We start from the raw sequence: 123,690 nt of genomic DNA, 5'->3' as shown, positions 1-123,690 counted from the left end.
GAGTTTTAGACCAGCCTGGCCAACATGGTAAAACCCCATCTTTACTGAAAATACAGAAAATTAGCCAGGCATGGTGGCAGGCGCTTGTACTTTCAGCTACTCGGGAGGCTGAGGCAGGAGAACCACTTGGACCCAGGAGGCAGAGGTTGCAGTGAGCCGAGATCACGCCACTGCACTCCAGCCTGGGTGACAGAGCGAGACTCCATCAAAAAAAAAAAAAAAAAAAAAAAAAAAAAAAAAAAAAAAAAAAGAAGGCTGCCTCAGGTCACATGAGACTGGGAGTCCCTGCCTGAGGGCTGCCTTTCTGGCTGCAGAAGCAGGCCCAGGCCTTGTACCTCATGGCAGACCAGAGGTGATGCCCGAGGAGCAGCCCTCAACCTGAGAGGGATGGAAGTTGGGGATCAATACCCCAGGCTCCCCACCCCTTGGTAGGGATAACTCTGCGTTCTATACCATCTCGCAGATTTCCCCCGCAAGACTGAGCTCGTTGCCCATAATGGTGTTGGGCTCAGTGATGCTCCCTCTGTGGGGAGTGTAATTCATGCCGGGGTTACCTCCCAAATGTATCCCCTTGCGTTCAAGTCTTCCTCTCGGGGTTTGCCTCTGGGGAACCCAAAACAAGGCACTGAAAGTATAATGAGATGGGAGGAGATGGTTTTTATATATATATATATATATATGTATATAAATAAATGTGTGTATACACAGTCATACATATATACACATATACATACATATAGACACATATACATACATATACACACATATACATACATATAGACACATATACATACATATAGACACATATACATACATATACACACATATACATACATATAGACACATATACATACATATAGACACATATACATACATATACACACATATACATACATATAGACACTATACATACATATACACACATATACATACATATAGACACATATACATACATATACACACATATACATACATATAGACACATATACATACATATACACACATATACATACATATAGACACATATACATACATATACACACATATACATACATATAGACACATATACATACATATACACACATATACATACATATAGACACATATACATACATATACACACATATACATACATATAGACACATATACATACATATACAGACACATACATACATATACACACATATACATACATATAGACACATATACATACATATAGACACATATACACATATAGACACATATACATACATATACACACATACATACATATAGACACATATACATACATATACACACATATACATACATATAGACACATATACATACAGATACACACATATACATACATATAGACACATAGACATTACATATACACACATATACATACATATAGAACACATATACATACATATACACACATATACATACATATAGACACATATAGCATACATATACACACATATACATACATATAGACACTAATACAGACATATACACCCATATACATACATATAGACACTATACATACAATATACACACATATACATACATATAGACACAATTACAAAGACATATACATATATATGTAGAGACAGGGTCTCACTGATCTTCTAAGGTAATCCTCTCACCTTGGCCTTTCAAAGTGCTGGCGATGAGAGGCATAGGTCACCGCACTCAGCCAGATGGTTAATATAGAACACCTGGTCACAGCAAACCTCCATGGCCTTTACCTGGCTGCTTCTACCACCACCACCGCCCCATCCCTAGCTCCTCCCACAATACCTGGCACCTGATGGGCACTTAGTAACTATTTTGCTGGATGGGCAGGTGGATGGATGAAAAACAGTGACCCACCTCCCATTAGAGAAGTTGAGAAAGGCCGGGTGCAGTGGCTCATGTCTGTAATCCCACCACTTTGGGAGGCCAAGCCGGGTGGATCACTGAAGGTCAGGAGTTCGAGACCAGCCTGACCAATATGGTGAAACTCCATCTCTACTAAAAATGCAAAAATTAGCCAGGTGTGGTGGCATGCACCTGCAGTCCCAGCTACTCAGGAGGCTGGGACAGGAGAATCACTTGAACCCGGGAGGCGGAGGTTGCTGAGATTGCACCACGGCACTCCAGCCTGTGTGACAGTGTGAGACTCCATCTAAAAAAAAAAAAAAAAAAAAGAAGTTGAGAAGGACAGGTCTTTCCTCTCCCTGCCCCTATGTTCTGACAAGGCTGCTGGCCAGATGAGGGTAGTGGAGCTTCTGGCTTTCTGGCCACCCCCACCTCAAGTTCCCTTGTTTCCTTCCCAACTTCCAAACCTGAACCTCTGCCCTTCTCCTCTTCATTATGTGGGGTGCTGATCCCTCCACTAAATTCTCTTTCTTGCTTTGCTTAATAGAGCCAGAGTCAGCTCTGTTGCTTGTAACCAAGCGACTTCTAACTGATACTGCCAGGTGAAGCTCAGCAGGTACTGAGTGTTAAATAGAGCATTGAGTGTCCTGACAGCTAAGACACAAATCCAATGTGGAGAAACTCTATCTATCCAGGGCTTCTTCGGAGCCAGGTAATACTCACACGGCCTTCATCACCATCTGTAAGGTGTGTGTAACCCTTTTAGAAATAAGAGAGGTCAACGCTCCAGTACATGGCCCGAAGTTCCAAAGCATGGAGGAAGATCAACTGGGGTACAGTTCATTATGAGAGAAGAAGAAAGAAACACTTTTTATGTTTTTGGGTTTTTTTTAAGTTCCACCCAGCCAGATGCGGTGGCTCGCGCCTGTAATCCCAGCACTTTGGGAGGCTGAGGCGGGCGGATCACCTGAAGTCAGGAGTTCGAGACCAGCCTGGCCATCATGGCGAAACCCTGTCTCTAGTAAAAATACAAAAAGTAGTTGGGCATGGTGGTGCACGCCTGTAGTCCCAGCTACTCAGGAGGCTGAGGCAGGAAAATTGATTGAACCCAGGAGGGAGAGGTTGCAGTCAGCCAAGATCATGTCCCTGCACTCCAGCCTGGGTGACAGAGCAAGACTCCATCTCAAAAAAAAAAAAAAAAAAAAAGTCATTATGCATAATGCTGGCCAGGTCCTGAGAAATAAATGGAATTGTATTTTTAAATGAAAACACATCTATGAAACACTTAAAACATTAACAAAATATAGAAACTAATGCAGTAACTTCGGGAGGGTAGAATTTTTGCAGGGGAAGGGGTTGTTTTGGGCATCCCAGTTCAGCATTTGGGTTCAAGGTCTTGAGCAGCCTTAGGCTGGGAGTTTTCGCCTGACCTCGTGTATTCTGGGCCCATTCGGTTCTTAGCAGCCCTGACTGGGGGGCAGTATTCTCCTTCATTCCAACTTACGAGAAATGAGCCCGAGCGCGGTGGATCATTCCTGTAATCCCAGCACTTTGGAAGGCTGAGGCGGGTGGATCACCTGAGGTCAGGAGTTGGAGACCTGCCTGACCAACATGGTGAAACTCCGTCTCTACTAAAAATACAAAAAGTAGCTGGGCATGGTGGTGGGCACCTGTAATCCCAGCTACTCAGGTGGCTGAGGCAGGAGAATTCCCTTGAGCCCAAGAGGTGGAGGATGCAGTGAGCCAAGATTGCACCACTGCACTCCAGCCTAGGCGACAAGAGTGAAACTCTGTCTCTTTCTTTTTTTTTTTTTTTTGAGACAGAGTCTCGCTTTATCGCCCAGGCTGGAGTGCAGGGGCCAGATCTCAGCTCACTGCAAGCTCCGCCTTCCGCGTTTACGCCATTCTCCTGCCTCAGCCTCCCGAGTAGCTGGGACTACAGGCGGCCGCCACCTCGCCCAGCTAGTTTTTTTTTTTTTAGTAGAGATGGGGTTTCACCGTGTTAGCCAGGATGGTCTCGATCTCCTGACCTCGTGATCCGCCCGTCTCGGCCTCCCAAAGTGCTGGGATTACAGGCTTGAGCCACCGCGCCCGGCGAAACTCTGTCTCAAAAGAGAAAAAAGAAAAGAAATGAGGCTCAGGGAGTGGGGCAATTTGTCAAGAACTCCCAGAAGTCACAGGTAAAGTAAGCATTGACCCAGAGTGAATTTAGTTTTCTAAATGTCCATGCCCACCCTCTCTTGAAAGGGTTCCCACCCTGTGTTCTCCCCGGCCTGACTTGGCCCCAAGGACGCATGGAGTGGCTTGAAGCTCCTGGGCTCTGGTGAACAACTGTCGGTGGCGGGACTCCCGCTGGGACTCCCCCAGGCAGGTCCCAGCAGTGCACCCATGGGCACTCACAACCCCCTTCAGTGTCTTTGTGGGGTTTGGAGAAGGGGGCCCCATCTTCTGCCATCAGCATATGCAAATCACAACTGTGTCAGTGGCACTCCCTAGTGATCCACCAACCTGCCTAAGCACACCTGGGCCCCACCAGATCTATCCAGCACTTCCTTGGAGCCAGGCAATACTTGTGTAGCCTTCACGACTGCCTGTAAGGTACGTGTAACTGACCCTTTTTAGAGATGAAAGAGGCCAAGGCTCTGAGGGTAAGATATACGGCTCAAGGTCCCAAAGCATGGAAGGGATCAAACTAGGGCCCTGGAGCTCAGCCCCCTATGAAAGCTTTCCCATGGGAGGGTGTGACTCGCGGCCCTCGTCTAAGGACAGGCAGAGGGCCATCTCCAAGGGCGTTGCCTGCAGAGCTGGGCCAGGAGCACGCCTGCTGCAATTCCCAGCCCTCATTTCAGCATCAGTCAGGAACCCCGAATGTTGTGTAACCACAGCTGCTCTCCTAGACCGCACGTCTCCACCCCCTTCTCCTGCCAGGACTCTGTTCAATCTTTACAGCCAGCTCTGAATCACCTCTTTGGAAGCCTTCCTTGAGCCTCACCTACAGGTTCTCTTCGTGTCCCCACTGCGCCTGCACATGGTGTCATCATAACATGCGCCATGTGGTTTTGCTCCTCCTCTGGACTGAGAGCTCTTAGAGGGCAGAGACCCTAAGTCATCTCTCTGCTTGACGTCTAGCGTGGCCCAGACAAATGTCTAGTGTGGCCCAGGTGCTCAGTCCATGACTTTTGAGTCAGTGAGTGATCAGAGGGATGAGGTTGAGTCTCCTTCCTAAGTAGGTTGAGAGCTTCCAGGGAGGGACCTGAGAGGCATACTCACCCTCATCTGTCCTGATCCCCAGCCTTCTTCCATGCCTAGCAGTAGGGGCTGGTCAAAATAAGTTTGTGATTGGGTGGGTGGATGGGTGGGTGGGTAGGTAGATGGATGAATGGATGGGTGGGTGGGTGGATGGATGAATGGGTGGGTGGATGGATGGATGGATAGATGGATGAATGGATGGGTGGGTTGGTAGATGGATGAATGGATGGGTGGGAGGGTGGATGGATGGGTAGATGGGTGGGTGGGTAGGTGGATGGATGGATGGGTGGGTGCATAGGTGGGTGGGTGGGTGGTCTAGCTGGAGAAAGTGCAGCGTGATAGGAGTGCAGGTTCTGGCATCTGACTCCTGGGCATCTGACTCCAGGAACACAGAACCTGGCTTTTCCTCTTCTCTTAGCTGTGTGACTGTGATCAACCGACTCAACCACCACTTGTCTCAGATCCTATCTCAGGTCAGGTTCCATAGAAGCAGGTCCTGAGACAGAGACTCAGATGCTGGTGATTTCCACCCCCACCATCCCTACCCCCAAAAGAGTTTTGCTCTGTCCCCAGGCTGGAGTACAGTCACAGCTCACTGTAGCCTGGAATTCCCAGGCTCAGGAATCCTCCTGCCTTAGCCCCCTGAGGAGCTGGGACCACAGGAGCATACCACCATGCCTGGCTTATTTTTAAATTATCTGTAGAGATGGGATCTCCCTAGGCTGGTCTCGAACTCCTGGGCTCAAGCGATTCTCCCGCTTCAGCTTCCCAAAGTGCTGGGATTACAGGTGTGAGCCACCGTCCCAGGCCCCATGCCAGTGATTTTTGAAGGAAGTGCCCCAACAGAAACTGGCAAGGGAGTGCAGGAACACAGTGCGGATAGGCGCAGTTTTAGGCCAAGTCCCAGGCCTGGCCTCACCCCATTGGGAGCTATGAAGGGCGAGTTATGCCTTGGTCTTGTCCCACCAAAGGCTAGAACCTCCTGCCTTGCACTTGCTAGTTGCCTGGGGGTGAGAACATTTCCAGGTACTTCTGGTTCTGGTCTTGCACGTCCAGGCAAAGCAGCCCAGGAGCCCAGACCTGGTCTTCAAAAATCTGTAGGTGCTGGGGGTTATTGAGGAAGCCCCAACACTGAGGGAGGGGGCACCACACGGGGAAAAAGGGTCTGAGAGGACCTGGGTGGGTACCACATTGTTGGCCACAATTTCCCCTTCTGTAAAATGGGGTTGCTGAGCGCAAGTAAATTGTTGCAAGGATTAAGTGAGGGCAAAATCTGAGCACAGGGCCTGGGGGCAGGTCAGTGGTATCGCTTGCTCGCACTGGGCTGTTCTTACCCTCCCACAAGCTCCTCTGGCTCTCATTAAATATTTGTTGAATGAATTAATCAGCTTCCCTACTGGTTTAACTGGGTTCATGGGGCCCACCCCTGTACTGCCCAAACTTGATCAAAAGTCCCTTTGTGTCCAGGCTGGCTGGTAAAAATGACAGCCAGACCCTAATGCAAAGAGCCAGCTATGGCATCCAGTCCCATCGCCCTGGGGGCTCCCCAGGCTTCCTGGGGTGGGCACCTGAATGAAGTCATTGTCCCTGGGTTTTGGCTCCCTTCAGGTTCACTGGGGCCAAGGCACTCTGCCGCCTCGGGCCAGGGCTCTCTTGTTCATTCAACACAACAAACATTCCATTCAAGCACCTACTATGGACCAGACACGCTTCCAGGTGCTGGGAATAAAGCAGGAAAGATAACAGACCTCAGGCAGCCGGCAGTCCAGGCGGGGACGGGCAAAAAAGAAACAGACCAAGTCAGTGGTAGAAGCACTTTGGGGGAAAATAAAGCTGAGTAAGGAATGGAGAGGGACAGAGGTGTGTTTACCTTTGTATTTTCAAATAATTACAGATTCCCAGGATGTTACAGACTGTACAGGGAGGTAGAGGGTACCTTTCACTCATCTTACATAACCACAGTGCCAAATCTAAGCCAGGAAACGGGCACAGCTACAATGTGAGCCCAGCAGTCCCTTGGTATCCACGGCCATTGGTTCCAGGACCCTGTCTCCCAGGACAGCAAAATCCCAGGGTGCTCAAGTCCCCCAGGACAGCAAAATCCCAGGGTGCTCAAGTCTCCCAGTCAGCCCTCCTGGTATCTGCAGGCTCCTCAGAAACCTCAGATGCAGGGAGGGCCAGTGTGTGTGGTTTCTGAGTCATGTTATCCCTGTATAGATTCATGCGACCGCCAGCACAGCTAGGGAAGAGAACGATTCCATCACGCCTGGGTCTGCCTTGCACAATCTTTGCAGTCAAATCCACACCACCCCTAACCCCAGCATCCACTCATCTGTTCTCCTCGTCTATAATCTTGTCATTTCAAGCATGGTATATAAGTAGAATCACATGGTATGTGACCTTTTGAGATGTGAATATATTCTTCACCGGCTTCTCCAGGTCTGTGCGTTCTCTCTCTCCTCCTCCCTTTCCTCTCCCCTTCCCTCTCCTTTACCCTGAAAATCTTCAGGGTGCATTTTCAAAAAAAACAGGGACATTCTCTTACATAACTAGAGTCCAATGATCAAAATCAGGAAGTTCACACCAGACAATACAATTCTCTACAGACCTTATCCAAAGCCACCAAATGTCCCACTGATGTCCTTTACAGCCAAAGAGAAAAACCTTTTTCCCCCCAATCCAGGATCTGACCCAAAATTGCAAGTTCCATTTGATTGTCATCAGGGAGCTCTTTAGTCTCCTTTCTGATTTATGTTTATCTTTATTTATTTATTTATTTTTTGAGATGGAGTGTTGTTCTTGCCCAGGCTGGAGTGCAACGGCACGATCTCGGCTCACCACAACCTCCGCCTCCCAAGTTCAAGAGATCCTCCTGCCTCAGCCTCCTGAGTAGCTGGGATTACAGGCATGCGCCACCACACCCAGCTAATTTTGTATTTTTAGTACAGATGGGGTTTCTCCATGTTGGTTAGGCTGGTCTCGAACTCCTGACCTCAGGTGATCCACCCGCCTCAAAGGGTTCCCGAAGTGCTGGGATTACAGGCATGAGCCACCACACCTGGCCTTATTTTATTTTTTGAGACGGAGTCTCACTCTGTCACCCAGGCTGGAGTGCAGTGGCATGATCTTGGCTCGCTACAACTTCTGCCTCCCGGGTTTAAGCGATTCTCCTGCCTCAGCCTCCCAAGTAGCTGGGATTACAGGCACCTGCCACCATACCTGGCTAAATTTTTGTATTTTTAGTAGAGTCGGGGTTTCGTCATGTTGTCCAGGCTGGTCTTGAACTCCTGACCTCAAGTGATTCACCCGCCTCGGCCTCCCAAAGTGCTGGGATTACAGGCGTGAGCCACTTCACCTGGCCTTTAGTCTCCTTTAATCTGGAACATTCCACAGCCTTCCCTTGACTTTCCTAACATGGTTATTTTTGAAGAATCCAAGCCAGTCAAACTCCATTATGTCCTGCACTTGGGTGTGATGCACGCCTTGATGAGATTCAGCTTCAGCCTCTGCAGGAATGGCCCAGGCGCGGCACCGCCTCCTCCTCTGCGAATCACAGTTGGCACATGATGTGGCTCATCCCATTCCTGGTGATGGTCACGTTGATCCCCTGGCACGGGTGGTGTCTGCCAGGTTTCTCCACTGTAAAGTGACTGTTTTCCCTTTGCAATGAATAAGTCTCTGGTAGGGACATACTTTGAGAGCTTCAAATATCCTGTTTCTCATTAAACTTTGACCTGGTTTGTTTTCAGAGCTTTTAATTGAAGCGAAACTTACCTGGAGAAAAGTACACACACTGCAAGTTCCGCTCAATGGGTTATTACAAAGGGACCACAGCGGCAGAGCAGTAGGAGGGTGCACTTCATGCGGGGTGCTCAGGGAAGGCTTCCCTGAAAGGAGGAGAGCAGGGCAGAGCGTGCTTGGCAGAGGGCCGTGGGAGCACCAAGGCCTGGAGGCGGCACTGAGCTCAGCTTGTTTGACAAACAGCCAGGAGACCGGGGTTGGGGCAGGAGGAGGAGAGTTGACAGATGGGGCCTCTTGGGGCCAGAATAAGAAATCTAATTGTATTACAAGGGTGATGGCAAGGTCTTCGCTCGGGTTCTCTGCGTTCCCAGGGTTCCCCAAGGTAATCCCACGAAACAGTTGTGGAGGAGTGGAGAATTGAGGCATCTCACTTCACAGTGGGGGTGGAAGCTGGGGCGGATACCCATCCCCTGGGGTCAGCCATGGGGGAATGCCAGGAAGTGGAACAGGGAGTTAACATTGCCTTATCTCTGGCCCAGGTGCCAACATAAAATCCCTTAAGCAGAGGGCCTCAGGTGTTTGCAGTAAGCAGACTTTGTTGAGGGTGAGTGGAGGCGGGCAGCAGCTTCTGGTACAGCAAGCTATCGGGGGCTTGAAATGGGGAGAGATGCACTCTGATGTACATTTTTACCACCTCTCTGTGTTACTGAGAATCAACTGTGGGAGGGGAGGCTATGACCACCCTGTACCCTTGCTTGGAGGTGATCCCAAGCCCCTCTGAATTCCTCAACAGGCAATTGAGTCTGGGGAACAGGCTACACCAGACAAGGAGAAAGGAAGATCCAGCCCCAGACCCTTTACCCCACCTCTCCTGCATTTCTAAGAGCTACTTTCCTGAGAACTGACCTCACCCCTTCAGGCACAACCTAACTTGGGAAACCCAGGGTTCTAGGAACTTGCAAAGAGAGAAACTGGGAACTTTGAACTCTGTTGTGTCCAAAAGTCAACAAAAATCATAGATTTAACTTCTGATCAGGCTTCCCAGTTAAAAATATCCATTCATTTTCCATTCAACAAGTATGTCTTCAAAACCTATTTTAAAATATATTTGTATCGAGACACAATCCAAAAAAATTCATTTAAAAGCGTGATTCAGTGGGTTTTAGTATATTCACAAGGGCATGCAAACCCTCCCGTTAATTCCAGAATATTGCCATCACCCAAAGAAGAAACGCCAGTAGCTCCCAATGCCCCTCCCCGCAGCCACTGACGACCACTCATCAGCTTCCTGTCTGCGTGGAGTTGCCTGTTTTGGACAGATCACCTGAGTGGTTCCTTGACTTGGATCATGTTTTCCAAGCCCATCCATCCTGTCGTGTGGATGGGTGTCTCATTCCTTTCTATGGCTGAACAATGTCCCATCCTCTGGGCATCCCACGTGCTGTTCACCTGCTCTCTGTTGGTGGATGTTAGCGCTCTTTGCATTCAGCGCCCTCTTTTAAACTCGTAACTGTGATTAAGTTGCCATCACTTTGGGGAAACCATGGGTGCAGTTGGGCTCCCCTCTGCAGGAGATCTCATTTGGTCCAGGGATAAGGAGGGGCCTCTCTGGAGAAGCGACAACTCAGTTACAACCTCAAGGATGCGCAGGAGTAGGCAGGGTGAGATTTAGGACCGCTGGGGCCTCTGGCACGTGTTCCAGACAGAGGGAAGAGGACAGGCCGAGGCTGGCGGAGAGAGAGCACGTACCCGGGGCCTAGACAAGGAAGGAGGTTTAGAATGGCGGAAGTGGAGAGATGGGGAGAGAGTCAGGTGTCAGGGCTGCAGGGCCCTGGTGTGGCCTATGAAGGGGTCTGGATTTTAAACCAAGGGGATGACCTCATCTCTTGTGAGTTTCAAGATGCCGGGACATCCAGTAAAACTGGGACCATCCTGGCCAAATCAGGGTGGTTACCTCCGTGAGTGACGGCGGTAGGCACCAGGACATCCACAGTAAAACTGGGACCATCCTGGCCAAATCAGGGTGGTTACCTCCATGAGTGACGGTGGTAGGCACCAGGATATCCAGTAAAACTGGGACCATCCTGGCCAAATCAGGGTGGTTACCTCCGTGAATGACCGCGGTAGGCACAAATTGGAGAGTTTAAACAGGGAAGGCCCTGGGCCTCTTTGCTTTGGATTGCAATTCTCTTGACTCTGAGTGACAGGCCTGGATGCTTTTCAATTTTTAAAGGGAGAGTAAGTTTGAAAGGGAGTCACATTTCCAACTGTGTGACATTCTGGAAAAGGCAAAACTTACAGAGACAGTAAAAAGATCAGCGGTTGTCAGGGGTCCAGGGCAGTGGGGGATGAATTAATGGCACTCAGAGGGTTTTTAGGACGGTGAAACTAATCTCCATGACACCGCCATGGTGGACCCGTGTCATTATGTCATTTATACATTTGTCATAACCCACAGAATGTACGACTCCAGGAGTGAGCTCTATTGTAAACAATGGACCGGCTATGTGCAGTGACTCATGCCTGTAATCCCAGCACTTTGGGAGGCCGAGGTGGGTGGATCACGTGAGGCCAGGAGTTCAAGACCAATCTGGCCAACATGGCAAAACCCTGTCTCTATTAAAAATACAAAAAAAACTAGCCAGGTGTGGTGATGCACATCTATAATCCCAGCTACTCAGGAGGCTGAGGCAGGAGGATCACTTGAACCCAGGAGGCAAGGTTACAGTGAGCCAAGATTGTGCCACTGCACTGCAGCCTGGGCGACAGAGCAAGACTCTGTCTCAAAAAAAAAAAAAAAGGACTTAGTTAATAATAAATCAATGTTTGCCCATCAGTGGTATCAATGTACCGCACCAATGCACAATGCTATTCATAAGAGACACGGGGTGGGGGTGGGGCTGGGAGAAGGGACACATGGAAACTCTTTATTTTCTATGCAATATTTCTGCTCTCACAACTAAAGGTTTTCTAAAAAGGAGTCAGTTTTACACTTAATAATTGCCATGGTGTTTGGTAGACAAAATCCTACTGGGCAACCATCTGTTGGCCTGGGAAAGAATTGTGAAAAGAGGTCTTGGAGAAGTTAAAAGAGCTGGGCGGGGGGTGCTCTCAGGGGGCTGAGGCTGGGGCTCCCTTGAGCCCGGGAGTTGGAATTCAGCCTGGGCAACATAGTCAGAAGTTGTCTCTTAAAAACCTGTTTTTCTCTTTTAAAGCAGGCAGGCTTAAAAAGAGAGAGAGAAAAGGTCTTGGGAATTCTGAGGTCAGCCTTTCTCTGTCTGGGTCTTCTTTCTGTCTCCCCACCTGACTTTTCTCTCCACATGGACAGATCCCCTCCTTCAGCCATCCCACTATCTTCTGGAAGGTTCCATAACTCCTCCCTGTTCCCATCATTCCTTATTCTGAAAATCCTTTGGTAAATGGGTTTATTAATTTGCCAGGTGCAAATAATTGTCAGTGGCTACTTGAAGTTTGATAAGGAGGATTCCGAGGCGTGTCCCAGCCAAGGCGGAAGTGCCGCCTGGTGATCAAATACTGATGCCTGCTACAGGTCAGAAGAGGCAGGAGGAGCAGAGGCATCTGTGCTGTGTGTTTACCTCCCGGAATTTAGCAAGTCCCAAGCCGTGTTCATTTGGCACCTGGTGTCATGTTCCAAGGGGCAGTGCCATGTTGCTTCTGCTGGAATTAAGCCCTTTAGAAGCCCAGCAGTACCCATAGCTACAGGAAGTGCTCAGCCAACGTTTGCCTGTCATTCAGCAAATAATGGTTATGAAACAGTGAAAGACATGAATAGCGCCTGGAAACAGGCTGTGTGTGGGGAGCATGTCAACGTGACCCTCATTTTGGTGCAAATGCATAGTCCGGTTCACATAAGGGGGTCTCACTATTGTGGTGGCAGCAGAGCTGTTTCCACCTCCAGGCCTTAGCTCCTGCCCTTCTGTTTGCTTGGAATACTCCCTCCACCACCCCTCCCTGCTGCCCCGTACCCACAGAGATCCCGTCTTACCTCTCCTGACTCCTCTAGCTACAAGAGGCCCCACTCTCCAGGCCCCATCCTGCTTACTTTTTTCTTTTTTCTTTTTCTTTTCTTTTTTTTTTTTTTTTTTTTTTTTTTGAGGCTGAGTCTTGCCTGGTCACCCAGGCTGGAGTGCAGTGGCACAACCCTGGCTCAGTGCAACCTCCTCCCGGATTCAAGCAATTTTCCTGTCTCAGCCTCCAGAGTAGCTGGGATTACAGGCCACCATACCCACCACCACGCCCGGCTAATATTTTGTATTTTTAGTAGAGATGAGGTTTCACCATGTTGGCTAGGCTGGTCTCGAACTCCTGACCTCAAGTGATTCACTCGCCTCGGCCTCCCAAAGTGTTGGGATTACAGGCGTGAACCACCGCGCCCGGCCTCACTTTTCTTCTTGGTGTCACCCACTGTCCTAGTCTCCTTGGGCTGCTGCAATAAAGCTCCACAAACTGGGTGGCTACGGTGGAAATTTATTCTCTCTCCATTCTGGAGGCAGAATTCTGAAATCAAGGTGTGAGGGAGCCTGTGCTCCCTCTGGAGGCTCCATGATGGGTGTGGGGAGATTCCTCCTGCCTCTTCCAGCTTCTCATGGACCCAGGTGTTTTGCAGCTTGTGGTCACACCTTGATCTTCAGGTGACCTTCTGTCTCTTATCAGGCCACAGTCACTAGACGTAGGGCCCACTCAGTTAATCCAGGATGATTCCATCCTGAGATCCTTAATTATATCTATAAAGATCTTTTTCCAAATAAGGTCACATTCACAGATTCCAGGAGTTAGGACATGGACATATCTTTTGCAGGGGACATTATTCAATCCACGACATGCACTGCCTGACTTTGCATTACACATGGATTTGTCCACAGCCTGTCTCCCCCATTAGGAGATGAGATAGGAAAGCAGGGAAAGAGCCTGTTGTGTTCCCAGCTCGATCTCCAGTGCCACATGGCAGGTGCTGAGAAATATTTGTTAAGTGAATGAAATGGTTTTACCTTTCCAAGTCCCAATGTTCCCATCTATAAAATGATTATTGCCTGTGTGCACAGCTATTGAAAAACAGAATCAAGGGTTTATGAAAGGTACCATAACTTCCACCTAATTCTTAAAATTAGAAACAAATTGCACAAAATATACCTTTGTACAGTGTACCTTTTCCAAAAAGGATGTCTTCAATGCCACTCTTAGAGAATTTGTGAGTGAAGTTTGTTACCAAACAAAATACAGGTGCGTTGAGGTTGCATCACGGCTCCCAGCAGTGCTGGGGCATTGCTGGGGATAATTTGCAGGCAGTGAAAAGACGCCACTTTGACATAGAGAGTGAATGGGAGTTGCAGAGCATGACCTCATTGTTCAAGGTGCCCAGAGCAGACATTTCGAGAAAGGCTGGATGCCTTTGGTTGGGTCCCACCCTTGGCATTCATCGTTGGCCAATGTTGCAGAATCACTGAGGTGCTGAGCTGCAAACCCCAGAAAGTTCTCCAGCCAACTGTCTTGTTAGATTCTTTGCAAGTGGGCTCTAGCATTTTACAGACTGAAGGCAGAAAAAATAAATGAAAAACTTGAAAAAACGGAATCTTGAAGTCTGTGGGAATGACCACGGAATCCAAAGTGACAGAGCTCAGAAAGGTCGTTTAAGACAAACATAAATAGCAGGTGTAACTGACAGGGAAATGGACAACACACACCACCAACAAAAACCAACTCAGAAGGTAAGAGCTTGCGACAGGCGCGGTGGATCAAACCTGTAATCCCAGCACTTTGGGAGGCTGAGGCAGGCAGATAGATCACTTGAGGTCCGAAGTTCAAGACCAGCCTGGTCAACATGGTAAAACCCTGTCTTGTCTCTGATATATATATACACACAGAAATTAGCTGGGCATGGTGGCGCACCCCTGTAGTCCCAGATATTCTGGAGGCTGAGGCATGAGAATAGCTTGAACTCGGGAGGTGGAGGTTGCAACCAGCCGAGATGGCGCCACTGTACTCCAGCCTGGGCAACAGAGCAAGACTGTCTCCAAAAAAGAGAAGAGTTTGGGTAATTAAATTACTTAGAGTATAAGAGGATGCAGAGGTTAGAAAAACAAAAATTGAAGTTGGAAAATTTCTTTAAATCTGGAAAAGGAAACCAAAAGAGACTGTAAATACTCGTCTGTGTTTCTGAAGTGTTTTCGGGTAGCTCTCAGTAGAACTTTCAATGAGATGTTTATTCCAAAACCAAAGTAAAAGTTGACAGCAAATTGAGTGCTTGCCTCAAAGCGCACAGAAATAAAACATGAAAGAGGATGACAGACATCAATCTAACAGTGACAACTGTAACAATGTAGACACAATACATTTCCCTATTATAAAGCAAATCATTCTTGATAGTTCTGTTAAATATACATTTTAATGATCTATTGTTTAAGAGAGACATATTCAATAAATATTTTGGAGTATTTGCCATGTTTCAGGCACATCATTTACCATAACCAACACTGGTGCAGCCTAATTTACCTAATTTTACACACCGTAAACCTAATTTACTGGCCTGGGCAACATAGCAAGACCCCATCTCTACATAAAAATAAAAATTAAAAAATTAGCTGGGTGTGGTTCTGTGCACCTGTACTTGCAGTTACTCAGGAGGGAGGATTGATTGAACCCAGGAGTTCAAGCCTGCAGTGAGCTGTGATCCCGCCACCACCCTCCAGCCTGGACTACAGAGTGAGACCTTGTCTCTAAAATATACATGTATATATCCACCACCTAGAGTTTCCTTCCGGAATGCCCTGAGCGTTTTCAAACCTAGCCCAGGAATTCCAGCCTTGACATCTTTGGGCTGGAGCGGAAGCCATGGTGATAGGATCCGGAAGGCTGAGCTTTCAAATCCCCTGCTCCAGGGATGCTGGTCCGCCTGGAGAGATGACTGGTTAACGGCTTGGAAAAGCATGAAGATGCCAACAAGGCATTCTTCTTCCCTGGATCCAACATCATCTTAAAATCACAGAATGCCGGTTGGGAAGGACCTAAGAAATAACTGAGCCAAGTTCCCATATGTTCTTTTATATTAATAATATGATAGAAGTGCCTGAGAGCCTGCAATGTTGGGTACTCTACCTGTGCAAGCATTCACTCAGCCTTTACCATAGGATGCTAAGGTTGGCTGCAGGATGTCTCCTACTTGTTCCTCTACAACACTTTCTTTTTTTTCTTTGACATGAAGTCTTGCTCTATCACCCAGGCTGGAGTGCAGCGGCACAATCTCGGCTCACTGCAACCTCCACCTCCCGGGTTCAAGCGATTCTCCTGCCTCAGCCTCCCAAGTAGCTGGGACTACAGGCACACACCAGCATACCTGGCTAATTTTTGTATTTTTAGTAGAGACAGGGTTTCCCCATGTTGGCCAGGCAGGTCCCAAACTCCTGAACTCAGGTGATCTGCCCAACTTTGCCTCTCAAAGTGTTGGGATTACAGGTGTGAGCCACCAGCCCAGCCTCCTCTACACCACTCTCCACCTTTCTTTGGATTCTCCGCCCAGGAGGCTGCGTCCTTGGCTCTGTTGCCCTCTGCTGAAGTGATCAGCCGCCCAGAGCTCCCTTCTCCAGGTAACTCCTCTCTCGTCTGCTCCTTCAGGCCTTGGGTGGGAACACAGCCACTTCTCACTCTTTGCTAGTCTTCGTTAATGGCATAAGCGCTTCTGGTTTCTCTACATCATCCCCATACCTTTGTAAAAAGTCTGTTTCTGAAACTCTCCTCAAAACTCTCCAGGTTTCCTACTGGGACCCTGACTCATACAAGTAGGTAGTGATGTCCCCATTTTATGGATGAGTAAACTGAGGTGGAGAGAGGTGAAGAAAGTTGCCCAAGGTCTGAAAGGAACACTCCTGGGATTCAAATCTGGACTGACTCACATCAGAGGTTTGCTGTTACCATTATTTCTGTACCTTTGTTGAAACTGGGGGGTGGGGGCGCAGGCTGATACCGTAGCCTTTGTTTCCTTAAAAGAGGAAGATGCAGGAGATACAAGAAGGGCCACTGGAACTGCCCCACAGGTTTTTGTGGGCTGGAGTCAACCCTCAGGAGCAAATAGGTGGCAAATATTTGCTCAAAAGAGGCGGCTGAATTTCATGGATAAATGCAGAGGCCGCCTTCTGTAGTCCGTAAGCAACTTCCCTGTAGAGATGAGGAAGCCAGTGGAAAGGTGGGTGGCACGGCCTTCCCCAGAGCCCCCGCCTCTGCTAAATGGTGGGTCTAGTTACGGATCTAGACCCACCTGAAGCCAAAGAAAGCCCTGGCACTTGAAAGCACCCACTTGGCAGCTGGCAACTGTCCACACTGTGTGTGGACTCACATACTTTGGGAGCCATTTGAGCCCAGCACCTTCTGATGATGATGATGATCATGAGGATGGTGTCACGGGGACACCAGCACATTCTCTAAGCCAAGCCCTGCTCCAGAGCTTCCTGTACAGCACTGTCCGCTGGGGCCTCTCAGTGTCACTGTGAAGAAGGTCTATGGTGGTGGCCATTCTGCAGAGCAGTAAACCAAGGCGCACAAAATGTAAGAAACCTGCTCAGGTCCCGCCATGAGCAAGAGCGGCGCTCATCCTGCAGACGAGGACAGGAGGCCTGACCATCCCAGACCACGCAGGAGCCAAAGGCAGCAGGGCTGTCAGCCGCTCCTGTTCCCGGACTCACTCCCAGGGCCCTGGAGGTGGGGGTCTTAGCCTTCTGCTCCCTGCTTAATGACAGACTAGGTCGCCGAGGCTCAGAGAAGCCAGGTGACCCATCCAGCGTGCCCAGCCGCAGGTGTGAGTCTGAGTCAGCTCCAGCCACCTCGCTCCCGGCGCCTTAGAGCGGCCTACACTGGCTTCCTCAAGAGGATCACCTGGGGCTCCTTAAAAAACCCAGCTCCCGGCGGCTCGAAACCCAATAACTGGGCAGGGAGGGGTCTGGGAATCCGGATTTTAAACCAGCGTTTGCTCCTCCACCTCCCCCCCTCCAGGTGATTCTGGGGATCTGCAAGTGTGGGAAACAGCCCGAGCCCCGAGGCGACGCAGCCGCCCCCTGGGCCTTCGCTGGCCAGCCCGCGCTGTCCCCGGGGTCCTGGGGTCTCAGGCGCGCTCGCGGGGCGGGGCCAGGTGAGCCTGCACCTCCCTGTGCGCAGCCCCGCCCCGGGGGCGGGGCCTCACCTGCCGCGGGCAGGTAGACAGCTCCCTGGTGACCGGGTCTGGCCTAGTTGGCTTGGGCGCGCGCAGCCATCCCGGGCCTCGCCGGGGACCGCAGGAGGCAGGGAGCGCCTGCGCCCGCTCACCATGGTCGAGGGACGCGTCTCCAAGTTCCTGCAGAAACTCGGCTTCTCGGGTGGGGGCCGCCAGTACCAGGCGCTGGAAAAGGACGAGGAAGAAGCCTTGGTGAGTCCGGGCGACCCCGCGCCGGGCGTGCGACCCGACCCCCCCATCCCCTCTGTCGTAACCGTCCCCGACCCGAGACGCCGCGTTCGCGCTGCGGTTCGCGAACTCGTCCTCCTCCCCTGGTTCCGGAAAGAAGCCGTCCTCACAGCAGCCACGCTCTCATGTGTGCTCTGGCCCGGGGAGCTCAGCGTTGAACCCTCACGTGAACCCATTTTGCAGATGAGAAACTGAGGCCGAGAGTGGTTAAGTATATTGCCTAACGGGCACGGAGCTAGGAAGTGACCTGGCTGGGAACTTAACCTAGGTTTCTGTGACTCCGGGGAACTAAAATTCCTGGGTCTCCAGCTCTTGGGCTGCTTTATGGATTTTTAAAACTTAAATTGGAAAATAAAATTAGAGAGATGCAAAAAACAAAAGATTGCTGAACTGTTGTGGCAATAATAGAAAGCAAAGTTGGAGCTGAGGGACCTCCCAGCCTCACTTCCTACAGGCAGGCACTTTTAGAAAGCCATCCAGAGCTGTCAGCCTGCTTTGCAACCTCCAGGGGACCCGCTGGGGTAAAGCAGCAGGGTGCCAGGGCAGGACGGTTCATGAGGGAACAAAGTGGCAAAGCTGTCAAATAAAGCCCCTCCTGTTCCTCGGATTCTTGGAAGCCAGTGGTGAAGCCAGGCTTGAGGGTGACCCAACACCCTTCTTTTCAGCTTCGCAAACAGAACTCCTTGCATGCTTTAAGGGCAAGGGGGCACTGAATTTCTGCAGAGCGTTTCTTTGCACGCCAGAGGGTCGTTGCACTTTTTTTTTTTCATTTAAGCTTAAGCAGTCATTCAAAAATACCATATCTGAACAAGACCCCTGGGTTGCTAATGAGAAATATGACTTGGCAATAGCCTTTTGACCAGTGAGAGGAAACTTCAAAGGTACAATTATCTTTTAATAATAATAATAAAAAGCTGAAAAAATATTTGACTTAAAATTTTATTTTTTTCTCCCAAAGAATACTAATGGTCAAAACATTTTGTTTGTGAGATTAAGTATTTGTGCTTTTTAAAGATAGTGTTTCGGACTTTTTAAAAATAGTGTTTTATACATCCCTGTTGATGTAAGAATTCTGGTGTTAGGGTGGTAGACCACAGGACCACGTAACTAGCAGTTTTTGAACAATCGCGATTTTTCTGAAGGGGGGTGTTAATATTGATAGGATATAGAGTTCAATTAATTTCAATCAATCTATTTTTCTACTTGTGTGATACGTTCTGCTAAAGGAGTTTGAAGTTTATTTGCCAACACAGGTTGCCTTTCCTACGTTGCCATTCCTGTTTTTTCCTTTCCATCTTTGGATGGTTGCATCAGGCCAGGTATTTTTCAAACCCTCCTGATGTGTAGTTGGTTACCATCAGGTTTCATAGGATGGCCAGGAATGCAGGTGCATGGATGATATAACCTCAAGGGAGATGCTGGGGAGAGTTTGATCTCTGTGCCAGGTGGACTTCATCCCTCCAAATCTTTGCAGAAGAGTTCTCAAAGGTCCAACAGGTGTTGAGCCGGTCTGTTGGCATGCTCTCCCACCTGGCTGTGGACTGGGGTGCTCTCAGTAGCATCCTGAGGCCTTGGGTGCGTGACAATGGGCAGTGTGCTGCACCAGGGTGTCTCCAGAGGCAGCGTTGTGCAAACCCAAGAAGTAACAATGAAAATCGATGGGAAGTGTGAGGAGGGAGGGAGGTGGGGAAGCCGGGAGGCTGGGCCAGGCACTCACTTCCTGCCAGGTCAGCTCAGACCTGAACACCTCGTTTCCTCTCCTACTCGTGTCCTCTGGTTGAAACACCTTCCTCCCAGGGTTTGGAAAGGAGGCAATGTGTGTTGAGGTGATCACTTCTACAATAGTTGGAACCGTCTTTTATGAGCACTAATTATATGCCACATCCAGGATGCCTGTAGGAGGCCTCTAAGCCCTCCCCTCCCCCAGCCACTTTGACCAGTTACACCAGTTCTAATAGTGAGTGTTACTGAGAACCTGCTGTGTCTTCTCTTGGGCCTCTTACCTCCAAGATAAGTTTTACTGTCATCATGTGATCAATGAGGATGTGAAGCTCCTGGTGGGGCCACTTTCATTTGCTCAGTGAGCACTTCCTGACAACCAGTTTTGCCAGGTGCCGAGGATACAGGTATGTACAAAACAAAGTTCATAGAGGAGGCCAACAGTCAACTGAGAAACCAGGAGATGCTTTATTTGAGACCCAGTGGTCTTAGGTGCACTGGAGAATCAAAGAGTAGAGGACCAGATAGAAGACTGGTGGTTAAGAGGGGAACTGGAGACTGGATTTCAGCATTTCCAGGAATGGAAAGGAAGGTGTTTGAGCCGGGCGCAGTGGCTCATGCCTGTAATCCCCACACTTTGGAAGACTGAGGTAGGAGGGTCGCTTGAACCCCAGAGTTCAAGACCAGCCTGGGCAACATAGCCAGATGCCATCTCTGCAAAAAATTTTAAAAATTAGGCATAGTGGTGTGCACCTGTGGTTCTAGCTGCTCACGAAGCTGAAGCAGGATTGCTTGCACCTGGAGGTCAAGGCTGCAGTTAACTGATCATGCCACTGTGCTCCAACCTGGGCAACACAGTGAGACCCTGTCTCAAAACAAAACAACAACAAAAAGAAAGGTCTTTGAGAGGCCTCTTTAATTTAGTTACTAGAAAAAGTTTCTCACTGCTGACCTGAACATTAAGGTAAGGAAGAGATTGGACCAGAAATTCCTGCTTCCCAGGTGACTCAGCGCTGACTCCGGAGGAAGCTCTCTCTGCCCCTCAGGGCTCCCATCTCTTAACTGAGGCAGGTATAGCCCCAACCCACTGCCTTCCTGGCTGGTGAGCAGATACATCCTTCTGGGCTCTGCAGGGTGAGGCTTGGATCCCAACTGACACATGTAGTGACCACTCATCTAGTCAACCTAGATTCATGGAGAGGGGCTCCCTCTGTGTGTCAAGTGGGTGCTACAGGCAGGGGGTATTAAGGATGCACAGCTCCCTGCCCTCAGGTATCCCATCCGGGAGGCAGAGACAGGCACCCAGCAACAGGTCACAGTTCACTGTTTAATGCCGATGTGTCAGAGCTGGGAGAAAGACGTGATGTTTAAGATGAATAGGAGTGGCAAAGAGTGAGATGGATGAAGGGCAGGGGTTGACAGCGAGTTCTAGACAAAAGAGGGAGAGGCATTGGGGTTGGTTGGATGAGACTGCAGAGGAGGGTCGTACGGAGCCTTGTCAGAGTGTGGCCTTTATCCCTGGAGCAATGGGGGATCGTTGAAGGGTTTTAAGTCAAGACATGACAGTCACTCATTTATTCACAGATGGGCCAAACATTAGAACTGATAAAACAGGCACAGTGAGATTTGTGTTTTTAAGAGATTACACTTGGTTACCGGAAAAGAGTATATGCATGGGAATTCTGAGGCTCATGCACACACAACCTTCACCCAAGGCTTGCCCAAACTCACAAATCATTAGTGTTTCTCAGAATTTAGCAACGTGTGGGCATCTTCTTAAACGTACTGAAACCCCACAGTGTTTTGTTTGTTTGTTTTGAGACAGAGTCTCGCCCTGTCACCTAGGCTGGAGTGCAGTGGTGTGATCTTGGCTCACTGCAGCCTCCGCCTCCCAGATTCTCCTGCCTCAGCTTCCCAAGTAGCTGGGATTACAGGTACTCGCCACCACACCCAGCTAATTTTTGTGTTTTTAGTAGAGATGGGGTTTTACCATGTTGGCCAGGCTGGTCTCAAACTCCTGACCTCATGATTCGCCCGCCTCAGCCTCCCAAAGTGCTGGGATTACAGGCATGAGACACCGCACCTGGCCAGTGTTGTCTTAAATGATTTGTATGAAAGTGTGACTTCCAGTAACTATAAACATAAAACCTGTAATAAACATAACTGTTTGCTTATAACTCAATTATAAAATCAATTTAGGCCGGTCGCAGTGACTCACCCCTGTTTTCCCAGCACTTTGGGAGGCTGAGGTGGGTGGATCACTTGAGTCCAGGAGTTCAAGAGCGACCTGGCCAATATGGTGAAACCTCTCTCTACTAAAAATAGAAAAATTAGCCGAGCATGGTGGCAGGTGCCTGTAATCCCAGCTACTGGGGAGGCTGAGGCAGATAAATCCCTAGAACCCAGGAGGCGGAGGTTGCAGTGAGCCGATATCACAACACTGCGCTCCAGCCTGGAAGACAGAGGGAGACTCCCTCTCAAAAAGAAAAAAAAAAGGCCGGGCGCGGTGGCTCAAGCTTGTAATCCCAGCACTTTGGGAGGCCGAGACGGGCAGATCACGAGGTCAGGAGATCGAGATCATCCTGGCTAACACGGTGAAACCCCGTCTCTACTAAAAAATACAACAACAACAACCACAACAAAAACTAGCCAGGCGAGATGGCGAGCGCCTGTAGTCCCAGCTACTCCGGAGGCTGAGGCAGGAGAATGGCGTAAACCCAGGAGGCGGAGCTTGCAGTGAGCTGAGATCCGGCCACTGCACTCCAGCCTGGGCGACAGAGCCAGACTCCGTCTCAAAAAAAAAAGTTATAATAAAATTATAAAGTACAAATAGAACAGCCTTATTTTGATATATTGGTGATGTTCCATTAAAACTCAATCAGGCTAGGCACGGTGGCTCACACCTATAATCCCGGCATTTTGGGCAGCCGAGGCAGGTGGACCACCTGAGGTCAGGAGTTTGAAACCAGTCTAGCCAACATGGCGACACCCCATCTCTACTAAAAATACAAAAATTAGCTGAGTGTGGTGGTGGGTGCCTGTAACCCCAGCTACTCAGAGGGGTGAGGCAGGAGAATCACTTGAATGCAGGAGGTGGAGGTTGCAGTGAGCCAAGATTGCGCCACTATACTCCAGCCTGGGTGACAGAGCAAGACTCCATGTCAAAAAACAGAAAAAAAAAGATACTGGAAACCAAAGCCTTTTTTGAATCTCGTCTCAGAAATGAGATCTCATAACTTCTGCCATATTCTATTCATTTGATGTAAGTCTAGGTCTAGTCTACACTCAAAGGGAAGGGGTTACACAGGCCATGGGTACTGGGAGGGAGTGATGACTGGAGACCGCCTTAAAGGCTGCCCATTGGGATAGTAGAAAGAAGTATTTCCTTAAATGATGTCATTCACATTAAAAAAAAAAAAAAAAAACCCTAGAACCACATCTGACATGTCATTTGCTCACTAGTTATCTGTTTGGGTTAGTGTTTTCATTCATCTTGAGTTCTGTTCTTTAAACACTTTTGGACTTTTGATTTTGGAAATGCTGACGCTGAGAATGTCTGCTAACGCGTGTGTGTACAAAATGACATTTACATTTGTCAGGAATTTGTTTGCTAGTTGAGGATAATCAGACTCAAACTCAAGTCCAACTGCCAGCAAGCAGCCTGCGAATGCCAATTTTGAAGGCTGTCATCTGATTACCATAGAACTGGCTCGTTCACTTGAAGATAATGTTAGTGTTGGGCGTTGTTGAGAGTATGTCTTCATTTGGTGTCTATTTGTGTTTACTACTACACTTAGTGCTCATTGACTGTGGCAGCTGCTATGTACAAAGACTGGATTCATGTAACGCACCTGCTTGCAATGTGACTACACTTCTCAATATTTAGGTGTCTTAGAGTTTTCTCATCGATTCCACAATTGTGCACTGTGTGATGACTCAATTCTCCTGCTAACCTTTCTCTCTGAGCCATTGAAGCTTTCAGTGGGTATCAGCCTTCACTCGGACGCTACAGTGTGTGCTGTGGTCGTTGTCATGGACGCAAATGTGCATGCTGGTGTTATGTCACAGTCCTTAGTTGTAAGTTGCCCCCCACCCCGGAAGGTCTGTGGTAATCAGACAGTCATTGAAACACTTTAAACATTAGTAAGTTCTCAGAAAACTTGAAGGCTCTGAAGATGGCATCCCGGAAACCCTGCCCCCAATCACAAGCTTTTTAAATTAAGGGTAAAGAATCCTAGAGTCCCAAACTCCTAGGGAGGGAAAGTTCCTAGAAGGAACTTCCAGTGTGTTAAATGGTTGCTGCTTGGTGGCCATCATATTATGGGTGGGGACTGGGAGCTGATGGGTGGTCCTGTGTTTTTTATTTGTGTGCACACAAGTTGTTTGTAGATTCGGTATTTCTCCTAAATCAGAGACCATCTGGATGAGAACACAGGCAACTGCTATATCTTCAAGGGTAGATATTCAGCTGCTGTTTCTCTTTCATGGACAAAGAAATACAAGTTATGAAAGATGCAAGAGTTTGGGTTTTATTCCCACCCCACCTAATAATCTATCGAAAAGGAGAAAAAGGGAAGTAGCAGAAAGCTTGTTCAGGGACCTCAAAAATCATGTAGAGTGTTTAGATGAACCTGTCCAAGTCAGATGTTGAGATGGATGGTATTTGGATGGTTGTTTGAAGGTTAATATAGACACCTGGTAAAAAGGACTTGTCTCGTATCAGATATGATGAAAACAAAAACTTGAAAACAAGAAATGAGATATTCAAAATATTTAAAAATGCCCATGAGTAGAGGTTTGTTTACACGTATTCTGGGATATCTAGGTAACAGAATTCTCACAGGCACTGGAACTGATGCTGTGGAAGAATATGTAATGACACAGTGGACGGCTAAGAGTCTATCTAAGATTTTAACATGAAAAACGTCAAACACAGCTCGGCACAGTGGCTCACGCTTGTAATCCCAGCACTTTGGGAGGCCCAGGTGGGTGGATCACTTGAGGTCAGGAGTTGGAGACCAGCCTGACCAACATGGTGAAACCTCGTCTCTACTAAAAATACAAAATTGGTCGGGTGTGGTGGCATGCGCCTATAATCCCAGCTACTTGGGAGGCTGAGGCAGAAGAATAGCTTGAATCAGGGAGGCAAAGGTTGCAGTGAGCCAAGATCATACCCTGCACTCCAGCCTGGGTGACAGAGCAAGACTCTGTCAAAAAAAAAAGAAAGACAGAAAGAAAAAGAAAAATGTCAAACATACAGAAAAACAGAAGGACTAGACATCTGTCTGCTCACCCACGTGGATTCCATGATTGTTTTGCCATCTTTGCCCTGCATGATGCATCATTCAGTGGAAACAGGTGGTCGTAATTTCTTTTGGAAAAAACAAACTTTTACAATGTGCAGATAATCTGGAAAAAGATCATTTTGAGCGGTTTTTTTAATCTTGGGATGACAGATTTTCTTCTTTGTAATTTTGTGCATTTTCCAAATTTCCAGCCACAAATATGGTTTAATTTTGTAGCCAGAAAAAAAAAGGACATGTGAAAAATAAAGAGGAAGTTTGAACAAAAGAAGGGGAGAGAAAGCATTGTGGGCTTTTAGGTCTGTGTTGCCTTTCAGGGCTGGGTGGGCGTAGCTGGGTGGGAGTGGTTCTATAAACCGCATTATTAGACAAGAATCCAGATCCCCGGGGGGGGGGGGTGCCGTGTAGAGCGGTGCCAGCCCAGCACTTGGGGTGCCAGTGGGAGAAAGAGGATGGGATGGGAGGGGGGTCTGTATGTGGCCATCTGGGGGCTCCTGCAACCCCTTGGGGCTTCCCAACACAGAGGTAAGTAATTTGGGTCAGTGCATTGGAGACTTCCACAGGGGAGTTGGGAATGACCAAGGGCAAAGAGGAAAGGTCTCTGGTTCAAGGAAGGCAGGTAAGGCGATGAGGCTGACTTGAGGGCAGGACTGGCTACAGAATTCATGGAGCAGACTGCCAATAGCAGGAAGACACTTGCTTCTATCTTCTATGATCTCTCCCTTGACTATCCTGGTGACTTCCACTTGCTATAGATTCTATAGATTATTGCTCTCCACCACACAAGGGATTACTACCGGGTGAGTGTAGACCAAGCGTGTTCAACCCGCAGCCCAAGGTAGCTTTGAATGCAACCCGACACAAATTCGTCAACTTTCTTAACACATTATGAGATTTTGTTGCAATTTATTTATTTATTTATTTAGCTCATCAGCTATCATGAATATTAGTGTATTTTATGTGTGGCCCAAGACAATTCTTCTTCCATTGTGGCCCAGGGAAGCCAAAAGATTGGACACCCCTTGTGTAGACCCTCCCAGTTGTCCCTCATCGGGGAAGGCGGTCGTGGCCACTGGGTGGAGTCGGGGAGATGCCAAACCCCGGGTATACATCATCCCATGGGACTAAATTTCCACATCCACATTCAGATCCAATGATTACGCATTTCAAGATGGCAGCTTGGAGCATGAAGCCTCAAGCCCAATGCTTGTCCTGCACAGGCATCTCTGTGCAGCTGTACTGGCCTCATGCCCATGAGGCTGGCCCTCCTGAAGGGTCCTTGTCGGAGAGGAAACATCCAATCCATACCTTCCCTGTGGACTGTCAGCGATTCTTCTCAATTGTCCTGGGGTTAACCTGGATCTGTGGATACTTCAGGGGCTAATAATCCCAGCACCTCTGGTCTCTAAGGCGTCTCACATGATGGTGATAAGAACACGGGAGACTTAGGAGTAGAAGTCGTGTGCTAAGACTGAGTGAGTAGTGGAAGCCCTGTGCTAAGTTTCAGCGAGTAGTGGAGGCTGTGTGCTAAGTCTCAGCGAGTAGTGGAAGCCCTGTGCTAAGTCTCAGCGAGTAGTGGAGGCTGTGTGCTAAGTCTCAGCGAGTAGTGGAGGCTGTGTGCTAAGTCTCAGCGAGTAGTGGAAGCCCTGTGCTAAGTCTCAGCGAGTAGTGGAGGCTGTGTGCTAAGTCTCAGCGAGTAGTGGAAGCCCTGTGCTAAGTCTCACCGAGTAGTGGAAGCCGTGTGCTAAGTCTCAGCGAGTAGTGGAAGCCCTGTGCTAAGTCTCAGCGAGTAGTGGAAGCCCTGTGCTAAGTCTCAGCGAGTAGTGGAAGCCGTGTGCTAAGTCTCAGCGAGTAGTGGAAGCCCTGTGCTAAGTCTCAGCGAGTAGTGGAAGCCCTGTGCTAAGTCTCAGCGAGTAGTGGAAGCCCTGTGCTAAGTCTCAGCGAGTAGTGGAGGCCGTGTGCTAAGTCTCAGCGAGTAGTGGAGGCCCTGTGCTAAGTCTCAGCGAGTAGTGGAGGCCGTGTGCTAAGTCTCAGCGAGTAGTGGAGGCCGTGTGCTAAGTCTCAGCGAGTAGTGGAAGCCCTGTGCTAAGTCTCAGCGAGTAGTGGAAGCCGTGTGCTAAGTCTCAGCGAGTAGTGGAAGCCCTGTGCTAAGTCTCAGCGAGTAGTGGAAGCCCTGTGCTAAGTCTCAGCGAGTAGTGGAAGCCCTGTGCTAAGTCTCAGCGAGTAGTGGAAGCCCTGTGCTAAGTCTCAGAGAGTAGTGGAAGCCGTGTGCTAAGTCTCAGCGAGTGGTGGAAGCCCTGTGTTAAGTCTCAGCGAGTAGTGGAGGCCGTGTGCTAAGTCTCAGCGAGTAGTGGAAGCCCTGTGCTAAGTCTCAGCGAGTAGTGGAAGCCCTGTGCTAAGTCTCAGAGAGTAGTGGAAGCCGTGTGCTAAGTCTCAGTGAGTAGTGGAAGCCCTGTGCTAAGTCTCAGTGAGTAGTGGAAGCCGTGTGCTAAGTCTCAGTGAGTAGTGGAAGCCCTGTGCTAAGTCTCAGCGAGTAGTGGAAGCCGTGTGGTAAGTCTCAGCGAGCTGGTAGGAGCTTTTAATCCAGATTACCTGTCTTCCCTCTCCCTGCCTGGAAGATGGAGTGGGCTGGAGAGGCATCTTTGTTGCCAATGAATGTGAATCCCAAAGTTGTCCAGCCAGCTGCCCTTGCTGGAGACTTCACTTCCTCACAGCTCATTCATTGTCTCAGTTCTGGAAGCCAGAAGTCTGAGAGTAAGGTGCCAGCAGGGCTGGTTCCTCCGAAGGCCTCTCTGCTTGGTTTGCAGGTGGCTGCCATCCCCGTGTCCTCATACGGTTGTCCTTTGCGCGTGTCTGCATCCTAATCCGCTCCTTTTATGTGGACACCAGTCGTATTGGATTAAGGCCGCACCAATGACATCATTTAGCTGTAGTGACCTCTTTAAAGGCCCTATCTCCAAGTACAGTCACTTTCTGAGGACATGGGGTGTGGGGTTTAGGGCTTCGGCCTGGGAATGGTGGGGGGGTTGGACAACTCAGTCCAACACCGTGTTCTGTGTGGAAATTGACTTGAAAGGTATTTTTTTCTTTGAGGAGCTGTGAGCCACAAGGAGAAAATGCATGATTGTCTCTTGAGGCTGCAGCCCCTCTGGAAATGTTTATCACCTCTGCTGTCTGCCCCAAGTCCTCAGGTAGGAGATGTGGGGACGGTGCCCCTCTAGCCGGACCATATTCCTATGACCTTCCCTAAGACTCCCTGTGGCCTGTTGGAGAGAAGAGAGCCCAGCAGAGGACGCGTTGTTTGGCCCACCTTGAAACTCAAGTGCAAACAGAAACGGAAGAGAAGGGCCCAAGATCTGTGATTGCAGAGATCCAGGGGGAAGAGATGACAGGCAGGCACTGCACCCCGCTTTCCTATGCCAAACCACGGATGCCAACTACCAGGCTAACTAGAACTGCTTATTTCACCCCCATGTACCTCTCAGGACCTTCCCTGTCTTTGCCTCTCCAGCTGGACCGAATCTGGGGGCTCTGGGTGTAGGGGAAGGAGTGTTGGCCTGAGTGGCCACTCTTAACCGGGAGCCACTGGTGTAGGGCAGATGGGGCCCACCCCTCACCAGCCACATGGATTTAGGCAGGTGTCATCTTTCCACATTCCTGTGTCCTGGTGTGAAAGTGGAGGTGTTGGGTGCAAGAATGGAGGGCAGCGTTGGGTTCCCCTTCTGACAGCTAGGTTCCTCCTCCCCTCCCCCCTCCCCCTCCCCCTCCCCACCTCCCTCCCCCTCCCCCTGCCTCCCTCCCCCCACCTCCCCCAACTTCCCCTCCCCCTCCTCCCTCCCCCTCCCCCCACCTTCCCCTCCCCCTCCTTCCTCCTCCCTCCCCCCTCCTTTCCTTTTCTTTCCTTTCCTTTCCTGATAGGGTCTTACTCTGCTATGCAGGCGGAGTGCAGTGGTGCAATCATGGCTCTCTGCAGCCTCAACCTTCCTGGGCTCAAGTGATCCTCCCACCTCCTGAATAGCTGGGAATACAAGCGCACACAACCATGCCTGGCTAATTTTTGTACAGATGGGCTTTTGCTAAGCTGCCCAGGCTGGTCTTGAACTCCTGGGCTCAAGAGATCTGTCCACCGCAGTCTCCCAAAGTGTTGGATTACAGGTGTGAGCCGCTTGGTGCCTGACTGCTTCTTTCTTTTGATGACATGTCCTCCAAGTGTGGGCTGGAGACCAACAGCATGAGCATCACCTGGGAGCTCGCCAGAAATGCAGAATCTCAGGTTCTACCCTGGAACTACAGAATCAGAAACTCTGGGGTGGGTCCCAGCAATCTGAGACTCAGCAAGCCCCCCGCGGGGTTCTGAGGCTCCCTGGAGTGTGAGCACTGCTGCTCTGGATGATTAGCTTATCTGTGTGTCTCAGACCCATCCTCCTGTTTGCCAGCCCCTCTTGCAGATACTAGAGACAAAAGAGTGAGCAAAGCGCTAATCCTACTGAGTGGGGCTCATGTGCTGGTGGGGAAGGAAGATGTCTATCAAATAATTACTCCAGTGAGTACATAATTACACACTGAGATAAGCCCCAGGAAGGAAAGCAGAGCATGTAAGAAAGAAGGTAGGCGTGACCTGGGTGTGGGGGTTGGGTGGGAATGCTACTGTTAAAGTCCAGTGCCATCTGTGAAGACTTCCTGGAGGAGATGGCAGAAACTCAGAGAGCTAAGCTTTGCATTTGGGCTACACGTGCTCCTGCATTTATTATTTTTCTTTTTTATATCAGCCACATTTTGTGGACCCTGGAGCCTACAGCCTGACCTGTAGTAGATTTCAGGAAAGATAAGCTAACCTCCCTCCCCTGTGATCTGGGAGGTGCCTCTGCCCCAGGGAAAGTCTATAAACAGTCAGTCTCCTTCAGCAACACCTATCTCACCAGGCTTTCTCCTCCCTCTACCCCCTCCCCCAGATATCAGCATACTGAAATTTGAGTGACAGTTTTGCCTTCACTTATTATTGAATTCTGCTAATAGTAGTTGCTATTTATCTACTATCTTGTGTGAACCAGGAATTGTATGGTTTTTTTCCTTCTTTTCCTGTCTATACTTGTCTTAATTTTTTTTTCATAAACCATAAATAAAGATTGGCACAATTTAAAATTCCTCCTTCACGCTCCCACTTTATGGATCCTATTTTCCCCCTTGACTTGGGGTTGGTGGAGGAGCAGGGAGGAAGGTCCTGTTTGTTTCTGATCAATTTGTGGTAATCAGGTTACTGTTTGGGTGTTCTTGGCCCCTTTTCTGTGCAAGTCTAGAGAGGCTGCAGGATTGTGGTTTAGAGCACGGAAGTCTACAGCCCAGGCTGCCTGGATGCAAATTCTAGTTCTGCCATTCGCCAGCTGTGAGACCTCAGGCAAACTTAATTTTTCCCTGCCTCTGTTTGTTCTTCTGTACAGTGGAGTAGTAACTAACTGTACATACATCAGGGGGTCTGTTGTGGAATGGAGTCATTTAATATACATCAAGCATGTAAGGTAGCACCTGATCATGGTGATTTTTATTAGTAATAATTATTTAATTATTAGTAATTATTATTATACAACTATAGGCTGGGCGTGGTGGCTCACGCCTGTAATCCCAGCACTTTGAGAAGCTGAGGCAGGTGGATCATGAGGTCAGGAGTTTGAGATCAGCCCAGCCAACATAGTGAAACCTCATCTCTACTAAAAATACACAAAAATTAGCCATGTGTGGTGGCACGCGCCTTAATCCCAGCTACTCAGGAGGCTGAGGCAGGAGAAGTGCTTGAACCTGGGAAGTGGAGGTTACAGTGAGCCAAGATCACGCCACTGCACTCCAGCCTGGATGACAGAGCAAGACTCTGTCTTGAAAAAAAGAAAAAATGTTTTTAAAAAGTATTATACAACTACATAAGCGTCTTTCCCCTCACTGATTCTTGCTGGGCCCACTCTTCTGCCTGCTCCACCCTCCCATATTCCCGCAGTGCCTGTGAGTGAACACATCTTCCATGGTGGTATAGGCATTTGTATTTAACCCATTTCCTGCCGACAGTTAGTTGGTTTCCTTTTTTGGTTTTTAGAACAATGTTATAATGAACATCTATGGAGAAACCACATAGTTTTGAATCCTTACAAAAATCCCTGTAGAAATCTGAGGCTTAGAAAATGAAGTAATTTGCCCAGGGTCACACAGCTCTTCATGGAATTGGGCCCAGTGCTGCCTGAATTCTAAGCTCGAGTCCCCTGGACTCCTTGTTGGTATTAGGAATACATCTGCTTCAAATGCATTCTTTTTTTTTTTTTTTTTTTTTAAGTTCTGGGATACATGTGTAGAACGTATAGGTTTGTTACATAGGTATACACGTGCCATGGTGGTTCGCTGCACCCATCAACCTGTCATCTACATTAATTATTTCTCCTAATGCTCTCCCTCCCCTAGCCCTCCACCTGCTGACAGGCCCCAGTGTGTGATGTTCCCCTCCCCGTGTCCATGTGTTCTCATTGCTCAATTCCCACTTATAAGTGAGAACATGCGGTGTTTGGTTTTCTGTTCCTGTGTTAGTTTGCTGAGAATGATGGTTTCCAGCTTCATCCATGTCCCTGCAAAGGACATGAACTCATCCTTTTTTATGGCTGCATAGTATTCCATAGTGTATATGTGCCACATTTTCTTTATCCAGTCTATCACTGATGGGCTTCAAATGCATTCTTCACAGAAACCTCCCCACCCCCTTTTAAGAACAGTTGGATTGACTTGACTCACGCCTCCCAATCTGCTCCCTTTTGCCGTCTGTCAGGGTCACTCCTAGGGTGCCCCAGGTGCCTCCTGGCATGGGGGCTGATCTGTTCAGCTCAACACCATTGCAGCCAGGGTTCAAAGGCTGACCATAGAAATGACCAAGCCACGGCCAGATGTGGTGGCTTACGCCTGTAATCCCAGCACTTTGGGAGGCTGAGGCAGGAGGATCACTTGAGGTCAAAAGTTTGAGACCAGCCTGGCCAATACAGTGAAACCCTATCTCTACTAAAAATATAAAACATTTAGCCAGGCATGGTGGCAGGCGCCTGTAGTCCCAGCTACTCTGGAGGCTGAGGCACCAGAATCGCTTGAACCCAGGAGACGGAGGTTGCAGTGAGCTGAGATCTTTTCACTGCATTCCAACCTGGGCGACAGAGCAAGACTCCATCTGAAAGAAAGAAAGGAAGGAAGGAAAGGAAGGAAGAAATGGCCAAGCCAGAAGGAAGAGCTTCCCCTCTTCCTGGACAAGACAGGCAAGAGTCTACAGCTAGAGCCAGAGGCGCCTCCTCTCCTAGGGACATGCTGGGACCCAGTGCTGGGCCTGCCCTGGAGCAAAGCTAGGGGGTTCCTGGGAGCCACTGTTCTTATCATCCTGGGCACAACTCAGTGGCCCTACTGCTTTCTGCTGCTCAGACCACAAGCAGGTCCACTAGGAACCAGCCTCACTGTCCCAAAACTGAGTGTGAATCAGTGCCAGGGAGGCCCAGCTGTGTGTCTAGAGGCAGAGAGGTGGGCTGGCAGGAAAGCCTGCATCGAACCCTCACTCCACACTCGCCTGCCGTGACCTTGGGCAAAGCTCTCAAATCCAGGGCCTTGGTTTGCCCATCCAACAAAATGGGCACAGCACCTGCCAACTTGAACTTTTGGTCAGATAGAGGAGTAAAGGTATGCGTGATGATAAGCAGCTGTGTCTGGTCCATAGTACATGCTCAGCCAATGCAGATTGAACCTGAATATAGGAATGAACCTGTTTCTTCCCAGCCATACCATCATTCCAGAATCATTTCTTCACTTATTGTCTGGAAATAATTTCAAATGGACAGAAAAGTTGTAAGAAGATGATAGCACAAACACTTTTGCACATCCTTCCTCCCGGGTCTCTCAGCATCATTAGCACATTTCTACACTGGCTGCATTGTCCTCAGCCTCACCACCCCCATTTAGGCATAAATTACAGACATGATGCTCTGTTATTTCTGAATACATCTGTGTGTGTGTATGTATGTGGGTGTGGGTGGTTTGGTTTTTTTTTTTTTTTTTTTTTTTTTTTTTTTTTTTTTTTTTTTTTTGAGACAGCATCTTACTCTGTCACCCGGCTGAGTGCAGTGGCACAATCTCAGCTCACTGCAGCCTCCAACTCAGGTTCAAGTGATCCTTCCACCTCAGCCTCCCCAGTAGCTGTGACTATAGGCATGTGCCACCATGCCCAGCTAACTTTTATATTTTTGTGGAGACTGGGTTTCACCATGTTGCCCAGGCTGGTCTCAAACTCCTGAGCTCAAGCAATCCTCCCACCTCAGCCTCCCAAAGTGCTGGGATTATAGGTGTCAGTCACTGTGCCCAGCCTATTTTCTTTAAATGACAATCTTCATTAATCACAACAGAGTCCAAAAATCAGGAAATGAACAGCCACGCAACATGACCATCCAGTCCACAAGTTCCAATCAGCGTTGTTCCAGTAACAGGGAAAGGATGTGGCTCTTAGTTGCCACGTCCCCCGGTCTCCTTCTGTATGGAATACTCCTGTGGGTTTTCCTTGTCTTTTGTATTCTCGACCTTTTTAGAGATTCTAGGCTCAGAAAGTCATAGGATATGCCTTGATTTGAGTTTGTCTAATGTTTCCTCAGGATTTGGCTCAGGTTACACACTTCTGGAGAAAGCCTTGTGGCCTGATACTGTGTCCTCCTTAGTACATGATATTGGGAAGTTCACCCAGCTGTTTGTCTCATTACTGGTGGTGATAAGTTTGGCCCCTTGGCTAAGACAACATCTGCCAGATTTGCCTTAATTAAAGCTATTATTTTCTCCTTTGTAATGATTAAGTATTTTACAGAGAGGTATGTTGAGACAGTGTCAGTACCTGATTCTCATTTTATTTTCACTCATTAAGTTCAGCATGCACGGACAATGCTTGGCTGAATGGATTACTATCACACTGTTTGCTGAATGGTGATTTTCTAATTCCATCTACATTAGTCCTTTCTCACACTGCTATAAAGAAATACCTGAAGCCAGGCATGGTGGCTCATGCCTGTAATCCCAGCACTTTGGGAGGCCAAGGCAGGTGGATCGCTTGAGGTCAGAAGTTTGAGAGCAGCCTGGCCAACATGGTGAAACTCGGTCTCTACTAAAAATAAAAAATTAGGCTTGGTGATACATGCCTGTAATCCCAGCTACCTGGGAGGCTGAGGCAGGAGAATAGTTTGAACCCAGGAGGCGGATGTTGCAGTGAGCTAAGATTGCACCACTGCACTCCAGCCTAGGTAACAGAGTGAGACTCTGTCTCAAAAAGCACACATATGAGAAGAAATACCTGAGACTGTGTGATTTATAGGGAAAAGAGGTTTAATTGGCTCACAGTTCTGCAGGCTGTATAGGAAGCACAGTGGCTTCTGCTTCTGGGAAGACCTCAGGAAGTTTGCAATCATGGTGGAAGGCAAAGGAGGAGTGAAGTATCTTACATGGTGGGAACAGGAGCAAGAGAGAGAGCAGGGGGAGGTGTCACATGCTTTTAAATGACCAGATCTCATGAGAACTCACTCACAATCATGAGCACAGTACTAAGAGGATAGTGATAAACCATTCATGAGATATCTGCCCCCATGATGCAGTCACCTCCCACCAGGCCCACCTCCAACATTAGAGATTACAACTGGACATGAGATTTGGTGGGGAACACAGATCCAAATCATATCACCATCATCATCATTCTCCCTTATTTATGGTCTTCTATAAGGAAGAGCTTTCTCTTCTCCTTGTTGACTTGGTCATTTATTTATTGATATCGGTAGGAATGCAAGGACTCTGTATTAGTCCATTCTCATGCTGCTGTGAAGAAATATCTGAGGCTGAGTAATTTATAAAGAAAAGAGGTTTCACTGACTCACAGTTCCACAGGTCTTGGGAGGCCTCAGGAAACTTAGTCATGGCGGAAGGCACCTCTTCACAGAGCGACAGGAGAGAGAATGAATGCTGAGCAAAGGGGGAAGCCCCATATGAAACCATCAGATCTTGTGAGAACTCACTCTATCATGAGCATGGGGGAACTGCTCCCACCATCTAATCACCTCCCATGAGGTCCCTTCCCCAACATGTGGGGATTCAGATTACAGTTCAAATGAGATTTGGGTGGGGACACAGAGCCAGGCTATATCAGACTCCTAGTTGATTAAATATGTTACGATTTGTTACTACCAATATTTATTTTGATGCTTGATTGTTTTTGGCCAATGGGAACCCCTTCAAGGTGGCTTCCATGTCCTCTTGACATTTTTTCCATTATCCTTCGAGCACTTCCCTTTCTGGCATAACAAGAAACCTCAGCTTCATTTTGTACTTTCTGTACATTGGCCCTGGAAAAAGCCATTTCTCCCAGGATCCTTGGCTCTTTTTACCGGAAGAATTATATTTAGAAAGCAAGATCTGGTACTATGTGTTCATTGTTACTGGGTGCCATGGCTCCTGGGCCTTCTCAGAGGAGATGGCGTAAGTGTGCATATGCTGTGAGATCTATATTTAGTTTTATATCTGTCTCTCTCTATATCTCCATAGATTCCAGTCCAATAAATACCACAGGGTTTGTGCCAGCTCTTTGTATATTTTTAACTCTTTTCATCAACAGTAAGAACACCAACTACCATTACCATTAGTATATTTCCTTATCGCACAATTTCCCTGTATGTAACCCATCTCCTCACCTCGCCAACAATTGCATTGGCCACTACTCTGCCTAGCCGTCTCCTCTTGGCCCGAATGCACTGGCCATCCCTGAGCAAGGTTCGTACTCCGTGTATCTCACTTTGTGCTGTTGCTAGCTCCTTGCTCACTGCGACACACTACCACTGCACCTGCACACACAGACGCACACAGACACTACCTAGAAAGGACTTCAGGGGCTGGAAAACACTTCTGAAGCCACTCTTGACCTGAGGCTGAAATTTCAGAAGCCCTTCCTCATATTAGTGCTAGGGGCGAGGTATCATCATTCCCATTTTAAAGAGGAGGAAACTACGACTCAGAAAAGTCAAGGGACTTGCTGAGGGTCATACAGCATAGGTGCGGGGAGCCAGACTAGGCCGAGTCTGGGCCTGGTGATGCCTCCTCAAACCAGTGTCAACTTTTGAGCCCATCAGTCAGTCCTCGACAGAACTTGATAGAACACAGACTGCCCGCCCACCCCCAGGGCTTCTGAGGTAGTAGGCCCAGGGTAGGGCCCGAGTTTCTGCATTTCCAACAATTTTCAGGTGATGCTTGCCTGAGGCCCACACTCTGAGAATCCTGGACTAAGATAAAACTAGAGGATACCCAGATCTGTGCCTTGGGGGAGAAGGATAGAGGAGCCTTGGAAAGAAGGAAGCATCTGCCTGGAGAGTGACTTATTCGGGTGCGTGTCTCCAGTGCCATCTCTGTCAGGAAGCCCACTCGATTGTTTTATTCTTGTGTCATTGTGACTCTTGCATTGATTCTCTCCAATGCCATGGATCCCAGTAATTACATGGCCTATATTGTGAAATTCTTTTGTTTTTGTTTTGTTTTGTTTTGGAGATGGAGTCTCGCTCTGTCGCCAAGCGAGAGTGCAGTGGTGCGACCTTGGCTCACTGCTACCTCCACCTCCTGGGTTCAAGTGATTCTCTTGCCTCAGCCTCCTGAGCAGCTGGGGCTACAGGTGTGCACCACCACGCCCGGCTAATTTTTGTATTTTTAGTAGAGATGGGGTTTCAGCATGTTGGCCAGGATGGTCTTGATCTCTTGACCTCGTGATCCACCCAAAGTGCTGGGATTACAGGCATAAGTCACCATGCCCGGCCTATATTGTGAACTTCTTGAAGGATTGGGACTGGAGGATTCACTATGCCTGGGGCTCTCTCTGCCTCTTCTCTTTCTCTGAAACCCCGAGGGGCCAAGTGCTTTCTACAACCTAAGGCATTTGGGATTCCCACATGAGCCGTTTCCTTGTTCTTAGCACCTTCACGCCTGTTCTTCCCTCAGTCCAGAAGGCCCCCTCATTCCAGTACCTCTCTCAACCGCTTTCTCACAATTCCTGGGTGCCTTTCTAGATCCCTCGCGATCTGCACTGGGGCCCGCCCATCTCCTTTGTGGTTAGCTGCACCCCAGCAGGGCACCACCACACGAGTTTTGAGCATCTCTCGGCTTGTTCATGCCTGGTGTCGTCAGATTTACCCAGGACACACAGTCGTGGTTGAATTTCAAACAATAATTGTAGTGCATGCATGTCCCACATGGCACTTGGTGTGTGTGTATACTGGAAAAATCATCTGGTGTTTATGCAGAGTGCAAAGGTAACTGGCATCTGTGTTTTCATTTCTTAAACGTGGCAGCCCTCTTCGGGCCTCTTGGTGTCCTCTGAGGACAAGGACTCCTGCTGTCCCCACCGCTGGTCACTGCTGTCACTCTAAGGCTCATGTGCCCTCAGTGCTCCCTGGTGCTGGGAATTTCATACTCACTGTTTCCCTATTTTTTTTTTTTTTCTTTTTTTTTTCGAGATGGAGTTTAGCTCTGTCGCCCAGGCTGGAGTACAGTGGCTCTATCTCAGCTCACTTCAACCTCTGCCTCCGGGGTTCAAGCAATTTTCCTGCCTCAGCCTCCCAAGTAGCTGGGACTACAGGCATGTGCTATCACATCTGGCTAACTTTTTTGTATTTTTAGTAGAGACAGGGTTTCACCTGTTGGCCAGGCCGGTCTTGAACTCCTGACATCAAATGCTCCACCAACCTCGGTCTCCCAAAGTGCTGGGATTACAGGCCTGGGCCACCGTGCCCAGTCTCACTTTCCTTTATCCCACAGCAGCCCTGTGGATCCCGGCTGTTATACCCTTAGCCCCCCCACATTCCAGGGGAGGAAACTGAGGCACGGGCTAGGCTTTGGTCAAATATGTTGAAGAAATGCATGTCTGCATAAGCCCTCTAACAGGGAAGATGAACGGAATCCCAGGGCTGGACGGGAGGGCGCCACAGCAGGGCTGGGCTGAGAGAGGCTGTTCGCCCAGAGGTGCTGCTGGCTCCCTTGCTCTGGAGTGAGCTCACAGGTCACTTTTCCTGCCAACTCACCTTTCAGCAGGGGCCATATGTGCACTTTGTGGTCCCCTCCGGAGCCTCTGGTAGGTGAAACATCAGTTCTGAGCTGCGCTTGTCTGGTGCAGCTTCTCTCAGAAGCGTTTCTCTTCTAGGTCGTTTCCTTGGGGCTAGGAGGGCTCCGCTCACCATCACCCGTGTGGGTCTATCTGCAGCAGGCACATAACATCTTGGGGGTTCCAAAGGAGGCACAGACACAGAAGATGGATGTGAAGTAGGCAGGACCATGACGTCCATAGAGACAGGAAGCAGATGAGTCGTCCCAGGGGCTGGAAAGGGTGTGGGGAGCGCCTGCTTCCTGGGCACAGGATTTCCTCTCAGGTGCGGGGTGCGGGGGGCTGAAAGTGTTTGGGGATGAGTTTCACGTGGTGCTTGCACAACATTGCGAAGGTACTAGATGCACTGAACTGTATGCTCTAAAACAGTTAACTTTTTGTTATGTGGATTTAATCTTATAAAAAGCTTTAAAAAAGAGAAACACAAAAGAGAAGGGGCTGGGCATGGTGGCTCACGCCTGTAATCCCAGCACTTTCAGAGGCTGAGGTGGGCGGATTACCTGAGGTCAGGAGTTTGAGACCAGCCTGGCCAACATGTTCAAACCCCGTCTCTACCAAAAATACAAAAATTAGCCAGGCATGGTGGCGGGCACCTGTAATCCCAGCTACTTGGGTGGCTGAGGCAGGAGAATGGCTTAAGCCCTGGGGGGCAGAGGTTGCAGTGAGCCAAGATCGCACTGCTGCGCTCCAGCCTGGGTGACAGAGTGAGACTCAGTCTCAGACAAAAAAAAAAAAAAAAGGTTTGGTTCTGCCCAAATCAGGTGTGATGGAGAGGGAGAATTAGGGACACTCTCTGACCTTTACCAGGATGCGCCACTCTCATTACAAAAGGAACACTTGCGATTCACAGTGGACTGATGTCTACAAAGTTACAAGAAGCTACAGCCTCGGATCCTTCAGCCCCACAGTCCTGGGGCAGCTACCGCCATCTCTCCCATCTGTGAATGCACATACGTGCTGTTATGGTCAAGGCGCGTCCTCCCAAACACATGAAGCCCTAACCCCCGGTACCTGTGAATGCAGCCTTATTTGGAAATAGGGTCTTTGTCCATGCAGTCAAATTAAAATGAGGTCACACTAGAGTTGTGTGGGTCCTAACCTAATGACTGGGGTCTTTATAAGAAGAGCAGACAGAGACGCTTGGGAATACAGCCATGTGCTGGCAGAGGCAGAGACTGCTGTGACACATGCACATGCCAAGAAAACGGAAGACTGTCAGCCACTGCCAGAAACTGGGAGAGGAAGGAAAAATCTTGCCTGCAGGGTTCAGAGGGAACATGGCCCTGCCAGCATCTTGATTTCAGAGTTTTAGCTTCCGGAACTGAGAGAATAAATTTCGGTTGTTTTAAGCCACCCAGTTTGTGTTGGTTCTTTGTTACAGCCCTGGAAACCAAGCAGCCATGGGAAACTCACACAAAGTTGAATTGAAACTGTTTCCAGTTTCTCCCTTTCCCTCCCCTCCCCTCCCCTACCTTTCCCTCCCCTCCCCTACCTTTCCCTCCCCTCCCCTTCCTTTCATCTTTCCTTCCTTCCTCTTTTTTTTTTGTAAACAAAACTAGGATTATATTATGACCATTGTTCTGCAAAAGGTATTTTTTTTTTTTTGATGACATCAGTGACATCTCCTTAGGTCAAATCATAGAACACCTCTTTTCTCCTTAATGTTATACTATTTAGTTTTGTATTTTGTGTTGGAGAATTCCAATCATATGCAGAAATAGACGGAATAATGGAATGAGCCCACATGACTCTCTTACCCAGTGCCAATGAGGGGAGCCAATCTTGACTCCTTTCTACCCCAGATTGTTTTGACACAAATCTCAGGCTTCGTAACATTTCATCTATAAATATTTCTGCATATATATGGCTAAAGATAAGAACTCTTTAAAATATCACAATTACCATTATCATATCATAAAATATTAACAATTAGAGAAAATCAAATATTGGCCAATATTGAGGTTCCCTTGGTGGGCTCCTAAACACGGCTTCACGCTGGTTTATTCAAATCGAGACTCAAGTGAGGTCCCAGCCTGTGCTTGGCTGGGGTCTCTGATGTTTCTCTGCGTCTGCAGGTTTCATCCTTGTGTTTTTCGTTTTGTTTTGTTTTGTTTTGAGAAGGAATTTTGCTCTTGTTGCCCAGGCTGGAGTGCAGAGGCGTGATCTCAGCTCACTGCAACCTCCACCTCCTGAGTTCAAGCGATTCTCCCACCTCAGCCTCCTGAGTAGCTGGGATTACAGGTGCCCGCCACCACACCCAGCTAATTCTTGTATTTTTAGTAGAGACAGGCTTTCGCCATGTTGGCCAGGCTGGTCTCAAACTGCTGACCTCAGGTGATCTGCCCACCTTGGCCTCCCAAAGTGCTGGGATTGCGGTCATGAGCCTGTGCGCCCTTGTGTTTTTGTTGTAGGTTATATGCTGGGGAGGCTGGGCTGTGTGTCCTGCAGTTCCCACGGTCCAGTGATCGTGTTCCCGTGGTGTCATTACATGTGTCTATTATCTCCAGTATTTCCTGTAATCTGGTGGGTGGGCCTTGACTAGAGGCTTGGTACAACTCGGAGGATGTTTTTGGCTGCCTGACAGCGTAGGTGCATTACAGTTGATCAACCTTCCCCACAATTTACCCTGAGTTTTTGAGCGCATCAGCTTCAAGGTGGGCCATTCTGGGTCATGGTAATGTGCTGATTAGCAGTTGGCATGCGCCCACTTGGAGAGAAACCGTCAGTGTGTGTTGGGGTTGGCTACAGGGATAGGGATATACCAGAGTCTGCAGTTTCTGGAAACAGAGTGGGCGATCCTGTTTCCAACAAAGGATACATTAAGTGCCATTTAGATTGTGGAGCTGTGTGATTGGAATCACCCCGGGACAGATTAGGCCCCCTGGCCCCTGTGCATTCTTAATGAGATGAGAGGGGGTGCCTAGGTGAGCATCCCAGGTATAAGTCCCCCAAATGCAGGGCAAGGAGTGGCAGCATCCATGAGCTCAGTCACCAACCCAGGGACTGTGTTTCCTGAGAGTCACGAGACTGGAGTGAGGCAGAGCAGGCCCTGGCTCACAGTGTATTGGGTCCAGGGCTATGTCCTGGTGGCCTTGAAACACAACAGTGACCTGCAGACCTGGCTGAAGTGGGTTGAGAAGTGGATGGGAAATGAAAAGGTAGAGACAGCAAGTGTAGACACTGCTTCTAAAAGCTCAATGTTGGCAAATGAGGAAGGAGCAGGTGTATTTCCAATGCAAGGCCCAGAAAAGAGGTTATGTTTAGAGTGGAAACCCACCCTGAGATGTTTATGCGAGGAGCTAGTGAGAGGGGAATGAGGATAGAGGATGGGAGGCCAGTGAATGGGAGGCTATGGGTGTGGGGGGAGTGGGGGTGGAGGGGGCTGTGACTGACACAGGTGGGACCCAGGAGAGAGTCAGGAGGACAGTTTCTAGGTGGTGGAGGGAGTTCTGCCTGCAGCTTGTAAATGGCTTAAAAAAAAAAAAAAAAAAAAGACTGGGCGTGGTGGCTCACGCCTGTAATCCCAGCACTGTAGGGGACCAAGGCAGGTGGATCACTTGAGTCCAGGGGTTCAAGACCAGCCTGGGCAACAAGGTCAAATTCTTGTCTCAATTAAAAATACCAAAAAAAAAAAAAAAAACAGGCCTGGTGTGATGGCACACACCTGTAGTACTAGCTTCTTAGGAGGCTGAGAGGGGAGAATCAAATTGCTTCAGCCTGGGAGGCAGAGGCTGTGGTGAGCCGAGATCACGCCACTGCACTCCAGCCTGAGCAACAGAGCAAGACTCTGCCTCAAAAACAAAAAACAAAATTCTTATTTTATTGAGGTGAAATTCACATAACAAAATCAACCACCTCACAGTAAACATTGTAATGGGATCTCGTACACTCACAATGTCATGTGGCCGCTACTTCTATTCAGTTCTGAAAGATTTGAAAGAAACCCTGTACCCATTAGCAGTTTCTCCCCATTCCCCCTTCCCCTTCCCCAGGTCCCAATCTGCTTTCTGCTCCTATAAATTTGCCTGTTCCGGGCATTTCCTATGAGTGGAATCACATACCGTGTGGCCTTTTTTGTCTGGCTTCTTGCGCTTAGCGTGATGTCTTCCAGGTTCATCTGTGTTGTAGCAAGTGTGTTTCCCAGGGCTGTGGTCACCAAGTACCAAAAATGTGGTGGCTTAAATGTAAATGTATAGTCTCTTTTTTTTTTTTTTTTTTTTTTGAGACGGAGTCTCGCTCTGTCGCTCAGGTCAGAGGGCAGTGGCGCGATCTCGGCTCACTGCAAGCTCCGCCTTCTGGGTTCACACCATTCTCCTGCCTCAGACTCCCGATATATTGTCTCACAGTTCTAGAAACTAGAAGTCAAAACTCAAGGAGTCAGGAGGGCTGTGCTCTCTCTGGAGGTTCCAGGGCAAAATCCGTTCCACGCTTGTCTTTGAGCTTCCGGCATGGCCAGCAATCTTCAGCGTTCGTTGACCACTGGACACATCACTTCAGCCTCTGCCTCCATCATCACAGGACAGTCTCCTGCGTCTCCACATGGACTTCCCTGTGTGCATGTTTATCTCTGCAAATCTCTCCTTTTTGCAAGAACATCGCTCATATTTGACCCCATCTGACGTCGATCACTTCTGTAAAGACCCCATCTAGATAAAGTCACATTCTGGTGTGCCAGGTGTTAGGCTTTCAAATAACAGTTTTGCAGAGGCCACAGTTTAACAACATCCACGTGCATCAGTATTGCATTCCTATTCAAGGCTGAGTCGATGCTCCGCTGTCTGGATGGATCACATTTTGCTTCTCCATAATCCATGGATGGGCATTGGGCAGTGTCTGACTTTTGGGTGTCATGAACCATGCTGCTGTGAGCAGAGTCCCTGTTTCCAGTACCCTTGGTTACAGAGCTGGGAGTGTGTAGGTGGCTTTTACTCACAGAGGGAAGTCGGAGGCTGCATCCTTTCCTCTTTGGGCTCTGGACTCTGCCCCTGCAGTCACAAAACACAGGGGAGTCAGGGAAGTCTCTGCAGCCAACCCCTCCCTCCCCTCCAGTGTTACTGTAGTACGGCACCCTGTCACCCCATGACCTCCTCAGTCCATCTGGCTCATTCTCTAGGAACATGTGGGTGCCCTCCCTCCCCTCCAGTGTTACTGTAGTACAGCACCCTGTCACCCCATGACCTCCTCAGTCCATCTGGCTCATTCTCCAGGAACATGTGGGTGGACAGCCCTGAGCCTTCAGGTGTCCAGAGCACCTGAGAAATGTTGGGGGCACCTGCTAGTCCCGTCCTCAAAGGCAGGGGAATGGGTTCCTTTGATCCTTTTCTTCTGGATTTCTCCTTCCTTCCTTCCTTTACTTTCTTTCGACAGAGTCTTACTCTGTTGCCCAGGCTGGAGTGCAGTGGCGTGATCTTGGCTTATTGCAACCTCCACCTTCCATGTTCAAGCAATTCTCCCTGACTCAACCTCCCGAGTAGCTGAGATTACAGGCACCTGCCACCAAGCCTGGCTAATTTTTCTATGTTTACAAAATACCATGTTGCCATTTTGGCCAGGCTGGTCTTGAACTCCTGACCTTAGGTGATCCGCCTGCCTCCGCCTCCCAAAGTGCTGGGATCACAGGTATGAGCCACCGTGTCTGGCCCTTTTCTTCTCGATTTTTATTGTGGTAAAATATACATAACATAAAATTCACCATTTTAACCATTTTTAAGGGTATTGTTCCCTGGCATTAAGTATATTCCCATTGTTATGCAACCATCGCCAACATTTGCCTCCAAAGCTCTTTCATCTTTCCCAAAGAGACTCTGTAGCCATTAAACACTAACTCCCCAGCACCTGGTAACCTCTGTGCTCCTTTCTGTCTGTGTGTTTGACTATTTTAGGTACCTCTTGTAACTGGAATCCTATAGGATTTGTCCTTTCGGGTCTGGCTTATTTCACCAAGGCATAATGTCTTCAAGGTTCATCCATGTTGTAGCATGTGTGGGTTCTGGGTAGTCACATTGAAGGTAGTTGGACTCTTATCCTGAGAGCACTGGAATCTCTGCAAGTGTTTTCAAGCACGGGGCGTGTGTGTGTGTGTGTGTGTGTGTGTGTGTGTGTGTGTGTGTGATGGGATTTACGTGTTTTGAGCCAGGCGCGGTGGCTCACACCTGTAATCTCAGCACTTTCGGAGGCTGAAGCGGGCAGATCACCTGAGGTCAGAAGTTTGAGACCAGCCTGGCCAACATGGTGAAACCCCGTCTCTACTAAAAATACAAAAACAAATTAGCGGGGCGTGGCGGTGCGTGCCTGTAGTCCCAGCTGCTGGGGAGGCTGAGGCAGGAGACTTGCTTGAACCTGGGAGGGGGAGGTTGTGGTGAGCCGAGATCATACCACTGCACTCCAGCCTGGGTGACAGAGCAAGACTCCATCTCAAAAAAAAAAGGAAAAGGAAAAGTGAATTCGGTGTAGTGAGTCAGAAATGGCAAGGCTAAGGGCAGCTGAGGTCGTGCGGGGGATGGGGGGAGTGCCAAGCCCCCAGCCTGCCTCCACCTGTGGTGTGAGCAAGAATCAAGCACTTTATTTGGTACAACGGAACCAGATCTTGAGAATGAGGGGAAAAGTCTTATTGTGCAATCCACATTTTTCTTTGAAATAACTCTACAAAGAATGCAATGTTGACTTAAGGAAGACTCCCAATGGATGGCTAAGCCTGCTTAAAGATCTGTGTAACCGCTGCTGTGCTTCTGGGCACTGGGCATGAGTAAGAAGCAGCCCCGGGAAAATGAGATGGCTAGCACAGCTTTTCTAAGCAAACAGGCGTGTGGGAGGAAATGATTTGGGTTTGGGGAGGGCGGCTGGCAAGAAGGAAGAGAGGACTCTGAAATCTCTCTTACAGCTAAAGGAGGAAGTTACTCAATACCTCTCCTGCTTCCTCCTTCCCAGTTTCCAGTAACCTGGTGGAAAAGGAAAAGATTCTTATCACGTCCTAGGTATCGGGACACTAGGAATGGTTTTGCAAAAATGCCTCACACTTTCCTGTTTTTGAGGTCTCCTTTGTATTAGCAAAACCTCCCAAAACCTCCAGGTGTCTCATGTGGCATCTTTCCAGGCCCGTGGGTCTCAACACAGAGTGCTGGAACTTCCAGAACTTGGTTGTGTTTCTCCTCCACTTTTCTTGAGTTATTTAAAATGTCCCATAGAACCAGGCTGTGATACCATCTATCGTCATCAGGAGGCACTCTCTGCAATATGGTGCATACTTGATGGAGAATCCTGGAAGTCTGAGGTTCAGGATTCTAAATATGTATTTTGTTGCCCTACTCTGTCCGCTTACAAGTTTCAATTCTGTTAATAAGTTTGCTCAGCCTGGGCAACATAGGGAGACCCTGTCTCTACAAAATATTTAAAAATTAGCCAGGCATCACAGCATGCACCTGTGGCCCCAGCTATTCAGGAGGCTAAAGCAAGAGGATCACCTGAGACTGGGAGGTTGAGGCTGCGGAGAGCTATGATTGCACCACTGCACTCCAGCCTGGGTGACCAAAAAAAAAAAAAATTGCTTAAAAATAGATGCATCAGTATTAGCCAACAACTAACAACTGGAACCCAGATGTTCATCAGGAGAACAAATACATTGTGATCTACTCATACAGTGGAATACTAAGCTGCTGTGAAATACTCATACAGTGGAATAGTAAGCTGCTGTGAAAATTAGCATACTATTGCTACATGCAACATCTTATATAAATCTCACTAACAACGCTGAGTGAAAGCAATCAGACAGGAGAGCATGTATGAGTGTATACTGTATGTCACCATTTCCATAAAGTTCAAACCCCGGCAAACCGAATCTATGAGGATTGAAACCATGACAGCATTTACCCCTCAGGTAGGTAGGTAGGCCAAGGGAGCATCTGGGGACCAGTCATATCTGTTTTTAATTTGGAGGCTGGTTATAAGGGTTAGTGTGTGAGCTGTACACATATTCACACTTTGTGTGTATGTTATGCTTTAATAAAAAAAAAAAAAAAAACATCTGGCTGGGCACAGTGGCTCACACCTATAATCCCAGCACTTTGGGAGGCCGAGGCAAGCGGATCACCTGAGGTCAGGAGTTTGAGACCAACCTAGCCAACATAGTGAAACCTCGTCTCTACTAAAAGTACCAAAAAAATTAGCCAGGTGTGGTGATGCGTACCTGTAATCCCAGCTACTTGGGAGGCTGAGACAGGAGAATCTCTTGAAGCCAGGAAGTGGAGGTTGTGGTGAACTGAGATCATGCCACTGCACTCCAGCCTGGGTGACAGAGTGAGACTCGATCTCAAAAAACTAAAATAATAAAAATAAAAAATAAATTTTAAAATGCATCAGTACAAAAGTTCAATCTGCTAAACAGCAACCTTGCTCTTTTCACAGATTGATGAACAGAGTGAGCTGAAAGCTATCGAGAAAGAGAAGAAGGTGACAGCCCTGCCCCCCAAGGAAGCCTGCAAATGCCAGAAAGAGGATTTGGCCAAAGCGTTTTGTGTAAGGATTGAATTTGCATCTGGTGCTAATTGTGATAAAGTTTTATGTTTAAAAGAAAGCAACAGAAATCCCTGAACAGTGCTTTGAAATTCTGTGTTATAACCAATTTTGTCATCAAGGTTGGAAAATATTGTTGATGTTGAATGGTTCAGATTCCACAGGTAGATTATCAGTACTTGTCAGTAGAGCTCATGTTCACTAGGCCCTTACCGGAAGACGGCATCCTTTCAGCCACTGTACGCTGCTTCTCTTTAGCCTCACATTTCTTGGCAAAAACATGAAGGGATGAAAGATGAAGTTGAGATGCAGAAAGTAGCCACAGTCCAGTGTCAGAGGTAGCACAGCCCAGTGTGGAGTCCAGCTGTTTCACATCAAAGCCCAGACTCTTCATCATCCAGTATTCCCACCTGTCGTCTTTTATAATCCGTGGAGTTGCCAGGTACTAAAACCAAATTCTCCCAAGTTTCTCAAGTGAGTTTGAATTCCTGCCCAGTGCAAGACAAGAAACATTTGCATCGCACACAAATGTGTGTGTGTGTGCACGCGTGCATGCATGTGCGTACTCATGACCACTACACTTTGGGAGAGCAGATAAAAAGCCCCCAGTAAAAGGGCACATGCTACAATTTCAGGAAGTTGGAAGCCAATGTTTGATGTGTCTTTTCTTGAGAGTAACTCAAGTCTGTTAAAATTTAAGTCCTGTGTATTAGTATTTGGAGAGGGGGAGGAAGTATTTCTTCTCTGCCTAGACATTGTCCCTACCTAGAAAATGAGCTAGAAAATTTTCTTTCACTATTCAAAAGAATCTAGAAATCAGTTCTGTTTTCCCCGTTTTCTCTACCAGCAAGTACAGTTTGCTTGTTATGTGCTTTTTAAAAACAAGGATACTTGTTGTGACCAGAACAACAAAGTTTCCTTCCATTATTACTCGTAAATCAGCTGTATTTAATGAATTTGTTTACAGAAAGAACTTGAATGGTGTTGGGCACAATATAATTGTTTTAGCTACTGTTTCTTTTTTAATTTTTGTGGGTACATAGTAGGTATATATTTATGGGTTCCAGAGATACAGTATATCTCTGTATGCCTTTGATACAGGCATCCACTGTGTAATAATCACATCAGGGTAAACGGGGTCTCCATCACCTCAAGCATTTATCCTTTGTGTTGCAAGTCATCCACTTACAGTCTTTTAGTTATTTTTAAATGTACAATTAAATTGTTTTTTACAACAGTCACCCTGTTGTGCCAGTAAATACTAGGTCTTATTTATTCTTTCTAACTACATTTTTTGTACCCATAACCCTCTCTACTTTCTTCCAACTACCCTTACCAGGCCCTGGTAACCATCCTACTATCTCCATGAGTTCAGTTATTTTAATTTTTAGCTCCCACAAATCAGTGAGAACCTGCAAAGTCTGCCTTTCTGCGCCTAGAGGTCACTATGTTATCTCACTTAATATAATGACCTCCAGCTCCATCCATATTGTTGCAAATGACAGGATCTCATTCTTTTTTATGGGTGCATAGTACTCCATTATGTATATGTACCACATTTTCTTTACTCATTCATCTGTTGATGGGCACTTAGGCTCCTTCCAAACCTGGGCTATTGTGAATAGTGCTGCGATAAACATGGGAGTATAGATAGCTCTTCAATATTCTGATTTCCTTTCTTTTGGTTATGTATCTAGGAGTGGGATTGTGGATCATGTAATAGTTGTATTTTTAGTTTTTAGTTTTTAGTTTAGTTTTGTTTTGTTTTGTTTTGTTAGAGACAGTCTCTCTCTGTTGCCCAGGCTGGACTGCAGTGGTGTGATCTCGGCTCACTGCAAGCTCCACCTCCCGGGTTCATGCCATTCTTGTGCCTCAGCCTCCCGAGTAGCTGGGACTACAGGCGCCCGCCACCATGCCCAGCTAATCTTTTTGTATTTTTAGTACAGATGGGATTTCACCGTGTTAGCCAGGATGGTCTCTATCTCCTGACCTCATGATCCACCTGCCTCTGACTCCCAAAGTGCTGGGATTACAGGCGTGAGCCACTGCGCCCAGAATATTTTTAAGTGTTTTGAGGAACCCTCCAAACTGTTCGCTAGTGTTGTACTAATTTGCATTTCTACCAACAGTGTACAAGGGTTCCCTTTTCTCCACATCCAGGATTTGTTATTGCCTGACTTTTGGATAAAAGCCATTTTAACTGTGATGAGATGATATCTCATTGTAGTTTTGATTTGCATTTCTCTGATTATCAGTGATGGTGAGCACCTTTTCACCTGTTTGCCATTCCTATGTCTTCTTTTGAGAAATGTCTATCCAGATCTTTGGCCCATTTTAAAATCAGATTATTAGGTTTTCTCCTGTAGAGTTGTTTGAGCTCCTTATACATTCTGGTTATTAATCCCGTGTCAGATGGGTAGTTTGCAAATATTTTCTCCTATTCTGTGGGTTGTCTCTTCACTTTGTTGATGATTTCCTTTGCTGTGCAGAAGCTTTTTAACTTGATGTAATTCCATTTATCCATTTTGGCTTTGATTGCCTGTGCTTGTAGGATATTATTCAAGAAATCTTTGCCCATTTCAATGTCCTGGAGAGTTTCCCCAGTGTTCTCTTGGTAGTTTCACAGTCTGTGATCTTAGATTTAAGTCTTTAATCTTTTTTCTTTTTCTTTTTCTGTTTTTTTGAGATGCAGTCTTACTTTGTTGCCCAGGCTGGAGTGAGGTGGTGCAATCTCAGCTCACTGCAACCTCCACCTCCTGGGTTCAAGCGATTCTCCTGCCTCAGCCTCCTGTAGTAGCTGGAATTTACAGGCATGCACTGCCACACCCAGCTAATTTTTGTATTTTTAGTAGAGATGGGGTTTTGCCATGTTGGCCAGGCTGGTCTGGAACTCCTGACCTCAGGTAATCTGCCCACCTTGTCTTTAATCCATTTTCATTTTGATTTGATTTTTGTTGATAATGAGAGAGAGAGGTCAAATTTCACTCTTCTGCATGTGGAGATTTCGTTTTCCCGGTACCATTTATCAAAGAGATTGCCCTTTCCCCAGTGGATGTTCTTGACACCTCTGTCAAAAATGAGTTCACTGTAGATGTAGGGATTTATATCTGGGTTCTCCATTCTGTTTCACTGATCTGTGTATCTGTTTTTATGTCAGTACCATGCCATTTTGGTTACTAAAGCTCTGTAACATAATTTAAAGTCAGGTAATATGGTTCCTCCAGTGTTGTTCTTTTTCCTTAAGATAGCTTTGGTTATTCTGGGTCTTTTGAAGTTCCATATAAATTTTAAAATTGTTTTTTCTATTTCTGTTGAGAATGTCATTGGTATTTTGATAGGGATTCCATTAAATCTATAGATTGCTTTGGGTAGTATGGACATTTTAACGATATTGATTTTTCCAACCCATGAACATGGAATATTTTTCCATTTTTCTGTGTCTTCTTTAGTTTCTTGCATCAATGTTTTATAGTTTTCATTGTAGAGATTTTTACTTCTTTAAGTTAATTCCTAGATATTTAATTTGTAGCTATCATAAATGGGATTACTTAATTGATTTCTTTTTCAGATTGCTTTCTCATAGCATATAGCAATGCTACTGATCTTTGTAATCTGAGTTTGTATCCTCCAACTTTCCTGATTTTGTTTATGAGTTCTAATAGCTTTAGGTGGAGTCTTTAGGTTTTTTCAAATATAAGATTATATCATCTGCAAACAAGAATAATTTGATTTCTTCCTTTCCAATTTGGATGCCCTTTATTTGTTACTCTTGTCTGGTTGCTCTAGCTAGAACTTACAGTACTCTGTTGAATAATGGTAGTAAAAGTGGGCATCCTATGGCAAAAGCTTTCAGTTTTTCCTCATTCAAAATGACACTAGCCCTGGGTCTGTTATATATGTTTTTTATTATGTTGAGATATGAGATATGTTCCTTCTATACCCAGTTTTTTTAGGGTTTTTATCATGAAGGGATGTTGAATTTTGTCAAATGTTTTTTCAGTATTAATTGAAATAATCATAAAGTTTTTGTCTTTCATTCTGTTGATAAGATGTGTCACATTAATTGATTCGTGTATGTTGAACCATCCTTGAACCCTTGAGATAAATCCCACTTGGTCATGATGAATTTTCATTTTAATGTGTTATTGCATTTAATTTGCTTGTATCGTGCTGAAGATTTTTGCATCAATAGTCATCAGTGATATTGGCCAGTAGTTTTCTTTTTTAAATGTGTCTTTGTCTGGTTTTGGTATCCGGGTAATACTGGCCTCGTAGAATGAAAGTATTTCCTACTCATCTATTGTTCGGAATAATTTGAGTAGGATTGGCATCACTTCCTTGAATGTTTGGTAGAATTCAGCAGTGAAGCCATTGGGTCCTGGGCTTTTCCTAACTGGAAGCCTTTTTATTATGGCTTTCGACTGTATTACTTGTTATTGGCCTATTCAGATTTTGGATTTCTTCATGGTTCCATCTGGGTAGGGTCTGTGTGTGTAGGAACATATCCATTTCTTCTGTATTTTCCAATTTATTGGCATATAGTCACTACTGGCCCTTTGACTTTCTGTGATATAATTTGTAAAGCCTCCTTTTTCATTTCTGTATTTATTTGGTTCTTCTCTCTTTTTTTTCTTAGCCTGGCTAAAGGTTTGTCAGTTTTGTTTATCATTTCAAAAAATATTCTTGTTTCTTTTTTTTTTTTTTTTTTTTTTTTTTTTGAGGCGGAGTCTCGCTCTGTCGCCCGGACTGGAGTGCAGTGGCCCGATCTCAGCTCACTGCAAGCTCCGCCTCCCGGGTTTGCGCCATTCTCCCGCCTCAGCCTCCCGAGTAGCTGGGACTACAGGCGCCCGCCACCTCGCCCGGCTAGTTTTTGTATTTTTAGTAGAGACGGGGTTTCACTGTGTTAGCCAGGATGGTCTCGATCTCCTGACCTCGTGATCCGCCCGTCTCGGCCTCCCAAAGTGCTGGGATTACAGGCTTGAGCCACCGCGCCCGGCCTCTTGTTTCTTAAGACAGGTCTATTTTTTAAAATGTCTGTTGATTCAAATATCTGATAAAATTTACCATCTTAACCATGGTTTTTTTTTTTTTTTCCAAGACATGGTCTCACTCTGTTGCCCAGGCTCAAGTCCAGTGCTGCAATCAAGGCCCAGTGAAGTTTACACCTCCTGGGCTTAATCCTCCTGCCTCAGCCTCCTGAGTAGCTGAGACTACAGGAGTCTGCCACCACAATGGGCTATTTTTTAAAATTTTTTTGTAGAGCCCAGATCATGCTATATTGCCCAGACTAGCCTTGAACTCCTGGGTTTAGCAATCTCCCCACCTCAGCCTCCTAAAGTGTGAGTCACTGTGCCTGGCCTTAATCATTGTGAAGTGTACATTGTAGTTGCATTAAGTACTTTCACACTGTTGCCCAACCATTGTCATTCTCTATCTCCAGAATTCTTTTTTTTTTACATTTATCAGTTTATTACAGTTTTTTGTTTTGCCTTGTTTTGTTTTGTTTGAGATGGAGTTTCGTTCTTGTTGCCCAGGCTGGAGTGCAATGGCGCAATCTCAACTTACTGCAACCTCTGCCTCCCAAGTTCATGCGATTCTCCTCCTTCAGCCTTCTGAGTGGCTGGGATTACAGGCACGTACCACCATACCTGGCTAATTTTGTATTTTTAGTAGAGACAGGGTTTCTCCCTGTTGGTCAGGGTGGTCTCAAACTCCTGACCTCAGGTGATCTGCCTGCCTTGGCCTCCCAAAGTGCTGGGATTACAGGCGTGAGCCACCGCGCCCTACCAGTTTATTATAAAGGCAAAGGATACAGAAGAAGAGATGCATAGGGCAGGTAATCGGGGAAGGGGCACAGAGCTTCCATGCCCAGTGCTGCTGTGAACATAGCTGTTCAAACATCTCCCTGGGTGCCACTCTCCAGGAACATCCCCGTGTTTAGCTATGTGAAAACTCACTGAATCCTATCTTTGGGTTTTTAGGGAAGCTTCATGACATCATTTCTTCCCCCAGATTATAGGGTAGCACCCTCTCATGGGAGGGTCTTAAGACCCACAGTCAGTAAGGCGGGAGTACATTAGCATCTCCAGTATTCTTTTCATCTTATAAAACAGTCTGTCTCCATTAAATACTCACTCTCCATTCCCTCTCCCTCCAGCCTCTGGCATCCACCATTCTGCTTTCTGTCTCTATGAATTTGACTAGTCTATGTAATTCATATGTGGAATCAACAGAATTTGTCTTTTTGTGACTGGCTTACTTCACTTAACTTCATCCTCAAGGTTCAACTTAAAGGTATATCCATGTCGTAGCACATGTCAGTGTTTTCTTTCATTCTGAGGCTAAATAACATCTCAGTGTGTGTACACCACGTTTCATGCATTCATTCATCCCTCGACAGATTGGTGGGATGTTTCACCCTTTTTGCTTTTGTGAACAGTGCTCTGGACGTGGTTGTACAGACATCCTTGGAGACCCACTAGCAGTTCCTTTGGGTATATACCCCAAAGTGGAATTGCTGGAGCTGGTAACTCCCTTTTTAATTTTTTGAGGAACAACTACACAGTTTCCATAACAGCTGTACCATTTTACATCCCCAAGACCTATTTTTTTAAAAGAAGAAAATATGTGTTTCTCCACTGCTGGAAGTCCACACTGCAGTTCCATGTGTTGAAATTTAAGACCAGAGTCATAGTCATCTTTTCTGCTGTAATTATAGTGGTCACTGACCTTTTCCTCCTCTCTCTGCCCCATCTGCATGGGGTCTTTGAGCAAGTCCCAGCACCCTGGTGAACAAGCCCATGTCCCTGGCCCATCATGGAAGCCACTGCCTTCCAGAGTGGGAGTCTGTACCTTGTTGCCTCATTCCTTGCTGGGCCCATCAGTGAGCTTGTGCCTAACCTCTCCTTCCAGGTGGACTTAAACACTGGGCTGTCGGAGTTCTCGGTGACGCAGCGCCGGCTGGCCCATGGCTGGAATGAGTTTGTTGCTGACAACAGTGAACCTGTGTGGAAGAAATACCTGGATCAGGTAGGACCAGAGGTGTCATTCTTTGCATTAACAAGCATAAGCCAGGGAGGGTGGGGCAGCCATTCCATCTTTCAATGTTGATGGAAAGCATCCTTGGACAGCTCCTGCCCCTTTCGCACTGCCCCAGCCAGCCTGAGCATCAACCATGAGCAAATGACTAACTCCCCAGGCAGCCGCGTTCAGGAAAAACAGTGATCACATTCGTAGACAGTTGAGCAGGCCCCGGGCCCCACGCTAAGTGAGTAAGTGAATAAGTAAGCATGCACTTACTAATCCTTCTCCTAATCCGGGCTTTGCACTTGAGGAAGGAGAAGTACAGAGGTTGAAAGATTTCCCCAGAGTTGCCAGGTTTAGCAAATAACAATATAGGATGCCCTACAAATTTCAATTTCAGGCTGGGCGTGGTGGCTCACGCCTGTCATCCAAGCACTGTGGGAGGCTGAGGCGGGTGGATCACTTGAGCCCAGGAGTTCAAGACCAGTCCGGCCAACATGGTGAAACCCCGTCTCTTCTAAAAATATAAAAATTAGCCGGATGTGGTAGTGCCATGCCTGTAATCCCAGCTACTCAGGAGGCTGAGGTGGGAGGATTGTTGGAACCCGGGAAGTGGAGGCTGCAGTGAACTGAGATTGTGCCACTGCACTCCAGTCTGGACAACAGAGTGAGACCCTGTCTCAAACAACAATAGCAACAACAACAACAGTGAATTTCAGATAGATAACAAGCAACTTCTAGTATAAGTGTGTCCCAAATATTACAGTGGACATGCTTATACTAAAAAGAAAAAGTTCCTTGTTTATCTGAAATTCAGATTTAACTGGGTGTCCTGTGGAATCTGTAACCTGAGCCGAAAGTCACATAGCAGCAAGGAGCAGTGCAGAGAAGTGCAGCCAGGGAGCTGCACCCAGAGCTCCTTCCCTTGCTAGCTGCTGCCATGCGTGCTGGCGCGGTGCTGAATGAAAGGCACACAGTCAAATGCCTGGAAGCCACTAAGAAGAGGAAAGAGAAAACTGCAACTGACATGGCTCCAAGTTTCAGGCTAGAAGTCGGCAGCCCCCGCCACCTTTGCAGGACCAGTTCAGAAAGGCCCAGTGAACAGGCAGAATTTTCCAGGTGCCTGAGGGCATTTAGATGGCCTTCAATCCCCTTTTCCAGCCTTTTGCATGCTCTTGGCCCCATCCCTGACATCCCCTTCTTCATTCTCTGGCCCCTGGGCGTCCCCTGGCTTCAGCTGCTTTCCTATTGGCTCTGTGTTTACAGCTTCCTCCATTGGTCGATTCCAGAACCAATCACAGTCCTCCGTGCAGCATCCTCTGTCTTCACTCTCCTTGAGGTCCCCTCCCTGATCGTGACTCAGTTCTCAGTGTTCTGGGAATGTTATTCATCGATGCGTTTTGGCACCAAAATAGGCTTCTGGGTATGCAGGTCCTTCTGGCTAGGCCAGAAGCTTCCTAAAACTGCAGGGCTGAGAAGAGGCAGTGGAGGCTCCCGGAAGCTGGGGTTCAGGGAGGGAGGCTGAGTGTGGGCTGTGAGGGAGGAGCTGCCCTCTGCGGCTGGAGGCCTCTTTGCTCTGCCCTGGCACCCCTTCCACTAAGACCCACTTCCCCTGGTTGTCCTCCTTCCACTCTGCCCTGTCGAAACCCACTGTGAACATCTTCCTTCACACCAAGGATCCTCTCCCAGCATCCACCCAGGGTGTTCCCCAGAATGAAATCTCTTAAATTTCTTGAGAGCAGAGGACCTGCTCATTCATCTTATAGCTTGTTGGTTCAGCATTGCATCTGTGGGAATCCTTGCAGGACTGGACGGGAGCTCCTGACGGACTGGGTTTTCCTGCACTTGAGTATACAGGTCCTTTCTGCACTCCCTTATTAATTCCTTACATGTGTTGAGTTCCTGCTGCATGCCAAATGTCGTGATTCTCCTATCTTTCCCCCAGTGACAGGGAACTCATTACCTCACAAGGCAGCCCTGTTCCTCTGTCTCAGGAGTCTCACCATTAGGAATTCTACCTTAACACGACCTAAGGCTCTGGATGGGATGGCAGGGAGGCACTAGGCTGGTGCTCTGAGGAGGTGGCGTCTGGGCAGAGACCTGAGTGAAATGAGAAGAGAAGCCATGTGAGGATGTGGATGGAGGGCGTCGCTGGAGGGCAGGGTGCCCAGGTCCTGAAGCGCCAGGAGCTTGGCAGCCTGAGAATTAAGGTGCCCAGACCTGGTGCATTATTATTACTTTTTTTCTGAGATAGGGTTTCTTTGCTGTCCAAGCAGGAGTGCAGTGGCACACCACGGTTCACTGCAGCCTCAATTTCCCAGGCCCAAGTGATCCTCCTGCCTTAGCCTTCTGATTAGCTGGGACCACAGGTGCACATCACCATGCCCAGCTAACTTTTTCATTTTCTTTTTTTGTAAAGATGGGGTTTTGCTGTGTTTCCCAGGCTGGATTGAAACTCCTGGGCTCAAGCAATCCTCCCATTTCAGCCTCCCAAATAGCTGGGATTACAGTGTGAGCCCCTGCGCCCAGCCCTTGTTGCTAGTTGAACTCTCTTCCTCATCCTGATCTGTGGTCTGCCTTCTGAATCCGGTTTGATGTTTTTGCATTTCTTTTCAATCCTCTGGAACATGAGCTACCATGAGATGTTTCTGCAATGAAAGGGCGGATATATAAAATAAAGTAAAAATACTATCAGGAAGTTTTGGGAACAGCTGTTTTAAAGAGGGACATCATTGGAGTCCCTAGAGGCTGTGACAGGAGCAGGTTGGCACCAAGTTTGGTGACTGGGATGTGCAGCGTGTGGGGAGCTGGTGTGGTGAGAGAGAACCCTTGGCTCTTCTGAGCCAGGACTGGCATCTTGCTGAAGGTCTGGCCTGGAGCATCATGGAGATGTGGAGAGGCAAGGCCAAGAACTCAAAGGCAGGGCCAAGGCCGGTGTCTTCAGGGCGTCAGTGTCAGGACGACTCTGGGAGGGTCAGTGGGGTGGAGTTCCAGGCAGAGGAGGACCACTTCATGGGGGTGGTCTCCCCAGCCCTTGGTCACCATGGTGTTGACCTGGAAGCCTGGCCTTGAACTGAGATCCCTGTCACACAAGCTTCTGCACAGTAAGAAACCCATTCTGGTCCCTGAGACTAAAGAACGCGCCCCACCCTGTTATTTCCTCTTCAGTTTAAGAACCCCCTGATCCTGCTACTGCTGGGCTCTGCCCTGGTGAGTGTCCTCACCAAGGAGTATGAGGACGCCGTCAGCATCGCCACGGTGAGTTCCCTGACAGCGCTCGCCTCCCGGGCGGACAGCCACAGGTCTGCTGAGTCTCTGCTCGTTACTATACACAAAGAAAAAAAAGAGTTTGCTGTAGGCGTGGGGAAAAGGAACATACAGAAGAAACAAAGGAAAGCAAATCCACATCCTTCTTTACCCTAATATCAAGTTGCCCTGGTTTATTCGGCCGCTGCTTGCTTGGTGGACACACAGGTGCTTCTGGGTCTTTGCTAGAGCAGTGTTGCAGGGAATTCCTTTCCCGTGACCCTGGGATGGGGGGAATAGAGCCTGGGCTGTGCATATTTGCCTTCCGAAGAACACCACCCTTGATCCATTACCCAGAGATAACCACTGAGCACTCAATTTTTTTTTTATTTAGATGAAATTCGCATAATAAAATATTGACTATTTCACAGTGAACAATTCAGTGGAATTGAGTACATTCATGACATGTTGCAACCACCACCTCTGCCTAGTTCCAAAACATTTTCATCACCCCAGAAGGAAACCTTGTACTCACCAGACAGTCACTTCCTGTCCCCCTCCTGCCAGCCCTTGGCAACCACCCATCTGTTTCTATCTCTGTGGGTTGACCTGTTCTGGATATGTCACAGAAAGGGATTCAGACGGATGAGTTCATGTCCTTTGCAGGGACATAGATGAAGCTGGAAACCATCATTCTAAGCAAACTATCACAAGGACAGAAAACCAAACACTGCATGACCCACTCATAGGTGGGAGTTGAACAATGAGAACACAGGGACACAGGGCGTGGAACATCACACACCGGGGCCTTTCATAGGGTAGGGGCCCTGGGGGAGGGACAGCATTAGGAGAAATATCTAATGTAAATGACGAGTTGATGGATGCAGCAAACCAACATGGCACATGTATACCTGTGTAACAAACCTGCACGTTCTGCACATGTATGCTAGAACTTTAATAAGAAAAAAATTGATTCAGACAGTACATGACCTTTTGTGTCTGGCTTCTCCTGAGCACATTTTTTTTTTTCTTTTTTGTTTTTTGAGACAGAGTCTTGCTCTGTCGCCCAGGCTGGACAGCAGTGGCATGATCTCAGCTCACTACAACCTCTATTTCCCGGGTTCAAGCAATTCTCCTGCCTCAGCCTCCTGAGTAGCTGGGATTATAGGTGCCCACCACCACGCCTGGCTAATTTTTATACTTTTAGTAGAGATGGGGTTTCCCTGTGTTGGCCAGGCTGGTCTCAAACTCTTGACCTCAAGTGATCTGCCTGTCTTGGCCTCCCAAATAGTTGGGATTATAGGTGTGAGCCATCGTGCCCGGCCTGAGTACCTTTTGATGCTGTCATTCCCCACTTCTTTCTGTTTGTTCCAGCTGGTCTTTTAAAATACAAACACTCATTCCACATGATGGAATTTGCTACTTCCAATTAAAAGGCTGGGGTAGGCTGGGGCGGTGGCTCACGCCTGTAATCCCAGCACTTTGGGAGGCCAAGGAGGGGCAGATCACAAGGTCAGGAGATCAAGACCATCCTGGCCAACATGGCGAAACCACATCTCCACTAAAAATACAAAACAATCGGCTGGGCATGGTGGCGTGTGCCTGTGGTCCCAGCTACTTGGGAGGCCGAGGCAGGAGAATTGCTTGAAACCGGGAGGCAAAGGTTGCAGTGAGCTGAGATCGCACTCCAGCCTGGTGACAGAGAGAGACTCCATCTCAAAAAAAAAAAAAAAAAAAAAAATGCTGGAGTAAGATCCACATCTGCTATAGTGAAGGGTGTTTGCAGCATGTTCAGTGAAAATGGCAGTTTATAAAAGAATATGTCCATATTATATGATGCGGTGCCTTAAGTTTGTCTATGTAGAAAAATCTAGATGGGTACTCCAAAATGTGCACTTCTGGGTAGTAGAAGATAGTGTCCATTTTTTCCTCCTCTTTTGGCTAGTATATTTTCTAAATGTCTGCACTGTGCACTTATTTTGTAAGAAGAAAATCGTTAAAGACAAGCCCCTAGCCTGCCACGCCCCATCCCCCCTCCCACCGAGCCTCTGACACCCTCCTCCGTTTGCTGTCTAGGCAGTGCTCATTGTGGTCACTGTGGCCTTCATCCAGGTGAGTATTTCCCGAGGTCCCGGTCAGGGTAACCCGGGCGGGACAGGAACTTTGTGGAGTCCCCACCTTTGAACAGCACATCTGATGTGCTTCCTGCCAGGAGTACAGGTCGGAGAAATCTCTGGAAGAGCTGACCAAGCTGGTTCCGCCAGAATGTAACTGGTAAGTCAGGGCCTCCCTGGGACTTTTTGGTTCACTGGAGGAGCCAGTGAGCTGGAGAGTTTGGCGAATGTTTGGTGGAAGTTGTATTCTTGGTAGTGTCGGACAAGAGAACCACATCTCCTTGGGAGTTCTAAGGCCTGGTCTCCGCCTGCCAACAGGTTGCTGTGTGTCCTTGAGCATGTCACTCAACCTCTCTGGGCCTCAACTCGATCATCAGTGTCTAAATCAGGGTGCCTAGCCTGAGGGCCACAGGTGGCAGGAGTGACTCTGGGAAGAGAGTAGCCCACAAAGCCTATGAAATAGTGGGCAGAACTGTGCATTTTTTCTAGGGAGAGGGTTTGGAGGTTTATTTGAATTCTCAGTGAATGGACTCAGGAGAGTAAGATCCAGGTCTGTAACAAGCGGAGCCAACAGAACACTGGCTGCAGTATGGGGTACAGAGAGAGTGAACTTGATTAACCGCTCAGCAGCTACAGCAACCTCTTTCCTGCCCAGACCTTTCCTTGGTGCTGTTGGTTATTGCACGGCTCTTACCAGAGATGTTTAACAAGGAAAGAGAAAAGATTAAAATGTCTGCCAGTACCCCATGGCCACTTCTGCTTAGCGTAGCCCTGTGTGATACAACTTACAGGAAATGCTCTACTAATACCATCTGCCCTGTCCAATATGGCATCTGACAATTCTTTTTTTTTTTTTTTTTTTTTTGAGATGGAGTCTCGCTCTGTCACCCAGGCTGGAGTGCAGTGGCACGATCTCAGTTCACTGCAACCTCCGCCTCCTGAGTTCAAGCAATTCTACTGTTTCAGCCTCCCAGATAGCTGGGATTACAGGCGTGCAGCACTATGCCTGGCTAATTTTTATATATTTAGTAGAGATGGGGTTTTGCCATGTTGGCTAGGCTGGTCTCGACCTCCTGACCTCAGATGATCCACCTGCCTCAGCCTCCTAAAGTGCTGGGATTACAGGTGTGAGCCACCGTGCTTGGCCGACAATCTAAATTCTTCATGTTATTTAATTGTAATTTGTATTGAAATATGCACATGGACCTAGTGGCTACTGTATTGGGCAGCTCAGCTTAGAACATCTGCGGGGGCCTTTCTAGGAACAGCTGCCATTGGCGGAGGAAGCTGACAAGCCCAGGAGGGAAAACGGCTTTTTCCTTTTTCTTTTCTTTTCTTTCTGTCTTTCTTTTGTTGTTGTTGAGACAGGGTCTGGCTCTGTTGCCCAGGCTAGAGTGCAGTGGCAAGATCTCAGCTCACTGCAACCTGTACCTGCCTCCTGGGCTCAAGTGATCCTCTTGCCTTAGTTTCCCATGTAGCTGGGAATACAGGTGCATGCCACCACACCCGACTACTTTCTTGTATCAGTTGCTACAAAAGTTATTGTATTTTTTGCATTTTTATTTTTTAAACCTGATTTTGTGTGTGTGTGTCTGTGTGTGTGTGTGTGTCTGTGTGTGTCTGTGTTTCTGTGTGTGTCTGTGTGTGTGTGTGTCTGTGTGTGTGTGTGTGTGTGTGTAGATGGGGTTTCACTATGTTGCTCAGGCGGGGAAAACAGCTCATTCTAAGCTTAACTTTTAGCATAGCAGTGGTCCATAAGCTCATTCTCCTTGTAGAAAATGAAATTATTTCAAAAAAGGCCGAAGTCTTCTCCCCACTCCTGCTAACATTGGTTGAGGTCATTTCAGGCTGATCTGTCTTTCCCAAACAATCCTGGCTACTCAAAGTGATAGAAAGTATCCTGTGATCAGCTAGATACAGTGGCTCATGCCTGTAATCCCAGCACTTTGGGAGGCCAAGGTAGGCAGCTCACCTGAGGCAGCTCGCCTGGTTCAAGACCAGCCTGGCCAACATGGTGAAACCCTGTCTCTACTAAAAATTAAAAAAAAAAAAAAAATTAGCTGGGCATGCCTGTAATCCCAGCTACTTGGGAGACTGAGGCAGGAGAATTGCCTGAACCCAGAGGTGGAGGTTGCCGTGAGCCAAGATCACCCCGTTGTACTCCAGCCTACGTGATAAGAGTGAAACTCTGTCTCAGAAAAAAAAAAAAAGTAAAAGTATCTCATGATCTGCGGTGCCTGGGAACTACTCAGTCCACCCTCTGAGTCTCCAAGACCCATTGCCAACATTTGGCAAACATATGGCAGCTCCGTATTTTCTGAAGGATAATTATCAGGGAGAGCTTTAGTATATATCCCAGGCAGGCACATGTTGTGCAACTGAGCCACGGGGCTGCGGTAGAAAGCCCTAGTGAGATAAGGTCCCACGTCTCAGAGTCAGCATTCAAGGTGGGTGTGTGTATAATACAAGACAGATAATGATGAAGGACCAAATAGGGATAAGAGGAGGAAGATACAGAATTGACTCACATCAGAGAGGGCGAGTCCATTGTAGAAGGGCCACAGGAGCAGTGGAAACATCTGGGCTCGCTGGTCAGATGAACAATGCTGTCAGAAATCCAGACATGTGACATCATTAACTGAGCAAACGGAAGCATAAATGATTTATGTGATTTGATGAACCGATCTTAAGCTTAAATATCAAGTCTTGGCCTTTCAGGTGAATAGCGTGCATTATTAATGTTTCCCAGGAGGCCACTTCTGAAAGACGGTTTTATTTACAAAAACAGCGGTGTCAGGCAGCCCGGCAGAGTTGAAAGAGTGCTGAGGAGGTGAAGCCCACCCTCTGAGTCGCTGAGACCCATTTCCAAGTCAGGGGAAACCCTGCCGTGCGGGACCCCCTCCCTGTGTTACTTCATCCGTGATGCAGGCATCAAATATTTATTGAGTAGCTACTGTATGCCTGGGGAAAGGGCACTGAGGTTGTATAAGTGGAAGAAAGGGAGAGGCCTTGGCCTCTGGGGAGCTCACATTTCTACCAAGGGAGTACATAATCAGCCAATGAAGAAACAAGACGATTTTGGAATTGTCCAGGTACACAAAAGCCAAAAAATGCCCAAGGCCACCAAAACAAATAAATCCTACTGAGATGTAATAGTGACTGGTGGAAGGGGAGGACAACCCTAAACAGCTGTCGATCAGGCTGACATTTAGAGAGGAGGTGACATTTAAGCTGAGGCCTGAGGAAGAGGAGCCAGCCATGGGAGGAGCTGAGGGAGCAGCAGGTATATCTCTGGCAGGTGCTCTTGGCTACAAGGAACAGAAAGTCCAAGTGCACAAACCCCAAGAAAATATGTTGTCTCATAGCCAGGGATCTGAGGTGGGAGCTGTGGGGTTACTTAATTCAGCAGAGCACCCAGGGTCTGGCCCTTTCACCTCCTTACCCTGCCACCTCGAGCTCATAGGGGTTGGATTGGTTCTTGGCTGGCTCTCCTCACGGTCCCAAGGTGGCTGCCACAGCTCCAGGCATCACAGCCAAACACGCAAAGGCCCTATAGAAGAAGGTGGGTATGTGTGTGTGCATGCACATGCACATACAGTAAGGAAATCTTTTCCCACAAGCCCCCAGCAAACATCCACTCATGTCTCACAGGCCAGTATCACATGATGTGCTAATGCCTAAGCCAATCAAGAGCAGGGGTCTTAGCCGGGCATGACCCACTCCCTGGGGCACATGGCTGTGGGGAGACGGTGGATACCTGAACAAGATCACATTCCATTAACAAGGAAGAGGGGAATTTCTGCTCCTACATTTGAGGTCTGCATAAGCCCCTGAGACTAGAAGGAGCTGCGTGTTTAAGGGGGCTGGGTGGAATGAGATGGGAGCTGCAGGAGGCTGGCCTGCCCTGGAGTAGGTCTTTGGGTTTGGTATCAAGGTCATGGGAAAGCCATCGGAGGGTTTGGAGCAGGAGGGAGCTGGGATCTGGTTTGGGGTCCTAAGAGCGCTCCAGCTGCCATATGCAGGAGGGGTTGAAGGGGCCAGGTGGAAGGTCAGAGTCAGCTGGGATGGGCCAGGGGCGGTAGTGTGGGGGATTCCAGTCGGAGCCTGCACGGAAGCACATCCATAGTCTGAGGGCAGCTGGTCACGGCCCCGCGGGAATGGAGGTCCTGGGCTTCCAGCTGTGACAAGGCTCTGCCATCCCTGACTTCCGGAGACCCTGCACCCTGAGTACTGTGTGCTCTGAGGACGAAACTCTGCTGGCTGCATTTGGAGGCTGTAGAACTGCTGACCTTGACCCCAGGAGCCTCGCTGCGGCATGTGGCCCACCTGGTTTCCAGGCAGGGTAAATAGCAATGGCCTCGTCTTTCAGATGTGGCCCAGCGATGCTCAGAAACCACATCCTTTCCCTAAAGTCTCATAGGGTATGTTAATTTCAAAATAGTAACACCCTAAAGGCACAGGGTTGGTGTGTATTAAAAGAGAAAAGTGTGTTTCTTTTCTCCTTGTTCAAATGCATCAAAGTGCATAAAAACGAATGTCGGCATGGATGCTCTTGCTTTTTACCACGTCAAATGCAGCCTAAGAGAAGGAAAACTCCAGCATCTGCTTGCTCGAGAACTGGTTCCTGGAGATGTCGTATCTCTCTCGATCGGAGACCGGATCCCTGCAGACATCCGACTCACTGAGGTGAGTGGTCCCACACCCTTGTCAATGGGGTATTTGATGGGGCTGGTCAAGGAGCAGACACTTAGCTTATTGTAGGTATGTACAGTCTGTGTCATACACAGGTGCTCAGACATACATGCACACACACATGCATGCACACAAGACCGGAAGGAAGTTAGCAGACAAGCGCATTCTACGCATAGAGCCCCTCAAACCATATTTCATAAATTGTCATTCTCACTTTAAGCCTAACAAATTTTGGCTATATGGTTTTCCAGTTTAAAGCAGGCTGCAATAACAAATTAAACCAAAGTGGGCTTGAGGAATGATGCAAGAATTGCTTCTCAAAACAGACACACAAATGTTAGAAAGACGTGATATTGGCCGGGCGCGGTGGCTCAAGCCTGTAATCCCAGCACTTTGGGAGGCCGAGGCAGGCGGATCACGAGGTCAGGAGATCGAGACCATCCTGGCTAACACGGTGAAACCCCGTCTCTACTAAAAAAATACAAAAAAAAAACTAGCCGGGCGAGGTGGCGGGCGCCTGTAGTCCCAGCTACTCGGGAGGCTGAGGCAGAAGAATGGCGTAAACCCGGGAGGCGGAGTTTGCAGTGAGCTGAGATCTGGCCACTGCACTCCAGCCTGGGTGACAGAGCGAGACTCCTTCTCAAAAAAAAAAAAAAAAAAAAAGTGATATTAGAGGTGGGTGGATCACCTAAGGTCAGGAGTTCAAGACCAGCCTGGCCAACATGGTGAAACACCATCTCTACTAAAAATACAATAATTAGCTGGGTGTGGTGGCGTGTGCCTGTAATTCCAGCTACTCAGGAGGCTGAGGCAGGAGAATCACTTGAACCCAAGAGGCGGAGGTTGAAGTGAGCCGAGACTATGCTACTGCACTCTACCCTGGGCAACAGAGCGAGAAGCACACGCTTTTAGGGTAGTGAGATTTGGGGACATTGGCTGTGGGGCAAGCTTTGTGGGTCTCTGGGTGCCACAGCTTCACAGAGCCAGGCCTGAGGCACTGTGCTGAGATTATCTGGGGTTCCCAGGAGGTTACATCAAGTTCGACATGATTTGTTGATGGGAGTAATCTATTTCAAGAATCCTTCCAAGAATGTGTAAGGACTGTTCAAAGCTTTGCATGATGAAGGATTAGACACAGATTATCTGCCTGATGTATTTACTGATGGGATGCATTCTCAGGACCCGCTGAGATCAAGGACCCGCTGTAGGATCAAGGACCCGCTGTTATATGGGCAGCATAAGGGAAGGGGATGGAGAGGAGCACAAAGGGTTGGGAGCTGCCCCCTGGGACCTGTGTTTACAACATTCCTAGCCTGTCTGTGAAATAGGAGGCAGGGGCCAGGGCTTATGTGTTGCCACTTGGACGCTGAGCCTCTCTGCTGTGACCTTCAGATTTCCAGGCAGGGCAGGGATAAAGGTAGGAGATGTTCAGGTACCAAAGTGAAGGAGGGTACGCCCTCAGGCTCAGGGTAATGCCCTTTGCAGCACCAGAAATAGATCTGCTGTGGCCCAGCCTCTCCCCGTGTTCAGCTCCAGCAGTCAGCATCTGACCCCAAGTCTGGGGTGCATGGATCCAGTCAGAGGAACCGCTGTCTGTGGCCAATCACCACCTGCAAAGAGGACTGGGGAAGCCGGTCTCGGGTTGTCCACGTTTTCCTTCTCCTGAGGCGGGGGGGTCCTAACAGGGGATGCTCCAGATGCCAGGGAGCCCGTGAGAAGGACATGGGTCTACCACAGGTGCAGAGGCAGAGAGAGGCCGTATGAGAGGTGGCCAATGACCTGGGGCTGGACATAAGCCTGGGCTTGAGCCCCGGGGCCATCATTCAAAGCCTTGCAACCTCGAGCAAGTTAGTTAACCTCTCTGTGCCTCAGTTTTCTCATCTGCAAAATGGGGGGTGGTGATGCCTATAGGGTACTTGTGAGGATTAAAAAACTTCAGAGATGCCAAGTGCTCAGAACGGTGCCTGGCGCGGTGAGTGAGAGGCAAGCGTGGGGGCTGCCGTTACCACAGTGTGTGTTGGGAGTCAGAGAACCCGGAGTCCCGTTACCACAGTGTGTGTTGGGAGTCAGAGAACCCGGAGTCCTGTAGCTCCTACGGTGTGACTTGGGGAAGGAATTCACCTCTCTGAGCTTTGATCTCCTCACCCCTAAAAGGGGCTGATGTTGGTTTCCAGTTCACAGGGTTATTGTGAAGATGAAACAAGCTATGACCTGTGCTATGCTTAGCACGTGCCTTTTGTGGGGTAAACGGTCACCAGTTACTGGTGATTGCTTTTATTTTTTATCATTATCGGTCTATACAACGGTTCTTTGAAACAACTTTTTACACCCCAGATAACTTCCTTACTGCTTCAGCTGGCTTTCTTTCTACCCTGCTTATATTAAATTAAACTGTGGCTGGGCACAGTGGCTCATACCTATAATCCCAGCACGTTGAGCAGCCAAGATGAGTGGATTGCTTGAGCCCAGGAGTTCGAGACCAGCCTGGGCAACATAGCAACACCCCATCTGTACAGAAAGTATTGTACCTGTGTACTGATACCACGAAGGTCACTTTAAAGCTACTGGCTGTGAACACTGTGGATTTTCCTGGTGGTATTTGCAATTCCATTAAACTATCAACGGCTTTGTCTGTTCAGTGGAAAATGCTTACCAGCTGCTAAGCTCTGAGATCCAGGAGCACTTCAGCTGTACATTTTAAAACCATTTCTGTCCAGCAGTGTCAGCAGGAAGCAGCAAGTTCAAGAAAGCTCTTAAAGTAATAGCCCTTTTTGCACAGTATATGGGGTCCCAGGACATTCTTTTCCCTTTCCTAGAGTTAAAACAGAGGAAGCCCTCAGTCAGAGGCTGAGCCGGTACAGCCAGCAAGCCTGGGTCACTGGTCATTCTTTCTTCCCAGCCATGTCTAAAAGAAAAAGGGAATTGGGTCGAAGGTGAATGGACTCCAGGTGGCGCTTCGTCTTGGAGGTGGGGACACCGGGTGGGCGTGAGCCCTGCGTGTGGGAGATAGGAGGTGAGCCCGCGATTGTGCCTCCGTCTTCAGGCTGGGCACGCCTCCTTGGTGGCCACAGGTTCCGTGCCCCTGACTCTATTTTTGCCCCTCACCCCTCCTTGCCCCTTTCCTGAGATTGTGCCCTGGGAGCCTGGGAGGTCACCAGAAGCCCCTCCTGCCCACCTGCCGAACCCACACACAACCAGCTTCGCTCCTTCTTGGTCTGGAGGTGCCACCCGATCTTCTGCCGGCCTTTATTTTTGTCATAGGAAGACAATGAATATTTTTCAGTATGTCAGGTCTATGCTGACCACCGTATGAAAATTGCTTCCTTTCATCTCCCAACACTCTTAAGAGACCAGCACTGTCATCTTTCCTCTGTGTTATTTTACTACACGGACCCAGCAGCCCGGAGAGGTTGCGCGGCCCTGCGCAGTCACACGGCGGTGGGCGGTGGAGGGGGACGTGACGCCGGGCCTCTGGATCCACAGCCCATGTCCTTACCCCTAGGATGTTCTCTCTCTCCCTATGAGCAGCCATTCAGACTCTTCCTGGCACTGCCTCTGCCCTGGCTTTCCTTGATGTATCAGTGGCCTGTGGCTGCTACGGCAGATGACCACTTACTTAGAGGCCGTAAAGTATGGTATGGTGAAGGCATAGTCTGACTTTCTGGAGGTCAGAATTGAAATCGTTCTCACTGGGTGGAAATCAAGAGTGCTATCAGGGTCCGGGAGCGGTGGCTCGCTCCTGTAATCCCAGCACTTTGGGAGGCTGAGGTGGGAAGATCACCTGAGGTTAGGAGTTCAAGACCAGCCTGGCTAACATGGTGAAATCCCATCTCTACTAAAAATATAAAAATTAGCCAGGCGTGATGGTGTGCCCCTGTAGTCCCAGCTACTCAGGAGACTGAGGCAGGAGAATCACTTGAACCTGGGAGGTGAGGGTTGTAGTGGGCTAACACCATTGCACTGCAGCCTGGGTGACAGAGTGAGACTCCATCTTAAAAAAAAAAAAAAAAAGTGCTATCAGGGCCATGCTCCTCCAGAGGCTCCAGGGGAGAAGCCGTTTCCTGGCCTTTCCCAGCTTCTAGAAGGACCCGCTGTAGGATCAAGGACCCGCTGTAGGATCCTTGCCCCATGGCCCCATGCCCCTGCACCACTGCTTCTGTTACATCTCCCTGATGTCAAATACATCTCCAACCCTTCTTCCTCCCTCTCCCTTATAAGGACCCTTGTGATCTCACTGGGCCCACCCCGGTCACCCAGACCACATTCTCCCCATGTCAAGGTCCTTCAGTTAGTCATGTCTGCAAAGTCTCTGTCACCACATCAGAGAACACGTTCCCAAGTTGAGGATTAGGATTCGGACATCATGAGAAAGCTGGTGGGGGGCATTATTCAGCGGGCCACACTCCGGTCCTTCTCCAGGTCCCCTCCCTCCTCCCTTCCTGCCTTGGGGCCCCCCGCCCCACTCCCCATCCACATCACTCAGTCAGTCAACAAGTGTTTCCTGAGCACCTACTATGTACCAGGCCCTGGGCTGGGTGCCGAGGACACTGCAGGAAGCAGCGCTGGTCCCTGTGCTCAGGAGTTTATAGCCCAGAGTGACAGACTAACCTAAATCTACTAGTGACAAGTACTGTTCTGGACTGCTAAGGTACCCGTGAGTGGAAGTACTGGGAATCCTGGATTTCCCAAATGGGAGAGACTTGCCTGGTGTAGTCAGGGAGGGTTTCCTGGAGACAGCAGCTTTTGGCAAAAAATCAGTCATTTTAGGCAAAGGAGGCCCGAGCTACTTGTCTCAGGCTGAGATAAGGTGTTGGTTTCAACCGCCCTGGGGGCACCTAAAACCCTCCCCCCACCACACGTGACTTAGCCTATCTCATCCCTGAGGTCTCTGCTCCCTGTCCCTCCCTCCTCCCAGACCTTCCCCTCCGCCCCACCACCCCCTACCCGCAGCCTCTTCTGAGGGGCCTCCCTCCCTGCTCTGTGCACCCTGGTGGTCATTCAATGCTTTTTTATTGTCAATCCCTCCCCTTCCTCCATGGAGTATCGTGTTCCTGAGGCAGGGATCGTATCCCATTCACTGCGGTATTCCCAGTGCCCAAAGGAGTCCCTGGCCCAGCGGAGGATATGGATGGGCAGATCCCCATCTGTCCAAACCCACACTCACCCCCCATCCCATGTCCCTCCTCCCTTCCAAACGCCTCCTCCTTCTTCCTCCTTCTCTTCCTAGCTGCCTTCCCCTAGTGGGGGTCACCTTTGAGACTAAATGTTTTAGATTTGCAGAAAAATTCAGCTCAGGATTCCCATCTACCCCTCACCCGGGATCCTCTCCTGGTTTTAATGCCTTGGCTTACTTAGGTGCGTCGGTCAAAACTAAGGAACCCATATTGATGCCTTCTTGTTACCTTGAGTCCGTCCACTTTCAGATTGCCATAGATTTCCCTAATGTCCTTTTTCTGCTCCAGGATCCCACATGACATTTAGTGGTCATGTCTCCGAGGTTCTTGTTGGCTGTGACAGTTTCTGACTTTCCTTGTTTTTGACCTTGATCTTGAGAGTTTCGGTTTTGTTTTTGTTTTGAGCAGAGTCTCTCTATGTCACCCAAGCTAGAGTTCTGTGGGCGATCTCGGCTCACTACAGCCTCTGCCTCCCGGGTTCAAGAGATTCTCTTGCCTCAGCCTCCCGAGTAGCTGGGATTACAGGCGGCTGCCATCATGCCCGGCTAATTTTTGTATTTGTAGTAGAGACAAGGTTTCACTGTGTTGGCCAGGCTGGTCTCGAACTCCTGACTTCGAGTGATCTGCCTGCCTCGGCCTCCCAAAGTGCTGGGATTACAGGCGTGAGCCACCGCGCCCGGCTGTCCCTGACAGTTTTGAAGAGCCCCAGCCAGGTATTTTCCAGAATGTTCTTTGAGCTTCCTTCAAAGATTTTCCCCAGCATCACTCAGTGACTTCGTATGCTTCATTGTCCAGAGCTGGAGCCACTGGAGCCACAGGGAGGCGGGAATGTGGCTGTGCGGCAGAAGGCCTCTCCTCCCCAATGCTGTGGGGTCCATTAGGAAAGGAGCAGGGAGACAGGCATTACCTGGGCGAGTGGCGGCCCCTGTCATTCTTGGGGACTGAGATCCTATGGCAGTGCACATATTTTTAAAAGATGATTACTAAATGTAAACGGTTTTCAATTATAGAGAAGTTACAGGTCGCTGTTTGAGAATCACTGATCTAGCTGTGGTTCTCTGGTGGTTTGTGGAAGAAGGCTTCTCTCTAGCTTGGTGTAACATGTTTACATGACCAGGTCCCAAGGGACAGGCCCACCTAGCCCCTCTCTATGAACTCAGAGGTGGCTGGGACAGTTCTGGTCCTGGGAGCCTCTCCTTGGGAGTGATATGTGGTAAGTCTGAGGTCTAGTTGTGGTTTTGCAAGATGGTTAAGAGTATAGTTTCTGGAACCAGAGCTTCGGTTCAAGTCTCTGTTCTGCCACTAACTGGCTGTGGAAACTTGAACAAATTAATTCTTCCATGCTTCAGTTTCCCCACATGCAAAGTGGGGAAGATAATAGCGTCTTCCATTGGGGATGGTGAGGTCTGAGGGTTAAGCCTTGTGGGGAGCTGCGCTCAGGGCCTGGTGCGTAGTCAGTGTTCTACAAATGTCACTACCTCCCTTCCCCTTGCCAGGGTGTGTGGGTGTCTCTGCGTCCCTGTCTGTGTTTCTGGTGTTACTGTTGCCTTAGATTCTCACCGAATAACCTGGCTTGGTTATTGTGTGGGATTGTGTGGGAACCACACAGGTTGTACAGGCATCTCCAAGGTGAAGAGTGGACTGCGTGTGAGGAGACACACAGGTGTTTTAAAAGGTATATCCTAAAATAGCCATCGCTTTCGGTTTTTTTTTTTTTTAATCAAAATTTTGAACAATGTTAAGTGAAGCGATGAGACTTTCATGTTTTTAAGAGAGGTTGCTCATGCAAAGCTCTTCTGACCCTGGAGGCCCCCGAGGCCATCATTGTGACACTCATTCTGTAGATTCACTGTGTTCTTCGTTTCATGTCCATGAAGGTGCTGGACCATTTTGTGCTTTTAACACCAATTCTTCAGGTTACAGGAGATTCCACAGCCTTTTCCCCTTGCTCTCCTAGGTCACGGACCTCTTGGTGGATGAATCCAGTTTCACTGGGGAAGCCGAGCCATGCAGTAAAACAGACAGCCCCTTGACAGGCGGCGGGGACCTCACCACCCTCAGCAACATCGTCTTCATGGGGACCCTGGTGCAGTATGGGAGGGGCCAGGTAAGCCCTGGGGCTCCGAGGCTTTGGGCTCCCATAACCCACAGGCTCCCAGCCCTTAGATTTCATATTTCTCTCTCTCCTGGACACAGGGGGTCGTGATTGGAACAGGGGAAAGCTCTCAGTTCGGAGAAGTGTTTAAGATGATGCAGGCTGAAGAGGTAAGGGGCAGGACGGGGCTTCGGGATTTTTGTAAGCTGGAGTTTGAGATTATTATAGGCTAATAACATCAGCCCTGCCTACTCCTTAGGAATGAGAGGCGTGTAGTTAATATGAATATACTTTTTAAACATTTAATTTTGTTGGTTTTTTTTTTTTTTTTTTTTTTTTTTTTTAAATAGAGACAGGATTTTGCCATGTTGCCCAGGCTGGTCTCAAACTCCTGAGCTCAAGCATTCTGTCTGCTCAGCCTCTCAAAGTGCCAGGATTACAGGACTAATCCACCACACCTGGCCTCCTTTTGAACATTTAAGACATTTGTTAGCATTTTCATAAAGATACAATTTTCAGACAGTAACACACACAACTCTTCAGTGCAGAAGTCAATGAATATTGACATGTTTGTACCCCTGTGTGATCATCACTCAAGCTGCAGGATGGCAAGGTGAAGACATTTTGAACAAAGGCAGGTAGAAACTGGGATCTTGCCCAACTAACCCATTGTACTCACCCTTTCAGACACCTAAAACGCCTTTGCAGAAAAGCATGGACAGGCTAGGAAAGCAACTGACACTCTTCTCCTTTGGCATAATCGGTAAGTGAAGCAGTTTCTGTACTGGGTTCTGCAGATGGAGGGGAGCCGTCATAGGGTGGCCACCATGACCGTTTCTCAAATATCTTGCTGCTCAGCTGCATAAGGCTTGGGAATTGGGATCAGAGGCTCTCAAAAAGCAACAAGAGCTTTCTGTATAGTTGGACCAGGCTGGCTGCTATAATAAGTAGCCGCTACATTTTCTTGGCTTAACAGTAAACGCTTGTTCCTTGCTCACGCCACAGTCCATGGGTGTATTCCTGATCCAGTGGCTCTCCTGGACAGCTTGTCTAAAAACACTGACTTGGACCCAGGCCCCTACTATATTGTTGCTCTGTCTTCCTCTGGGTCCTTGGATGCCATATTTCTGTTCAGCCAGCAGATAGTGAAAGAGAGAACATGGAGGCTTGTGGGGGACATTTTTAAGGCATAGACCAGGAAGTGGAGTCATCAATTTGTCTGTCTTTTATTGGCCAGAATGAGTCACATGGCCTATGTAACTGCAAAGGAGACTGGGAAATGTAGTTTAGCTGTGCACCCAACCATATTTCTATGCTTCTAAGCAGCCTGTGCCTGAGCTGGGACTTCCTGACCTTTGGTAACACGCCAAACAGCATTGATATGATGCTGCAGTCCTGAATCTAGATCTTAAGACTTAACATCCCCATGGTACTGCCCAGTCCCTTCTCTGGCTTCTTTCTGCTCTTTCCAGTTCTGGCCTTGCTTTATTCCAGCCTTTAGGATCAACCAGTGCCTGGCCTCTAATAGATTCTCAGTAAATATTTGTTGAGTGAAAAATTTAATCCAGGAATAAACCAACAAGCCACTGCCTATAGCACATCCAATGATGAGGGAGGTGCTGGTGAGTGTGGCCAAAACGGCAGAGCCAGAGAACAGTCTTGAGAGAAACAGCTTATGTAATCCCGTGTTTCTTAAGTTAAATTAGAACTTAAACTGACATGTCCACAGCAAGGCCCATGATACCACTCAGATTTTTTTTTTTTTTTTTTTTTTTTTTGTTGTTGTGGAGTCTCACTCTGTTGCCCAGGTTGGAGTGTAGTGGTGTGATCTCAGCTCACTGCAACCTCCACCACCTGGGTTAAGCTGTTCTCCTGCCTCAACCTCCTGAGTTGCTGGGATGACAGGCATGCACCATCATGCCCAGCTAATTTTTGTATTTTTGGTAGAGACAGGGTTTTGCCATGTTGGCCAGGCTGGTCTTGAACTCCTGGCCTCAAGTGATCTGCCCGCCTTGGCCTCCCAAAGTGCTAGGATTACAGGCATGAGCCACCACACCCGGCCTTTTTTTTTTTTTTTTTTTTTTTTTTTTTAACATTTTGAGAGCTGCTATAGCAGAGGGAGAGTTTTGAACCTCAGTCCCATGGACCCCCTAGAAGGCCCAGGGGCAGGTGCAGGGAAGCCACGCCATACTGTTAAGTGCTTCTAGAGGAAAGTAGCATTTGCCAATTCCCATGGTGTAAGTACTCTCAGTGTGGCCGTTTTCAAGCTACTAATGTATAGACATTGAACATGGATTTCGGAAGACTTGTTCCTAGTTGAATCTTGTGAGCTCCTGTGAGGAATCTCCAGCCTTCTGCTATGGGAAAGCCACAAGGGTGGGGGTGGGGTAAGTTCCTAGTGGGGGTGACTCCAGGCTCACTGCCTCACCCCTGTCTCCAGTAGAGTTCCCCTGCTAATCTATTTCATTTGATAGATAGCCCAGAGTTCATCTGGGCTCTAGCTAAGATTTTAACTGATGACTGAGTTTAATAGCTAATTGTAGGTACCCAAAACAAAACTAACAGATACTGTGGTAGCTCCCCTGCTCAACACACATATACATACACACCCAACAAAAAACATCCCTGGCCCCCAGTCCCTGCAAAGCAAAGCTGACATTCTTTAGAAAGCTCTCCAAGGGTGTCACCCGGCAGGCAACCCCACCCACCTTCCCAGTCCCTACTCACTCCTTCTGACAATGATGGCAACAAGAGTTAACGATTAGGTTGGTGTTTGCTGTGGCCCAGGAGCTGTTCTGAGCACAGACTGTCATACCTTAAACCAGGGAAGTACTCTTTGAGGGGGGCACGACAATGAGCCCCACTTTTAGATGACGAGACTCAGACTGCACCAGGCAACCCGAGCACCTTTCCCCGTTGCCAGAGCATCTCATGAACTTCCACAGGCCCCGGGGCAGCTCCTGCCATTTGTGCCTTGAGGGTCTATCTGTGACCACCTCCGCATCTCACACACCTAGTGCAGTACCTGGTGTGCACTAAACATTGGGTAAATTATTAATGAAGGAAAACGGAAATGCAGTATATTTAATCATGAGTACCACAGAATAAAATAATTAAAAAAAAAAAAAAAAACCCGTGGCCCATCTGCCCGTCGCAGGAGCAGCTGCATTTGCCACAGCAAACACCGCATAGGGGCATGTTCTGGATACACACAGCAGATGGGAAACTTTGGGAATAAGATGTAAATGCTTGCAAACAGTCCAAAATAAACTGATTGAGTCTTTACCTTAAACTGGGCTTGGACCTTTCCTGAGAAAGTAAAACCAGGTTTTTGTAGGTATAAACGTATCTCCCTTAGAAAAAAGAAGAGAGGGGTTGGAAGTGTTTGAGGCCATCAGTCGTTCCTCTGTGCATGCGTTCCTGTAAACTCTTGAAGGAAGTGGGTTTGAATCCCTCCGGGCATCAGCGTGGGCAGCGCATATGGAGATAAGGATGTTTCTGTCTCTTCCCCAGGTCTCATCATGCTCATTGGCTGGTTGCAAGGGAAACAGCTCCTGAATATGTTCACGATTGGGGTCAGGTAAGGGTGCTGTGGCTGCCCCTTGCCTTGCCAGGGTGGTCATGGGCTCTGAGCCCTTCCCTGCAGCAAGAGAAGGTGGGGAGGTTGCAGAACAGGAAGGGCTGGGGAAGGTGCAACCCCATCACCCAAACTCCAGCCTCCCAATAGCACGTTCTCCGACAGGTACAGAGTGCCTGGTGAATGCCTGCAAAATGAATGACAGCATATAATCCGGGGCTCCCTTTTGTATTAGGCTGTTCTTGCATTGCTAAAAAGAAAATACCTGAGGCTTGGTAATTTATCAGGAAAAGAGGTTTAATTGGCCCACGGTTGTACAGGCTGTACAGGAAGTATGGTGTCTGCTCAGCTTCTGAGGAGGCTCCAGGAAGTTTCCAATCAAGGTGGAAGGGGAAGAGGGAGCAGGCGTGTCACATGGCAAGAGTGGGGGCAGGAGAGCAGGGGGGTGGGGGGTTGCCACACGCTTTGAAACAATCAGATCTCTCAGGAGCTCACTCTAGCAAGAACGGCTGGAAGGAGATGGCGCTAAACCATTCATGAGGGACCCACCCCATTATCCCATCTCCTCCCACCTCCGACATTGCGGCTTATGTTTCAACATGAGGTTTGGGTGGGGACACACATTCAAACTGTATCAGCTTTCTTGTCACTCCTTGCCTGTGGGTTTGGGTCTTCTTTCTGGCTAAGAGCACGGACCCCAGAGCCAGCCTGCCTCTGTTTAAATTCTGCGTTTGCCACTTGCTGGTTTCGTGACCTTTGGCAAGTTTCTCAGCTCTCTGTGTCTCGGTTTCCCCCTCTCAAAAACGGAAATGCTCATGTACCCTCTCCTAGGGCGACTGTCTGGATTAAAGGAGTTAGTCCATGCAAGCGCCCACATTATTACTAGTTTAGAACTTGATCCAAGCCCTTGTTTTACAGAGGAGGCGATCAGAGAGGCACTGGACATGGAGCCCAAGGCCACACAGGGACGGCAGGGCTGGGAGTCATTATCACTTGATAAGTGTGGGGGACTAAGCCGAGGGGACCCGCCCTTCTTCTACGTAGTCATCCCAAGCCCCTGGGTCCTGTTGGCTGAGACAGGGAGAGGTAGCCCAACATAGTGCAGCGGTGTGATTTGGTCGTTAGTTCTTCCGTGGCTATTTACCAAGGGCAAGGGAAACAGAGGGCTGGGGATTGTCTCTGACTGGGTATGTCTCATTGGAAGGGAGGCTAGGGGCTATTTCAGGACAGGAAGGAACCAACCCATGTCAAGGCTCACGTCAGACCCAGTGGTTCCCGGATGGTAATGCACATGCAGCTGCTGTCTGCAAGATGCTTTTAGGTGATGTGTGGAAAATTATTGTAGTGTCTGTTCATGTGTATATATATGTAATTAATACATCACACCCATGATGTAAACAAACTCAGATGTCCGTCACCTCATGAAAGAATAAACAACTTAGGTACAGTGGAATATTTTTCAGCCACAGAAAGGAATCAAGTACTGATTGATACTGCAACGTGGATTAATGTTGAACCCGTTTTGCTAGGTGAAAGAAGCCAGTTGCACATATTGTATGATTTTATTTATATAAAATATTCAAAAATAGGTCAATCGGCCAGGCGCAATGGCTCATACCTGTAATCCCAGCACTTTGGGAGGCCAAGGCAGACGATCACCAGAGGTCGGGAGTTCTAGAACAGTCTGGCCAACGTGGTGAAACCCTGTCTCTACTAAAAATACAAAAGTTAAATGGCTGTGGTGGCAGGCGCTTATAATCCTAGCTACTCGGGAGGCTGAGGCAGAGGAATCGCTTGAGCCCGGGAGGCAGAGTTTGCAGTGAGCCGAGATTGCGCTGTTGCACTCCAGCCTGGGCGACAGAGCGGGACACTGTCTGAAAAGAGAAACAAACCAAAACATAGGTCACTTCATAGAAACAGAAAGTAGATTAGTGTTTGCCAGGGCCTGGGGTGGAGGAATGAGTAGTGACTACTAACAGTTATGGGGTTTCCTTTGGGGGTGAAGAAAATGTTCTAAAATTGATTGTGGGGATAGCTGCACAGCTCTGCATACACTAACCACCACTAAATTATATATGTTAGAGGAGTGAATTTTATTATATGCAAATTATATATCAATAAAGAAACCAGAAAGAAGGCATAGGACAGGCATCTAAGAATGCTGTTATTGGAAGGGTCCTTGGAGCTTTCTAATTTATATATGAAGAGTAAACCATTATTGCAAACATGTGCCGTGATGATCATTAGTGTGAATGACAGCGGAGAAACTCCTGGGCGATTGGGGCATCCCGGTGTGTGCTGCGACAGAGGTTTGTCCTGCTGGCCAGTGTGGACAAGAGAATCTTGCTTTAAGGGTTGAGTGTACGGGGTCTGGTACATGGTATCAGGTACATAGTATCAGGTGTACTTGGCTTTGGTGCATAGTCAGGCTGGCCTGTGTATACTTGAATGTACACGGTTATCTGGTAATTCGTAGTAGAAGAGATTCCAAATGTCTTATTTTTTCAATGACACTGCACGGTATGCATTAATTGAGGGGCAGGCGGTAAAATCAACGTGTGGGCAGGTGTGCGTCCTATGAAAAAAGCATTCAATAACTTTTTTGAGTGAATGGGAATCGGAAAGACTGTGTCTGGCTCTGGATACTTTGTCACTCGGTGTATTTAACAAACAAAATCTTAACAGCAAATGCTGAGAGCACATTTAAAAAACGTGGAAAAGAGGAGTTGGAATATTATGTGATAATGTGGGCACACAGATGTGATAAAAATCATAAAAGCAACATACAAATGATGGACACTTGGAAAACCCCATCCCAGATAAATTCTCAGCCATAATAAGTTCATCTCTTCCCTTAAAAAAAAAAAAAAATCCTGTAATGAGACACACAAGACGTTCAAACCACGTCAGAATATAAATGATAGTTTTCAATAGGAAAAGAAGAACAAGAAAAAAGCTGTACGAATAGAGAATAGTCTTTAGGTTTAAGCTTTAAACAACCTATAAATGAGCGGAGATGAATGGCAGGGTTTGGACTTTCCCCCCAAAGCTGTTTGGAGCCATGAAAACGATGCAGCGGTGCTGTACAGGGGCCTTTGCTGGGTTGCAGTCCTTTTTCCCTGAAAATATGCCCAGGCCTCCGGTTTGTTTTGCTAATGGCCCTGCGAAAGGCCATCTTAGGCTCTGGATAATGAAACCCAAGGGGGTCTAATGAATGTAGGATGGTCTTGATCTCTAGTGAATTGGGGCTTTCTGGCTTAATACCCTGTGCAGAACGATCTTCATGGCATTGTGTGTGTGTTTGTTTGTTTGTTTGTTTGTTTGTTTTGAGACAGAGTTTCGTTCTTGTCGCCCAGGCTGGAGTGCAATGGCATGATCTTGGCTCACTGCAATCTCCACCTCGCAGGTTCGTGCAATTCTCCTGCCTCAGCCTCCCGAGTAGCTGGGATTGCAGGGGCGTACCACCATGCCTGGCTAATTTTTTAAATGTTAAGTAGAGACGGGATTTTGCCATGTTGGCGAGGCTGGTCTCGAACTCCTGACCTCAGGTGATCCACCTCCCTCGGCCTCCTGAAGTGCTAGGATTACAGGTGTGAGCCACCGCGCCCTGCCTTCATGGAGCTTTTGAGGGGCATTTATCCTTCAGTGTTACTGTGTATAGGACGTGACTGCGTTATCTGTTTGTATGACTTTCACTGAATCCCTTTCATGTTCACATAGTGCTGGGATTGGGGGAGGCTGTGAACAAGACAGTCACGGTTTCCACCTTCAGAGGATGGTAGGTCTCAGTGGAGATGGAGAATCAATGGGAATCCAGGGCTGGAGGGAGAGAGCTGCGAAGAGAGGCAGAGGCAGGTGGGAGAGGGAGCCTGAAGCCGAGATCTGGAGGAGCTGTGGCTGATGCGATGAGGCCTTGAAGGAGACTGGGTGTGCAGATTCCTGTGGCTGCCAAAACAAAGTACCACAGGCAGCAGGGCTGGAAACAGAAGCTTGTTCTCACCATTCCAGAGGCCAGGAGTCCGAGGTCCAGGTGTGGCAGGACATGCTCTTCCTAGTGGGAGACCCTTGTGGGAGAATCAGCCCCAAGCTTCTCAGCTTCTGGTGTCACAGGGAGGCCTTGGCATGTAGATATCTTGCCTCCAGTCTCTGCCTGTCACATGGTCTCCTCCTCTGTCTGTCTCTGCATCTTTTCTCCTCTTTTTATAAGGACATCAGTTATATTGGTCTAGGGTGGGTACTCAAATGACCCCTTTTTTGTTTTTTTTTTTTTTTTTTTTTTGAGATGGAGTCTCACTCTGCCACCCAGGCTGGAGTGCAGTGGCGTGATCTTGGCTCACTGCAAGCTCTGCCTCCCGGGTTCACGTCATTCTCCTGCCTCAGCCTCCCGAGTAGCTGGGACTACAGGTGCCCGCCACCACGCCCGGCTAATTTTTTGTATTTTTTAGTAGAGACAGGGTTTCACTGTGTTAGCCAGGATGGTCTTGATCTCCTGACCTCGTGATCCCCGCACCTCGGCCTCCCAAAGTGCTGGGATTACAGGCGTGAGCCACCGCGCCCGGCTGACCCCATTTTTATTTGATGACATCTGCAAAGGGCCTATTTCCAAATAAGGTTGCATTCACATGTGCCAGGAGTTAGGATGTGAACATATCTTTTTGGAGGAACACAATTCAACCCCTTAGCAACAGGCAGTGGGCTGCCGGGGAGGGGTGTGGATGGATGACAAGCTCATTGAAGGAGATGAGGACAAGGAGGCCTGAGCCAGGGCTGGGAAGACCCGTCTACATGAATGGCAAAGTTGCCAAGAGTAGCCTGCAGGTGGACAGAGTAAAATCAGTTCTGGGCCAGGTGCAGTGGCTTACGTCTGTAATCTCAGCACTTTGGGACACTGAGGCAGATGAATCACTTGAGGTTAGGAGTTTGAGACCAGCTTGGCCAACATGGTGAAGCCCCATCCCTACTAAAAACAGAATAATCAGCCGGGCATGGTGGCGTGCACCTGTAATGCCAGCTACTTGGGAGGCAGAGGCAGGAGAATCGCTTGAACCCCAGAGGTGGAGGTTGTAGTGAGCTGAGATTGAGCCACTGCACCCAGCCTGGGCAACAGAGTGAGACATCATCTCAAAAACAAACAAAGAGTCAGTTCTAAATCTTCAAGGAATGGAACAGGGAGGGACCAGGGTCTGTTGGTGCCAGAGAATGAGCAGGAGTAGGACATGTGATCCCAGTTCATCCTTACACAGCCCATGGGGTAAGTCTGGCCTCCTTTTTACAGATTGGGAAACAGGCTGAGGCTAGCACAACTGTGCATGGTTATGGATCAGGGCATGGAAGAGGCAGACTTCACTGAAGCCAGGCTCCTTGTCAGCAACCCAACCCCACCTCGGCAGGATGGGGACTCTGCTGCCAGCCACCGCCCCTCACTCCCTATCCTTGGCAGCCATTGGCAATGGGCTCGTTTGTTTGCCCCATGAGTATGCATTGGGCATCTGTTGACTCTGTTTACATCAAAAGTGCTGATCCAGCTAGATCTCGCCAGTGCACTCCAACCTGGGTGACAGAGCAAAACTCTGTCTCAAGAAGAAAAGAAGGGAGGTAGAAAGGAATGAACTGGAAGAGGTGGCCGGGGAGGGTTTTGGGTGGAGAGTTAGGAGTCAAGAGATGAGCAGGAAGGGTGTTCCAGGCAGGGGGAACAGCACAGGCAAAGGTTTGGGGGTGGGAACATGTCTGAGGGCCACTGCAGGGGACCACAGCTGAGCTCTTTGACCAGAATGAGAACATGGAGTCGCCTAGATCATGGGGAAACTCACAGCTCCTTCTCCTATTCCTAACCTCATCATCAGAGCGTTTCCCAGTATGCCACGCCAGGCCGTCTCTGTGACACTTTGGAAACAGAGAGCTGAAAAGTGTTGGCCACCCTTGATTTAGAGGCTGAAGGACGTGGGAGGTGGGAGTCCCAGCTTATTACAGAAGTGGGGGCTGGGAGGAGGGGGCACTGGAGCAGGACGCTGAGCTGTACTGGGGCCGGTGGGGTTTGAGGCATTGGAACGGTACCTGCAGAGGCAGGCACTGGAGAGCCGAGGTCTCAGGCTGAGCTGAAGAACGGGAAGGTCCCTGAGACAGCCTGGTAAACCGGGATGGCCACTCCCCCAACTCGGGGCTGGTGGGACCTGAGACTCACATTTCTTTCTTTTTGTTATTTCAATAGGTTTTTGGGGAACAGGTGGCTTTTTGTTACATGAATACGTTCTTTAGTGGTGATTTCTGAGATTTCCATGCACCCATCACCTGAGCAGTCTACACTGCACCCAGTATGTTCAGACTCACCTTTCTTTTGTTTGCTTTTTTTTTTTTTAAGAAGTTCTAGGATACATGTGCAGAACGTGCAGGTTTGTTACATAGGTATACATGTGCCATGGTGGTTTGCTGCACCTGTCAACCCGTCGTCTAGGTTTTAAGCCCCACATGCATTAGGCATTTGGCCTAATGCTCTTCCACCCCTTTCCCTCAACCCCTCTGACAGGCCCTGGTGTGTGATGTCCGCCCCTCTGTGTCCAAGTGTTCTCATTGTTCAACTCCCACTTAGGAGTGAGAACATGCAGGGTTTGCTTGCTTATTTTTGAGATGGAGTCTCGCTGTGTCCAGGCTGGAGTGCAGTGGTATGATCTTGGCTCACTGCAACCTCCACCTCCTGGGTTCAAGTGAGTCTCCTGCCTCAGCCTCCCAAGTAGATGGGATTACAGGTACCCGCCACCACGCCCAGCTAATTTTTGTATTTTTAGTAGAGACGAGGTTTCACCATGTTGGCCAGGCTCGTCTCGAACTCCTGACCTCAGGCAATCTGCCTGCCTCTGCCTTCCAAAGTGCTGGGATTACAGGCGTGAGCCACTGCGCCTGGCTGAGACTCACATTTCTAACAAGCTCTTAAGGGTGCTGACATAGCTGGTCCAGGGAGCACCCTCTGAACATGAGGCTGTGATTCGACACTGTGCCCCCAGAGTGGGCTCCAGCAAGAACAGGACCAGGGAAGAGGCCAAGACACCTGAACAGCATTCTCAGGTGACTGAGCCTTTGGAGGCAGGGGTGGTGGCAGGGAGGGAGACATTTGAGCCTCAAGGAAGCTGCCAGAAAACACAGGACTCTCAGAAGACAGAATGCTTAAAAACTTTCCTAAATAGGCTGGGCACAGTGGCTCACTGTGATCCTAGCACTTTGGGAGGTTGAGGCGAGAGGATACCTTGAGCCCAGGAGTTTGAGACCAGCCTACACAACATAGTGAGACCCTGTCTGTGCAAAAACAAATGTTTTTTAATTAGCCAGGTATGGTGGTGCAAGCTTGTAGTCCCAGCTAGTCGGGAAGCTGAGGCGGGAGGATCACTTGAGCCTGGGAAGTCAAGGTTGCAGTGAGCCATGATCTCATCACTGCACTCCAGCCTAGGCAACAGAGACAGACCCTATCTAAAAAAAAAAAATTAAAAAAAAAAAACCTCCTGTAGATCACGAGGTCAGGAGTTCGAGACCAGCCTGGCCAAAACAGTGAAACCCCATCTCTACTGAAAATACAAAGATTAGCTGGGCATGGTGGCACACGCCTGTACTCCCAGCTACTCAGGAGGCTGAGGCAGGAGAATCGCTTGAACCCAGGAGGTGGAGGTTGCAGTATGCTGAGATCACGCCATCGCACTCCAGCCTGGACAACAGAGACTCCATCTCAAAAAACAACAACAAAAAAAAAAACCCTCCTGCAAATAATGGTGCATCCCATCCCTGTCTTACAAACCATGAAAAGTTTCATGAGCCAAGAAAGACTATTAAATATTTCCAGGAGAAAAAGCAAGAAAGGCTTTTCTGCGCCCAAGCCCCAAATCCCCCGATTCTCTCCCCACCCTGTACTATTGGTCACTTCTGGTTTCTTGTCCTGACCTTCCTTGCAACACAGGCTTCCTGCTTGATCCACGCGAGTGGACTTGCACGTGGCAGAACTGTTCCCCCTCTCATCTGTGATTTTGAAAGGGTGAGGTTTTTCAGTTTTAGTGCCAGATTAAAGCCACCCAAAACCACTGAATCAGAAGATGGAAACAGCAGCTTAGCCAGCGGAGATTTTTCAAAATAAGTAAAATGAGAGAATCATTTTTTTAAAAACTTTAAGAACTTTTTAAAAATGAATTCCTGGGCCGGGCGCAGTGGCTCATGCCTGTAATCCCAGTACTTTGAGAGGCTGAGGCAGGTGGATCATGGATCATGAGGTCAAGAGATCAAGATCATCCTGGCCAACATTGTGAAACCCTGTCTCTACTAAACATGCAAAACTTAACCAGGCGTGGTGGTGGGCACCTGTAGTCCCAGCTACTCAGGAGGCTGAGGCAGGAGGATCACTTGAACCCTGGAGGCGGAGGTTGCAGGGACCTGAGATTGCACCGCTGCACTCCAGCCTGACGACCGAGCGAGACTCCGTCTCAAAAAAAAAAACAACAAAAAAAATGAATTCCCTATATGTTAAGTGACATTTAAGATGATCCAAGGCACTTGCTTTTCCTGGTTCATTCTAATCAATTTTTGTTTTGTTTTTGTTTTTTTGAGCTGAAGTCTCGCTCTGTTACCCAGGCTGGAGTGCTGTGATGTGATCTTGGCTCACTGCAAGCTCCGCCTCCTGGGTTCAAGCGATTCTCCTGCCTTAGCCTCCTTGAGTAGCTGAGACTACAGGTGCCTGCTACCTGGCTAATTTTTGTATTTTGGTAGAGACTGGGTTTCACCATGTTGGCCAGGCTCAAGTGATCCACCCGCTTCTGCGTTTCAAAGTGCTGGGAATGCAGGTGTGAGCCACCACACCCGGCCCGTTCTAATCTTTATTAGCTTGTGGATTAATTCTTTATTATGATGAATTCATCCAGGTAATACAAAGATGCCCTTCCCCTGCCAAATGGGATGAAAGTCCCCGTCATAACCCTCCACAAATGTTTGCTTAGCTGGTCTTCACACCCTGTGCCATAAAACCAGCGAAGCCTTTTGGCTGTCACTGTAGAAACTGGGCACAGCCCCTTGATCAGATTCTCTAATCTTGGTTTATTTCACTTGTCCATGCCTGTTCCGTTGTCCCTGGGTGAAAGGTCACCATTCACAACCATTCTATTCCAACTGCCTGTTTTGTAATTGGAGTTTGTTGCCAACATTTAATGTACCATCTTTCTTTGATTCTGAGGTGTACATTCTTTTTCACATTCCGACTCCTCTGAAATCAGACCACTTCTAATAAGCGAGGTAATCAGACAGCGTGGTGTTACTGATAAATTGGCTGTGTTTATTCTTTTCTGAGCGCTACACAAAAGAATGGGGCCCTTCACAATCAAGTGTGTCTTCGCTCTGATGAAATACGGTCTCCCTGCGTGATCCTGGTTGAATGGCTTCTCACCCAGTGTTCTGCCTATCAGCCAACCCAGGTGGAGCGTTCCCTGTGTGCTAGGCCAGCGCAGGCCTAAGCATTGTTATACCCACTTCTTCATGCAGCAACTATTTACTGTATACCTCCTTGCTCTGCTGGATTTTCTAATGCAGAGGATAAAAACATCCACCTGGCCAGGCTTGGTGCCTCATGCATATAATCCCAGCACTTGGGAACGCTGAGGTGGGAGGATCACTTGAGCCCAGAAGTTCAAGACCAGCCTGGGTAACACAGTGAAACCTTGTCTCTACAAATAATTTTTTAAATTAGGAACTAAAAAAAAGTAGTGCATGCCTGTGTCCCAGCTACCAGGGAGGCGGAGGCTGGAGGATTGCTTGAGTCCAGGCAGTCAAGGCTGTAGTGAGTCTTGATGGCAACACCGCACTCCAGCCTGGGCAACAGAACAAGAACCTGTCTCAAAAAAACAAAAAACAGGCGAAGCCCAGTGGCTCACACCTGTAATCCCACCACTTTGGGAGGCCAAGGCAGGTGGATCACTTGAGGTCAGGAGTTCAAGACCAGCCTGGCCAACATGGTGAAACCCCTTCTCTACTAAAAATTCAAAAATTCGCCAGGTGTGGTGGCACATGCCTGTAATCCCAGATATATGGGAGGCTAAGGCAGGAGAATTGCTTGAAGCTGGGGGGTGGATGTTGCAGTGAGCTGAGATTGCACCACTGTACTCCAGCCTGGGCGACAGAGTGAGACTCCATCTCAAACAAACCCAGCCACCCTTGTGTGAGATATAGCCAGAAAATGTGTTTTGTTTGAACTGTATTTTTTTCATTGGAATTTGTTGCCAATATCTAAAAATTGGGAGTTTGCATGAAAAAGATCCTGGGTTTCCAGCTTCTCTCGGGGAGCGTGGGAGGCCCGGCAGCACTGTGCGTTGCTGTCGCCCCTGGTGATTTGCTGATGGCTCTTCTTTTAGAGGAGGGCCTGGGCTCTGGGATCGCCCCGTGGTCTCGTTCACGCTGGCCGATTTCACGTATTTCCTGGGCAGCCTGGACCTAGGGCCTGGACCGGGGGTGTCCTCAGGGGCTTCTGCAGGGTTCCTGGCCGTGGCTGTGGGTGGGCTGCAGGTGTGGCAAGAGACAGTGGCTCCCTTCTCCCAGGACGTTTCTGGTATCTCAGATAACAGAAATTCCACATCACTTCTAGTCCTCTAAATAATTTAGTCTCTTTCTAGAAATTGTACAGACTGGTTCCATGCAATGACAGCGCTTGGAGTTCCATTTAAGTCATATCCTCCCCACCCCTCAGCCTGGCCTTGGGTGGAGGCTTGATGGGGAGGATCTGGCCAGCCTCCCTCACCTGCTCAAAATCTCTCCTCCCCTCCCCATCGCCAGCCAAGGCCCGCCCTTCCTTCCTTCCTTCCTTCCTTCTTTTTCTTTCTTTTTCTTTCTTTTCTTACTTTCTTTCTTTCTGACGGAGTTTCACTCTTGTCGCCCAGGCTGGAGTGCAGTGGTGCGATCTCAGCTCACCACAACCTCCGCCTCCCGGGTGCAAGCGATTCTCCTGCCTCCTGCGCTACCACACCCGGCTAATTTTGTATTTTTAGTAGAGACGGGGTTTTTCCATATTGGTCAGCCTCCTGAGTAGCTGGGATTATAGGTGCACACTGCCACACGCAGCTAATATAAAGATATATATATTATATATATAAAGATATATGTATATTATATATATAAAGATATATGTATATTATATATATAAAGATATATGTATATTATATATAAAGATATATGTATATTATATATATAAAGATATATGTATATTATATATATAAAGATATATATATAAAGATATATATATGAAGATAGATATATATAATATATATATATTTTGTAGAAATAAAAAAATGTTGCCCAGGCTGGTCTCGAACTCTTGAGCTCAAATGATTTACCAGTGTGATCCTCCCAAAGTGCTGGTATTATGGGTTTGAGTTACTGTGCCTGGCCTTAGAAGATTTTCTTTTTTCTTTTGAGATGGAGTCTCCCTCTGTCGCCAGGCTGGAGTGCAATGGCACAGTCTCGACTCACTGCAACTTCCGCCTCCCAGGTTCAAGTGACTGTCCTGTCTCAGCCTCCTGAGTAGCTGGGATTACAGGTACATGCCACCACACCCAGCTGTTTTTTGTATTTTTGGTAGAGACGGGGTTTCACCATGTTGGCCAGGTTGGTCTCAAACTCCTGACCTCAGGTGATCTGCCCGCCTGGGCCTCCCAAAGCGCTGGGATTACAGGTGTGAGCCATCACTCCTGGCCTAGAACATTTGCTTATTGCCTCAAAAAGAAATGCTGTGCCCTTTAGCTATCACTCTACATTCCCGCCTATGCCCACATCCGAGCCCTAAGCAGTCGCTCATCTTTCTTTCTGTGTAGGTTTCCCTATTCTGAACATCCCGTATGAGTGGACTCACGCACTGAGTGGCCTTCCGTGTCTAGCTTCTTCTACTCAGCAGCACATTTTCCGGGCTCATCCACATGGTGGCGTGTGCCAGTGCCTCATTCCTTTCTATGACTGAAGGGTATTCTGTTGCATAGATAGACCACATTTGACTCATCCATTTGTTCACTGATGGACATATGGGTTGTCATGGTTTCTTCATGTTTATTTTTACATTTTTTAAAGGAAACTTTCAAGCATGTACCAAAGCAGAGAGGATGATAAAGTGAACACCTATGTAGCCACTACCCAGCTTCAACAGTGGCCCACTTGCAAACACTCTTGCCCTATCTACAGCCCACCCCTGGCTATGTCAAACTGGCCACCAGTCACCAGGCATCATATCTTTCCACCACTTCAGGAGTGTGGGATGTGGGGCCATTCAGCCCTGATGTTGTGGAGTCTCAGCCAAAAGGGGCAGAAGGAGCCCCCTCCACACATCCTCTCACCTGTTGACACACCCAGGGAAGGGGCATCCGTGTGCTGTGGCCCCAGTCTCATTGCCAAGACAGCATCTCACCAGCTCAGCTTGGGTCACAAGCTCCCCTCAAATCTAGTCAACCTGATTATGGGGGAGTGGGGTCGCACCATACGGGGAGAGTTGGAGGGGTAAGAAAGAAGTGAGCAGATACCCTGAAACAGATCCACACAGTAGGCAAGGGCGTCGCTGTGGCTCTTCACCTCCCCTGACCTGGACTTCCTTGTCTGGCTTCCTCACAGGAAGTGTCTACACTACTACACTCATGAAAAGTGAAATTCAAGGGACCCATGAGGGCCCGTGGAACTGAAAACTCTTACTCCCACTTATTGTCTGATTCTGGGAGTTCCTTTCATGGGACCCAAAGCCTTTTCTAATAAATGAGAATAATGTAAATACAAGATACTTTTAAAGAGGCAAAACAGCTGACAGACTAATTCACACTAAGGTGTGGATGACTGACAGGCTAGGTCCCTTCCCAAGAGCAGGGTCTGCAGGGGAGGGCTCAGGACAATGGGTGCTGAAGGAGGCAGCTGCACCTTAGGATTGGGAATGGAGGATAGAACCAGGATGCTGGGGACACCTAAGACAAGCTTCACCAGCCAAAGCATTGCCAGCCCCAGCTGAGAGTCACACACTCCTTAAGGAGGGGACTCATTTGACCTTTCGCTTCAGCCTGGCTGTGGCGGCCATTCCAGAGGGTCTGCCCATCGTCGTCATGGTAACGCTGGTCCTGGGAGTGCTGCGGATGGCCAAGAAGCGGGTCATCGTGAAAAAGTTACCCATCGTGGAGACTTTAGGTGAGGGACTCCGGCCGGTGGGATTCTTACTTGTGGAATTGAATGGGGGCTTGGCTGTCAGGGCAATCCAGCCTGGGGGTTTCACAAGCCTGAGGGTGGCGACTTTTCTAGAAACTGATGTTTGTTGTGCCAGGTTGCTGCAGTGTTCTCTGTTCCGATAAGACGGGTACTCTGACTGCCAACGAAATGACAGTGACCCAGCTTGTAACGTCAGATGGGCTTCATGCCGAGGTGAGCCCCAGAGGAATTTACAAGCCTTAAAGATGCACCCAGCCAGGCTGTCTCCTTTCTAGATAAAGCACACAATGTCTTCTAGAACACAATAAGGAAGAAAGAAATTGAGGTCATCTTACAATCTCCTTGCTAACATGACTGATTTTCTTTTTAATCATCCCATACTTCCTTTCAAAAGATGACCAATTTAAGGTAGACTCCTTTTTTAGTTACTTATTAATTGTAAGCACATTACAAAATTTAACAGCTAGAAAAATATATCCATACCTTCCATGATAAACAAACCATGATTAGTCCATTTGTGGTTTTTTCGTTTGTTTTTGAGAGACAGAGTCTCCCTCTGTCACCCAGGCTGGAGTGCAGTGGCTTGATCTTGGCTCACTGCAACCTTCACTTCTCGGGTTCAAGTGACTCTTCTGCCTCAGTTTCCCAAGTAGCTGGCACTACAGGCATGCCCCACCATGCCCAGCTAATTTTTGTATTTTCCAGCAGAGATGGGATTTCACTATATGTTGGCCAGGCTGGTCTCATACTCCTGACCTCAGGTGATCCACCCGCCTTGGCCTCCCAGAGTGCTGGGATTACAGACGTGAGCTACCATGCCCAGACTGTTTTGTTTTCTAAGACAGGGTCTTGCTGTGTTGCCCAGGTTGCAGTGCAGTGGTGCAATCATGATTCACTGCAGCCTCTAACTTCTGGGATCAAGGGATCCTCCCACCTCAGCCTCCCAAGTGCTCGCGTGTTTTTCAGTGTCTCCTGTGTGCTTGGCGCAGTTGGAAGCTCCCTGAATGTGCAATTTTTTATCCTGATATTTTTTCTACAAAACTGGCCAAAGCAAGGGGTGAACAAATGATTGCCCATGGGCCAGTGCTTGTTTGAAAATAAAGTTTTCTTGGTGTACTGCCACACCCATTTGTGTACATGTTGCCAATGGCTGCTTTCATGCCTCAGTGTGCCGCAACGGCAGAGCTGAGTAGCCAGGACAAACTTCGAAATAGGCTGCAAAGGCTAACACGTTTGCCCGCCCCTGTTCTTAGAATATAAGCACTCTTCTATGCTAGTTCTTAGTTTTCTTAACCATCACTTGTACTGGCTGCAGAGTGTCCCACTGAGTAAACTTGCTGCGGTTTACTGATGCCTGGCACTGTGCCATCAGTGACGTATCCGATTCATCAGTAATCTTTCAGAGAACATCTTCATACTGAAAGCCCTGTCCACATTTCGGATTATGTCCTTGGAATGGATCCCCAGGACAGGGATGGTGGGCCAACCGGGGGAGCATGTTTTTGACTCTTGGCGACACCCTTTCTTCTGCCTCGCCCTGCAGGTCAGCGGAGTTGGGTATGACGGTCAAGGGACTGTGTGTCTTCTACCATCCAAGGAAGTCATTAAGGAATTTTCCAATGTCTCAGTAGGAAAGTTAGTGGAGGTAGGTGTCAAAAGCACCACGGGGGGAATAGGCATTTACACTGGGGCTTCTGGGGCGTCTCTCTGAAAAGGGAAACAGCCTTTGGACTTACTGGTTCTTGACAATGACTGGACCACCCAGGGGTGAGGCTGTCACAGCACTGAAAAAATAGCCCCAAAACTGATGGAGACATCAGAGGTAAGAGGAGAGCTAGGCTGGACACAGTGGCTCAGGCCTGTTATCCCCGCACTTTGGGAGGCCAAGACAGGAGAATCACTTGAGGCCAGGAGTTTGAGACCAGCCTGGGCAACATAGTGAGACCCTGTTTGTATTATTTTTTTAAAACAATATTTAAAAGGAAGAGTTAGAAGCCTCTGTTCTAATCACTGCCCACTGGGAAGGCTCTAAGGAGACTCCTGCACAGAGACGTGCCTGATGAATGGTAAAAAGTGAGCCTGTGATGAATTTCTCCTATTGCTATGAGCGAGCATGTGATAAATTTCCCCTATTACTTAGTGAGCCTGTGATGACGTTCCCCTGTTGCTGTGATGAGTCCTGCATTCCAAATTGTACTCACCCTTTCACAGGGGCTCACTCCTCCCCACATAGCACCCTTCTTCGTCTGTACAGTTCGGTGAGTGCCACTTGCAGAGGACCTGCCTCCGGGGGCCACTTCACTATCACAGCGAACGCTGTCTCGGTTTCGCAGATTAAAAAACAGAAATATGGTCAGGCGTGGTGGCTCATGCCTATTACCCCAGCACTTTGGAAGGCCAAGGCAGGTGAATCACCTGAGGTCAGAAGTTCAAAACCAGCCTGGCCAACATGATGAAACCCCATCTCTACTAAAAAATATAAAAATTAGACAGGCATGGTGGCGCACACCTGTAGTCCCAGCTACTCAGGAGCCTGAGACAGGAGAATTGCCTTGAACCAGGGAGGCAGAGGTTGCAGTGAGCTGAGGTCATGCCACTGCACTCCAGCCTGGGTGACAGAGTGAGACTCTGTCTCGAATGAATGAATGAATGAATGAATGAATGAATGAATGAATGAAGAATGAAACAAAAATATGCAAAACTAGTAAGTAACAATAAAAAAGAAAAGAAATGGGCAGAGAAGTAATGTGAGTATCCAGGCTCACCAGGCCGGGAAGGAAGGGCACCGGGAATCCTGCTCTTTTTGCTTGTCTCTTGTTCATTTTTTAAATATTTATTTTTAAATTGAGACGGAAGTCATCTACCATGAATTCACCCCATTAAAGTGCACAATTCAGTGGTTCATTATGCTCACAAGTTGTACAACCATCACCACTGTCTAGAACACTTTGTCACCCCAAGTGGAAAAGCCATCATCCCCATTACGGGTCACTCCCTGTCACCTGCCTCATCACCACCCGTCCACCTGCCTGCCTGCTGGGTTCCCTCATGGTAGCTTTGTGGGAACCAACATTCAGCACAGCCAAGAAATAGTCATGGTGTTCCTTTTAAAAAGCCAGGACGCTGAGCTGTTTTAAAGAGCGAGTCTCGTCCCCACAGCCCCAGCTGTAAAACTGGGAAAAGCCCACAGTGCCTAACTTTTTCATGAGCCCAGTACTAACTACAGACGTCGGGATAATCCCCTTTTAGGCGGGCTGTGTCGCCAACAACGCGGTCATCAGAAAGAACGCCGTGATGGGACAGCCCACCGAGGGTGCCCTGATGGCCCTGGCAATGAAGGTAGGATGTCCTGGGTGTCTGCGTGGGGAATTCTTTCACTCGGGGCTGGATTCGTTGGTAGAAAGCCAGCTCCTATCTGAGCTAACAGGACTAGGGATGTTAGGTAATCATGGAAGAAAATGGCCCAAGCTGGCCGTGGGCCATCTGTTGGTGGTAGAGGAGGTGAGCTCTGAGATTCCACGGGACTTCAGAAAGTTCTGCAGGTCTCTAATCCCTCCTCCAGCGATTCCAAAAGAGTCCTATGAGCTCCCCTGTGGTTCAGGCCCTGGTCAGGTGTTGGGGCAACAGACAGTGGAACGAGACTCCCTGTGAGTCCAACATGACCCTGTACTCACCGAGGCACCACTGGGAGGGGCTGGTTCCTGGGAATGCATTCCAGTGACTCTGGGGCTCAGTGTTACATCCTGGGCTCTTTGGCTGTGCAGGGTTGCCCCAGGTCATTCTGTGCCCAGCGTCATGTACCAAGTGGCTGCTTGCAGTGTGGAGGGGATGGATGGGGGCTGATGGGGGTCTGCTGCGCTCTGTGCACAAGTTAGCAGAAGGAAAGGCAGAAAAACACGGGCTGGGAATGCAGGTGACAGGAAAGCAAGAAGAGAGGACAAAGGACACGGGAAAGGAGGGGCTGGAAGAGGTTAAGAGGAGGGAGCAAAGGAAGGAGGAAGATGGCCCCGGTCAGCTCCCACGTCTGTTTCCATGGCCACTTGGCCTGGATCCCTCCTCTTCAGCCAGAGCCGGGGCTCCCCTGGACACTGCAGGAGCTCCTCTCCCCCGCCCGCCCTGTGCTTTCTGTGGTGTGACTTGTCTCTGACTCGGGTCTGATCAGACCCCTCTCCATCAAAGTCAAGGGAAAAGCCTGACTCAGGGTGCTCATCCACCAGCACTGACTCCTCGCTGCCACCCAGCCTGGCCCCTGCACTCACCCCCCTTCCTGCTTCCTCCTGGGCTTTGACTGCTCCTGCCTGTCCTCACTGGTGAGCACCAACTTTCTCTTCAAGTTCACTCCAGTTTCCATCCCAGCAGACACCTCTTCTCATCCCGGGCTCACTTTACTGCTTTCTGTTATCAACTTACTTGTCCCTCCCTCCAGTGCAAGACTCCAACCTCCCACACCGCTGCCTTCCTGAAGCTGGTGCTGGGTGCGGGGGAGGTGGTTGCCCTCTCATGAGCCCCTGTGATGGTAGATCAGTCGTTTTTCCCCAGTGTAAGAGCATTGGGAAGTCATTACAGGCTGAGTGCAGTGACTCAAATCCCAGCACTTTAAGAGGCTAAGGTGGGAGGATCACTCGAGGTCAAGAGTTTGAGACCAGCCTGGGCAACATAGCAAAACCCCATCTCTACAAAAAATATAAAAGTTAGCTGGGCGTGGTGGTGCATGGCTGTGGTCCCAGCTACTCAGGAGGCTGAGGTGGGAGGATCCCTTGAGCCCAGGAGTCTATGGCTACAGTGAGCTATGATCATACCAGTGCACTCCAGTCTAGATGGCAGAGTGAGATCTTGCCTCAAAAAACAAAAAGGCTGGGCGTAGCGGCTCACACCTGTGATCGCAACACTTTGGGAGGCCGAGGTGGGCGGATCACCTGAGGTCAGGAGTTTGAGACCAGCCTGGCCAACATGGCGAAACCTCATCTCTACTAAAAATATAAAAATTAAGTGGGCATGGTGGTGTACACCTGTAATCCCAGCTACTCGGGACGCTGAAGCAGGAGAATTGCTTGAACCTGGGAGGTGGAGGTTGTAGTGAGCCGAGATCACACCATTGCACTCTAGCCTGGGCGACAGAGCAAGACTCCGTCTCAAAAAAACAAACAGAAATCATGACATGATATGATTTTCCTTCCATTCACAGAAGATAATCCTCTCTGCAGCGTTTGTAATAGTGAATGGAGCTCATTTCCCGTTTTAAAATAGTGCTCAGTCTGCGCCATTCAACAACTCCTCGCTGCCCAGAAGGGAAGGTGCCGGCCTGACTGGCAGGAATGACACCCATGTGTCACCCTGCTCCCGCCACCAGTCGCCCCTGCAGCCTAGAGAGGAGAGAGGTTCCAGAACCTAGAAGCTGGGAGATTTCCTTAATGTGTCATGATTTTCCTCTTTCCTGGGGCCTGGCTTAAGATTTTAGAATATAGAATAAACACTGGCTGGCACGTAGGAAGTGCTGCCTGTGTGACAGGCATGGGGCAAGCACTTCGTGGTTCTTACCTGTCTCTCCTGCTCTAAATGGCACTGAGGCCAGGCCAGTGGTTCCCAACTTTTCTTCCATTATTGCTCCTGGATTAGGGTCCTGGGGTTGCTGAAATAAAGCACCACTGGCTGGTGATTTAGAGTAACCAAAACACACTGAAACACAGCTCTATGGGCCAGAAGTTGAAATCAAGGTGTGAGCAGGGCCAGGCTCCATCTCCCAGCTTCTGGGTGTCACCGGCAGCCCCAGGCATTCCTTGACTTGCACACACATCCCTGCCTTGGCTTCTCACACCAAGCTCTGCCTCTGTCACGAGGTGCTCCCTGCCATGGCTCCGTGCAGTGTTTTCCTCCTCCTCTTTTTTTTGTATTTGAGACGGAGTCTTGCTCTGTTGCCCAAGCTGGAGTGGCTTGATCTCGGCTTACTGCAATCTCTGCCTCCCAGGTTCAAGCAATTCTCCTGCCTCAGCCTCCCGAGTAGCTGGGACTATAGGCGCCCGCCACCATGCCTGGCTAACTTTTTGTATTTTTAGTAGAGACAGGGTTTCACCATGTTAGGATGGTCTTGATCTCCTGACCTCGTGATCCGCCTGCCTCGGCCTCCCAAAGTGCTGGGATTACAGGCCACCGCGCCGGGCCTTCCTCCTCTTAGATCCGGTCATGTTGGCTTAGGGCTGACCCTAATAGCCTCAAACTGACGATATCTGCAGAGGCCCCATTCCAAATCAGGTCACATTCAGAGGTTCCGGGGTTAGGGCTTCAACATATCTTTTGTGGGGTACAATTCAACCCCACTAAGGAGATGTTTTAGGCATTTTTCCCTAATCACCTCACTCCCTCCCCCGAAATGTAATACTGCAGATAGACTGTGTTGTACGCATATCTGCACTTTCTACGTAAAAGGAGTAGTTTTTTGTGGCCCTGCTGCACCCCATTTTCACCCCCTGTGGGGCAATGGGATGCATGGGTCATGGCTGGTTTACACTTGGGGAAACTGAGATTCTGAGTTGTCACGTCACTAATCCAAAAGCCATCAAAAAGCAACAAAGGGCCGGGCTGGCGAGGACCCCGGGCTGTGGACGCAGGGCTGGCGAGGACCCCAGGCTGTGGACGCAGGGCTGGCGAGGACCCCAGGCTTGGACGCAGGGCTGGCGAGGACCCCAGGCTTGGACACAGAGCTGGCGAGGACCCCAAGCTGTGGACAGCAGGGCTGCCTTGCTGACTCTGGGGGTTCCTTTGAGAAATTGCTACACCTTCAAGTCTGAAATGTTCCTCCCGGCAGAAACACTGCAGGCTTGTTTCTAAGCAGATTTCAGATACAAGCTGTTGCAAAGACCATCGGGTCTACGCTGCAGCCAAGAGAAGAGACTTTTTTTTTTTTCTCTAGGTGGGACATTCCATTTTTTCCACATAGAAAAAAATGGCCTTTTTTCTGTGTGCTAAATGCTTGGATTTCTTATCTGCCAGAGGTGGTTTGAACAATGAATAATTTAAATGGACTGAGCTTTGTATAGAGATTGGCTTCAGATGACTCACTAAAAATGTGCATTTTATTATTCTAGATGGACTTAAGTGATATTAAAAATTCATACATAAGAAAAAAAGAGATTCCATTCAGTTCAGAGCAGAAGTGGATGGCGGTGAAATGCAGTCTGAAGACTGAGGTGAGTCCTTTCAGTCCTCAGCCTCTTCTCTCTCTCCGCCCAGGTCCCCACCCAGAAATCAAGCAAAATGCAGACTTCAAGGATAATTTGAAAGTTCCTGGCTGCTTCTGTGACATTCCAAATACATGGAAAAACCTAATCACCATCAAACCTTTGATACTCTTGGGTCTGCTTCTGGCTTTTTGTTTAAAACAGAACTTCTCAAAGTAGGGTCCCCGGAGTGGCCGTGGTTGTATCACACGAGAATTTATTAGAAATGCAGGATCTCAGGTTCCATGCCGGACCTCCTGAGTCGGATGGTCCAGGGATGGGACCCAGTAACCTTCGTTTTCTGCAGATTCTGATGCAGGTGCAAATGTTGAGATTTACCAGCCTGTAATCCACTGACTAAAGCCCTGCTGCTAATACCAGTTGCCAACTTGCCAGTCCTCTCTTTGCAGCCCTGTGCTAAGTTTTTTATACTTCTTAGCTCATCTTCCCGTCATACCGGGAAGCAAATCCTTCAGTACGGAAGGCGTGTCTGGGTCGTGCATCAGCATGTGCACACACGTTATTCCTGACTAGAGGAACACGTACCAAGCTGTGGCCACCCCGGGTGGACATTACAGCTGATTTTTAAAATTTTCTTTTCAGATTTGTTGTGACTTTTCAGATTTTCATTAAAAGCTATTTTTTAAAGTTTTTGTTGCCTTCTACCTTTTTCTCCACCCTTCCTCTTCCTTCTCACTCTTTCTAGAATCTACCGTGTCTGCCCATGCAGATTGCTCAGCTCCCACTCAGGGCTGTGGGCAGCTTGGTCAGCTCATGCCAGGCCCTTGTACATTTCAGGGGCTTAGAAGGGATTATGGATTTTCAAAAAACTTTTAGACCTTTAAATCTTTTTCCCTGCAAGGCAATGGTAATATTTCTCATTGAAAAAGTATAGAAATATGACATCAAAATGAAAGCTTTTTTCATTCCACCCCTCTTCACTCCCTGCCCACCACCCACCCAGTGGTAATTCTGTTTTAAGTCTGGGATGGAACACTGTAGATTCTAAATAAGCAAATGACAACATCTGGATGGTATTTTCAAAACAAGGTCACTGTTTATAGTGTTTGTAATTTACTTTTTCCCCCTAAGATTTTCTTTTAATATTGTGTCTTAGATGCCTGTGTTGGTTAATATAAGCTTGTTATATTAACATATTAATTATAATATATTATGTAATATAATTATATAAGTTAATATATTATATATAATATATAATATACATATAAATAATGTAATATACATATAAATAATATGCATACATATAATATATATGTATTATAATTAATATATTAACTAATAAGATATATATTATATTAACTTATAACAGTGTTATATTAACACTGTGCACCCACGTGAGCCAGGTAGGTCCAGTAGTGAGGCTGGGGATACAGTGTGACTTTCAACGACCCAGGGCCTCCCCACATGGAGCTTATAGTCTACGTATTTGTCATGACAGAGCTTAATAAAAACACAGGAAAAATGATCAGCTACTCACGTGGGTTCACTATGACAAGCCAAGTGCTGGGGGTGGGTACAAAATAGACTTGGTGATGCCCTAGGGAGGCAACAGTCTAACAGAAATATTCCCAGTTAATCACACCCCAAAGGCATAGTCCAAGCTGGGATGATACCTCCCATGCATGAAACATACAAGACGCTCTGAGTGACCGTAACGAGGGAACTGAAAAAAGAACAAGGGTGGTACAGGTTGAAGATTGACGTTGTTCTTTCTCTGGATTGCAAAACATTCCATGGATGGGATTCCGGAACTTAGCGAACCTGTCCGGCACCTGTGAACAGCCCAGCCCACTATAAATAACTGTGCTGCCCACGTCCCTGCGTGTGTCTTTGTAACCTCGTGCAGAGTGGGGTGATGGTTACCATGAACCAAGGCTTCCAGTGGTAGTGGATTTCTTCCCGTTGTCTTTTCTAAGGATCGGGAAGACATTTACTTCATGAAGGGGGCCTTGGAAGAGGTGATCCGCTACTGCACCATGTACAACAACGGAGGCATCCCACTGCCGCTGACACCCCAGCAGAGGTCATTCTGCCTGCAGGAAGAGAAGAGGATGGGGTCCCTCGGTCTGCGAGGTCAGTGCCTGTGGCCCCAGCCCAGAGCTTTAAGCTTGCATGTAACATTGACTTTTAAGTGCATTCAAGCAGGATCCCCAGTCAAGGAGGTCACCTGTCCCAAGGAGTCAGGCAGCATGCTGACAGCAATGACGCATGCTTGGAACCTGATGGTCCCATGAAAGGCAGGCCCCCACCTCATCCTAGTTCCTCAGTGACCCTGTTAATCCACAGAAGAGGGGGACCCTCCCTTGCTGAGTTTCCTAAGGCAGGTGAATGGGCTGCACCCCAAACATTGATTTTCCCAATAGGTCTTTCTGCTCATTGCCTCTTATCAGGAAAACCTGAAGCTCTTTTCAGTCAAGGAATATATTTTCTCCCTTGGCCATTTTCAAATTTCTGCAGCAGAGCCAGTGCCTTCCCTGATGGGCTGAACATTAAAACTCACATTTCCCTTGGTGTCATTTGTCACCCTAGCCAGGTACAGAGGAAGCATTTAGAAGCACTCCTGGACGCTGGTGTTCCCTTGGGGGGAAGTGAGAGGCGTTGGGCTGGCCTTATTGGCTCGGGAGGCTTGGTCTTCCCCTTTGGGGAACAGAGTTTGTAGGTTGCTGGCAAGTTTGCTCAGAGGTGTACGGAGCGAGACCCTTGTGGCTTTCTGGGGCACGGTGAAGCAGGCATCGAACATGTGTCCCCTCTTCCCGAGTGCGGGGAGCATTCCCCAAAGCACAGGCGCTTTGCCTCCCAAATGGTTTGTGTAGCGCTGGGTCTACAATAGGCCCACAGGTAAATACTGAGCCTCAGTTTCCCCATATGCATAAGGAAAGCATGAGAGCAGTGACTTCATTGATTGCTGTGAGGATTGGAAGAGATGGTGAATCTCAGCTTGCCCTGGGCCTTGACTCTTTCTGTGGCAGAGAAGCCAGGCCCAGCTCCTGCGAGCCAGGTGATCTGAGAGGGGCTGGTCTAAGAAGGTCCTTTTCACCTCACTGACACCAAAGACGGAGCTGTGGCGTCCCTCCTGCACAGTGGAGGGATTAGGAGAAAATGTGGCGCGTGGGTGGCAGCTGCTTTCGTCATGGTTGATAGGACCAAGCCCTTCAGTAGCTCCCTGTTCTGGTCACATCGCGCCTCTGCTGACAATGAAACGGCTCACTTAAGAGTGGACACGTGAGTAAGTAAACATCCCACGTGGCCCTGGCCTCTAAATCTGCTCCTGGCACTTGGGCCCCACCTGTGTGCTGGGCACCATGAAGTGCCTGTGTGAGGCCACGCCCTGAATCCCCACCTGGCAGCCCCGGTGACGGCCCGGCCTAGTGCAGCCAGCGCCTTCGCCCGGATGTCTGCTGCTCTGCTGCAGCGCATGACGACGCGTTCCAGGGACTTGCTCCAGGCTTTGGGGGAGAGCGTAATGGGAATGGGTCAGTGGCAGAGGAACAGTGAGACCTTTTCCTGTGTCCCCCAGTCCACACACAGGTCCTTTTGTGTTTACAAATGGACTTGTCTCCCACCTGTGGCTGGGAAAGCTACAACCTGGGAACTGGCCTTAGAGAAGGCCTGTGCGTTTTTCCAACCCGTGTCTGGTCTGAGAAGAGAAGGGATGTTATTCCTCAGCAGGTGACCGTGAACTGATGCCTGCTGCCTGGCAGGCCTGGGGCAGTGCCCGGGTGACTCAGAGAAGCCCCAACCTGCTAGATCCCCTGGAGTGATAGCTGTGAGGAGTGGAAGAGTCAGTGAATCCTGTCTTGGGCTCTGAGACCCCTCACTCCACACACATCCAGGGGAAGATGACAAACCCCACGGAGCGAGAAGGAGAGTCGGGGTGAGGGAAGCACGGAGGCAGGAGTGAGGACCTCTGGGGACAGAGGGCTGCCAGGTGGCCACTAGAAGCAGGGGATGCTCCTGGGTTGGCAAAGCCCAGTTTCAGGGAGGGGGGGCCATTGGAAAAGGGGAGGAAGAGCAGCAGTGTCATTGGTGCAGGAGGGATGCCAGCCCTGTCTTTGGTGTCAGTGAGGTGAAAAGTCCACCACACCCTCTCAGATCACCCGGTTGGCAGGAGCTGGGCCTGGCTTCTGTGCCACCAAAAGAGAGTCAAGGCCCAGGGCAAGCTCACAGCAAGAGTCCCCTCAGCTGGGTCGCTCCCCTGTCAATTTTTCTTAACCTCTGTGCAGCTCCCCCACGTCTGCTGGCGATGACAAAATGAGTTAGCACAGAGCAAATGAGGGCAAGAACTGTCAGAAATGTCCTATCCTACTGCACCTCACATGTCCCATTCTGGGCCAGCTCAAATAGGTTTCTGTGGCCACTTTTGTTGGGAAGTGGGGTGGGTCTTATACCATGAGTGGTGTATTAGTCTGTTTTCATGCTGCTGGTAAAGACAGACCTGAGACTGGGTAATTTATAAAGAAAAAGAGGTTGAATGGACTCACAGTTCCACGTGGCTGGGGAGGCCTGGTGATCACGGCAAAGGTGAAAGGCACGCCTTACATGGCAGCTGCCAAGAGAGAATGAGAGCCAAGCCGAAGGGGAAACCCCTCATAAAATCATCAGATCTCATGGCACGAATTCACTGCCACAGAACAGTGTGGGGAACCACCCCCGTGATTCAGTTCTCTCTCACTCGGTCCCTCCCACAACCCGTGCCAATTATGGGAGCTGCAATTCAAGATGAGATTTGGGTGGGGACACAGTCAAACCCTATCAAGCGGACAGCAGTGGTATTTTCTGCTGTGCGGCTGTTTCTGGCTCCCCTCTCTGTCTGGTGTGCATCTGCGCAGGCCTGAGAGCCACTGGAGGCATCTCTGTCCTCCCTTTCAGTCTAGGGACTTGATGCCCAAGCCCTCCGCAGACCGAGGAGGATCTGGGCCATGGTGGAGGCTGGCTGGGGACTAACAAAGGGTTGGGCATGTTGCCTCACACCTGTCATCCCAGCACTTTGGGAGGCTGAGGTGGACGGATCACCTGAGGTCAGGAGTTTGAGACCAGCCTGGCCAACATGGAGAAACCCTGTCTCTACTGAAAATACAAAAATCAGCTGGGCCTGGTGGCGCATGCCTGTAATGGTTGCAGTGAACCAAGATTACACCACTGCACTCCAGCCTGGGCAACAAGAACAAAACTCCCTCTAAACAAACAAAACAAAAAAACAGAAACAACAAAAACAGATGGCCCCTGAGCCCCTGGTGATCCCTCCTTCCTCCCCCTCTTTCCTCAGTTCTGGCTCTGGCTTCTGGGCCCGAGCTGGGGCGGCTGACATTTCTGGGTCTCGTGGGCATCATTGACCCCCCAAGAGTTGGCGTGAAGGAAGCAGTTCAGGTTCTCTCCGAGTCTGGCGTGTCCGTGAAGATGATAACGGGAGATGCTCTGGAGACGGCCTTGGCCATAGGTAACCGGGACAGAGTGGGGGTGAGGATGAAAGGACCCGTCCATCCTTTACAATGCAGGGCTGCAACCAAAGGGAAGCCTCGGCAAACTTGGTCAGGAGTGCTCACACCTAGCCCTGTGGGCTTAGAAAAGACGCTGAGCATTCGTGGGCCAGCATTCCAATTTCCGAGGTGTTTCCTGTTTCTGAAATGCTGGCAGGTTCTGCAAAAGGGGAAAAGTCCTCATGGATACTGAGGACCTACTGTGTGTCAGGGGCTTTTCCTCCACTGTCTTCACAGGCAGCATCATGGCCATGCACAGTTTCAGTCTCCCTTCTGCCTCTAGCTGTGTACCCCTGGCAAATCATTGAACCACTCTGACCCTCAGTCTTCATCAGTACAGGGCTAGCAGCCGTCCTCCTCTAGTTACTTTTGTTTTTTTGAGATGGAATCCTGTTCTGTTGCCCAGGCTGGAGTGCAGTGGCACAATCTCAGCTCACTGCAGCCTCTCCTCCTAGGTTCAAGCAATTCTCCTGCCTCAGCCTCCTGAGTAGCTGGGATTACAGGCGCCTGCCACCATGCCCAGCTAATTTTTTGTATTTTAGTAGTGATGGCATTTCACCGTGTTGCCCAGGCTGGTCTTGAACTCCTGACATCAGGGAATCCGCCTGCCTTGGCCTCCTAAAGTGCTGGGATTACAGGCGTGAGCCACTGCGCCCAGCCCCTCCAGTTACTATTATATGGGTTGTCACAGCCTGGTGCTGTAAAAAGGTTCATGGGCTTTGGAATCAGAGCCGTGTTGGGTTCCAGTGTTACTCCTTACCAGCTGTGTGTCCTCAGCAAAGTCACTTGTGTTTCCTCACCTTTAAAGTGGGGATAATCAGGCATTTCGTGTAAGTTAATCCTGTGGATAGAACCAAGGCCATGCAACATAGTAGGTCCTCAGTAAAGGGGTCTCCAGCATGGTTTTATTCTTGGTATTCCCCGTGGCCGAGGTAGGGCCGGGAGTGAGGGGTGGGGACGGGGGCCTCGGAGCAGACCCTCACAACAGGTTCTCCTGAAGGAAGAAACATCGGCCTGTGCAACGGGAAGCTGAAAGCCATGTCTGGGGAGGAGGTGGATAGCGTGGAGAAGGGCGAGCTGGCCGACCGCGTGGGGAAGGTGGGTCCCCGGAGGCAAGGCTGGCGGCGGGGCTGGGTCACAGCTCTGAAATCTGATTCTTCACCTTCCACATCTCTACGTCCAGGTGTCCGTGTTCTTCAGGACCAGCCCGAAGCACAAGCTCAAAATCATCAAGGTTCGCTGGGTGAGGCGGGCACAGGCTGCGCTGCTGGGGCCGGGCCAGAGACACTGTGGCTCAAGGAGCTCATGCGTCTGTCGGGTGACAGTGCAGGGCCCGGCCGTGGCTTCCTTCTCTAGGTCCGGGGCAGTTCCCCAGAGGTTACCTTTTCATAGCCAGGGGGAGGGGAAGAGGATGAGCAGGGGCATGCGGGCAGCTCCCTTGCAGAGGACGAGGCTCTGAAGTTGCCACTGTCACTTGTGCTCACAGCCCCCTTGGCGAGAACGCAGTCATGGGCCCAGGTTTAGCTGCAGGGGATGCTGGGAAGTGTCATTTCTAGCTGGGTGGACACGAACCTCACTAAACCTGGGGAGCCTTTTAAGGAGGAGGGGAGAACTGGGGGACCCTTGCCACATACACTGAAAACTGGGAAGTGTAATTGCATAATGCAAAGGGAAAAACTACAACAGAAGCTGTCTTTTTCGTTTTTCTTTGTGAGGGGTCGGAGTGGGGTGGGTTGGAGGTACGGAGTCTCGCTCTGTCACCTAGACTGGAGTGCAGTGGCACAGTCTCGGCTTGCTTCAACCTCTGCCTCCCAGGGTCAAGCAATTCTCCTGTCTCAGTCTCCCGTGTAGCTGGGATTACGGCCTGCACCACCACACTCGGCTAATTTTTGTATTTTTAGTAGAGACAGGGTTTCACCATGTTGGCCAGGCTGGTCTCGAACTCCTGACCTCAGGTGATCCACCTACTTTGGCCTCCCAAAGTGCTGGGTGCTTTTTGGCATTATTCCTGTCATTCAACTCTGTGCCTCTGTTTCCTCACCTGTAAAATGGGGGAACTATTAATGCCGTCAGCTAATTCACAGGGTTGGTAGAGAATTAAACAAAGCCAGGCCCATGAAGCTCTTGGCACACAGCAGGTGCCCAATAAAGAGCTGATGTGATTTTTCTGACCCTGCATATGAAAAAAAGGTAGAAAATGTGCTTGGTTTTCTCGCCTGTGCTCTGAAAGTTTGCCCTTGAGCTCTTTTAGTAGATGGGCTTTCTTCTTTCATGTCATTTTTAGCTCTACGGAGTAAATCCCTACGTGAGTTACTCCTCAAAGAAGGTAGTCATGCTTACCAGGTACCTCATGGTGTCCAGGGCCACACTGTTGATTACTATTTACTACTGGGGATGGATCACCTTTATGAGCCTTTCCTGACCGTGCTGGGCACCGTCACATCCGCCATCTCAGTTTGGGCCTCACTACAGCCCTGGGAAGAAGGAACCGTTGCTTCTACTTTGCAGATGGGGAAACTGAGGTCAAGAGGGTCAAGAGCTCACCCAATTCCCACAGCTAATGTGGGTGAAGCTGGGATTCAAAGTCCACGTGCCCTCCAGACAGAGGGCTCTGTGGCTGGCCACAGGGTGTGCGTGGCCGGGCATTGCGAGCTGGTCCTCGGGCTGCAGGCTTCATTGCCTGCTCTTTCCAAAGGCTCTGCAGGAGTCAGGGGCAATCGTGGCCATGACTGGGGATGGGGTGAACGACGCAGGTGGCCCTGAAGTCTGCAGACATCGGGATCGCCATGGGGCAGACAGGGACGGACGTCAGTAAAGAGGCCGCCAACATGATCCTGGTGGACGATGACTTCTCAGCCATCATGTAAGCCGCCCTTCTGGTAGATTTTTAGTTGCAAAAATGCCTGGGGCCACCAGCTTCTCCCTGGGACCTGCTACTGTGGAGACAGAGGGGGTTCACAGAGTCCCCAGGGAGAGCTGAATCTCGGGGCTCGTCAGTGTGGCAGGTGCCCCCAACCCCAAACACCAAGTGCCTCTCATAGCACAGTCATGGGGTCCACGGCCCCTGGGGCTGGTCGCATGCTGCACCCAGGGGAATGTCACGGACATGAAGCAGAGATGGGACTTACTGCCTTGGGTGCATTTCATGTGTTCCTGGGAATGCCCGCCGGGCTCAGGCTGGTGGGGAGCAGCTGAATCTGTAAGGAAAACCTGTGTCCAAATAAATACATGCTCGCAGTTGAGTGTCGGGTGAGAAAGGATTACAGTGAGCATCTTCAGTGTAAGGCTCACGTGTCGACATATAATTTTCATGTATTGAAAAGAGACCTGAGTGGAAACACCCCCACCGCTCCCCACCGAGGTGCTCTTTAGGTTCTGGGTTTACACAAAACTATTCGTTCCATTTCACTTTTCTGTATTTTTTTCTTAATACATTTACCTTCCCTCTGGATCTAATTTTAATTAGTTCTAAGACTGTCCTCATAAGCAAATCGTAGTAGTTGGGGGTGAGGGAAAACTTTTTTAAACCTGATATCAAAAAATCCAAATGAACAAATATTGAGGCCAGATGTGATCGTGCACTTTACAAAGCTGTCTCCACAATTGATTCGTCATAGGAAGCCTTAACACACTTAGTAAAAAAAGAAAAAAAAGTCATTTCAGCTCTATAGATCTTTTGCAAAATTTTTTAGTAAAATCTGGCGGGGACGGGGCGCGGTGCACAGATGATTTTTCTACATGCGTGACCCCAGGTCAAGGTGTAAAAGGGCTTCTGCGAAGAGCCTTCTAAAGACAGAAGTAAGCGATGTCCTTCATCTCCCCATCCCTCCCTCCTTACCGTCCCCCAGAGCTCATTTTTAGGCCTAACTTGTGCTGCGTCTCTCTCTTCTCTTTGGTAAATCGCTGAGATGCACGGAGCACTTCGGGAGTCTGGGCAGGGTTGGATCCCTGGGCTCGGCAGAAGAGTAATTGATGGCCTAATTGGAGGTATCAAGTGTACCCTTGGCACAGAAAGGCGAACATGGCGCGAGGATCAGTTCCCAGTGACCAAGGGGCACCTGTTAGAACACTGCCATCTCCTACAAATGTGTCCCCAAGAATGCCAGCAAGGGGAACCAGCAGAGGTCCAAGTACAGCGTCCATCTGGGCAAGTCCCCACTGCCCCTTGCAGCAACCAACGCACTGGCTGAGCCCTCCCGCAGGCCCTCTCTGTGAGTAAACGGCTCTCTTCCCTTGCAGGAATGCGGTGGAGGAAGGCAAGGGGATTTTTTACAACATCAAAAACTTTGTCCGATTCCAGCTGAGCACGTAAGTAGAGGCCGGCATTCCGAGTGTCATTAAGGGCCACGCCTGGCGGGCGGCCGCTGACTGGCTGCATGTGGCCTGCAGGAGCATCTCCGCCCTCAGTCTTATCACTCTGTCCACTGTGTTCAACCTGCCCAGCCCCCTCAACGCCATGCAGATCCTGTGGATCAACATCATCATGGATGGGCCGCCGGCGCAGAGGTAAGGCCGGGCCAGCTGGGAGCCTTGTGTCTCCTTACCCCGCTGCGGGGCTGCCTGGGGCTGCTGGCTGTGCCCTAAGGCTACAGGGATGAACACACACTGCCGCTTTCCATCAGGAGTTCCCAGAAAACTGAAGTGTGTTGCACTGGAGTGAGACTGGGAGTAGAAGGCAGAGGAGAAAGTACCTGGGCCAGCAGGTCTGGGCGAGGATGGAATTTCCCACTCCCTCTGCCTGGATGCTCTCCCTGGGCAACCTGCTTTGCTCGTTCTAATTCTTCATTCCAGTCACTGCCTTCAGGAAGTCTTCCCTGATTGCACTCCCACTCAATACCCTCACCCTGTTGTATTTTTCCCTAGAGAGGAAGATACACACTTTTCCTTATGGGTCTGATCGTGATCTGTCTCCCCTTTAGAACATCAGCTTCGTGGAGGTGGAGTTTGTGTTTTATCCCTGCTGTCTAAAGCACCTTGCTACCCAGTAGGTGCTCAGGAGTCCACTGCTCCTTAATATCGCCTTCAACCGGCCAGCCAAGTGGTGTGGGGGAAGGAATGTACTTTGGAGTCAGGGGACCCATGTGGCCATGCGTGCGTAACCGTGTGAGCGCAGAGCCGACGTTGCTTCCGCTGGAGCTCAGTGTTGCTGTTATTACCAGTGACAGCTGCCAAGGGAAAGAGAGTCCTCATTTGCGTCCCCAAAGCCAAGTGTGAGGGTTACCTCTCCTGCCAGCTCTCCCTGGGAGCACGAAGCTGGTCTGAGCTGCTCCCACTATGCCACCTGCTGCTGGTCTAGCCTCAACCCTGCTGTGTGGAATTGGTAGGAGGCAGGTCTCAGCTGATGAGGGGCCCTGCAGAGGGCGGAACCTGGAGCCTGTTTCTCCAGGCTCAATGTGGGGGGTCGCCTCATGGTGATGGAGATCGCCTGGGTGTATGGAACTGTGTGTGGTTAGCCTCAGTGGGTGGTCTTCCTTCAGCCTGCGGGACAGATGGAGGGGCACAGCTGCCTATGAACTCAGGCTCTGGGGCTTCTGGAAGGAAGGCACCGAGGAGGGCAGGTGTGATGCCTGGGGGCGTTCAGCAAATGCCTGGCCCTGCCCGCTGTGCCCACTTGGCCTGGGAGGCTTATGCACGGCTGTCTCAAGGCTCCTTTATTTTATTCCTGGTTCATTTCAAAAGTGTCTGTGTCTTGTTTGGAGCAGCTTGGGGGTAGAGCCCGTTGACAAAGACACCCTCAGGCAGCCACCGCGGAGTGTGGGGGACACCATCCTCAGCAGAGCCCTCGTCCTGAAGATCTTCATGTCCGCAGTTGTCATCATCAGCGGGACCCTCTTTATCTTCTGGAAGGAGGTGAGCGAGGGCCGCCCCCTCTTGTTCTGTAAGAGTTCTCCAAGTCCTGGGGCCATGCAGATGCTGCGGACTGCAGTCCCTGCCCCAGCTCACATCTGGGAGAGGCAAACATGTATATACAGAGGACAATGTGGTGCCATCAGAGGGACGGGGAGCATGAGGCAAAGGGACTGGGTGACCCCTGAAGGAAGGGAGGTCGCCAGGTGTGTGCCTGGGAACTGTAGAGGCCGGCGGGGTGGGGATGACTTTGCCAAGACGGGAGTTGAAACGTACATGAGGCCCCGTACATCAGGTTTCTTTCTTCATGGGACAGGATGCCCCCTGTTCCCTTGTCACCAGCAAACAATCTGAAACGTGCTAAAGATCCTCCTGTGTTATGCTCTAGAGGTGACTGTTTGCTTCAGCTCTAGGCCGGGTCTGGGCCTTTTCAAGGCCTGCAGGTTCAGGGAGCTCTGGGACAGGATGGGCAATGACCTAGGTGGGCAATGAGGCAGGTGACCCCTGTGACCACACTGCAGGTCGCACATGTGCAGGAAGGGGGAGGGACCCTAGCCAGGTACCCTGCATCCATTTTTCCTGCTCTCCGTCTGTCCCAAGCAGAACAGCTGTTTCCCCTGCCTTCTTACTGGCCTGGGAAGGCCGTGAAGGCCCTGCGCGTGTCCAGCTTGAGGTGAAAAAGATGGGCCAACCCGGTGGTCCTCAGAGTGGGGTCCCAGTAGTGGCGTCAGCACCCCTGCACCCCTAAGAATTGAGCTGCCAGGCCCTGCCTCTGTCTCCACTTTAACACACGTGCTCCAGGAGACTCAGCTGCAAGCTCATGACTTAGCCCTGTGGTGTGGCCACCGAGTGCAGGAGGGTATCCATGGCCTGCTGCCCCGGCCAGGCAGAGGAGCCTCTCCTCAGGTGGTGGCAAGTTGAGGTGAGAACTGCTGGCTGAGCGTGGTGGCTCACACCTGTAATCCCAGCACTTTGGGAGGCTGAGGCAGGTGGATCACCTGAGTTCAAGATCACAGGAGTTCAAGACCAGCCTCACTAACGTGGCAAAACCCTGTCTCTACTGAAAACACAAACATGACCCAGACATGGTAGCTCACACCTGTAATCCCAGTACTTTGGGTGGCCAAGGCGGGTGGATCACCTGAGGTCAGGAGTTCAAGACCAGCCTGGCCAACACGGTGAAACTCCGTCACTACTGAAAATACAAAAATTAGCCAGGCATGGTTGGGTGCCTGTAGTCCCACCTACTCAGGAGGCTGAGGTGGGAGAATTCCTTGAACCTGGGAGGCAGAGCTGAGATCGCACCACCGCACTCCAGCCTGGGTGACAGAGTGAGATTCCGTCTCAAAAAAAAGAAACTGCCCAGGAGCTTCTGACCGTGGGCTGGTCTCACTTCAGCTCTGGCCATACCCTGCAATGTCGCCCACCCCTGAGACCCTGCAGGGCTCAGAGCTAGGCAGGACTCCAGCGTTTCTCTCATAGAGCTGCACTCGGTCCCCTCACAGGCTCTCATCGCCTTGGGCATCAGCCATCCTTCAGCCTTCCTTGTAGGAAGTGACGTTCACTCTGCGGGTTTAACTGGAGAGGCGCCACCTCCCTGGGAGACAGTTACTTCCTGGAGGAGGAGGTGTTTCTTCTGTCTGTGGGTGCCCCGCCCCCATCCTCGTGGCAGCAAACCAGCATGTGCTGGGGAGACCCTGGTGTGGCACCCACTGACCTCACACCTGGAGGAAGCTGTGTGACCCATTCCTATTACTGAGCTTATAAGTGGCCCCCTGCCGTGCCCCAGGAGCCGTGAGGCAGGCCTGTGCCCTTTGGTTCAGGATGAATGACGTCTCGTCCCGCCTAACCTCTCGCCCGTGCGCTTGCCTTCCAGATGCCTGAAGACAGAGCGAGCACTCCCCGCACCACGACCATGACCTTCACTTGCTTTGTGTTTTTCGATCTCTTCAACGCCTTGACCTGCCGCTCTCAGGTGAGACCAGGGCTGACCCTCCTTGCTGCAGAGCTGCGGTGTGTTCTTGACAGCAGTGCCCCAGCCCTGCCCCCAGCATTGAGCGGCTCTGGCTCAGCGTGGGCAGCCAGAGCTCTCCTGCCTGGACCTGGGCTGTGGACAGCACACAATCCCCCATGTGACTTTCTCCCTGCAGACCAAGCTGATATTTGAGATCGGCTTTCTCGGGAATCGCATGTTCCTCTACTCCATCCTCGGGTCCATCCTGGGGCAGCTGGCGGTCATTTACATCCCCCCGCTGCAGAGGGTCTTCCAGACGGAGAATCTGGGAGTGCTCGGTGAGTGGCAGGGACAGGAACGACAGGTGACCTCAGACCAGGGCCGTGGGGGGCACGCCAGCTGCCAGGCGGGGAGCTGCAGCCCAGGAGGGGCCAGCGCAGGAAAGCGGAACTCAGCAGGGGCTGGCTCTCTCTTCAGGGCCTTTCTGCCCTCACAAGAAGGGACTCTAATGTGGCTGATGTGAGGGGGGCACAGAGGACACACAGAAACCTCCAGGAAGAGGCCCCTTGCTCAGGAATAGGGACTGGGGTCCAAGGGGCATCAGCATCACAGGTGTCGGGCTAGAGGCTCAGAGCACGTGGAGGGAGCTGTGCAAGGCCTGGACTCAGCCTGGGACTGGGGAGCCTGGACTTGATCCTGGGGCCAGTAATGCGACTTAGAGCTCTGGTCACCTGAAGACAGGGAGCTGGTCTGTCTTCTGGTTTTGGCTGAAAGGGGCATGATTCAGTCACCATGGCTTTCCAAGGGCACACGCCGTGGTGTGGAGCCCAGGGAACTCCTTGACAGCCTCAGCCAAGTGAACGTGTCACCCTTCTCTGAAGCTGTAGTGATGGCAGGTGTGGGGGCAGGGTTGGAGGGAAGAGGGAGCCAGGGGCAAATCATCGACCCCACCCTTCTCCCCAAGGTGCTGACAGTCACCCCCACAGAGCAGAGGACGAGGGAGGCTGGTGAGGCAGCCTTCATGGGCCCACCCTCGCTGGCAGGGCTCAGAGTGGGTCGTGGCTCAGATCTGGAGGGGCGTGGGATTATCCATCAGGCCTGAGGCTGCAGTGACAACGGTCCTATGAGTTCCAGGCAAGACTGGGATGGTCAACTCTGCCCTGTCCTCCAAAAAGCAGTGTGGGTCACCAGCGATGCCCTGCAGGAACAGACAGCAGCAACCCCCAAAACAATGTCCTCACTGGAGGTTTCCACCTGCTGGGAAGGAGGCCGTCTTCCCACGGCTGAAGGGGTTGTGCTTGGCAGCTCGTGTGTTGGGAGGCATCGCAACAGGGGGCCAGGGGTCATTCCTCACTACAGCATATGACGGGAGCAGAGGAAGACGCTGGGAATTCATCCCAGGGAATGTGGCAGGGTGCACTGGACAGGGAGCCCAGACTGGTCACTCAGGACATTTGCAAGCACCAGCGTGCTGGAACAGGTGCTGTCGGGAAAGGAAACTTCATTCACCTTCCAGCCCAAGTCCATAACCTGCCCCCAGCTGCCGGCTGGACCCACCCTGTGCTCTGGAGCTGCCTGGAGCTTGCCTTGAAAGATGGGCAGGGCCTTCTGGAACTGTAGCATTTTGGATCCAGGGTTGGGAAAATCTCCCTGCCTTGGGGGTAATGAAAAGGGCTGGTCCTCTGCACCTCTCACTTTATCAGGAGGACGTTCAGGGAAGGAGCTTCCTACCGGGGCGGCAGAGCTGTGTTGTGCGCTCTCTGACCCTTTTCTGTTTTCCCCTTTGGCAGATCTGCTGTTTTTAACTGGACTGGCCTCATCTGTCTTCATGTTGTCAGAGCTCCTCAAACTATACGAAAAACACTGTTGCAGCACCCAGAGAGTCCAGACGCACCATGAAGATGTGTAGTGGCCCTCACTCTGCGGCACCTTCCCTAACATCTCGATCTGGATGTGCCTGTGGCCCCTGCGGTGTCTACTCTTCAGGGGAGACTTTTAGGACGGATGCCGCAGCCTTCTGTCAGTGACTCAGGTTTTCCTCCTGGGAGCGCTGCAGGCATCTCGTGGGCTCCAGGGACCCAGGTCCACATCCATCCAGCACTCCCACTGGCTCTGGGACAGACAGGGAGGGGCCTGTCCGGAAACATCACACTATTTATTAAATCACAATGATTTTTATTAACCACGTCTATATAGGTATCTGTGCCACAGCTTGCAGTAAGGCAGGCCACTCGTGCCAGATACATGGGGCTTCTGAGAGGTAGTGGGTAGGATGGTCACTTGTCTGCCTGGAGGCCCCACCTCCTCATCATAAAATGAGGGTTTTTTTAAATAAAGTGCTATGCCAGGGGCTATTATTCTTTTGACGTGTTTACCTAGGGTTTTTCATACAAGGGGCCAGGTTGGAAACCCACAGCTGTGTGTTAATGGCCACGTGGGGTGAGCAGCAATCCATCATGAATGGCCTATGGGAAGGCTTTTGGAGATAGAGTAGGGCTGGGCATGGTGGCTTACACCTGTAATCCCAGCACTTTGCAAGGCCAAGGCAGGCAGATCACTTGAGGCCAGCCTGGCCAACACAGCAAAACCCTGTCTCTACTAAAAAAAAAAAAAAAGTAGCCAGGCCTGATGATGCGTACCTGTTAATCCCAGCTACTCGGGAGGCTGAGGCACAAGCATGGCTCGAGTCCTAGAGGCAGAGATTGTACCATTGTACTGCAGCATGGGCAACAAAGCAAGATTCTCTCTCAGAAAGTGGCCCTCCTCTCTGGAATCAGGAACAGCAGTGTCTCCTGCTTCCTGCAGACGAGCTTGATTTCCCACTGCCCCACAGACTTCCAAAAACGGATCTGCTCTTCCACGTGGCAGAGGAGGTCACCATGCTGTTCTTCTGCCTGAAGCCACGCTAGAACCACTAAAGAGAACCAGAAGGGGAACTCCGTCCCCATCTCTCAGGAAATGAGGCCAGAGATAGAACCCCCCAGTTACTAGTCAGGCCTCACTAGAGAAACAGAACCAACAGGATGGAGAGAGATGCAGAGATTTGTTTTAAGGAACTGGTTCATAGGATTTGTGGGGCTGGCAAGTCTAACATCTTGAGGGCAGGCCAGCATCCTGGAGACCCAGGGAAGAGCTGGGGACGCAGGCTGGAGGCAGAATTTCCTCCTCCTCAAGTGAGTTCAGCCTTTTCCTCTTGTAGTCCTCAACTGATTGGACGAGGCCCACTCACATTACGAAGGATAATCTGTTTCACTTCAAATCTGCGGACTTACATGTTAGTCACGCAGTGCCATCTAGACCAGTGTTTGACGAAAATCAACTTGGCCTGGCCAAGTTGTCAGATAAAAGTAACCAATGCACCCAGCCACAGTAGCTATGAAAAGGGCTACCAGGGGTGGTAACAGCTGGGTCGGACCAAGATAAGGAAGGTCAGAGTGGACCCCCTGCCTGGGTTCCAGGCAGAGTCCAAAGTCCTCCATGGTAGGATTCAAAGCCTGGGAAGAAGCCCTTCTCCAACCCAACCTGTGACACCAGGGCCACAGGAGGAGATGCAGAGACGGCCATTCCTAGTGAGACGCAGACATAGGGCTTGGCTGGGCTGGAGAAGAAACCTTTTGAGCAGTGGGGCTGTCTTCCCAGAAGCTGCCAACCCATGGAACCACTAAGAGGTCAAGGCTGAATTGTGCCACTTACACAGTCTGCTAAGGGGTGCTTCCCCCTGAGTCAGGGATACTTTCTGCTCTACTTTTCAGGATCCTTTGGCACGTTGCTGGCCCAAGAAACTTACTTCCCATTCAAAAATAAGTGATCAAAAAACCAGGTTCGATTGATATTCACAATAACAACAAAAATTACTCTTAACTCTTGCTTATACCATATAAAACTTTAGGGATAAAACTGTAATAAGACACAAAATGCTAACAATAAAATATAAATTAGACTACATTAAAACTAAGACCTTCTTTTCATTAAGGACACAGGAGACTTGAACACCACCATTAAGCAACTTAGCTCGATTTACATTTGTAGAATACCCATCCACGAGTAGCACAGAAACAGTCACCAAAATAAAAAGCAGAAATCCAACGCAAAAGCAAAAATAGAGGAAAATCAATCAAAACCTAGTTCTTTGAAAAGATCAATAAAACTATCAGTCTTGCAAGAAGCTTATCAAAAAAGGGAAGATAAATTGCCAATGTCAAGAGTGAAAAAGTATATCACAAACCCTTCAAGATATTCCAACAATAATAAGAAATAATACTATGTACATCTTTATGTACCTAAATTCAACAAATCGGATGAAATAAACCAATTCCTTGAAAACCAAAAACTACTAAAACTCACTGAAGATGAAATAGACAAGCTGAAGTTGAAACCCTTCCAAAAAAGGCAGTTTCTGAAGCCAGACGATTTCACTAGTGAATTTTACTAAACTTGTAAAGAAACGTCAATTCCATACACTGTATTCCAAAACTAAAAGGGGACCGAGCACTTCTCATCTTATGAGGCCAACAATCACTCTGATACCAAAACTAGAGAAAAATGCTAGAGACTGACATCCCTTATGAATAGATGCACGAAAATCCTCAACAAAATGTTAGTAAATCAGATCTAGCCAGGTACAAAGAATGTAAGACACCATGACGAGGTGGGGTTAATTGAGGAATGGAATTCAAACATTCAAAAGTTCAACATTCAAAAACCAGGATAACTCACTATATTAATAGTCTGAAGAAGGAAAAACACATGGTTACATCAGTTAATGCAGAAAAGGCATTTGATAAAATTCAATCTCCATTTGTAATAAAAACTCTCAAACTAGCAACTGAAGGAAACTTCTTCAACCTGATAAAGAACATCTACAAAAAACCTATAGCTAACATCATACTTAATGATGAAAAACTCAATTCTTTCCCCACAGGATAAGGTCCAAGGGTGACCAAGCCTCACCACTCCTATTCAGCATAGTATTAGAAGTCCTAGCCAGTGTAATATGGCAAGAAAAGTTAAAAGGCATTAGAAAAAAGCCTGAAAAGGAGAAAATCACAGAAAACATAATTGTCTACACAGAAAATTCCAACAAATCTTTTTAAAAAAGAAAAACCCTCCTAGAATTAACGAGTTTAGTAAAGCCACAAGATACAAGTTTAACACACAAAAATGTATTTCTATACATTAGCAATTAACAATTGGAAATGTAAATTAAAAATTGAATACTGTTTGCCTGTCTCAAAAAAAAAGTATCAATTCTCCCCAGATGGTTTTATTAGGTTTAACACAATTACTATTAAAATCCCAGGATTTTTTTTTTTTTTTTTTTTTAAACACAGATAAACTTGTTCTAACAAGCTTGGTACAATATTGTTATCAGCAGACCTATTTGAATTTCACTGGTTCTTACATAGTACCTGATGTTAGGCAAACCTGAGTTTAAGGGCACAGTGCTCCAAATGGCTGGCCAAGTCTGCCCAGGTCTTCTGATACTGACTGCAGGTTCGGGAGTTTCCCACAACCATCTTCAGGTAGGATATTTTGTTGATGAGGCCCACAGAGCTCACTGACACCTCTCTTGCTCACAGCCATGTCTATTACCAGGAAAAGATACAGATTAGAACAGCCCCAGGGCTGCAACTGCAGGGACTGGTCACCCTCTCCCTCTGAGCTCAACAGTTTGAGTCCTGTGAGGCTTTCTAGGAAATCACTGGATCTGAGGTTGGTTTCCTGCCCCCCCACAACACAAGTTCTATGCAACTGCATGACACATCAATTCATGTAACCACTGCTACACTGAGAAGGCAAAACTGTTCCATCGCCCCAGAAAAACTCCCTGTTACTACCTTTTTATAGTAACACCCTCCTAATCCCAGCAACCTCTAATCCCTTCTTCATCACTATAATGTTGTTCCTTCAATAATGTTACATAAATGGAATCATGGTATAGAACCTTTTAAGACTGGCTTTCGTCACTAAGCGTAATACCTGTAGGTCTCTTCAAGTTGTTCTGTGTGTTTTTACATGGCTGACTAGTATTGTACTGCATGGAAGTACCAGTTTCTTTATCCACTCACTCATGGAGTGACAGAAACTCCTGTACAATTTTTGCAAGTTCTATACGAATCTAAAATTATTTCAAAATAAATTATATAAGAAGACATACTCACAAACATAGAGCAAAAATACACTAGGTAAAGGCAAACAACACACATGACAGAAGTGACACAGTCTAATCAGACAAGATTAAAAGAAAGGCCAAAAGCGGAGACCAAGAAGGAAATTTAACAACATGTCATCACCACTGACAAATCCATAGGCCAGAGTGTACCAACACAACATTCAAAGTTAAAGAGGAAACAGGATGGGAAGTTCAGGAAAACGATACAGAAAATTCATTAGGAGATGAACTTACCACATGAAAGGATACAAAACCTCAGAGTGATTCCAAAGAGTAAATCTAATATAGATGACTTCTTGGCTAGGCGTGGCGGCTCACACCTGTAATCCCAGAACTTTGGGAGGCCAAGGCAGTTGGATCGCTTGAGGTAAGGAGTTTGAGACCAGCCTGGGCAACAGAGCGAAACCCCATCTCTACTAAAAATACAAACATTAGCTGGGCATGGTGGCAGGCACCTGTAATCCCAGATACTTAGGAGGCTGAAGCAGCAGAATCGCTTGAATCTGGGAGGGCAGAGGTAGTAGTGAGCTGAGATCGCACCACTGCACTCCAGCCTGGGCAACAAAGCGAGGCTCTGTCTCAAAAAAATAATACAGAAGACATATCTAATCTCTACGCTATGTAATTAAAGACAAGTCACAGGACTACGGGAAATTCTCTGGCATACCAAAATTTTAAAACTCTTGGGTACAAGAGGAAATCAAAATGAAGGCCACAGAAAATCTAGAAGCTTATGATCAACACACACCTATCAGTATCTATACAATACTGCAAAATAACTCAGGGCCCAAGAAAAAAGTAATAGCGGCCGGGCGCGGTGGCTCAAGCCTGTAATCCCAGCACTTTGGGAGGCCGAGATGGGCGGATCACGAGGTCAGGAGATCGAGACCATCCTGGCTAATACGGTGAAACCCCGTCTCTACTAAAAAATACAAAAAACTAGCCGGGCGACGAGGCGGGCGCCTGTAGTCCCAGCTACTCGGGAGGCTGAGACAGGAGAATGGCGTGAACCCGGGAGGCGGAGCTTGCAGTGAGCCGAGAGCCGGCCACTGCACTCCAGCCTGTGCGGCAGAGCAAGACTCCGTCTCAAAAAAAAAAAAAAAAAAAAAAGAAAAAAGTAATAGCTTTATGTATTCATTTACTTCCATCCTTTTTTATTTAGTAAACTCAAAAAACTGAAAAAAATATATACAGAAGAAAAGCAGGAAGAAATAATATAAAAACAACATTAGTAACAATCTAATCTAGGAGAATGAAAGCACAAGAAAGGGAAAAAAAACCAGATAACTACAAAAGAGTTTCAATACTTTGGGGCCAATATTACATAAAGTAATCTGAAGACTTCCAGCAGAGATTTAAAACAATCCAATGGTAGAAGAAATGAATAAGGTTGTCAAGAGTTAATCCCATCCTCACCTACATCATCAGAAACAGGAATGCAGACCTGCAATTTGCATTTTTAGAAGCTCTCTAGGCAAATTGGATACACGCTCAAGGGGGAGAACTACTAGATAAAGGAGGTCAGTAAGAGGCTGGGCTTGGTGGCTCATGCCTGGAATCCCAGCACTTTGCGAGGCCGAGGTGGGTGGATTGCTTGAGCTCAGAAGTTTGAGACCAACCTGGGCAACATGGCAAAACCATCTCTAAAAAAACACAAAATTTAGCTGGGAGTGGTGGTGTGCATCTGTAGTCCCAGCAACTTGGGAGGTGGGAGGATCACTTCGCTCTGGAGGCGCAGGTTGCAGTGAGCTGAGGGCATGTCACTGCATTCCAGCCTGGGTAACAGAGCAAGACACTATCTCAAAAAAAACAAAAAGGCCAGGGGGTGCACAGTGGCTCACATTGTAATCCCGGCACTTTGGGAGGTCGAGGCGGGTAGATCACAAGGTCAGGAGATTGAGACCATCCTGGCCAACATGGTGAAACCTCATCTCTACTAAAATACAAAAAATCAGCCAGGCATGGTGGTGCGTGCCTGTCGTCCCAGCCACTCAGGAGGCTGAGGCAGGAGAACTGCTTGAACCCAGGAAGCGGAGATTGCAGTGAGCCGAGATTGTGCCACTGCACTCCAGCCTGGCGACAGAGCAAGATTCCATCTCAAAAAAAAAAAAAAAAAATCAGTAAGGTAACTGGGAATAAAAACTACAAAAATAGGCCGGGCGCAGTGGCTCAAGCCTGTAATCCCAGCACTTTGGGAGGCTGAGACGGGCGGATCACGAGGTCAGGAGATCGAGACCATCCTGGCTAACAGGGTGAAACCCCGTCTCTACTAAAAAATACAAAAACCTAGCCGGGCGAGGTGGCGGGCGCCTGTAGTCCCAGCTACTCGGGAGGCTGAGGCAGGAGAATGGCGTAAAACCCGGGAGGCGGAGCTTGCAGTGAGCTGCGATCCGGCCACTGCACTCTAGCCTGGGTGACAGAGCGAGACTCCATCTCAAAAAAAAAAAAACACTACAAAAATCAAGAGCTTCCTATGTTAAAATAGCCATCACTTAGGAAGAAATGTCCACTGACAGGCCCAGAAATGACAATAAAAATTTACCTAAGAAGCTTGATGATCCTGTTCTTGGATAGAAGAATCAACATTAGCCAAATGTCAGCATTAAATATACATTAACACAGGCGGAACCATTTTGAAAGTACTATCCCATTTTTTAGAAGTGGTCACAGTGCAATCAAAGGTCAGAGAAAATAAGCAGCCAAGCATTTGCAGAAAAATTCCAAAAAACAGTAGTAATAGAAAAACAGTTCTTAAATATTTATCATAAAACTCCAGCAATTAAAACATAAGAAAGAGACCTAAATTCATACAGAAACTCAGTTGATGAGAAAGGATCATTAGAAGTCAATGGGAAAAAGACATATCACTTAATATAAAAGGTAATGGGACTTTATTTTGAGCTAAGATAGGGGTATATGTTTAAATGCCTTTTGAAGCCTGGGCACGGTGGCTCATGCCTGTAATCCCAGCACTTTGGGAGGCCAAGGTGGTTGGATCACCTGAGGTCAGGAGTTCGAGACCAGCCTGGCCAACATGGTGAAACCCCACCTCTACTAAAAATATAAAAATTAGCCAGGTGTGGTGGCACACACCTGCGATCCCAGCTACTTGGGAGGCTGAGGCAGGAGAATCGCTTGAATCTGGGAGGCGGAGGTTGCAGTGAGCTGAGATTGTGCTACTACACTCCAGCCTGGGTGACACAGTGAGACTCCATCTCAAAAAATAAATTTTATATATATATATATATACACATATATATACACACCAAAAAATATACATACACATATATATACATATATGCCTTTTGAATAAAGATTTAAGAGGTAAAAACAGAAACCACAATAGAAGAAAATGATGTTTTTAATACTCAGAGATGGACTGCCTAAACAAACTGCAAATCCAAAGAACCTTAAGCAGAAACGCTGGCAAATATGACAAACTGTGAAATTTATGGGCAGAAAAACGCCACAAACGAAGTCAAATAAACTGTAAAAAACTGACCATACATGGGAAATGTTGCTTTGTTCACAAAAAGCGCTGTTGGCCAGGTGTGGTGGCTTGCACCTGTAATCCCAGCACTTCTGGAGGCTGAAGCAGGAGGATCCCTTGAGCCTGGGGATTCAAGACCAGCCTGGGCAACATATTGAGATCTCATTTCTATTTTACTTTTTAAAAGCACTGTTACAAATCAACAAGAAAAAGACCCACACCCTAGAAAACCAAGAAAAAGATGAGATACAGAAAGCTTTTGGAAAATGAGGCTGTTCACCGTCACTTGTAAGAAAAATGTAAACAGTACAGTTTTGAGCAAGGCACCATATGGGAGCCCAGCCCACGAGAGACTGCACACCAGCCTGGGGTTCAGCAGCACGAGGGCAGAGGCACAGCAAAGTGCGGGCTGCCACCACCAAGGTGCAAGTGGAGTACGTGTTCCCCACTTGCTGGCGTGGGCTGCTGCCACTGAAAGTAGCCTTACCCTCCCCAGTGGCAAGGTCACAGCACAGCGGCTGTTACCTCCCACCCAAGCATTCCACCGGAGGCCTGGGGACTGCACCCTCCCCACCTACTACAGGAAATGCCTGCGTGTGCCATCGAGGGACCTTAGAACAAGCCTGCCCTGCCCGGCTTTGCCACACATGCTGATATGGCTTTGCTGTGACCCCACCCAAATCTCATCTTGTACTTCCTATAATCTCCACATGTCATGGGAGGGACCCGGCCGGGGGAGGTAATTGAATCATGGGGCAGGTTACCTCCATGCTGTTTTCATGAGAGTGAGTTCTCACAAGATCTGATGGTTTTATAAGGGGCTGTTCTGCTTTGCTCTGCACTTCTCCTTCCTGCCACCATGTGAAGAAGGACAAGTTTGCTTCCCCTTCTGCCATGATTGTAAGTTTCCTGAGGCCTCCCGAGCCATGCTGAACTGTGGGCCAATTAAACTTCTTTCTTTTATAAATTATCCAGGTTCAGGTATGTCTTTATTAGCAGCATATGAGAATGGACTAATACACACACCCCATGCCAGAACACACAGTCTAGATGACTGGGGATGGCCCAGCCGAGGGCACCACTGTTGGTACCTGAGCACTCCTCCCAGGCTGCTGAGGTCGGGTTCACCCACCCTGCCACTACCTGCACTAGTTGGCATCTACCTGCACATGCCACCTGTGGGTCTGGAGACTGGCCCACACAGCTCATCACAGCCACCACCACCACTAGCATACACTACTGGGGACCCAGAGGGTCACCCTGCCATTGCCACTGCCACTGCCATCTCCCATGCCACATTGGCTGCCCAGGGGCCCAAGAGCCCACCCACCCGGCCCACTGCTGCCATTTAGCATCCAAGCAAGCCATCCCCAACAAAACACTAGCAAACTGAATCCAACAGCACATTAAAAAAAAAAAAAAATAGGCCGGGTGTGGTGGCTCATGCCTGCAATCCCAGCACTTTAGGAGGCTGAAGCAGGTGGATCACTTGAAGCCTGGAGTTTGAGACCAGCCTGGCCAACACGGTGAAACCCTGTCTCTACTAAAAATACAAAAATTAGCCAGATGTGGTGGTGGGTGCCTGTAATCCCCACTACTTGGGAGGCTGAGGCCTGAGAATCGCTTGAACATAGCGGGCAGAGGTTGCAGTGAGCCGAGATCGTGCCACTGCACTCCAGTCTGAGCAACAGAGCAATATTCCATCTCAAAAAGCAAAACAAAACAAAAATAATACACCATAATAAAGTGAGGTTTACCCCAGTTATGCAAGGATGGTTCAACATACAGAAATCAATAAATGTGATACATCACATTAATAGAATGAAGGACAAAAACCATATGATCACATATAATCCATTAGTAAATTGATGCAGAAAAAGCATTTGATAAAATATGACATTCCTTCCTGAAAAAAAAACTGTCAACAAACTAGACAGAAGGGACATACCTCAACATAATCAAGACCATATATGACAAACCCACAGCTAACATCATCCTGAATGGGGAAAAGCTGAAAGCCTTTCCTCTAAGAACTGCAACGAGACAAGGATACCCACTTTTACCACTCCTATTCAACGTAATGTTGGAAGTCCTGGCCAGAGCAATCAGGCAAGAGAAAGAAAGAAAAAGCACCCCAACTGGCCAAGAGGAACTCCAATCGTCCCTTTTTGCTGATGATATGATCCTATTTCTAGAAAGACGCCATCAAAGAACTATTAGATCTCATACATTCAGTAAAGTCACAGGATACAAAATCAACATACAAACCTCAGTAGTGTTTCTACATACCAATAATGGAATATCTGAGAATTCAAGACAACCACCCCATTGACAATTACTATTAAAAAAAAATACCTCAGAATAAATTTAACCAAGAGGTGAAAGATCTATACAAGGAAAACTGCAAAGTACTAATGAAAAACCACTGAAGAAGACACACACAAGTGGAAAGCATCCCATGCTTGTGCATCAGAACTACTATCATTCAAATGACCATACTGCCCAAAGCCATCTATAGACTCAATGCCATCCCTATCAAAATATGTCATTTTTCACAAAATTGAAAACAAATCCTAAAGGTCATATGGAACCAAAAGAGATCCTGAGTAGCCTAAGCAATCCTGAGCAAAAAGAACAAGGTTGCAGGCATCACACCACCTCACTTCAAAATCTATTACAAGGCTATAGTAACCAAAATAGCATGGTATTGGCAAAAAAAAAAAAAAAAAAAAAAAAAAAAAAAAAAAAGGACACATGGACCAATGGAACAGAATGGAGAAACCAGAAATAAGTCTACGTATCTACAGCCAATTTACGTTCAACAAAGTTGCCAAAAACATACACTGGGGTAAGGACAGTCTCTTCAATAAATGGTGCTGGGAAAATTGGATATCCATACACAGAAGAATGAAACTGGATGCCTACCTCTCACCATCTACAAAAACCAGCTGAAGATGGATTAAAGATTTAAATGTAAGACCCAAAACTATAAAACTACTAGAAAAAAAGACAGGGAAAACACTTCAGGAACCCAACAATTTAAAAATAAGTAATCCCATTAAAAAGTAGACAAAGGACATGAATAGACATTTCTCAAAAGAAGACATGCAATGGTCAACTATATGAAAAAAAAAAAAAGAGCTCAACACCCCTAAGTATCACCCAATCCAGCAATCCCACTACTGAGTATTTACTCCAAGAAAAAGAAGTCAGTGTGTCAAAGGGATACTTGCATGCCCACATTTACTGCAGCACTATTCTCAACAGCAAAGATGTAGACACAACCTAAATGTCCACCAATGGATGAACGGATAAAGAAACTATGGTATATACCATCTCTTGCCAGTCAGCATGGTGATTATTAAAATGTCAAGAAACAACAGATGGTCACGAGGTTGTAGAAAAACAGGAAGCCTTTCCACTGTTGGTGGGAATGTAAATTAGTTCAACCATTGTGGAAGACAGTGTGGTGATTCCTCAGAGATCTAGAATCAGAAATACCACTTGACCCAGCAATCCCATTACTAGGTACATACCCAAAGGAATATAAATCATTCTGTTACAAAGATACATGCACGCATATATTCACTGCAGCACTATTCACAATAGCAAAGACATGGTATCAACCCAAATGCCCATCAATGATAGACTGGATAAAAAAATGTGGTACATATATACCATGGAATACTATGTAGCCATCAAAAAGAATGAGATCATGTCCTTTGCAGGAGCATGGATGAAGCTGGGAGCCATTATCCTCAGGCAAACTGGCACAGGAACAGAAAACCAAACACTGCATGTTCTCACTTATAAGTGGGAGCTGAACAATGAGAACACATGGACACAGGGAGGGGGAAAACACAGACTGGGGCCTGTTGGTGGCAGGGTGCGGGGAGGGAGAGTGTTAGGAAAAATAGCTAATGCATGCTGGGCTTAATACCTAGGTGATGGGTTGACTAGGTTCAGCAAACCACCATGGCACACATTTACCTATGCAACACACCTGCACATCCTGCACACGTACCCCAGAACTTAATTTAAAAAGAAAAGAAAGAAAATGGGGTGTATGTATACACAAGGGAATACTATTTGGCCATGAAGAGTGAACTCATGTCATTTGCAGCAACATGGATGGAACTGGAGGTCATTCTGTTCAGTGAAAAAAGCCAGACACAAAGACAAATTCTGCATGTTCTCACTGATGTGTCAGCTAAAAAAGAGAGAAGAAAAAAAAAAATAAAAGGTGGCTCTCATGGAGGTAGAGAAAAGAACGATAGATACTACAGGATGGGAAGGATGTATGGGTGGGAGGGAGGGAGCAAGAGATGTTGGCTCAGTGGGTGCAGGGAGCCGAAGGCCCGTGGGACGTAACCAACTCAGCATTCCACTGGAGGCTGTATGATCAAACAGCAAACTGTTTATCATGAATGCAGGATGTGAGCAAACTCACCACTGCTCCTGCCGACAGGTTTGCTGGAGGCCATCACCCCCTGGCACCGAGGATATCTACTGCGACATCTAGAGCCTGTTGTTCAAGGAATGCAGTCTTGCAAGCCTGCTCCGGACTGAGCAGCTGACCCCTTCCTTCTACCCTCCTTCTATCTCTTTTGCCTAATAAATATGGAGGGCTGTGCAAAGCTCAGGGCCCTTGTTCACTAGAGGCAAGGTGCCCCCGACCCCTTCCTTCCAAATATACTCTTTTGTCTCTTGTCTTTTATTCCCGTGTTTGCCCCCTTTGTTCAGTTCCCCTAGGTCCATGAGGGTTACTTAGTTGCACCCCAAAGAGCAATAGAACCGGGTGCCCCACAAGTGGGTACAAACATATAGTTAGAAGAGTTAAGTTGTCACATTCCATAGTAGCACTGGGTGACCGTAGTCAGCAACAATGCACTGTGTATTTCACAGTAGATACAAAGGAAGACTTGAAATGCTTGGAATGTGGAAAGGATACTCAAGATGATGGACACCCCCAAATACCCTCACTTGATCATTACACAGTCTATGCATGTAACGAATACATGTACCCCGTAAGTATGTAAATATTATGTATCAACAAAATATAGTTTTTGTCTATCAGGTTAAAAAAAACATATTTTAATATAGTGTTGCTGAAAACATGGCAAACAGGCACTCAGATATATTAAGAGTATAAATTGAGCTCAAGAGGTTTAATTCATCCATATCTAAATAAAAGGCACATACATCTCAATCCAACAACTCTAAGAGTTTATCCCACAGACACGATCACACCAAGGCACACATAAACGACATTCGTGACAATGATTAGCTGCAAACAAAATGTTCCCCAGCTGGGGACGGTGGAATGCTAGGCCCGAGAACATCCATATGGTGGGACATCATGCTAGTCTATAAAGACAAGAGGGAGGCAGGTGGGTGGATACGGACCTCCCTTTAAAAAAGAAAGCAAAGGATG

General features: G+C 48.6%; 1 protein-coding gene across 1 annotated transcript; it reads left to right on the top strand.

Annotated features, from left to right (window-relative positions):
• Positions 1-18,059: 18,059 nt before the first annotated feature.
• On the top strand, positions 18,060-112,537 carry ATP2C2 (ATPase secretory pathway Ca2+ transporting 2). The gene is given in 28 exon segments (XM_010355630.2): positions 18,060-18,244; positions 46,871-46,981; positions 53,891-54,007; positions 57,170-57,259; positions 59,324-59,359; positions 59,460-59,521; positions 63,939-64,047; positions 71,185-71,334; positions 71,424-71,492; positions 72,010-72,085; positions 74,836-74,902; positions 87,939-88,063; positions 88,197-88,294; positions 89,625-89,726; positions 91,331-91,420; positions 95,164-95,265; positions 97,233-97,389; positions 100,583-100,753; positions 101,794-101,891; positions 101,977-102,027; positions 103,489-103,545; positions 103,547-103,656; positions 105,033-105,101; positions 105,183-105,299; positions 106,496-106,643; positions 108,517-108,615; positions 108,791-108,932; positions 110,385-112,537. Coding segments are annotated over 28 exon segments (2,841 nt in total). The 5' UTR covers positions 18,060-18,145; the 3' UTR covers positions 110,504-112,537.
• Positions 112,538-123,690: the final 11,153 nt, after the last annotated feature.

The sequence above is a fragment of the Rhinopithecus roxellana genome, chromosome 20 (assembly GCF_007565055.1).
Source record: "Rhinopithecus roxellana isolate Shanxi Qingling chromosome 20, ASM756505v1, whole genome shotgun sequence".
Taxonomy (NCBI): Eukaryota; Metazoa; Chordata; class Mammalia; order Primates; family Cercopithecidae; genus Rhinopithecus; species Rhinopithecus roxellana.
This window is presented reverse-complemented; position numbering and strand designations above follow the sequence as displayed.